This window comes from Hyperoodon ampullatus (assembly GCF_949752795.1).
Source record: "Hyperoodon ampullatus genome assembly, chromosome: 1".
NCBI classification, from domain to species: domain Eukaryota; kingdom Metazoa; phylum Chordata; class Mammalia; order Artiodactyla; family Ziphiidae; genus Hyperoodon; species Hyperoodon ampullatus.
The window spans coordinates 49,298,510-49,442,688 of NC_136914.1; the positions used below are offsets into that span (position 1 = coordinate 49,298,510).

General features: G+C 38.4%; 1 protein-coding gene across 8 annotated transcripts; it reads right to left on the reverse strand.

Moving 5' to 3' along the window:
- Positions 1-15,453: 15,453 nt before the first annotated feature.
- USO1 (USO1 vesicle transport factor) lies at positions 15,454-106,190 on the reverse strand (the record flags this gene model as incomplete). Of its 8 annotated transcripts, XM_079713989.1 has the most annotated exons (26): positions 15,454-16,488; positions 17,037-17,252; positions 18,614-18,721; positions 20,010-20,108; positions 22,567-22,656; positions 23,624-23,787; positions 25,859-25,997; positions 28,487-28,608; positions 28,873-29,054; positions 29,205-29,323; positions 29,649-29,759; positions 35,270-35,290; positions 36,938-37,149; positions 37,762-37,916; positions 38,312-38,400; positions 40,225-40,365; positions 46,234-46,412; positions 54,286-54,406; positions 58,870-58,925; positions 59,124-59,226; positions 59,950-60,050; positions 69,888-69,899; positions 71,835-71,911; positions 79,433-79,497; positions 79,575-79,661; positions 106,125-106,190. In XM_079713989.1, the coding sequence occupies 26 exons, from the start codon at positions 106,188-106,190 to the stop codon at positions 16,399-16,401; spliced, it is 2,925 nt and encodes a 974-aa protein (XP_079570115.1). In that variant the 3' UTR covers positions 15,454-16,398. The 8 variants fall into 8 exon arrangements, with proteins under 8 accessions (XP_079570115.1, XP_079570112.1, XP_079570116.1 ...); XM_079713986.1 differs by lacking the exon at positions 69,888-69,899; XM_079713990.1 differs by lacking the exon at positions 35,270-35,290.
- Positions 106,191-144,179: the final 37,989 nt, after the last annotated feature.

The window sequence follows — 144,179 nt, forward strand, 5'->3', positions numbered from 1 at the left end:
AAGAAAAACTTTGACCTATTTATAGTTTTTGTTCATGGCACTTTACTACTCTAATGGGAAACTGGTGATGAAAAATAGGTCAATGGAGACAAGAAGGATATAAAAATATTAGACCAAATGAAAGGACACTGATGAGTCATGGGGTTTGTGGAATATAGCTCACTTGTGCCAAGAAGATTTCTTTGTTGAAGATGTCCTACCATTGTGACACACGGTAATAAAGGGGAGAAAAATGAAAGGACAGAAAATATCTAGCCCATCTTAACTGTTTAGTCAAAGCACCAGCATGCAAATGATTCTGGTGGTGGGTGGCAATGACCAGGGTACAGCAGGGATCTAAGGATGCTTTAGGACCTTTCTACTTGGGGACACTGATATGGACCTGTCCCCAGGAATTGCTTCCCCATTCTCTAAGTTTTGTATCTCAGAGGACAGATGGCATTCAAAATGTAGGCAAATCAGGCAAAAGCCAAACCAGTTTCCCAGTTTAGCCCAACTTCAACCACACTTACTCATTGCATGTCACCCCAGCCTCAGATGCTCCCTTTATCTCCTACAGAAGTCATATGTGCACTGCTCCCTCAAAAAAAAAAGAGGTTCTTTTAGGCCAAAACTGTCAATTAGCATGGCGCTGCCAGGAAGTGCTTTCTCTAACTTGATCTCTCTGTCATTCTACTTACAGCCAATTCAAAGACTAAAAGAGCGACCAGAGAACACTTAGGACAGGAAGGCAGCACACTTGCTAGCTTTGTGGCCTTCCAGTGTTTTTGGAGCGCCTGACGGAATAAGACCCACTGTCAGCATGGTGGCATGTGTCCAGCTTCCGCCAGTGCCCATCATTCCTAGACAGAGTCTGTCCACCCCTGCTCTTCCCCTGTTGGGAAGCACAGCTCTGGGAGGCCCTGTCCTTGCACCCTCTGCCCAGTCCAAGACATCAGAGGGAAATGGAGAGGCCTCTGTACGGGGGAACCTGGAGACCTACTGTGGTGTGTCAGCCAGGTTTCCCCTGACACCCCAAGTTCTGACTGCTCCAGGTCTCCCCACAAAGGGAGTACTTCACAGCAGCAGCTTCCCCACCTCCACCCCCCCCCCCCCCCCACTAAGGAGCCCTGAGGAGATACATAAGCTGAAGTGTTCAGTGCTCCCTTCTCTTGGGAGAAGGCCCAGACCCACATCTGCCTGTGCCACTGTCTGCGTGTGGAAGCAAATTTCAAGGGAAGCGTTCAAAGCTCAGGAGCTCCTGGTCATAGTCAATCACCCCTGGGGATGTATCCTGTGAACCTATTTTTATTACAGGATTCACCTCAATCACCAACTCCCGTAGAAGTGAAGTTCTTCTCTAAGGAAATGCCATAGAACCAGGAAAGCGATGTTGGCACGTACACTTTGAGGCAATTTCTCACTGTTACCTAAAAATAAAACAGCACAACTTCTAAACCATCTCTGAAAAAAAATTTTTTTTTCAGCCAATTGCAGGCAAAAGTGGGAAGCCATAGGAATTTGCCATCTGTTGCCCTGTCCTATCTTTTTATTTTTGCATTTTTTCCCCTTGCCCTAGGGATTGGAATCTCCTGTTCTCAAATTGTCTCTGCCAAATCCGGATTCTTTTTTTTTTTTAATAGATCAAGTCTTGTTAGTCTTTTTGTAGTTTTAAAAAATTTATTTAATTTATTTTATTATTTATTTATTTTGGCTGTGCCGGGTCTTAGTTGCAGCATGCATGCGGGATCTGGTTCCCAACCCAGGGTTCGAACCTGGGCCCCCTGCATTGGGAGCAAGGAGTCTTACCCACTGGACCACCAGGGAAGTCCCTGGAAAGATTCTGATGTTGGTCATTTATGCTTTTAATTCCTACAGTACTCTTTAGACTACTGAGATAATTTCAATGTCGTTGGTCTCCAACACTTGAGCTGTGGCCACCAGAGTAAAAGAGAAAGCCCAGATGATAACAGAATAATTCTAAATTGCAAAATTCTTAAAAGAAAAGCCTCAGAAAAGAGCTGTTTTAGCAGGAAATTTTAAAAAATACATCAGTTTTCGGGACTTCCCTGGTGGCACAGTGGTTAAGAATCCGCCTGCCAATGCAGGGGACCTGGGCCGGTAAGATCCCACATGCTGCAGAGCAACTAAGCCCATGCGCCACAACTACTGAAGCCCACGCGCCTAGAGAAGCCACCGCAATGAGAAGCCCACGCACTGCAACGAAGAGTAGCCCCTGCTCGCTGCAACAAGAGAAAGCCCACACTCAGCAATGAAGACGCAACACAGCCAAAGATAAATAAATTAAAATAAATATATTTTAAAAAATAGAATAAAATAAAAATACATCAGTTTTCTTCTCAGTTAAATCAAACAGAGTCTCCTTCAAGTGGAAATAGCTGCACTGACAACATATCTTCAGAGAGTGAATTGGTAGAGATGATAAAGGAGTGAGCATGAATTAGAAACTAAACTATGCCACCTACGCAGACGGCTGGAATTGAAAACCTGCAGCAACTACTCAATTTGATAACGGTACAACTGACAGAGATTCACTCAAAAATTTTAGTGGTGCTTGTCTGCAGCAAATGAAATGAAAAACTTAGAGCTGACTCAAAGGAGGAAGCTAACCTACTCAATAAAACAAAAGTTGATCGTCTGTTAGACAGCTTCTGTTGCAGAAGGTAAAACTATCCTGTTTGGACAAGGTTGAAAGGACAAAGCATATGTCTTGATAGAAACCTTTCTATGAACTGGTTGCACAAATCTTGAAACTGGAAGAAAGAAGAATGATGTTAAATACATCAAAATGAGGATTTGGTTATTAAAACTTAATATATGATCAAGCAGCATTTTATGGGCTTAGAGCAGTGGTGTGCTGGCAAATGTTTAACTGGCTCTCTGGAAGGATAAAGCTCCAATATGTGGTTTTTGCCATGACATCACTAAATACAGAGTTGTGAAGAGGTGTGCAGCAGCACACCATAGATAGTATTTCCTCCATACAGATAGATAAGAGTCAGCATAAACATCCTCAAGAGCATAGATAATAGTACAGTAATTAGGAAGTGTTGAATTGAGTTTAGAGTACTTATTACCTATGTTTTAATTTTTTTAATTGATTTATTTTTTTACAATTAATTAATTTAATTTATTTATTTTTGGTTGCAATGCGGTGCACAGGCTTCTCATTGCGGTGGCTTCTCTTGTTGCAGAGCCCGGGATCTAAGCCCGCAGGCTTCAGTAGTTGTGGCTCACAGGGTCTAGAGCGCAGGCTCAGTAGTTGTGGCGCATGGGTTTAGTTGCCCCGCGGCATGTGGGATCTTCCTGGACCAGGGCTCGAACCCGTGTTCCCTTCATTGGCAGGCGGATTCTTAACCACTGCGCCACCAGGGAAGCCCTACCTTTGTTTTTAATATAATTTATTTAATTGTAAGTTTATATAATTCAATTTTAAATAATGGCCATGTTTAAAAACCAGCTCACAAAATCCCTAAAAAATTAATGAGCAACTCCAGCACACCACTAGGCATGAAGATTAAATCAAAATGCAAAAAGCAGACACAAGGGAATCTTGCAGTACCAGAATGACTATATTATTGTATTTCTAGACATAACACAGAAACATTAAGTTGAAAAATGAAAGTGGAAATAGAAATCCTAGTGCTTACAAATGTAAAGTACCACAGGAACTTTTCTATACTGTACTGCATGTAGGAAAGCATGTGTATTAATAAAGAATCCAGAAGAAGAAAGTAAAAGGAAATACACAGATGGGGCTGTCATCACCAAAGCATGTGTTAGAATGTGATGAAGAAATAGGAGAAAAGGAAGAAAAACATGCAGCTGGGCAAATACAGAGCAACCTGAAAGATTTAATGCAGCCCTTTCGTAATTTGGAATAATTTTTTGTACTTCAGAGTCTTAGACATCACAAAAGCTCTTGGAGTAAGAAACAAAAATTTTAAATGTAAGTTAATTCACTTGCTTTATAGACTTGCTGAGTTTCAAGGGAGACTGAGAGGAGAAAACATTTTCAAAATCCAAGTTAAGGAGCTGGGAAAACAATCACTTTCACTTTTTTCCTACACTGCAATCTTCCACTCTGAAAAATAGGTTAGCATTTGAAGGGGATCAGGATGTGCCACCCCCAAATATGCCACATTGGCACACAGATTATTTTGAGCTGAAGGCAACTGAGAAGAAAAAGCTACAGGAAAGGGCTTCCCTGGTGGCGCATTGGTTGAGAGTCCGCCTGCCGATGCAGGGGACAAGGGTTCGTGCCCCGGTCTGGGAAGATCTCACATGCTGTGGAGCGGCTGGGCCCGTGAGCCATGGCCGCTGAGCCTGGGCATCCGGAGCCTGTGCTCCGCAACGGGAGAGGCCACAACAGTGAGAGGCCCGCGTAACGTAAAAAAAAAAAAAAAGCTACAGGAAAGTTCTCTGCCTTCCCCTTTCCTGCCTGAAAGCAGGCTATAAATTTCCCTTTAGGAAGGTGTGTCCCCACTGTACCAGGAAGAGAAGAACACTCTTATCATCAGAGACTAGGAGTCAACACTGAGATGAGTTTGCCTAAACAAACTTTATTAAAATAACCCTTATCTTCCATTAGTCCTCCAATACATTTTCTAGTCACTTCTCTACAATTTATTGTCCTTTGAACCTCAAATCCCCTTTTCCTTTGTTAAAATGGTAATATATGACCCCAAGTCTAGACACTTCTTTAATTTTTCTGTGAACTCCTGTGCACATAAAAAACTAATAAATTTGTATTCCTTCTCTCCTGTTAACTCTGTCTTTTGTCAGTTAAATTCAGACCCCATTCATGAAACAAACCTAAGACAGTAGAGGAAAAATTTTCCTCCTCCACACAGTAATGGTAACTCAGTGCCTTTCAAAGGTTGTCTAAAGGCTTAACTGTGCTTACTTGATAACAGATGCACAGCCCATCACTAATATCCATTCTCTTTCCATGGCTGACATCACTAATCAAGCAGGGTATCTTTTCCCACTGAGCAAAATGTGGTCTCACGATCTCAACCCAGTAGACCAAGCTGCCATACAAGGTGCAACCTACTAGCCAATTCTGGCTCAGGCACGTCATCAAAAAGACCTTGAATAAATGAAGATCTGCTAAAAAGTAAAAACAACAGAAATTTCATGTGGTTATAAGAAACACACAGAAATAATCTAATCTACTACTGCAGAAAGTAATCAACTGCTTAAAGTCAAACTTACAGCTGCAGGGACTTCAAAACCAAAAGCTGCTGTTGCACTAATTGCAAAATTTTCATCTAATACACAAGGGCTTGGAATAGATCCTAATGGTTATTTTATCTCCATTAAAGGCAATTGGATAAGCAGGCCATTAACAGTAGATTCAGCTTCTGTGCTTGTGCCCAACGGGAAACATTTATATTTCAAGGCTTTAAAAAATTTACCATCATTTAGACATAGTCAATAGATAATTGGTGAGGCTGATGCAGTAATAAATGCTTAATAGATAAATCTTCCCCATCTGTAATTCTTTAATAACAGGGATAGATTTCAGTGTACAGATTTCTAAAATACAACAGTCCTCCAAGGTCATTTTCTATTCTAATATCCTTTCGACAATGAATACAATTTTTAATTCATGCAGACTTATAATTCTCTCACAATTTGATTATATTTTATCAGTTTGGGTGATTTCAATTAAACAAAATAGGAAAGATAGAAAATAGAGACCAAAGCCCAAAACTTTCAAAGTTTTTTGTTTTTAAATGCAAAGAATGATAAAGAATCAGATTTGCTGTAAAATAGATAGCTAGTGGGAAGCAGCCACATAGCACAGGGAGATTAGCTCTGTGCTTTGTGACCACCTAGAGGGGTGGGATAGAGGGCAGGAGTGAGACGCAAGAGAGAGGAGATATGGGGATATATGTATATGTATAGCTGACTCACTTTGTTATAAAGCAGAAACTAACACACCATTGTAAAGCAATTATACTCCAATAAAGATGTTAAAAAAAAAAGAATCAGATTTGTTGCACGAGGACTCAATTGTTAGGTAATTAATAAATAGTCAGAAAACTTTCAAGAACAGTGACCAAAAATGGGTCCGTTTTCATCCAAGTTCCCACAAATCACTTCTGAGAATGCTTTCAAGTCAATCTGAACAAAAGTAACCTCCTTTCTTAAAGAAGAAAAAGAAAAAATATTTACAATTATCACAAGAGCATAGGCATTATCACACTAACATAAAGCAAATGAAAGTCAGAAAGAATGAAGAAAAAGTATGGAGAACATGGCTCAAAAGAGTATTCATAAAAGAGGACTTGAAATAAATGTTTCTTTGCCCAAATAAACGTAAATACAGTGGAGCAGATTTGTTGGTTTTGTAGTGAAGACAGGAACAAGCTGTGGTGTCCCAAGCTCTGTTCCTTCTGGAGGCGTCATTATCGGCAGACCCTCTGTAAAGCTAAATATGGGTCAGAAGGGTTAAAATATTGTCAAAGGTTCTGCCACGTAGGAATCTAGAAAAATAGTACAGATGAACTTATTTGCAAAGCAGAAATAGAGTCACAGATGTAGAAAACAAACTTACGGTTACCAAGGCAGGTAAGGAGGGGGGGTGGGATGGATGAATTCGGAGATTGGGATTGACATATATATATACTACTATATATAAAATAGATAACTAATAAGAACCTACTGTATATAGCACAGGAAACTCTACCCAGTGCTATGTGGTGACCTAAATGGGAAGGAAATCTAAAAAAGAGTGGATATATGTATATGTATAACTGATTTACTTTGCTGCACAGCAGAAACTAACACAATATTGTAAAGCAACTATACTCCAATAAAAGTTAATAATAATAATTTTTTTTCTGCTATATAATTTGAAAGTGAGTTCTCTAAAAAAACAATTATTCCCTCCCAAATGGTTAATCTGTTTCCAACACACCACACATGCAACACACACAGACACACACACACACAGGAGAGAAAACTTAAAAACTCAAACAGAAGGAAACTCTGAGAACAAATGGACATAATAAACATTTTTGGTTTAAAAACTTAAGGAATGCTTAAGTTTATTAAATGACATTTTACCCCATAGAGAAATTTTGACTCAGGAAGGTAAAGTTAGTGGAAAAGAAACAAAAATGAACCATACAGATCCATATTACTCCTTAACTAAGGTGGGAAATTACTTATCTCTGTATTAACAAAGATAAAATACCTAATCAGAGAAAAACAGTCATTATGATCAAAACAGATTTATCATGAATAAGCACTGGTGGATAATATATGAAAAATTTTAGTCCATTACTATTAATTGCACAAAATGCCCATGTTAATTAGCTACTTATAAAGGGCATTCCTTTAAACATTTTGTAAGAAAAAGGCCTTCTGAAGGGATAATGAATGTTCTATGTAAGTCATACATAAAACCAAGCAATCATATGCCTATGCCCCTAGATTTCATAGTGAAGACAGGAAAAAGACGGCTGCCCTCTCTCATTTTCTTAAGGGCTCATCATTATAACCCCAGGGATGGCTGGGAGAAATCATCCAAGATCATTCTACATGATGACCCATGAACTCTGCCTTCTTGAAGGGAAGCTATAATGCAACCCATTCCATGGAATGCAAGTTCTTTATAATTTTTGAAGTCTCAGGCTTCAAAATTAATTACATGCAATTATTATTTGGTCAATGTCCCTAATTCTGTTAAATTTGTAATTACTCAAAGCAGATATTGACATCTTTGAAACAATGGGACAGAAGTTCTCAGGTTTCTAATTTGAATATGAACAAGTAAATAGAATTCATTTATCTAGTCAGTATTTATGGACTGCCCTCTATATGCCAAGCATTGATCTAGGCACTGGGATTCAGATATGAACAAGACAATTTTCCTGCCCTCACAGGGCTTAATTTCATTCTTGGAGGTGTAGAGACACAAACATTTGTAGACAGTGATTGGTGTTACAAAGTGAATAAAACTGTGTGATAGGATGGAGGTTACTGGTGTATTGGCTGTTAGGGCTGTCCTTCAATCCCTGTCTCATTCCCACCCCACCTTGCTTCTGCTTCATTCCTCTCTGCAGTGAACTTTCTCCACCTCTCTGTTCCATATCTGGTGTAGACGGCTACTCCACAGCCCTCCAGTTCACATCTTCCTGGTTTAAGAAGCTGGAAGAGAATACGAATATAAATTCCTGGAGCAGAGAATTTGGCCCATCTTGGGTCAGGGGTGCAACCCCTAGTCCAATCAACTACTATAGTCAAGACAGGAACATTTAGAAAAGAAAAGATAAAGTTTACTTGCAAAGAGTACAAGGGAACAGCCTTTCCAGATTAAAACAAAAACAAAAAAACCCACACAAATATTTAAAGGAAAAGAAACTCAAATTACAAAGATTATGACAGTTACACTTGTCTGCTCATGGTGGGAAAACAGCAACTTTCCCACATGACTATCAGTTTCACAAAGGTCATGATGTATCTTTAGATAGCAGCATGGCAAAAATCAGGGACAAAATTATTTTGGCTAGGGAGTCCAGGTTTACAGGAAATAGTTAAGGCTTTATTACTGGAGATCAGAACCAGTCAGAATGACTCCATTTTTTTGGGTTTATCTCAGGGTGCAAAGCTTTGTCTTGAATTTGATATATAGTGCTCAGTTATACTGGAAGCAAGACCAAGTGTCAGCTTTTGTATCTACAATTCACAAGCTACAAACATGGCAGCCAGGGCCCATCCCCAGCTAAAGGAGGCAGTTAAGGGGGTTGCTCTGAGCTGAAAAGACTTCCAAAAAAAAATGTTTACTGCTGCCTGGGCATGCTAAGCCAGGTTAAGCCTAATTACATAGCCACAGAAGACTATACTGCAGATTTCTAAGTCTTCACATTTGACTAGTACTTTCTATAAAACACCTTTACATGCCTACTTTTTAAAATAAGTACTTATTTGGCTGTGCTGGGTCTTAGTTGCGGCATGCCTGCGGGATGTAGTTCCCTGATCAGGGATCGAACCCAGGCACCCCGCATTGGGAGCGCAGGGTCTTAACCACTGCACCACCAGGGAAGTCCCTCATGCCTATTCATACAGTCAATCCTCAAAACTCTGTTAAGAAAGAATACTAGTTAAAACTTATTAAGCACTTAAGATATGTGCCATCAGTTCTTGAGCATTTACAAGCATTGTTCTCACACCTTTACATATATTAACTCCTAGGAATTCACTTAATCCCCATAATATTCCTATGAACATAAGGTACGATTACTATCTCATTTTACAGGTAATGAAATTGAGGCACACAGGGGTTAAGTAATTTGCCCACAGTCACACAGCTTAAAAGTGGTGTAGTTGGAATCTGACCCCAAGTAACCCAGCTCTAGAGTCCATGCTTTTACTCACTGTTCTACATCAGGGGTCCCCAACCCCTGGGCCATGGACCGGTACTGGTCCGTGGCCTGTCAGGAACCGGGCCGCACAGCAGAGGGTGATTGGCAGGTGAGCGAGGGAAGCTCCATCGGCCACTCCCCATTGCTCCCCATCGCTCGCATTACTGCCTGAACCTTCCCCCCACTGCCGCCCCCATCTGTGGAAAAACTCTTCCACGAAACCGGTCCCTGGTGCCAAAAATTTGGGGACCGCGATTCTACACAGCCTCTCTAGAAATGAATGTTATTCCAATTTTACAGATGAAGAAATAATCAGTACTCAGAGAGTAAGGTACTTGCTGAAGGTCAGTAATAGGATAAGTGACCTCAAGTCACCTGAGTCTAGTGACCTAGAATAAGCTGAGATTTTAAATCCAGTCCTTTGACTTTAAGCCAGGTTTCTTTCAATACTAACAATAACAGCAGCAGCAACAACAGTTGACAATTATACAGGGCCTACCACGTGCCAGGCACTGTTCTATATACTTTACATACGTAACTAATTTAACCCACAGCTCTAAGACATAGATACTATTATTAGTCTCATTTCACAGAGGAGGAAATTGAGGCATACAGAGGTTAAATAACTTGCTCAAGGCCATACAGCTGGAAAGTGGCAGAGTCAGGATTCAAACTCAGGCAGTCTGTCTCCAGAATCTAGACTCCTAACCACGTCTTACACTGCCTCTTCATGCTCTACAACTATCTTCCTCAGCAGGATCAGTAAGGGAAAAGACGGAGGTGAAGGACACTAACATTTACTGGTTATACTTTCACATGCGATTCACTGCCCCTCCCTCTCAGGCCTGTTCCCACTGAAGGATTATACTCTGCATTCACATTAGTTTGGCCATTGAAATGTGAATGAAAGTGATGCCACTTCTAAGCAGAAGTTCTAAGAGCCATCGTGAGGTTCTGCCACCTCTCTTTTCCCTTTGCCAAGAGACCTGCCTGTCCGAGGAAGAACCTGTTTCTTCAGTGTTGGTCTTGGAATGACGATTTGGAGCAGAGTACAGATGACATGTTAAGGACATGAACATGAACATGAACAAGAAGTATCCTTGGGAGACTTCTCTGGTGGCGCAGTGGTTAAGAATCCGCCTGCCAACGCAGGGGACACGGGTTTGATCCCTTGTCCGGGAAGATCCCACATGCTGCAGAGCAACCAAGCCCATGCGCCACAACTACTGAGTCCATGCGCCACAACTACTGAAGTCCATGTGCCCTAGAGGCTGTGCTCCATGACAAGAGAAGCCACCACAACAAGAAACCCGGGCACCACAATGAAGAGTAGCCCTGCTCGCCGCAACTAGAGAAAGCCCGTGTGCAGCAACAAAGACCCAACACAGCCAAAATAAAAATAAAAAAAGAAAAAGAAAAAAGAAAAAGAAATATGGTTCAAGAAAACAAAAGTATGCAGCATCCCATGATCTCCACTTCCTGGTATTCATGCCTGTGTGTAATCCCCTCCCAAGAGTGGGCAGGACCTGATTTGTTTCTAACCAATTGACTACAGCATGGTGATGAATGTCACTCTTGTGATTATATTACTTTAATTTTATTTATTTTTGGCTGCACTGGGTCTTCATTGATGTGTGCGGCTTTCTCTAGGTGTGGCGAGCGGGGGCTGCTCTTCATTGTGGTGCCCGGGCTTCTCACTGTGGTGGCTTCTCTTGTTGCAAAGCACGGGCTCTAGGCACATGGGCTTCAGTAGTTGTGGCTTGCAGGATTAGTTGTGACGAGGCATGTGGGATCTTCCCAGACCAGGGATCGAACTATGTCCCCTCATTGGCAGGCAAATCCTTGACCACTGAGCCACCAGGGAAGTCCCTACATTACTTCGTATAAAACACAGTCTTGCTGGCTGACTGGGGCTAGAGCTTTCCCTTGCTGGCTTGATGAAGTCAGCAAGCATATTGAGGGAGCCCATGAGGCAAGGAACTAGGGGTGACCATTAGTTGCTGAGGGCAGACTTCCGCCAACTGCCAGTAAGAAACTGAAGCCCTCAGTTCTACAACTGTAAGGAAATGAATTCTACCAACAACCTGAATGAGTGCTGGAAGGTGATTCTCCTCCAGTTGAGCCTGCAGATGAGAATACAGCCTGGCTGCCACCTTGATTGCGGCCTTGGGACCAAAAGCAGAGGACCTAGTTAAGCTGTGCTCTGACTCCTGACCCAAAGACAAGGGAGATAATAAATGTGTGTTATTTTAAGCCACTAAATTTGTGGTAATTTGTAGTGCAGTATAGAAACCTAGGTAATACTTAAGCTTTTATTCAGCTCATCCTGCTTTTAAACAGGCTAACCATTTTTGCTGCCAAACAGTTGCCTACAATTTTGTTTTACAGGCTTTATTTATGCAACCTCATTTTGGGTCTAGAACATGAGGGTAAAAAAGAATCAGAAAGTTCCACTCCATGTCCACCACAGCAACTAGTTTGCATCTCACCTTCTCCCTGATACTAGGCAACAAGTTATTTCACAGGGTATTAGCATGAAATGTCACAGAGAGGTGACAGAACTTGTTAAGACTCATAAAATGGTGAGTTTTACCCCTTTAGATATCCCACTAGATTCAGAGAATAATACACTTATTTAAATAAATCTAGAATTAAAAGCCAGAGCTGAAAAAAGACTAGCAAAGTAGATACTGGAACTCACTTGTTTACATTCTCACAGTAGAAAAACATAATTACAAAGTGGTCTCATGCTTTTGTAAGGGGCAAAATCAAGAGTAACATAAAACTGTAGCAAGGTCAATGTTTAAGCTTTTTCAAACTAAAACAACTAGTCACGGTTGCTTAGAGTGAATATGGAAAAACCTATGTCTAGACAAAATGAGTCAATCCGCAGGAAGGGAAACCACATTTAAGATAGATATGTGACATACCTTAATGTATGGAAACATTTTTTTTTTTTTTTTTTTTTTTTTGCGGTACGCGGGCCTCTCACTGTTGTGGCCTCTCCTGTTGCGGAGCACAGGCTCCGGACGCGCAGGCTCAGCGGCCATGGCTCACGGGCCCAGCCGCTCCGCAGCATGTGGGATCTTCCCGGACCGGGGCACGAACCCATGTCCCCTGCATCGGCAGGCGGACTCTCAACTACTGAGCCACCAGGGAAGCCCTCTCTGGAAACATTTTAATTTTAATTTTGAAAGGTTATAGAAAATCCTAAAGTTTCTGAGTTGTAGACATAGAAAAACTGCAACAATAACTTTAGAGTTTCTGGAAGGGAAGCAAGTCACTAACCCACAAAAGGCACAATTTGATAAAATAACTTGCATTAAAATAAAACCATTCAAAGGATGTAATGTAGTTGTAAACAGATATTTTCTTTAGATAAATATCTTCTATTTGGTTAGCAGGGCAGATTCCTCAAAACAAACAAACAAAACAAAAACCAAACAAACAAAAAACCCCACAGTTTGATTAGGTTCACTAGTAAAGAACTAGTCTACGTTAATAGAATAATGTGTTTCATTAAAGCTATTTGAAAAGGATTAAGTTTTCATTTTCCAAAATTGCAGTAGGAAACCAGTTTAAAGGTCAGAGCTTGCTCAGTTTTCCCCTTAATTCCAAGGCTCAAATTTGCTCTGGAGTAAGATTATTTCATTACTCATTTACTATTTCTTAAGATCCATCCCCACCACTGAAGGCTGAATTGCCCAAAGGCTCAGTTCTTGGCTGCCTTCTCTCTACACTCACTGCCCGTAAGAACTTATCCTACTGGGTGGACTTCAATTCCATCTCTATACTATTTTTTCCAACCCTAATGAGCTCCAAACTGTCTACTGAACATCTATCTATTTGTATAAATCCATCTACTTGGGTCTCAGATTTAGCAAGCCTAACACACAACTCTAGATCTCACCCCAAACCTGCTCCTCCCGCCTTCCCCCAGGAGTTGATTCTTGTCGTGCTCTTCTACTCCCCAGACACGTGCAATTCATCAACGAACCCTCTCAGCTCTACCTGTAAAACGTGTCCCAAATCCTACCACTCTAGACACCTCCACCCCTACAGTGTGGTCCGAACTACATCTGCTTTTGCTTAGATGGGGGCAAGAGCTTCCTACCTAGTCCCCCGGCTTTCTTTCTTAGCCTCCTCCCCATAGACAATTCTCGACCTAGTGGAGAAAGTAATCTATGAATACAAATAAGATCTAATCACTCCTCTGGTTAATGCAAGCTCCTTTCCAGAAGCTACAAAGCATTTGACATTGTCTTATGTACTTGTTTACTGTTTTCTCCTCCAGAACGTAAGTTATATGAGGAAGGGACTTTGTCTCATTCATATCCCCAGTGCCTACAAGCAGTACTCAGCACATTATACACTCAGTAAATATTCATTGAATGAATTAATACGTTTTGCTGTAACAGTAAAGATTTTGGTTCTGATGAACATTATGAGGCCCTTACCTGGCTGCAAAAAAAAAAAAAAAAAAAAATTTCGGGCTTCCCTGGTGGCGCAGTGGTTGAGAGTCCGCCTGCTGATGCAGGCGACACGGGTTCATGCCCCGGTCCGGGAAGATCCCACATGCCGCGGAGCGGCTGGGCCCGTGAGCCATGGCCGCTGAGCCTGGGCGTCCGGAGCCTGTGCTCCGCAACGGGAGAGGCCACAACAGTGAGAGGCCCATGTACCGCAAAACAAACAAACAAAACCAACTTTCAAACAAGGGTTTGATCTTCTCTCAGCATAATTTCAAAGTAGTAACTTAAGACTGTAAAATGTGAGCTGTTACTTTTACCTTTTGTAGTAACCTTGGATGATTATTCTTTTCTTTCCAATGTGCTAGAGGTGTAAACTATGCTTGAATCAAACTTCAAATAAGGACAAATATGTTTTGTGCTTCATGACTGCTCCACTGTTGTAGCTCTCAATACATGGAAATAGCCTTTAATGTGAGGGCTGACAAATGGGCAGAGGAAAGAACATGTGCAAAAGCAAAGTGAGAAATGAAAAAGCAGGATATATGCCATGATAGCAAATATCTTGGTATGGATCTAAAATATACTTGAAGGGAGCTAAACTAGAGAGTGGTAGAGCACAAAGAGTCTTATCCACATGGCTAAGGGCTCCAATCTGCATTTCAGAAAGCTTATTGTGGTGAACATGGAGGATGGCCTGCAGACGCAGCAACCAACTGGAGGTGCAGAGACCAGTTTAGGAGGCTCCAGAAGCAATCCAGGCAAAGACAAACAAACAAAACCCCAAAAGACTAGAGCTATCTTAGGAAGTGTCCGTTTGGGCTCCAGGCTGGACTGTGCAGCTTCGAGGCCTTCTTGTGTCTTCTCTACTCCAAGCCAGCCTGAGTGACTGCACTTTGGCAAACTATCACTGATTCTGCAGATGTTTCTTTCTGAAGATCTTTGGTATTCCATTACTTCTGGAAGTATTATTCTTACTCCTGACACATTTTTCCTTATCCTTGTAACATTAGCCTGACATGTTCACTACGTGGTGTCAAGTTTGGGAAAACTTCACACGGTCTGAGCTGGTCCAGTAATAATCATGTGGTTCTCTGACGGCAGATGCCATCTCAGGATGGCGTGGCAGCGGCGGGACTAGGCAGGGGCGTGGTGCAGTATTCACGGGTGCTCTGTAACACACAGCCATCTCCCCTTTCAAGACATGTGAAGATACTTCTTTCAAAAGTCTGTGCCCCTTAGTGGACTGCTCAAATTATTCCTGAAGCCAGGAGGCAGATGATATACATAATGCCCCAACTCTTGCTGTCTTGCCTTTAAGAAAGCCTACTTCTTTAAATAGAAATCATTGTGAAGAAAGAACTTCAATGCTCAATTTAGAAACATCCAAACCCTTCTCCAACTTCCGCTTTTGCTCCAATTAGCCCCCTCCGTTCTTATGGAATCCTAATTATTGGCTTTAAATGATAAGATTGCTGTTATCATGCAGTTATAGCAAAGTTCTTTTAGTAAGAGAAGGGCTCCTTTCCACACTTCTTCTGCCTCATCTTGTACAAAGACTACTACTCTCAAAATCTAAAAAAGGGAACCATGACCAGGGATTAAGTGAACATAATATCTATTTTTATTACGAAAACATTAAATTTTGACACACTGCTTCATTGCTTTTTAAAAATCTATTATCTGACTTAAACCTATTCAGCAAAAATGCCAATAAATTATATAAACCATGGTTTGGATCTTTTTAAAACTAGGAACATAACAGGTATTATAATAATCAAACAATACTACTAATTCTGAGCTGTATGAGCTGTTAACTTGTAATCTGTTTTAATGTTTAGCTTAAAAATAAAACCAAAACCAAACACATGCTGATACACTGTTGCAGAAGTTTCTCAGAAACACCCTCCTCTTCACTGTGTGCTAATATCCTTCTTCTTCACTGAGGTACAGAATGCAGCCATATCAAGTGTCAAGGCACTCATTCTAAACTGTCCTATCCTGCTCACCTTAGGAGTCAACACTGGATGGAGGGCTGATGATATATTATCCCCCAGAATAATGCTATCTTGCCTTTAAGTAAATCCATTCCTTTAAAAGGAAATCATTAGCTAAGAACTCCAATACTGAATTTAGAAACAATGATTCCAACACACATTAAATCAATCGTGTTAGTATTTAAAGTCACAAATTCTGAAAAGTAAAAATAGCAGACAAATACAGAACTTATATAAACAACCAATGAACTAAAGGCAAAGAGCATTGCCACCACATGCCTGAAAATATTATATTTTTGGTGTCTGAAGCTCTTTGCAAATTATATTTTGGGATAGTCCAGTTCAATAAAAGATGTGTGTTCTACATAAAGTTAGAATAACAGGATTATCAACATGGGTGGTGGCTTCATTTTAAAAATACATCAATAGTTGTATTAGTGAATGTCTGCCACTTGGTTTCTAAATCTTTACTTTCTGTGGAGGCAAACCAAAGCACTGTCTTAAGACTCCGTCTTCAAAGTTACAATGTAACCCCTATCACTCCTAGAGACTGTAAAGCTAGATATGACCCTGTTCCTTGCTGTCATCTTCATCTTCATCATCCTCATCATCTTGGTCTCCGGATTCAAGTTCATCCTCTTCTTCAACCTAAAGGGAAAATATACATTTAACATTGAGGATTTGCTCACTTCACATTCAACACATAATGATATCTACTCTGTTGATAAATTCTTTACTCCAGAAATTAAAGTAGATTACAGGCCATCTGATTTCCTTGATTTAATGTTCAAGGCTCCCTGTCATTTTTAGCATGACACGAGATACATAGGTTAACTTGCTGCCACATGGCTACACCTCTCTACACACAAACCTGAATCAACACGGCAAAAGAGGACGACACATTTGGATAGTGAGAGTCTTGTTACCACAGAAGCAATCAAATCAATTCACTTTCTAGGCTCAGAGCCCCAAAGAGAACAGTTAACAAACGCTGGAAACTGCATCTAATCTGTGTCTTAAGTCAATTCACTGAATACCATAAGAGCAGTGCAGATGATACCACGTTCACGTACCTACAGATCTCTGCCTGTAGTATCGATATATAGGCACAACATTCCCATGTCACAGTACAATATTTAAAAATACATCATAAAGAAACACAATATAAATCATTTTTGGAAACACTGCAATCTTACTGGATGACCAAGTTCCTTGAGTTTATTCTTTAATGAAAATATTTTCTGATCCTGATCAGCCAACAGCACCAAGAGATCATCTTGTTCTTTTTTAGAATCTGTAATGTCCACCTCAAGCTTGTTTTTCTCATTTTGTAAAATGGCAATGGTACTGTTAGATGAATCCAGCTGCTCTTTAATAGCGGTTCTTTCCTCAGACAGAGCTTTAATTTCACTCTAGGAAAAGAAAGGTGAAAATCACTAATCTAAAATTAGTATTCACTCTCCTAGGGTTTTAACAAATATGTTCTTTCTTTGATAAAGTGCTGCACTTGTCTAGTCTGAAGAATTTGGGGTTAGGGGTTGGGGGAACAGGAGGTTTAAAACACACACACACACACATACACTCATCTAGTAACATGAGAATTTATGTTAGGCTATATATCAAAGATGCTTACTGTGAAAAATAGAGTTTAACAACCAAAAATAGTTTTAATTACCTATTCCTCAAAAAATCCTACGATTTCAGATAATCAGAGGATAAATAAAGACATAAAACGTTTTATAGCAAAAGCCTGGTTAGCATCAAAATTAGAACTCAAGTTTAAAAATAAAATTCTATCCAACTTCACACATACAATTAAATGGAAAAGAAAAATAGCTTCAAGTAAAATCAATGGTTTAAAAATAAAATAATCTGACCACAATCCAAAAGGCAAAATCACACATTATCTTCCTTTTTCCATGTTTTAATTCCTACCTTTTTTTTTTTTATTACTGTTACCTCATTCCTTTCTTCATGTTATCTATTTTGATTTCTCTGTCACACAAAAGGCTGGCAGGATTTAATATGCCTGTGTTCCTCAGTCTATGGAAAACCTACAGGTGGCCTGTGTATTAGCCAAATCTATACTCCTTGTTTCTTACTGTCATTAAAGATTGATAAGCAAACTTAACTATTTTTTACTCTTACTAAAATCTATGTTTTTACTTTCAAAGTACATTCATATACATTCTTATTTTATATATTTAATACCACTATTTGAAATGGCATTTAAAAATCTTCACTTGTGGGACTTCCCTGGTGGTACAGTGGTTAAGAATCTGCCTGCCAATGCAGGGGACACGGGTTTGATCCCTGGTCTGGGAAGATCCCACATGCCGCGGAGCAACTAAGCCGGTGTGCCATAACTACTGAGCCTGAGCTCTATAGCCTACAAGCCACAACTACTGAGCCTGTGTGCTGCAACTACTGAAGCCCACGTGCCTAGAGCCCGTGCTCTGCAACAAGAGAAGCCACCGCAATGAGAAGCCTGTGCACCGCAACAAAGAGTAGCCCCCACTCACTGCAACTAGAGAAAGCCCGTGCGCAGCAACGAAGACCCAACACAGCCCAAACAAACAAAACAAAACAAAAACCCTTCAGTTGTGCCACCTTTAGTCATCCAAATAGGAATGGACGTATTGTGAGATAAAATTACACTCTATTAACTTTCTTCATAAATCTAAGAATTTGAGAAATTAAGTGAAATAAAATCAAATTTCCTGGAGTTCATTTCATATAACATGCAGTGAATAAAAGTTTCACCAAAACCAACCTTTAATTCTTTAGTTTCTTGTAATAATGCTGACAGTCTTCCTTCTACATCAGTAGTTTTTGTAGCTATTACAGTTTCACTCTCTCCTGGTACAGGAACTGATTTTGCCTGAAAGTAGAAATTGGAAAAAAAAATGTTTCTTTACAGTTACAATCAAAATGAAATCCCAAAGATGATTTAATTTTCTAGCTATTTTGAAATTTTCTTTCCAATAATGGAAAGTCTAATTCTTTATGTATTTACCCACAATAAAGTGCTCTCCCTACATAGATAAGTTGCCCCTTCAGTGGAGTGGGAGGCTGAGTCAGGAGTGGCGTGGCATCAGCTCTCATCAGAGTAGGAGGAAGGCTGGGTTAAGCAAATACCTTAAACTGTGGAAGGGGCTTTGGAACAGTAGAGGCTAAAAGAATTTTGAGGTTCATGTTAGACAAAGCCTAAATTAGCTTGAAGAGACTGTTGATGGAAATATGGACATTAAAGGTAATTCCAGTAAGGGCTCATAAAGCTTTCTATAGAGAAAGCTTCTATGGTCTTCGAGAAAACATATATCACCATGAACAGAATGTTGGTAGAAGTATGGGTGTTAAAGGTTTTGGTGAGCTCTCAGAGATGAGGAACATGTTATTGGAAAGTGGAGGAAAGGTGATCCTTATTATATAAAATGTGGCAAAGAACTTAGCTGAATTGTGTTCTAGTGTTGTGAAAAGCAGAACTTGTGAGTGATGAACTATTTAGCTGAGGAAACCTCTAACCAAAGCATTAAAGGTGTGGCCTGGTTTCTCCTTGATGCTTATAGTAAAATGTGAGAGGACAGAGATAAACTGAAGGAGGAACTGTTAAGAAAAGGGAATCAGAACTTGAAGATTTAGAAGATTCTCAGCCTATCCCTATTGCAATAAATGACAAAGCGTGTTCTAGTGAAACATCAAGGGTGTGGCTGGACAACCATTTGTGAAGCGGTTACTCGTGTGACACATGGACGCAATCAACCATCTCTGTAGAAGCTGGAATAGAAATGTGGTTCCCCAAGAGGGATCCAGGAGGACCTTGCCTGATGGCTTGGAACGCTGTGAATTGCATGGGTCACCAACAAGGTTTTTGACAATTTTATACCAGCAGAAAACCTGCCAGGTTAGACTGAAGGAGACAAAGATGGGGTGAAATATAAAATACCAACAAAATGAACCGTAAATAACTGATTAAACTGACCTGGTGAGTCTGACTATAGTATGGCTGTCCTCATGGCCAAGAAGCCCAAGGGACTGGAACTCTGGCTAATGGATAACCTGAATGGAAGGTGCTATCTGACAAATTTGCTTCTTTTCCATAGTGGCTGAAAAATAACCTTTCAACCTTGTGTTTACTACCTTTGAGAACAAAAAAAAAATTAACTTACAAATGCTTCTGTTTTCTGTAACAGCTCCTGCTTTTCTGTCTGTAGTTTGGTGATCTCCAAAGACTGTGAGTTTAACTGAGACTTTAATGCTGCCAGTTCCTAAGAGACAAAAATAGTTAAGTTGTAACACTAAATAGCATTAATTTCATCAAGGAAATGTCTATTTACAGGAAGAAATAAAAAATTATTTCCTTTCTTGGCCCTTCTCTCTAAAATCACAACTTCCAAGTTTTAAAATTTAAGTGGAAGAACTATTCTTGAATTTGGTGGGTTCAAGATGGAGAATTAAACGTGTAGATTAAACATGTTCACCTCTGCTTCCTTGTGAGATCCAATGTAAAAAATTATAAAGGGAGGGAGGAAGGGAAAGAGAAAGGAAGGTGGGAAGGAGGTAGGGAGAGAGGGATGGAGGAAGGGTGGGCAGGAGGGAGAAACCCACAAGGACAGAAAGTAATAGAAAAGAGCAATAAATTGGGGAATTTCAGAAAGCAAACGACAGTGGTAACTGACTCAGCACACGTGAGAGGCTGAAACGTAGGCTGACCTTTTAGAAAGCCATGCTGCTACCTGACTTACAATGTGTAACTACCAAAGGGCCTGGGGTGTTTTGGAAAGTGTGAGTAAAAATGGAGTCAAAAACAGCAGGGTTGGTTGAAAGCCGGCTTAGGAATAGACCACCAAATCCCTGTCTTAATCTCATGCATCAGGTAACTTTCCCTTTTCTCCTGGTGGAAGACTAAAGGTATATTATTTGAAAAGGGCAAAACACGATGGTTTTAGACTAGGGGGCCACCAAACATAGACGAAAGCATTAGACTTCCCTAGCGGTCCAGTGGTTAAGACTCCACGCTCCCAATGCAGGGGGCACAGGTTCGAGCCCTGGTTGGGGAACTAAGATCCTGCATGCCACACAGTGCAGCCAAAAAAAAAAAAAGTACTGTAGTGAAAGTGGCAGAATTAATTGAAAGTTTATATTTTATAGATGTTGAAATTTCCAAACTTCTTGCTCTCCCCCCACCCCCCACCAGAAAAAGTACAGGAAAATAAAGCAATTGTAACAGTGGTTCTCCACTAGGGGCTATCTTCCCCCACGATATCTGGCAGTGTCTGGAGATATTGTGGTAAGTAGTGAGATGCTGTCATGTAAAAAGCTTTTTTATTCTCTTAAAACTTTCTATCATGTACATACATGCCTTTTCTTTGATTGCTTTTTTTTCAGTTATCAAAATGAGTCATGTAAATATGGAAATTATGAACCTTTTTATACCATATTTTACTACATATTATAAAAAACAAAACTGTCATTTAAAATATATCTTTGGGGCACTTCCCTGCTGGTGCAGTGGGTAAGACTCTGCAATCCCAATGCAGGGGGCCCGGGGTTTGATCCCTGGTCAGGGAACTAGATCCCACATGCATGCCACAACTAAGGAGCCCGCCTGCCACAACTAAGGAGCCTGTGTGCCACAACTAAGGAGCACGCGTGCCACAACTAAGACCTGGCGCAACCAAATAAATAAATAAATAATATTAAAAATATATCTTTGGGAAACACAAAAAGTAAAAATTTTTACTTGGGATTTACAAACTAAGGGTATATATTAATAAATTAATTCCCTTTAATATTAATATAGTTCCAGAATAAAATCAAAATAGATATTACTCTTCCTCACAAGAACAAAACATTATGGACACATATTGGAGAGTTGTAAATCGTTAATGACAAATTATTATTATTTTTAAATAATATAATTTAAGTAGACTGTAGAATCTACTCTGGGGTACAAAGACACTATCAAAATAAGACATTTTGTTTCTCTCTGTCCGGTCATTCCCATCAGATCAGACATGTCAGTGGGTGAGGACCAGCTGGCTACTGGACGGAGAAGGAAGTTAGTCCTAGCTTGGCCAGGCTGTTCACTTCTTTCTTTAGTATCACTTTTTTTTTTTTTTAAAGAAACATATATTCCTTTTATAAGAAAGGAAGGAAGGAGGGGAGGAAGGAAGGAGGGGAGGATGGAAGGAAGAAAAGGCTTATTTGCTTTTGTAAACAATATAAATTACTACAGCAGAAAAAGTTTATTTTGCTTTTTAGCTAGAGTCATCTAATTGAGATATACACAAGTTTACTTCCTGTTTTTCCCTTTTCCAATTCTAAAAACTAACATTTTTGTGGATAGAATGACTTAAATGCCCAATACATTTCACCAACCAGTTATCATGAAAATTAGGCATAAGACTTTATATCTTCATATTTGTGGCTTATAAATATATTTAAAGTTTCCTTAATTGTTAGTTTACTGATAATCTATAAATAATCTGGGTAAGATGCTGAGATCTGTTAAAAAGAACATCACTGAAAAATAAAAACACAATATAAAGCAAAATACCATTAATGTATAATTAAAACAGCTTCTGGATTTTCAAATGGCTGTCTTCACTATCAAGTTTTGCTTACACCTGACAAAGCAGTTCTAGATTAATGGAACTGCAGTGCTGGTATGCTATTATAATTAAAACAAGACGAAACAGAGCTTGGATCAAGCTGAAAAATGACCTGTTTTAATTCTGCAATTTGTTCAGAATCTCTTGCCGAAGCTGTCGCTGGAGACTGTTCATTTGTGCCAGGTGATGGTTGGGACGATTTCTACAAAGAGCATAGAAATAAACTATGAAATAAATTCAGTTTAAAGAGGCAGAAAAAACCCAAAACTGTACACATATAAGCTATGTCTGGTGTATGTTTACCAAAAAATTTCACATTGACATTTTAAATTTTATACCCAAAATAACATTTCAACATAGCACATATTACAAATTTTCCATAGCTAATAAATTTATACTCATACCAAGTAATTTATTAAATCTAGGCACTTAACTGAGGTCATATGAAGAAAGAACATAAAAGCAGGTATTTATTGAGTGATTTCCATGTATTAAAAGAACCTTATACAGGGCTTCTCTGGTGGCAAAATGGTTAAGAATCTGCCAATGCAGGGGACATGGGTTCGAGCCCTGGTCTGGGAAGATCCCACATGCCACGGAGCACCTCAGCCCGTGCGTCACAACTACTGATCCTGCACTCTAAAGTCCACGAACCACAACTACTGGGCCCGCATGCCACAACTACTGAAGCCCGTACGCCTAGAGCCCGTGCTCCCTGACAAGAGAAGCCACCGCAATGAGAAGCCCGTGCACTACAACGAAGACTAGCCCCTGCTCGCTGCAACCAGAGAAAGCCCGCACACAGCAATGAAGACCCAACGCAGCCGAAAGTAAAAAAATAAAAATTCTTAAAGAAATGAATAAAATCTATCTTTAAAAAAAAATCAATAAAAGAGCTTTTAACAGAGTATCTCATTTAATTCTCACAGCAATGAGACAGATATCACCACCACCATTTTATAGCTCAGGAAACAAGTTTAAAGAGGTTAACTAAGTTGCTCAAATTCAGTTAACTAGGAAGCACTGAAGCTTTAGACAGTCTGACACCAGAGCTCATATTCTAAAACCTTAATATGATACTGTAGCTTAAGGGATCCAGAAAAATAAACAAGTTGGATAATGAGAATTATTCTTGACTTCTTGTTTAAAAAATGTTAACATTCACTTACCAAATTTTCAATGAAAGAGTCCTTTTCAGCCAGTTGGCTTTGTAAAAGCTCCTGATTACTTTTTAATTCTTCTATCTCTTCTCGCAACCTACCAATTTCTTCTGGCTGAATACCATTCATCTGAGTCCCATCACTGTAAGAACCTTGATGCTGATTGTCTTTTCCTATTAGACAGGCATAAAATTTGAAAAGCCAGCACGAAACTTTTCATTTTTTGAACTGATGATTCAAGTATAAAATAAATACATACTTTCCTTAATAATTACTTTGGCAGGATTTTTGCAAGCACATTTCATCTTTGCAAAATAGTGTTTTGTTTTGTTTTTTTCCAGCCACGCCGCAGGTGCGGCATGTAGGATTTTAGTTCCCTGACCAGGGATTCCAATGCCCCCTACATTGGGAGCATGGAGTCTTAACCACTGGACTGCCAGGGAAGTTCTGAAAAACAGTGTATTGATAAAAACAATGATACTTTCAGGGTTTCTGGGAAGAAAAAGAGCATAGTCTTAAGACTAAACTGCATGGTTTAGTGATCTAAGACTAAGAATTACAGTAGTTTACCTCTTGCACTGTTGGTGGGAATGTAAATTGATATAGCCACTATGGAGAACAGCATGGAGGTTCCTTAAAAAACTAAAAATAGAACTACCATACGACCCAGCAATCCCACTACTGGGCATATACCCTGAGAAAACCATAATTCAAAAAGGGTCATGTACCAAAATGTTCACTGCAGCTCTATTTACAATAGCCAGGACATGGAAGCAACCTAAGTGTCCATCAACAGATGAATGGATGAAGAAGATGTGGCACATATATACAATGGAATATTACTCAGCCATAAAAAGAAACGAAATTCAGTTATTTGTAGTGAGGTGGATGGACCTAGAGTCTGTCATACAGAGTGAAGTAAGTCAGAAAGAGAAAAACAAATACCATATGATATGGAATCAAAAAAAAAAAAAAAAAAGGTCATGAAGAACCTAGGGGCAAGACGGGAATAAAGACACAGACCTAACTAGAGAATGGACTTGAGGATACGGGGAGGGGGAAGGGTAAGCTAGGACAAATATATACACTAATATATACAAATATATACACTACCAAACGTAAAACAGATAGCTAGTGGGAAGCAGCCGCATAGCACAGGGAGATCAGCTCGGTGCTTTGTGACCCCCTAGAGGGGTGGGATAGGGAGGGTGGGAGGGAGATGCAAGAGGGAAGAGATATGGGGACATATGTATATGTATAACTGTTTCACTTTGTTATAAAGCAGAAACTAACACACCATTGTAAAGCAATTATACTCCAATAAAGATGTTTAAAAAAAAAAAAGAATTACAGTAGTTGAAATTCCAATTCTATCAATTAATATAAGAGAAAATAAAATCCTTTAAAAAATCTTCACAGGGCACTTCCCTGGTGGTCCAGGGGCTAATACCCTGCGCTCCCAATGCAGGGGGCCGAGGTTCGACCCCTGGTCAGGGAACTAGATCCCACATGTCACAACTAAGAGTTCGCATGCCACAGCTAAAGATCCCACATGCAGCAACTAAGACCCAGTGTGGCCAAATAAATAAATAAATATTTCTAAAAAAAACTTCACAAAGGAATAGCTTTCTATATAGACTAAAAGAGCTGACAATCTGAAAATTTTGGTCACCTTCATATAAATAAAATTAACTATATTTCTAAGTAGCTAGCATTCCAATCATAAGCAGTGTAGAATGAGACTATTTACAAGCATTTGAGCTCCTAGCATGTGCCAGGCACTGAACTAGAATTTTATATATATTATTTCATTTAATTCTCAGATGACACAGGTGCTACTATCAGCTCCGTTTTGCAGATAAGAAAATGAAAAGGTTAGACCAGTCAACTGGCTGGCTCAACTGGCTAGACATTAGAATCACCTGGGGAGCTTGTAATTAATAATCACTGATGCCTGGACCCAACCCCCAACTAATTAAATTAGAAACCTCAGTGGGGTTTCAGTATTGGTGTTAAAAAAATAAAAATCTCAGGGGATCTTAATGTATAGGTAGCTAAGGTTGAGAATCAATGGATCAGATAATCAAACAGAGCAGAGAGCTTGGACTTCAAACTCTGACTTGACTTACATGTTTGTCACAGTGATTAATTTAAGGTTACAGAAAGACTAGTCCACAAGAATAATCTGTCTGACTTTGTCCAGCTCCTGGGGACACTACAACAGGAATGGCTAGCTACACTTACCTAGCTGTACTTTAAGAAGATTATACTGATCCTTGTGTTGCTGAATCTGAGATACTTGCTGTGTGACTGCTGTCTGGAGCTGTTCGTTTTGACATTTTAACGTAGAAATGTGCTGCTTCAATTCCTCAAGTTGCAGATCCTGTGAACCAAAACATAATTGAAGTGTTTTAAATTCAGACTAGTTAGCATTAAGAGGATGAACAAATTAAAAATTAGAGATTATTTTGGGTGAGGATGTTAAACTACTCAATATTTCCAAAAGCATTCAATAATTAAGCAATAACACATTAATATATGCACCAAAGCCAATTAACATGCAGCAGAACTGTAAGATTTCAAGGCCCCATTATATGGCGCAGTCTGAAATCTCACTGTAATTTTGGTTTGGGGGTGGGGGGAGGTCAATTTTAAAAACTTCATTTTATGGTCCATCAAACTATTTAAGATATTTATACCAAATTATTTAAGAAGCTTAATATATGTATATATATATATATATGTATATACCTCTGTTACTTTTAACATTAAAAGACAATCATATAATAGAACATTTAGAATTCTGAAAAGAAGAGGTTTAATCTCTTATCACCCTAGTGTAACTAGTTAGAATTTGATCTGTCTCCATTTTCTTCTAATTCTTTTCAACTCAGGTTTTTTAAACTTGTCATAATCCGTCCACATACATTTTGTAACCTTTAATTTGCTTACAATTCAATCAGAATTTCCCAATATTAATCAGTAGATGCAATGTAATTTATACTTAAAAGCAACATTGAGGTTGCTCTCCATTTTTCTAAATGATAATATCATTACAATAAATATTTTAGTCCATACAACTGTTCTCCTGAATTTTGGAGAATTTCCTTAGGATGCATTATCAAATGTAATTCAAAGTTTATATAAATATTTTACAGCTCTCGATGCTTGTTGCCTAATTGTCAAATGGCATTCTAAGTGATGAGAATATTTAAAATTAACATTTCTAAAGAAAAGTGATTATACTAATTGTGTCAAATCACTCTTTTCTTCTTCCAAATCAACCATATTTATCAGCTCCAAGTGCAAGCAAGCTATAATATCACATTCCAAGTATTTATTTCCCATTGCTCTAAAAATTACATTTTACCATCTGGAAATGACTCCAAATTTGTACTGAGACAGATGAAAAATCCTAATAACCATGGGTAGTGTAATGATTCAAATTTGGATCATTCAAAGATGATTCTAATTTACTAATTTGCTTAGAAACTGAAAAGCTCAGACTGAACGCTAAATACACCACTAGTATATTTTTATTCTTTCTGAGAATTTCATTCTCAACAATACAGATTGTGGGGAAGAGAAGAATACATCGGCAGCTCTCATTTAGAAGGCTCTACACAAAAGCTCTTACTAGCCACACCTGCCCCAAGCTGTCACAATCAGCAGGGGGTGGAGGGTAGTGCAGGGAAGGGGTAGCAGCCTGCCTCACGTGAGATGCCCCCGTGTATTGTTTTCATGACTCTGGAATTTTAACACCATAATACTGCAGCACTTCCTAGGATTCCATTCCAATAAAGGTTTATATACCACAGTGAGGAATTAAATGAGAGAAGAAAACCAAGAAACATCCTGAAGGAATGTAATGGAAGGTTTAAGGTGCTCAACACTAGGCAAGTGTGAGGTTCATCGGTATCCTGCAAAGAAAATGTCAGCTGATGATTTTGAAAATGTAGTTTCAACTTAACTCATCACGACACACTCTAGTAAATCAGCTCCCTCTTGTTCTATCTAATTTAATATCATCTATTCGGGTGTGCAAGACAGAGATCTAAGGATTGTATCTGACCCTTTCTACTCCCTTGTCCCCAGGTCCAATCACTACCAAGTCCTGTCAGTTTTATCTTCTTTGGTTTCCACATTTCTCAGGACCGTCCCCTCTACACCACACAGTGTGAGCTTTAGAGTCCCAGTAACACACATGTATTTGAATTCTGTTCCACAAAGCACTGAGTGACCTTGGACAAGTTTAAATTCTCTAAGTCTCAGATTCCTCATTTATTCTGAACTGCAGATGTCAGCTACTTTGAAGGGATGTTGTGAAAAGTAAATGAGATGGTGTTTAACTGTATTCGGTGGCACCTAGAACACAGTACACAAAACAGCAGCTGCTATCATCATCTTCAACCATCAGTTTCCCAATTGCCACCCACCACCACCACCTCCTCCTTGGGCTCCCTCCCTCTAGCCTTGCCTCTCAAATTCTCCTTCATACAGCCAATGAGTGTTCTGTGTCCATGCCAGTAACACCTCCCGTCCCTCTCTCTGCTTGCCTAGCTTACTCATAGTCATCCTTTTAGGACTCAGCTTCTCTGTCTTCTCCAAGCACCTGCTCCTACCTAGCTAAGTTAGGTGCCTCTCAATGCTGTCACATACCTTCGATTATCTTTACCACTAGACTTGCTTAGCACATACTAAGCTCTCAGTGTGTTGAATACTCAGATGCTTTTGAATTATTTAGGAAAACGATGAGTTTTACTTTGTGTATCCTCTTGCATTTGGAAATGCCGAGAGAAATTCCTCCCTAAATTAGAGAAGTATCTATACTTTCAGTATAACAGAGATTGTATACAATTTATCAGTACGTACTTGCTCTCGAATCATATTTTTGTAGTGAGTCACAATACTGTCATGCTGCTCTAGTGTTTTCTTCACCTCTTCTTCTTGTTTATCTTCTTCACTGGACTTGTAAATAGCCTTAGTAATCACACCTGTAAAAGAAGACATTTAAAATACTGTTTTATTATTAAGACTTAGTCAGTAAAAACATATGGCCTAACTGCATGAGAAATAAGAAATTATCTTTCCAATCTTACTGAATGCCAAAAGTCCTTAAGTGGGCCACAGACCAAGAGCTAGGAAAAAAAATACTTTTAGGCTTATCATATAATCTGCATGTATCCAGAATATACATATGCAATATAATCCTAGGTACTACTTTCTAATGAATATCAAGATAAACTTTGTTGTCTTACCTTCAAGCTCTTTTACCAGCTTTGTAAACTCATGATCAAATATCATGTATTCTGGACTGGGGAAGTTTGGCTGGGGTTTCTGAGATGCTCTGGAATACAACTCATGTTTGCTAATAAATCCTAGTTTCTCTATGAAATTCTCTTTGCCAATCCTCTTCTCTATCAGCTGTTTCAGTTTCTCTCTACAGAGATAAGCATATTGAGATGCTTAAAAAAAAGTCATAACAAAACATAAAAGCTTGGTCTACATTATACTTTGGCAGAAAAAAATTATCATTATCGTTTGATGACATTAGCAAGTCATTTTTCCCTGGCATTTTCCCCTTACTTACTTCATATAGCTCTCAAGTGAGTTATCATTGAAGTAAATCGAAATGCCCAACAGAAGAGCACATAAGCCTTGGACCAACTGTTCTTCCTCTCCAAGATTTTCTGCAATTTGTCCTGTAAGCTGAAAACTTTGTTAAGAAAACTAATGGTTCATAATATCCAGAATACTTTGTTTTACAATTTGAATTTGACATGTATTTCATGTAAGAGTTTCTACAAAAAATTCTATACAGTCCGAGCAAACATAAAACAATGGTACATGTGTACACACACACACACACACCTTAAGTAAGCATCGTTGTCACCTTAACAGTTTAAAAAGTTGTAACATAGATAAATAGGATTCAAATATCTGGGGCATGGAGCTAACTCTAGTTGAGAAGAAGAAATAGAAAAGATAAAAAAGGTAAATACTTACATGCATCTTACTAAAACATAAAGGATACAAAGGGAACATTGGCTGAATTGTGAAGAAAATGTGTTACTGCAATGGGGCAGTTGCTAAGCCAGGTACAAAGCAACATCAGTAATCCAACTCTTGTCTGTATTTTGCTTCCCTGCAATAAACAAGGTGGCAGAAATCTTGTTTTATTTTTTTCAAACTTAAAGTTGCCCTAAGATCCCTCCCCATCTGCATAAAAAGGTATTTAACATCTTATGAAAGATATGTCAGGTATCTGGATTTTAAAAATTGAACAAGAGAATGCATTCTTGTATACTCTCTGGGCTGCACTTCCCAAAATAAACAGAGAGCAGAAATTAGACTTGATCCATGCTCATAAGCATATACCAGGTTATCTAAAATACTATTAATGGGAAATCTGATATGCTAAGGAAGAAATATATGACGTGGATGCTTAAAAAATTTTATCAATCCTAAAACACTTTACAAAAACATAAATTTGCTGGCAAATTTATGATGTTTCAATAGGAATTTTAAGAACAATTTTCTCATAAAAGGACAAATTCTACCTCCTTCAAAAAACATCAAGAAAAATACAAAGAAATAATCTCCTGAATTATTTAGTCAAATTTCACTAACGAATATATTTCTCTAACAAGAAAATAAATAAACCATGTTGCAACCCCCCTGAGAAATGCCAAATAATGAGAAATCACAAACTTAATGAAGGAGAAAAAGATTTATTTAAATTAGCTAAGTGCCTCAAACCACTAACTATACTGCTGCCAAGTATGTTAAACAGTACTGAAAACTAGCATGTCCATCAACATTACAGTTTCCTAAATTTTAATACAACACATTTGTATCTCTTATATGAGATATTCTCTTAGCTCATAATATTGCCATTGCCCACATTATATTACATAACCTGTATTTTTGTTTAAGAAAAACAAAACTTGCGTGAAACAAAATAATGGAAATTAGCACAGTAATGCATCGCTCTGGGAGTAATTTCAGAAAATATCCAAAATGCAATTATTCAAAAATCTAGACAAGGAATGGATTTAAAGTAACCATTACTGTGTTTTGAAAAATTTCTATCACTCAGCCAGACAGTTCTAATTTCATGAACCTTGATGTCAGTATCTTGGACTTTCCATAATCTTTTTTCAAGTATATTTAATATTTAATTAAACAAATTCAAATTAGACCTCTTCAAATGATTTGCCAAGTAAGCATTAATCAGCATGAATTTAGTTTTTACATAAGGCATTATTTTTACTTTTTCCTTGCCTTTATGTCATTACTGTCCACAGTATATTTTCATGTTACCCAAGTACACTGAAGTTTAAAAACATACAGTTATTCTCAACTGACTATGTGCCACAGAGCATTTACAACTAATTACTCAAGTTATAAATGTGAATGTTTTGTTGATTTCCCCTGGTTATACACAAAAAGTTTATTACTGGAATACCACTTGTAGGTACCAAATATACCGACACTGTATACACAAGGGCATTCTATCAAATCACTGGCTAATGTCTGAGTAAACAAAAATGGAATTAGATTCAATTTTGAAAAGTGGGTCCTTTGGGGTCTAACTGAAGGTTAAGAAGAGCACAGTCAAACATAACTAGTTAGAAACAGGTAGAAGATAGAATGGAACACCCTGTTGACTACAGCAACAAAAGAAGATAAAGTACTCAGGAATAAGCCTAATCAAAACTGTATAAAACCTAAATGAGGAAAGTTTAAAAACACTTCTAAGAGCACAGAAGCAGACACAAATCAACAGAAAGACACGTTCTTAGAGAGAATGACTGAAGATCATGAAGATACTGACTCTACATTAATTTGTAAAATTAATGTGATCCAAATAAAAATATCAACAGGTTTTATTATTTTTTTTTTTCTGGAACGAAACAACCTGGTTTTCAAGTTCAAATGGAAAAAGAAACAAGCAAGAATAGCTAGAGAAACTGTAAAAAAATGAAAGAGAGCAATGAGGTGATACTACCGCATGAACAGACAGAAATCAAGGAGTAGAACGGAAAGTCCAGAAAGGATCCAGCTACAAATGGAAATTTAGTATGTGAAAAAGACAGAATATAACTATCAGTGGTTACAGACAGACTTCAAAGATGTTGGCAAAACTAGAGAGCAGTTTGAAAGAGCAGAGGATCCATACCTCACACAATTCAGAGAAAAAGAGAACAAAGATTTAAATGCAAAAATGAAACCAGAAAGTATGAGATGGAAATACTGGCAAATTCCTTAACATCTTGAAGTGGCGAAAGCCTAAGTATGACTTAAAATGTAGAAGTGATAAAAGTCTAATACCAAAAAAAAAAAATCCACAGCAAAACACCAAGATCCTATCAGGAAAAATATATTTGTAACTTATCACAGACAAGGGTTAAGTTCCTTAATATGAGTTCCTATAAAGAAGAAATGATTAACAACCCGATAGAAAAATGGGCAGATGATAAGAGTTTAATGAAAAAACCTTCAAATGATGCATAAATATATAGAAAACTATTCAGCCTTTTAGTAAGAAAAATATAAATTAAAACTCACTAAGATAACATTGTCCACCTATCAGCAGACTGGCAAAAGTACAAGTGTGACAACACACTGTTGGGAGGCTGTGGGGGAAGAGAGCACCTAGCACACCGTAATCTTACTTTACTTTGCAAGGAGAAGTGCAAGGTTCTATTAAGTGAAACAAAACAAAACAAAACACCAAGGTGCAGATCAGGGCATATGTGGAAAAAACACTTCCAGATGTAGAAGAAAAGAGTAACAGGAGGCGGAGAACTAGGACAGGGTTGGGGCCAAGACTTCGTGTATCATTTTGATTTCTAAACCAAATTTTAAGGACTAAAGTTTTAATTCTAAGAGTGGCGGTATGGTGTCGGTGAAAATGGCATTTGGTTTGGAATTAGAAGAACCAAATATTCTGCTGCCTTACCTTGGACAAGTTCAATACGCTACATGGGCCTCAACTTCTTCATTTAGTAAACAGAGGTGGTTGGATTAAATGATCTCAAAGAGGTTAAGAGGATAGGCTCTGAAGCCAGGATACCAGGATTCATATGCTGGTTCTAAAACTCAACAACCATGAAACCTCAGGCAACTTACTTAACTTCTCTTCCTTGTCCTTAAACAGGGGTAACAGTTAATACCTGTATCTCATGGATTATAAATGGGTTAATACACGTAAAGAACTTCGAGACCAGCGCATGGGACACAGTGAGTGCTCTACAAATGTCATAAACTATTACCATCATTTCTAACTCTGTGACTCTACAACTCTCTACCAACTAGCATATTAAAAGCATAACTAATGCCCCCAATTTAAAAGAGATGGCGGAAGTTTGAACTGGGAAAAGAAAAAAAACGATACAATTGCTGGGATAATTTTTTTTTAAACATCAGTGAAATGCAGGCAAGTCCTTGCTTTGCTGCGTTAACAGAAATCCATGCATACCGTAAACAGTGCAAAGTGAGGACTTTATAATAATGGTCTTTTGTGCAGACTACGTTATTCTGATGTTCATCAAACCATGATTTACAACAGGGAAAAATGGGAGATAATTAAATGTGCAATTATATTTAATTAAATGATAATTAAATGTGCAATTAACTAACTTAGGGTATATCTACTTACTGAAATATATACTGTGCAACCATATAAAGTAATGTTGATTTAGTGTTTAATAACACGGAAAATACTTGTAAGAAAAAATGCAGAATACAAAATAGAATCTAATGTATGATCACTGCTATGTAAATAAACAGTATAGGGAAAAAAAAAAGCCTGAAATTTTACCAGTAGACCTTTGGGTAGTAGAATGAGGGACATTATTCTCTTTCTACTTTCTATTTTTTGAAATTTTCCGAAATGAAAAGAAAAATAAACTATTAGAGAGTGCAAAAATGTTACAGTATTTGTCCAGTATACTATCATAAAATGTTGATAATAATATAAATCCAACAAAATCCTGACCAAGCTGCTCTATCCCTCCAAACAAGTAAAATTAGAAACTGAGCAATAAAAGCTATCAAAACATTCTATTTCAGTGCTCTCTCATTTTCTGATGGATTCCTTACAATATAAACAGCTAGACCAGCTAAAAGAATGCCACAGTTGGGAATTCCCTGGCGGTCGGTCCAGTGGTTAGGACTCCACGCTTCCACTGTAGGGGGCGCAGGTTCAATCCCTGGTTGGGGAACTAAGATCTCACAAGCCATGCAGCGCGGCCAAAAAAAAGGCTAAAACTACTCATTTTGTTTATGTGTTACACAAACACATTTGTTTGCATGTTTGTTTACAGGTTTAAGTCAAGAAAAAGTACCTATCTCTTCTCAGCCCCCTAGAGTTTGTGAACCACTGACAAAACCAAAGATTTTACAGGATGGAAGAGAACCACAGACAAAACAAACGATCCTGAATCACCTTTAACATAAGCTACTATGTTGCCCCAATTATATTTTCTAAATAAAAATCCCTCATACTCCTACTCTGTGGATTTCAAGTTTAGTATTTTTGCATTGTTCATTTAAAAAATATGAAAAGCTAACAGTTTAAACTTCCAGTGTTTAAGTATTAAAATGAGGTTCTAGAATATTATGATCAGATTCACTTTTTAGTGGTGGCCTCTGAGGACAGAGAATTAACAGGACAGGGACATGATGGAACTTTTTGGGTTTCTGAATACTATGCTCTATATCTTGTTTTGGGTGGTGGTTACAGAAGTATATTCAACCATCAAAAATCATCAGATTGAACACTTAAGGTCTGTGCATTTTATTGTATATAAATTATACCTCCAAAAATTTCCCTTTTAAATGAATGACATGTATACTTATAAAGTACTTTACCTAATATAAAAAATTTTGCCAGCTAAAGCTGTCAAATATGTCTGTGTGTGAGTTATTAACATGTGTTAAATCATGCTCATACACAGATACAATTCCTAATAGGACCTCAGTTATTACTATCCACACTGCATAACTGAACACAAATTATGAACACAAATTCCAAGTATGGAATTAAGGTACATGCCATTTTTGCCAAATACTCCAGAAAACAAATCAAAACCAAACACAAATCACACTCTCCCCAACACGCATCAAAAACTAATCCCCAATGGTAGTGTAGCATATGGGTTGCATCCAGAATAATTCAAGATATTTAAACTCTTTCAAATTACAAAATTATACTTACTATTGTATATTTTCAATAACCTAAGTAATATAAAAGTCATCACATTCTTTCATATACTGATTAAAGACAAAATTCTTAATCCTAAATTTTACTACCTTTGAAATGGTTTCATTGGAAATAAAGAAGCAAGCTTGGGTGAAAAATCACACCAAAAACCCAAAACCAAGGAATTCCAGAAAGTGCAAGCATCCCCAGAGGAAGCACAAGTATAGCTTCAGATTCTCATTCCTATAGTCCTTAATAACACCACTACAATACCCCAAGGAGAAAAACTGGAGAGCCACGATAGAGATTAACTTGCTGACACATACAAGTGTGAGTAGAATATAACTTCAAACAAGCAGTTAAAAAAACCAATCAGCAAAACCCAAGACAAAGAAAAAGGCTTGCTGTAGGAGGAAAATGCCTAAGCCCAAACAAGTAATACATACCCGTCGGTTGATCTTATCACCCTGCAAATTATACATGAAAAATTATTCATAAATATTACTGCTTTAGAAAAATGTAAATCTAGAAAAATCCCTCAAATACAGTCTCTAGAAACCCAAGCCAATAATTTGGGACAGGATAGTTCTAATCTTTTATTATATAACAATGTACATACATTTTAGAGGAGAATGGATAATTTTATAGCACTGTCATTACTTAGACTGGTAGCACACCACTATCTTGAGGATTTCTCATTATGCATTAATTGCAATTGCAATGTTAGAGTGAAGTATGTGGAGATGACTGTTGGGTAGTTAATTTGTTTGGCTCAAGAAAAGCTGTTACACACTACTATATATAAAATAGATAACTAATAAGGACCTACTGTATAGCACAGGGAACTCTACTCAGTACTCTGTAATGACCTATATGGGAAAAGAATCTAATAAAGAATGGATATATGTATAACTGATTCACTTTGCTGTACATGTGAAACTAACACAACATTATAAATCAACTATACTCCAATAAAAAATTAAGAAAAAAAGAAATGAATAGCTGTTTCCACACACAGCAACAAGAGAGTGACAAGTATTAAATAAGTAAGGATATGAATGCTTTGGGGTACTTTTAAAAAGTCGCTAAGAGACGAATGATAAAGATAAAATAGGCTCTCAATCAAAGTAAACCTATTCTAAGCAACAAAGGAAGCGTTCAACTCCCATTTCAGTACAGTTAATTTTCAAGGTTTCATTTATAACTTCACATGGATAGCACGGATGTTCTCTAAAAGCTCACAATAAAACAATTCAACCAGTGTGGCAAAATTAAGAACTAAGAAGGACTCCGCATATCAGGGGGAAGGGATAGGCTAATACCAGTGGATAGATCAATTTTAGGCTTATGTACATTTTTACTCTCCTTGAGTGAATCTGAATGTCTATGACTTTACAGTTTTGCTAAAGCATGAACCTGAACTGTTTAACAGCAAGGCTGGCACATGTGGACAAATCATCTAATAATAGTAAGGGACATTCCTAAATGCCTTAGCATCCACATTTCAATGAAGCTTAGCTGCTTTCATTAGGAGTCTAAAGGAATGTAAACACTTTAAGTTGTTTACCTACATCTTACTAGGTAAATTATATGTCTTGGCATTTTGAGGATTTGAGAACTCACAAACATCAGGGGGTTTACTGTTTACCTATATAAGCACTGGAATGCTATTTTATTTCTGTTTTCTGAAAGGAAGATCAATTGCTCTGGGAAGAGAAGAGCGAGGTGCACAGCTATGAACCACTCTATTCTATTCCCGCTCATAAATGACCCAAATTCAGCTATTATGCAGAAACGGAAAATGACATGCAAGAATTGTGTGGATGATATAAAAAGAAAACAAATCCAAAAAAAGAAACACCTTTCTGTCCAGAACATGTGCTCCCATCATGATGCAGACCTCATTCACAATTTGGCAAAACCATTCTTATCAGAATATTTATTGCTTTCTCTCCACAAAACCGTTTCTGGTGACAAGAAGCTAATGAGCAGTCCTTGACTCTCTCCTTTTTCATCTACATCTGCTAAGGACATCCTTAAATCCTTGTATCACTGACATCAAAGTGAAACTTTCTTCCCCTCCCCGCTTAGAGAAGTTTTGCTGGCTACTTTACCTGTGAAAGGATGTTGGTGCACTGTTGCAATAAAGAAACTGGAGGGTTGCCAATACTTGTAGCAAGTTGAACCCTGAGCAATTGTTCTTTCTGGGTGGCATTTTCTTGCAAAGCATGGGCAAGGGCCACAGCAGCACACCAGTTTGAAAGTGAATCAGTAGAAAATAAACCTCCGCATAACAACTGACCAGCTGAGACTGAAGTACCTGTTGCTACAAAGATGGCAGGCAGATAATAAGGCAAAAATTAATTAGGTTGCTTTCCAAACACACAAAACAGTATGAAATGCTACTTAAAAAGTTGTTAATTAGTAGTATTAAGTAACACTTTCAAAAGTCTGTTTTTTTTCAAAAACAAATGGAAAGATGACAAAAAAGTACTTTGGAAGAAAAGTTGCAGAACAAAGAAATATTAGAATACTTTAGGCATCAAACTGATGATGGTAATCTCCAGAAATTATTACCTTGATTAAAAACTACATTTCTAAAACAAATTCAAGGCAATGCAATATTTTAAATATTCTATTACATTCTAATATTCTACATTTAAATATCTACTACACATTTATGATATATTTTATCATTAAAAGCTTAAAAGACACTTACTTACTTTAAAACTGAAATTGGAATTAAATTATTTACGGGACTTCCCTGGTGGCGCAGTGGATAGGTCTCTGCGCTCCCAGCGCAGGGGGCCTGGGTTCGATCCCTGATCAGGGAACTAGGTCCCACCTGCATGCTGCAACTAAGGAGCCCACCTGCCGCAACTAAGACCTGGTGCAACCAAATAAATATTAAAAAGAAAAAAAGAACTAAATTATTTACCATCAATAGTGGAAGGCAGAAGTGTTGACACAATTTCTCCTTGTCCTTTCTGATTTTTATATAAGAAACACTGGAAACAGTAGAGAACAGCACAGCGCAATACAAATGGCTGCCTTTCATTAACCATGGACATAAGAAGTACTACAATGGCTGGTCTGTTGTATTTAAAAAGAAAAGAACAAAAAGAAACATTGCAATCCAGGTACACAAATCAATAACTAGTCATTTTTTTGACTGAAAAACCATAGCCAGAACACAAGCGAGTAACTATTTTCATCTCCATTTCACAGAAAAGATAACTGCAGCTGTGAGAAATGAAGTGATCTGTTTGCTTAAGGCACATAGCTAGGAAGTGATACCTGAGCCCAAATACATAAGTTCCAAAGACCACAAACTCTTTAAATACCAACATATTTATCTTGTCAGATAATCTGTTTCAAAACACGTGACTGAACTTCTTAAAAGAATAAGCTATGTATATGAGATATCCTAAAATCCCAAAGTAAGCTTTCACTTCCTCTGTGAGATCTCAGTATTTCCCCTTTCCTACCTTGGTGGGTTTGAAGGTGCATTTACAGAAGCAAAGTAGTCTTGGTTTACTTGACAGCCTCGAATAACTTCTGATACAGTATTAATGGTCTGTAATGAATGGGGATGGGGGAGAGAATTTAAAGTCAGTCAAGGGAAAAACCCTGTTTTCAAAAGAAGAAAATGTTATATTCATTTGCTTTTTGCTTTTAAATGGCAAAACTTAGACACCAAAAAAAATAAGTGACAGCATTATAGACTTGTAACACTTTCTTGAGATAACATTTTAAAACATTAAGCGTAGGCCTCTAACTAAAAATAACACTTGACCACATGCATTTTAAATCTCAAAAAACTAAAATTAATATCTCCTAAGAGATAGAATCCATTTCTATGAAACAAGAAAAGGATGCTTAAAAATAAAATCAGAGAACAAATTTAAAACGTAACAAATTAAAAATTCAATTTAAGGATGAAGTTGAAAAAAAACCTCCAAGAAAACAGAATAAAAAGACAAACTGGATCCAGAAAGTCCAACAATCTATTAATAGAGTTGCAGAAACAGAAAAGAGGAAATGGTCAAGGAATACGTAAAACATCCTCAGAACTGAAGTACTTATGTCTCTGGCTTGAAAGGGCCCCAAAATTATTGGGGGTGGGGGTGGGGTGTGTGGTACAGCACATCACCAGTAAATTTCAGAAAACCATAAACAAAGAAAGATTCTAGAGAGAGAAAGCAGGTTACACAAAAAGGATGAAGGGTCAAAATGGGTTCGGATTTCTTAACAGCAACACTGGAATAATATTCTAAAAGTTGAGTGTTAATGATTTCCAATTCTGAATTCCATACCTAACCAAACATTAGAGTCATACTGCAGGTGGAGGAATGACATGAAAGAGCTAAAAAATTATCTTGCCATTTGCCCTCTCTCAGGAAGTTAAGTAAAATAAGATAATGAACCAAGGGGTGGGAGAAAAAGACACAGAATCCAGATAACCAAGGAATCCCCAAGTTAAGAGAGATGAAAAAGGATCGTTGGAGGATGGTGAATGAAAGTCCCAGGATAAGAGATGTGTGGCAGAAATAGAGAATAAGCAGCCCATACTGGAGTAGGAAGATGGAGGGCTTCCATAAGAAGGTCTGGAATGGGGAACAATGTGTTAAGCGTATGACAGTGTTAATATGTATAGATACATAGAAAATCCGTAAAATGAAAAAAGAACACTATTATAACTCAGGAAAGAAAAAGGGTTATTAAAAAAAAGATATAGGGCTCTATTTGGCTTAGCAGGAAACAGTATTGGAATAGTCATAAAACTATAAACCCTGATTATTGATTTAAATACAAATTACTGGGATGACAAGGAGGAAGTAAAGTGGGAAAGTTATATAGGGGGGAAATGGGGCTTAGGGTAGGGAGGAGGGAGTCCAAAGACAGTTTTTGCTATAAAACTTTTACTATTATCTGTGCTTTTAATATGCATGTGTTAATTTGAGAAAAAAAATTAAATAAACTAAACCTTTCTTTTCTTCAAACTAACTTCTTTTTCTTAATAGGCAGGAAACAGAAAATGCCATATGTCAAGGAAAAAGAATTTATTATTCTACGAATAAGACTCAAATCTTACTTGACTAAGTCATACTTTTCTCAAAATTAAAAACAAATCATACTGTACACTCCTGTTGAATACAATAAAATTAATGAGAAATCTGCTAAGCTTTAACATTATTTATATACTATTAAACTTGAGGAATGAATACACCTTTTGGAATTGATACAGTCATCATTATGCTAATGTTTTATAGGGTCAATAAGGAATTTAACATACAAGAATGGTTAACAATTCCTATTTTTCATTCAGCTGATATCTAATTCTTCCTAGGCTTCCTGATTTCAGCTTCCACAGAGTAGCCTCTGCCTTTATTTGGTTTACCTCAGTCAGGATATCAGCAGGAACTCCAGTGGCCATTAGGATAGTGCAAAGCTGCTGCAGTAAGCCACACTGGAACATAGCTTTTTGGCAGCTACTGGTAGCACCGGGAGGGTTATTTGGAGAAACCAGTACACGAACAAGCTGCGAAAGAAAGAGAACACAAAATCTGTCTTTTAAAGATTTGAAAAGTCTTGAGACAAATTTGATCTATATGAACAGAAAACCTAGGTGAAGGATTCCCTCAACTGCTCAGCCAGATCTAGGAGCTCTTTCCTTCACGCTCTCATGGCCATAGTTCTGTTACAGTACATACCACATTATGCTATTTCCTTAATTCTATCTCCTTCAGGTCACTGTGAATTCCCAGAGAGTAGAAACTGCCTCAGTCATTTTTTGTATCTCAAACAATAAGCACAGTATTTGTAACACAGTCCGTATTCAAAAACTGAATAATGAATAAGTAAGATGATGGTAGATTTCTTATGAAAGTAACGATGAAAGACCTAATCGTAAAGCAGGTCTGAAAACAGACATGGCCTGAGGGGTGATAAAATTCCCCCCAAACTGGAAATATTTAAAGAGAGGGTAAAATGAACAACTGGAGACGTGCCTGAAGATTTGTGCATTAGGCAAGGTGCTAGCCTCATTGACTGTTAATGCTAATTAAATCCCTAAGGTTCTATGATGCTATGATTAGTCTAACCTTGAGCATGAAATTTCAGAGACATGAAAAATGTTATCTTAAAGAACTGTTCAGCACAGTTACATCTTCAAAATAAATTTGTATATACCTTACATTTTAAAACTAGAGTTATATGTATATGTGTGTACAAAATCTTATATATATATAATATATCAAGATCAAATGGTATATTTATAATACTTTATTAATGACAAAGTGCTATACAAATGTTACTCTAAATGTACAGAAGTAATCAATGATGTAACAGAGGAGACTAAAATAATTTTATTGCTATAGTTGGTGCATATGATAGATAACGACTTCACTAAGAAAGGGGACGTTTTTGTGGGGGGAGATAAAATATAAAAAATAAAATGGGTATGAAAAGTGCTATTTTTTACTGCTGGTGAATAAAAAGGTGACTGGCAATCACTAGAATTTGTGGAAAAACTCAGTCAGTAGTTAAATCAGTAAATTATGAAGAATTGAAATAGTTAACGTTTCCATGTCTGGCCTAGCAGAGGCCAAAGAGGCTTCATTAATAAATTGACGTCACAGGAGAGAGGCTTTAGGACTACACAGTGGCTCTTGTTCTTGGACCTTTCTAGTTAGACGTCAGTGTTTTTTATTTGTTGGTTTTTGTTTTAAATTTATTACCCTTCTATTCCTGCTTTTTAAAAAATACAGGCATACCTCGGAGATACTGCAGGTTCTCTTCCAGACCACCACAATAAAGCAAATATCGCAATGAAGCAAATCACACAAACTTTCTGGTTTTCTAATTGCAAATAAAAGTCATGTTTACACTATACTGTAGTCCCTTATGTGTGCAATAACATTATGTCTAAAAAAACATGGACAAACCTTAATTTAAAAAATACTTTATTGCTAAAAAATGCTGACCACCATCTGAGCCTTCAGCGAGTCACCATCTCTTTGTTGGTAGAGTTTGATGTTGATGGCTGCTGACTGATCAGGGTGGTGGTTGCTGAAGGTTGGGGTGTCTGTGGCAATTTCTTAAAATAAGACAACAATGAAGTTTAGTGCATCGGCTTTCTTTTCCTTTCACGATTTCTCTGTAGCATGCAATGCTGTTTGATAGCATTTTACCCACATTTCTTTCAAAATTGGTGTCAATCCTCTCAAGCCCTGTCACTGCTTTATCGATTAAGTTTTTGTAATATCCTTTGTTGTCATTTCAACAATCTTCACAGCATATTCACCAAGAGTAGATTCCATTTCAAGAAACCACTTTCTCTGCTCATCCATAAGAAGCAATTCCTCATCCATTCAAGTTTTATCATAAATTGTAGCAATTCAGTCCCATCTCCAGGCTTCACTTCTAATTCGAGTTCTCTTGCTGTTTCCACCACATCTGCAGTTACTTCTTCCACTTAGGTCTTGAATCCCTCAAGGTCATCCATGACGGTTGGAATCAACTTCTTCCAAACTCCTGTTAATGTTGATATTTTGACCTCTTCCCATGAGTCACAAATGTTCTTCATTTTCCAGAAAGTTTTCAATTGCCTAGATCCATCAGAGGAATCACTATCTACGGCAGCTACAGCCTTACAAAATGTATTTCTTAGGGACTTCCCTGGTGGTCCAGTGGTTAAGACCCCACGCTCCCAATGCAGGGGGCCCAGGTTCGATCCCTGGTCAGGGAACTACATCCCGCATGCTGCAACTAAGACCTGGTGCAGCCAAACAAACAAACAAATAAATAAATATTAAAAAACAAAGAACCAAAATGTATTTCTTAAATAATGAGACTTGTAAGTCAAAATCACTCCTTGGTCTAAGGGCTGCAGAGTGGACACTGTGTTAGCTGGCATGAAAACAACATTAATTTCCTTGTACACTTCCATCAGAGCTCTTGGGTGACCAAGTGCATTGTCAATGAGCAGTAATATTTTGAAAGGAATCTTTTTTTTCCGAGCAGTAGGTCTCAACCGTAGGTTGAAAATATTCAGTAAACCATATTGTAAACAGATGTGCTGTCATCCAGGCTTTGTTGTTCCATTTAATAGAGCACAGGCAGAAAAGATCTGGCATATAATTCTTAAGAGCCATAAGATTTTTTGAATGGTAAATGAACACTGGCTTTAAATTAAAGTCACCAGCTGCATTAGCCCTTAACAAGAGAGTCAGCCTGTCCTTCGAAGCTTTGAAGCCAGGCATTGATTTCTCTCTGGCTTCTCTCTAGCTATGAAAGTCCTAGGTGGCATCTTCTTCCAGTAGAAAGCTGTTTCATTTACATTGAAAATTTGTTTAGTGTAGCCACCATCATTAATTGTCTTAGCTAAATCATCTGGATAACTTGCTGCAGCTTCTACATCAGCACTTGCTGCTTCACCTTGTACATTTATGTTATGAAGACAGTTTCTTTCCTTAAATCTCATGAACCTCTGCTAGCTTCAAACTTTCCTTCTGCAGTTACCTCACCTCTCTCAACCTTCACAGAATTGAAGAGAGTAAGGGCCTTGCTCCAAATTAGGCTCTGGCTTAAGGGAATGTTGTCATTGGTTAGACCATCTATCTAGGCCACTAAAACTTTCTCCATATCATCAATAAGGCTGTTTCACTTTCTTACCGTTCATGTGTTCATTAGGGTAGCACTTATAATTTCCTTCAATAACTCTTCCTCTGCATTCACAACTTGGCTAAGTGGTGCAAGAGGCCTAGCTTTTGGCCTATGAAGGCTTTCAACATGCCTTCCTCACTAAGCTTAATCATTTCCAGCTTTTGATTGAAAGTGAGAGACATGGGACCCTTCCTTTCACTTGAACACTTAGAGGCCACTGTGAAGTTATTAACTGGCCTAATTTCAATATTGTTATGTCTCAGGGAATAGGGAGACGGGGAACAGTCAGTCAGTGGAGCAGTCAAACACACACATTTATCGATTAAGTTCTCCATCTTACACGGGTGTGATTCGTGGTGCCCCAAAACAATTACAATAGTTACATCAAAGATACTGATCGCAGATCACCATAACAAATATAATAATAATGAAAAGGAATCTCTCATAAGGTAATGAGCTTTCTGAGAGTCACTGGCAGTATCTATCCAAAAAATGGTATAGAACGGATTCCTGTAGGTAGAATTAGTCATAAAATTATCATTCCAAGAAAAAATTTAAATGTTTTACAACTAAAAAATTTTTCAATAAGATGCTTCCCCCAAATTTAATTTGCAAAATTTGAATGAACTATCCTCAAGTGGATCAATTTCAATTTTTAGTGGCCTAGAATTCCATCATAATTATAACTGTGATGATGAATAATTCTAAATGGAAATATCTATCCAAAAAGGACTGTTTATCATCAATTGTAATGCATTTTCATTTGGTGCATAATACAGAACTTGAAATACAAGCAACCTTAAATATAAGCAATAAAGCTATCCAGAAAGAGCCCTCTAATAGGTTGAAAAGCAGAAGATAACCTGTGGCCTGTGAAGCTATGACTACATCAACTACTCAGTCTTTGCGTGGAGAATATATTAAAGTGAATTAAACTCAGTCTCTTTATTTTGAAGTTTATGTTCTTCAAGATTAGTATCTAGTTTATTCACTTTCTAAAAGCAAAGAATACTTAAAGAAAGAATTAACTTACTATATAACTAGAATCCTGTGTTTTTCTGTTTATATGCAGCACTCTTCTAAATTTTTTTAGGGGGTAAAATAGTACTTTTACTTTTTAACAAGCGACACTTTCTTCAAAAATAATTATTTACATAGTACCCTAAGCTATAAAACATGAGTAAGCTGCTCAAGCAGTTTAAATTTTCACTCTGGCAGGAAACATATATGTAATTTGTACATCATCAGATCCCTTCATTTTCTCTAATCACGTTTTGAAAATTACTTTTCTAGAGGAATTTCCTTTATTAAGAAAGCAGTGTTGAGCAAAAATATCAAGCTTACCACTGGGACACTATTTCTAAAACATAAAAAACTAATAACCTTGAAACGTGTAATACTGACAAGTAAAAATATAGACAATGAAGATGGGAGTATAAATAGAAAGATTCTGCCCATGTTCTCCTGTAAAATATTTTCCTAACAGTTTTTAGGCATATTCTAAATAGGCTAACTATATAATTTATTATCTAAACTGGAACACTTTTTTTTTTTTTTTTTTTTTGCGGTACGCGGGCCTCTCACTGTTGTGGCCTCTCCCCTTGCGGAGCACAGTCTCCGGATGCGCAGGCTCAGTGGCCATGGCTCACGGGCCCAGCCGCTCCGCGGCATGTGGGATCTTCCCAGACCGGGGCACGAACCCGTGTCCCCTGCATCGGCAGGCGGACTCTCAACCACTGCGCCACCAGGGAAGACCTAAACTGGAACACTTTTGAAGTGAAAGCGGACACTATTAGTAATTACAAAATGAATACTGGCTTGGTGAACTGGGGCATATGGTCACCCTAATTATCAATCAACGCTATGCAGGCAACTCCCAGAGCATGAAACAATATGTGGATTCTAATTACCAGTCTGATTAACCATCTAGTTTTGAGGAACACAACTTCAGAGATGCAGGCACAATTCAGAGACACTCGACCCACAGGAATCACTAGAGAGTCAGTAAGGTGGGAGACCCGTATAAGCTTAAGGGTCTGGAGAAGGGAAATTCAATAAAGGGATAAGTAAGTAAAATATTCTAAAAACTTCGTCATTTTCTCTGATGTAGAATTCATTTGGGATCCTACTGTCTTCACTTTTACTGTCTATCACCACCAAACTTTCACCATAAGGCTTAAATAAAATTACACGTGATTTGTCAATTTAATTTGCATTAGATTTAAAACTCAAGACTATTAATCTTTGGGGGCAGGGACATTACCATTCATTTCCAAGCATCCAGTGCCTGGCTCTCAGTAAATGTTTACTGAATGAATTTCTTTGAACTTAATATTCTGAGTATTAAAATTTATGATATTAGAACCTTAATTGAAGATAGTAGATTTTAAAAATTCAACTCAACAACCTAACCTGTTATTTTCTAGTGCAAAACCTATTAGGAAACTGTATGTTTGGATTTGCTTTAAAATAATCCTGCAGGGCCAGAGAGGGGGATAAAAGATGAAACAAAATTGCCAGATGTTAATAATTATTGAAGCTAACTGATGGGTGTGTGTGTGGGGATCTCCATCTCTGCGTATAACTGCAAATCTCCATATTAAAAGGGTATTTTTTTTTTTTTTTTTAAAGCCCATCTGAAACCAACTCAACATCCTGGATTTATCAAACACAAGCCATTTTCTTTTCTTTGAAAGAATCACTGTCAAAATTCTTATCACATTTATGTCTAAGGACAGTATACCTGTAGCATTAGGTGCAGATTAGTCACTTTCTGTGCGGACCAGCCTGAATTTTCTTCTCCAACTTCAAACCAAGGTTTCATACGCTGAATATATGAGCCTTCTTTAAAAAAATTTTGATTGGAATTGTTGTTTTTTAACAGGTTTTGAAGCAAAATCAGACAATCTTCCACTACTATACCTGGGGAAAGAATGTAGAATGGAATGTTGAGGCTGATAAAACCTGAAGGAAAATTCAATCCTCTAACATTTCAAAAGAAAACTCTCAGTGCTCGGCATCTCTTCAGTATGCATGGCAGTGAGCCTGCTCCTTCTCAGGTCCCCCAGTGATCTCCCGACTTCTATTTTCACCTATCCACTCACCTCAGTAACTCACACTTTTTCTTCAAATCCAGCTTACACATCATTTCTTCAGGAATGATTAGCAAGATCCAGTGGGTAGGTTAGGATCACCAGCTATATGCTCTCACAGTAACCGGCTCCTTTTATTATTGTGCAGTATCTGTCTTCACTAGATTATAATTCATGAAGACAGGAATTTGGGAATGTCCTACTTACCTCTCTGTATCCTCAGCAGATATAGAGACAAGATCTCACATGCCGCATGGTGCGGCCAAAATAAAAAGAAAATAATAAAATAAGCACCAATGGGAAAGATAAGCAGGAATTAGTCACATGAAGTGGGTGGGATGCAGAAAAGCATTCCAAGAAGAAAGTAAAATGGCTTTTAAAAAAAAGTCTACATTTCGGGACTTCCCTGGTGGTCCAGGGTTAAGACTCTGCGCTCCCACCGCAGGGGGCGCAGGTTTGATGAGATCCCACATGCCACGTGGTGAGGCCAAAAAAAAAAGAGAGAGACAAGATATCAGATGTATACATGGTAGGTCACTACTAAATATTTGTTGAATGAATCAATCATATATTATTTAATCGCTAAGAAGCACTTGACATTGTTGTCTTTATGCCTCTTCCTTGAAACTTCCTCTTCTTTTGGTTTCTAAAACGCTAACGACTCCCTCCTGGTTTTCCTTACAGATATCTGGCCACTACTCAGGCTTCCTAACCAATGAGCTCTGTTTCCTCTGCAAAGCATATGAAAAAAAGAGGCTGGATGCTCACAGAGAGTAGGTTCCTCTGTGTAGTACATGCACACTTTTGCTCCTACTAGTTAAGCTGCATGATTATAAGAATTAATTGCTTTTAAAAAATGAACAGATTTTAGGGAATTCCCTGGCAGTCCAGTGGTTAGGGCTCTGTGTTTTCACTGCTGAGGGCCTGGGTTCAATCCCTGGTTGGGGAACTAAACTAAGATCCCACAAGCCGTGTGGCAGGGTCAAAAACAAAACAAAACAACAACGACAAAAAAAAACAGACTTGATTTTTCAGAGCAGCTTCAGGTTTACGGAAAAACCGAGCAACAAATAAAGGGAATTCCCGTATACTCTCTCCGTCTCAGTTTCCACTGCTATTACCACTTAGCATTAGTGTGGTACATTTGTTAAACTGATGAATGAATATTGATACATTATTAACTCATGGTCATAGTTTACATTAGGGTTCACTCTTTGTGTTGTAAATTCTATAGATTTCAACATATGTATAATTTCATGTACCCACCATTACAGTATCATACAGAATAGTTTCACTGCTCTAAAAATCCTGTGTTCCACCTATTCATTCCTCTTTCTTCCTACCCCCGAATCCCTGGCAACCGCTGGTCTTTTTACTGTCTCTATATGGTTTTGTCTTTTCTGAATGTCATATACTTGGAATCATAAAGTATGTAGCCTCTCCAGACTGTCTTATTTCACTTAGCAATATGCATTTAAGGTTCCTCCAGGACTTTTCATGGCTTGAAAACTTTTTATCGTAGAATAATATTCCATTGTCTGAATGTACCACAGTTTGTTTATCCATTCACCTACTGGAGGACATCTTGGTTGCTTCCAAGTTTTGGCAATTATGAATAAAGCTGCCATAAATATTCATGTGCAGGATTTGTGTAGAAATAAGTTTTCTACTCATTTGGGTAAATACCAAGCAGTGTGATTGCTGGACTGTATGTTAAACTTGGTAAGAAACCACCAAACTGTCTTCCAAAATGGTTGTATCATTTTGCATTCCCGTCAGCAATACATGAGAGTTCTACACCCTTGCTTACTTTTGCTGTTGTCAGTGTTCTGGATTTTTGCCTAATAGGTGTATAGTGATGTCTCATTGTTTTAGTTTGCATTTCCCTAATGACATATGATGCTGAGTGTCTTTTCATATGCTATATACCATCTATATATTTTCTTTGGTGATACGTCTGCTCAGATCTTTTGTTCATTTTTTTTTTTTTTTTTTTTTTTTTGCGGTACGCGGGCCTCTCACTGTTGTGGCCTCTCCCATTGCGGAGCACAGGCTCCGGATGCACAGGCTCTGGACGCGCAGGCTCAGCGGCCATGGCTCACGGGCCTAGCCGCTCCGCGGCATGTGGGATCTTCCCGGACCGGGGCATGAACCCGTGTCCCCTGCATCGGCAGGCGGACTCTCAACCACTGCGCCACCAGGGAAGCCCTTTTGTTCATTTTTTAATTGGGTTGTTTCTTTACTTCTTATTGAACTTTAAGAGTACTCTGTACATTCTGGATACAAGTCCTTTTTCAGATGTATTTTGCAAATCTTTTCTTTCAGTCTGTGGCTTATCTTTGCATTCTCTCAGCAGTGTCTTTGGCAGACTAAATTTTCAATTAAGTGAAGTCCCACTTAACCATTTTCTCTTTCATCTAAGAGTAAATTACTTTTACTCAGTGAGGCTCAGGCCATCTGGCTGTACCATCTATTACCAGTCCTCACTGCAGTTTTGTAACAAATTCATGGTCACTACTCCTTGTTCACTGCAAACACCAGCACCTCACTCAGAGCCTTCTTCCTATCTCCATGTTCTGCTGTCACTCTTGATTTCAATTTCAGTGACAACCCATCTAATATCTGGACCCCTCAGTTCCTTGGTCTCATCTTCAGAGATAATCCTTACTCTATTACTAAAACCTCCCATCTTTCCAGCTCAAGTATTCTCAATATATCTGTTCTGTGGCTTCCCTGAGACTTTCAACCCATCAACAAGTCTTCTTTCTTCTTTTTAAAGACCCTTTTGTCTTTACTTCCTTCCCTATCTAGCTTAGCACATACAGGTCTTCATTTCTTCCACCCTACAGATAATTTGCTGAGCTCTCTTGTCTCACTATCTTTTCATAGCACCCGCCTGGAAAGGCACTATCCTGTCAAAAACTGCCTGCCTGGCTTTTTTTTTCTATATCTGTACCTAGACAGCTGAGTACTGGGGGAGACAGGGGATCACATAATCAAGTAGCCTGCACTGCTATGAAATCATGGTGAACACCCTCAATGGGGCCTTTATCCTTGCCTGGAAATCTTCCTAATTACAATAGTCAACAAGCTCCCCTATCCTCCAAAAGACTATTTTCAGTCTTCTCCATGATTCTCAACTGTGTCCTCCTCTTTCACTCTCAGCATATGCCTCTGCCTTCAACTCAACTCCCTGTCACCAAATGTGAAAAAGGACTTGCATCTTCACCTGTGCTATCCCCCGTTATGATGGAAGATGAGCTCCTTCTTCTCCTATCTTAAACAGCCAGTTCCTACCTCTCCTGTGGATTCTATTAACTTTCTCCTTTTTCAGGTATTATGTACCACTGATTGTTGTCTTTTCTTTCTCTCCCTCTCTCTCTCTCATACCATATCTCTGTCCCCTCTCTGCTTGCTCACAGTTGTTGTAGTCTCTTCCATTTTAAAGAAAAAGCCCTTTTAGGTTAAAGGAGAATAAACTGATAATTTCCATAGATGTAGAAAAAAATAAAAACAGTTATTAAAATGCAAGACTCACTCATGATAAAAACTCTGAGCAAAAATCAAACTTAAAGGTGAAACATCAACATTCTCATTACAGTCAGCAACTATGCAACACTGTACTAAAGATTCTAATCAGTGCAATGAGACAAAGAAAAGAAAAGTGGTATAAGAACTGAAAAGAAAGAAAAAAGATTACATTTACTTGTAGAAAATATCATATCTACACAGAAAGTCCAAGGAGAACTAATGGTTTAATAAGATGGTTGGATACAAGATCAATATACAAAAATCAAGTAGTAACCAATTTGAAAATGTAATAAAAAAAGATCCCATTCACATGTAACAAAAAGTATAAGATGCCTAGGAATGAATCTAATAAAAAAATATACAACTCTTGTGCTCAAAATTATAAAACATTACTGAAAGACATAAAAGAAGACCTGAATAGATTAAAAGATATACCTGGGTTCATGGATAGAAAAAGTCAATGACGATTCTCCTTAATCTTTAAACTCAATATATTTCCGGGACTTCCCTGGTGGCGCAGTGGTTAAGAATCCGCCTGCCAATGCAGGGGACATGGATTTGAGCCCTGGTCCGGGAAGATCCCACATGCCGCAGAGCAACTAAGCACCGTGTGCCACAACTACTGAGCCTGTGCTCTAGAGCCCATGAGCCACAATTACTGAGCCCACGTGCTATAACTACTGAAGCCCACACGCCTAGAACCTGTGCTACGCAACAAGAGAAGCCACTGCAATGAGAAGCCTGCGCACTTCAACTAAGAGTAGTCCCTGCTCACCACAACTAGAGAAAGCCTGTGCACAGCAACGAAGACCCAACGCAGCCAAAAATAAATAAATAATAACTTAAAAAAAAAACCCAAAACAACTCAATATATTTCCAATCAAAATCCCAACTGGGATTTTCAGATAACTTGACTAGCAAATAAGTTTCATTCATATGAAGAATAAAAGGGAAAGACGCATAAGACAATTCTGAAGAGGGCCAAGATAGGAAATTTTTCCTATATTCTAATAGATAGGATATTATTATGAAGCTTTTCTAATTAAAAGAGTGTGGTTTTAGTGTAGAACTAGACAGACTAATGGAACATAACAGAGAACTCAGAAACAGACCTTCACACATATGGAAATTTGATAACAAATCTTATAACATCATTCAAATGCAAAATCCCTATTAATTAAATGTAAAAGACACATTTTAAAAGGCTTCAGTATATGAAAGTGACGGAAACTCTCTTTATGACCTTGAGGTAGAGATAGATTTCTTAAACAAAACATAAAAGCATAAACTATAAAAAAAAAACGTTATTATGCTAAAATTTTAAACTTTAATAGAAACACTATAAACAAACTAATAGAAGATAACTGAAACATGTATAATCAACAAATGATTAGTATCCAGAATACATAAAGAACTCCCAGTAATCAACTGGAAAAGGAAAAACGATCTTATACAAAAATGGGCAAGAAGGTAATTCAGAGGGGTAAAAGATAAACAAAAAGAGATGGTGACTACTCCCATGAAAATATGCTTAATCTCATTAATTTAAGAAATGAAATAAAATCTCAATAAGACATTATCTCACACTCATCAAATTGGCAAGGAAGGACTGACAAGGATGTGAAGAAACAGGAACTTGAAAACACTGGTGATGATAGGTTGATAAAACCATTTAAGAGAGCCATTCGACAATATCTGGTAATGGTGAAAAAAGTACAACTCTATTTGTAGGTATATAGAGAAACTTAATACACAAGTAAATACATAAAGACCACTCACTGTAACAGTTTATATTAGCAAAAATATAAACAACCTAATTGTCAACTCAATCAGAAAATAATAGATCATAGTATATTCATAATACAGAATAATATATAGCACTTAAAATAAATGAACTAGAGTAACATGTATCAACATGGATAAATCTCAGAAACACAATGTTAAATAAAAAACAGCAAGTTGTGGGACTTCCCTGGCAGTCTAGTGGTAAAGACTTCGAGCTTCCACTGCAGGGGTTGCGGGCTCAATCCTTTGTTGGGGAACTAAGATCCCGCATGCCGTATGGCGAAAAAAAAAAAAATTAATTAAAAAAACCCCAGTAAGTTGTGAGATTATATTCAGAAGGATACTTTACTTAAAAGAACTGGATGGTAGGCGCACAAGTGTTTGTTATGCTATTTTCTATTGTTTTCTGTATGTTTGAAACATTTCATATCTCAAAAAAAAATTTAAGAAAAGAAAAATAGTTCCTTGTCAACCTCCAGTTCTGTTCATCTGGCTCTCCTCTGACGTTACCAAATTTCTGATATGAGTTTTCTCTGCTATTCTATTTTCCCTCTTCTAACTTACTCCTCTGACACTACAATCTGGATTCTGAGGCAACCACTAAACACAAATGCCGTCCCCAAGGTCACCAATGATGTTCATGTTCTAAGTCCTACAGATACATTTCTGTCCTATCTTGATACCTCAGTGACTTCTTACAGTGCTACCAATTCCCCCAACCCTTCTAAGTGTGGTTCTCCTCTTGCCTCGAAGCCTATTTCTTCTCAGTCTCTTTTACCAATCGATACCTCTTCCTCTATGATCTCTTAACAATTTGTATTCCTTAGGGTTTGTCCTAGCACTTCCCTTATCACTCTTCACTTACTCTAAGAGATTCATCTAATCTTTCTTGTTTATCTAATTTTGTTTTACCTATATTATAAAGACTCTCAAATCTTTATCTCCAGCCTGGCCCTGCCTTCCAGATTAGTAAGCCAACTGTCAACTATACTACACTACTTGCTAACCCCAGTTCAGTGAATGCAAATAAACTCATTTTTTCCCTCTGACTCTAGTGCTAGGTTTTTTGATCAATTTCTCATTAAAAACAACAAAAATGCTGAATTAAAAAAAAAAGCCTAGGAGCAATGAAGAACTGATAGTACAGCAGGCTAAAACTGACAAAAAATGGATATCTATACAGATAGTTAACTATAAAAGTACCTTTTGGCTGGCAGTACATTTCTCAATCTTGATAAATCTAAACTTTTCATTTTGACAGTCTCATGGGACAGAGGGAAAACAAACCAAAGCCAAGGGTATACACAAGGTAGGGAAGGAATCTAACAGAAAACTTTTCACCTAATAAAATGGGACCTCAAAAGGATATATCCTAAGGAAAAAAAAAAAGGATATATCCTCAGGGTGCAAAAAATGAAAAGTTAACTAGTCCTCATAGGTTTTGTAGCTCGGGTTTGCATTGCCTGAGTAGTCCAGGGAATATCAACCCTTCAATCTGGAATGAGGTGATCCCAGACAAACTGCACCCCCAGGGCTTGGCAGAAACAAGCACATTTTCTCTGAAAGAAATTACTTTCATCCTAGGATTCCAATTCCTATAAGTAATTCTGCTAAGTACGACACAAAACATAGTCAAAGAAAACCATGTACACAGAAAATGTTGTACCATGTGTAAGAACCAGCAGAGCAAAGTACCAGACCCACGAAGACTTAAAATACTGCGATTATCAGACAGAGATCGTGAAGTAATTGTTTCTTATATTCAAAGAAATAAAAGATAAGTTGAAAATACATGCAGAGAAAACGAAGTTATAAAAAAATTACCTAGCAAATTTGCCAAAGAAACAAGCAGAACTTCTAGAAAAGAAAAATTTAAAACTCAATGGACACATTCAAAAGCTGATCAAATACAGGTGAAGAGAGAATCATTTAAATAGAAAACAGGTCAGAAGAAATAATCCAGAAGAAAGCCTGAAAAGATAAAAAGACAGAAAATGCAGACAAGAAAGTAAAATGATAAAGTGAGAATCTAATCATATGACAGAGAACTGAATCTGAGCTCAGAAAGATAGGAAAAAATGTGATGGAGCAGTATTTGAGGAGATATAGCTGAGATTTTCCAGAAATGATGTAAGATATCAATAGATTCTGGAAGTTTAACAAATATTAAGCAGGATAAATAAAAAGAAATCCATATTCAACACACCATAATGGAAGAAAGAAAGAATATAAAGTATCCATCCTCCTCAGGGAAGCCTCTCTCAACATCTAACAAAACAACAAAGAAAATGTATGTCCTCATTTCTCCCTTCAGTTGCATTCCTGAAAAGTTAACAAGTCCGTGAGAACAAAAGGAATCTTTCCAAATCAATCTCTTCATACTATACCTCCATCACTGTTCCCCTCCTCGGTAATAATGTCCAGTAGTCTCTCAAAAGCATTTTCAAAAGCAACAATTTTCTGGATTGCTCCATTGCTTCTTGTTAGTGCCTGTAGTAGTAAGACGCCCTATGGAGAAGAAGGATAATGTTTAGTGAAATACAACTTTTACAAGACATTTAAAAATTACTTTAAAAACCACTGAGTTTTAGAAGTGGCAGGAATTTCACAAGTCCAACTCCTTCACTTTATAGATAGGGCAAACAAGGACAGAGAAGGTGAGCAATTTATCTCCCTAAGCTATATAAATCTCGACAGACAGATACTTGACTGGAATTCATGTCTACCAATTCCTAAATCAGTTCTCTTTTCACCGTACAATATAAATATACAACAATTCTTGCATATTCACCAATTCATCTATCATTCATTACCTGGCTTTCACTGTGGTCTAAGAGAGTGGAACATGATTATATTTGTCTCAGTAATGCCTCTGTACATGCTTCACAATAGTAACAATAAAAAATTGTGAAATCAATAATATAAATCAATAAACATCACCACATTTTAGCAGGGAAAGTTCAGATATTCTTGTAATTATCTGGCCCAGAAATTCCCAAAACTTGATTCTAAGTTGATAGAAAAAAAGAAGAATGAGAATTCATGCTTCATGAACACCATGTCTAGTATGAGACAATTCTCAGTAGTCTTTGCTTCTGATTTTTAGTTTTCTCACTCCTGTTGAGCTAGATTTAGGTTATATATTTTGCAACCTCTTTATTATTCAAGAAATATTCACTGTTAACCATTTCTGCTTAATTCACTATCAAACAACAAGTATTTTATGAGCCTACAGGAGCCCAACAATACCATAATGGTCAAAGAGACAGAAAATATTTAATGAAAAAAACAGATATTTCTTAGAGGAAGAGGAAGAGCAACTAGGTAGTTCAAAAGTTCCAAAGAGTCAAATAAGCTGTTGGCTGTCAGTACTGGGCAAATAAGTATTCATATGGGCAAATAAGTATTCATATAAGACAAAAAATACCAACAGCCTTACTGGGCTTTTCCTACTCATTTCCCTTACTGTCCAGTCTCAACATTAAGATGAGAGAGAAAGCAAAAGTGGTTATTTTTACATGTCATATTCTCCTACTTAATGTTAACTTGAGTTTAACTGCTAACAAAGGGAGAAATAAATACAGTGGAAAGAACACTAAGGTTATGAGCTCGATACAGTGGGTTTTTTAAAGGTCTACTTACTAGTTGTGCAACTTGAAGCAAATTACATAAACTCTGTATGTAATTTATGTAATGTAAGTCTTAGTATACCCATGTGTAAAACAAGGATGGTATCTTTGTCATAGGGTTTCTTTTTTTTTTTTTCTCTTCTTTGCGGTACACGGGCCCCTCACTGCCGTGGCCTCTCCCGTTGCGGAGCACAGGCTCCGGACACACAGGCTCAGTGGCCATGTCTCACGGGCCCAGTCGCTCCGCGGCACGTGGGATCTTCCCGAACCGGGGCATGAACCCGTGTCCCCTGCATCGGCAGGCGCACTCTCAACCACTGCACCACCAGAGAAGCCCTGTCATAGGGTTTTTATGAGGACTAAAGGAGATAAAATAACTCCTACAGAACCTAAGTTCTCAATACATATCAGTTTCTTTTCCCTGACTATTAAGAGACATATTTCTCTAATCAAACACAACCACTAAAATGCTACTAGAAATGAAAGTATACTCATTGGTCATTGAAAGTAAGTGGGCACCAATTCCTTACTTTAAAAACTGGTAACCAAAGGGATTTAGCTATTTATCCTCCCTTTCATCTATGAATTATAATTCAGGGTAATAAAATATACTGGTTGATGAAGTAAAGTTCTTCTTTGAGGAAGATTACAGCTGAATAAATGTGAAAGAATGAGAGAATTATAGAAATCATCATTTTGAAACTCTTAACAAAATAACTGATTCAGGCAATGATCATTAATGAATGATCAGATGTAATGGATGAAGGGATCCATGGAGGGATCTGGCTGTCACCACCTGAATCAAACCCACTGATCACTACAAGTGAGACAGCCAGATATTACATTTCCTGAAGTGTTGCAAAATTAAGTACACTGCATCATCTAGGAAATATCAAAGCAAAGAGTGAACCAGAACCTAATCAAGACATTTAGAAAGTTAACAGACATTAACAATCAAATGTAATGAGAGAGCCTTGTCTGGAAACTGATTTGAAGAAACCAACTATAAAAGACATTTATGAGACAACTGGGAAACTTGAGTACAGAATAGTTACCTTATTTAATGAGAGCTAAGACAAAATTGTTATCTCATTAAATGTGATGGCATTGTAGTTATATAAGGAAATACACACACACGACATGTATACTGAAGTATGTAATAGTGAAATTATACAGATTGTTTGATTCCTTTTAAATACTCTAGTCAAAAATAAAGGAGAGTGGTGAGGGGAGGGGTGGATGAAGCAAGTATAATAAAATCTTGAAAATTAATGGGTTTAGGGGACGGGTTTGTCTGTATTCTCTCTACTTTCATGTGTGTTTATATTTCTCATAATAAAAAACTAAAAATTAAAGAATGGAATTATAGCCTATCATTTAGAAGTGAGCTGGTAGTTACTTCCTAGAGTTTTCTCAACCTTTCTTGCTAATTTTTAAGCCCTAAGTAACATAAATAAATATGATAGTTCACTGTATCTATGATAAATGACCAACTAATTATCTAAATCCAGATCAAAATCAATGTTTCAAATATAAAACAAACTGAGGTTAAAAATCTTTACCAACAGGCTCCCAGAGAGGTTCGTCAATGTTAATAACTGTCATTGAATGCAATGAGAAATATTAAAAAGAAGGAAATGAAAAGAGAATTTTAAAAGAAGGATAGGGCTTCCCTGGTGGCGCAGTGGTTGAGAGTCCGCCTGCCGATGCAGGGGACACGGGTTCGTGCTCCCGTCCGGGAAGATCCCACGTGCCGCGGAGCGGCTGGGCCCGTGAGCCATGGCCGCTGAGCCTGAGCGTCCGGAGCCTGTGCTCCGCAACGGGAGAGGCCACAACAGTGAGAGGCCCGCATACCACCAAAAAAAAAAAAAAAAAAGAAGGATAAAGAAAGAAAAAGATACAAAGGATGGGAGGGAAGCAGTGTATTATTCTGGGCAGTAACAGAGTGCCACTAGTAACTGCCACAGGTGCCAGTTAGTTTCCTCTGGTTGCTGGAGTCAACTGTGGTGTATTACACTGTGTTTTACAGCATAATGTTCGATAATAAGTCTCCACAAAGAATCTAAATGAATCTGTGAAGCCAAAGGAAAGATGGCTGTAAAACTCCAAAATCTAAACATCACAGCAAAAATATAACTTAATCGCTAATCGTAAAAGTAATGAAAGCCAACATAGAGAATCATTTTATCTGTCTCAAATAAAAACTGAGGAAAAAAGGTTAGGAAAAGAAAAAAAAAGAGTAGAGAGTTAAAGGAAAGAGAAGAGCAGAACACCAAATTCAGGTTTAAGATACATACTAATATTTTAGTCAAGAAAAGACACTCAAAATTCCTAATAGATAGGTACCCAATTCTCAAAAGAATATTAAAGAATAAAAACTGTCCTTTTCATGAGTTATACTACTGTATCATTTCACCACTTATATTACTGCATTGACGTATGTACTACAAAATTTTTAATGCAAAGCTAAAAAAAAAACTGTCTATGTGGATTAGAAGCCAAGAGCATTTCAGTTTTGTCTCTGCTTTGTCAGGAAACAGTTGTGAGACTAAAAGCAATCCAAATGGTATTTATTAGCACTTAAGATGAGAAAGGTACAGGGCCAGGTACCACAAACACAAAGAGGAATAAGACATCACTAACAAAGAACAAGTCACTTGGTTTCTGTGAGTCTTGGGCTTCTCAGTGTAAATATGGAGACTGAATTAGCTTGATAAGATCCCCTAGCTCTAAATTTTAATTTTAAAGATTTTTCCAATTGCTATCTAAAGTATTATGGTTTTGATCAAGTTGTAGATAACAACAGAAAAGAACGTTCAAGCAACAAAACAATATTCATCAATATAAAATACTCGAATGTATATGCAAATATTAAAATAAATCAGAATGAAAAATTAACTCCAAAGCAAATCACGCTCTATAGTTAAATAGAGATTACAAGGAAAATCCTTTGAAATATGTATTCAATCAACTAAGGGTGATGATTCCAAATGTTACACTTTGTTAAGTTTATGCAGTTCAATGTCTAGGGATATTTCCTCTGCTCTTTCTGGAGGCAGAATTTGGTGTCAGTACAACCTTTCAGAAAAGGATGGAAGAAATCCTAAACTTGTGTAAGGCATAAATTTGAATAGCAAAGTCATTTGTCTAAGCCAAAATACTGAATAGGTTGGAAACAAAGAAATAATGTGGCCTTGTATATAACTTCAAAAGGTCTAAACCATTACCCCAACTTTCCAAATCTAACTTCTACGACTCTGACTAAGGGTCAACAAAGATTTCATTTGCAAAAAGAGAAAAAAAAGCTGCATATTCTTAGACTTTTCTTCAAACTTGACTTACATCATTACGTATAACTTCCCTGGAATCCGCTAATAAGTCCATCAACCTTGAAACACCTAGAAACATATAACCATGTGAAAAACACTGGCAGATCAAAAACACAAATAGTGATTCAAATTATAAACAATTTATTAACACATTATTTCTGTCCCCCCCCTTTAGGAATGATCCTCAATTTTATTTTTTTGTTTGTTTTTGTTTTTTATGATCCTCACTTTTAAATCAAAATAATATAAGGAAGATGAATCACTTACCCATAGGACTGACTAAAATAATTTGCTGCACTTGAGGCCCTAGTTGTTTTAAAAGAGAAGTAAGAAGCTTCACACCAGGCCAGCGGACGTGGAAATCAAACTCCTACAACATAGGAATTTAAAATATTTAACATTTGTAATTCACATTTTCAAGCAAAACTTTTCAACTAGTAGAATGGTACCAAAAACTATAAACAAATAAAACAAGAGTTTGTCAAACTTTAAAAAATTAATTTAAGAAGTAAAAAGCAATAAAAAGAGTTAATATAAATTGATTAAACTGTTGTTGACTAGATATAACAGCACTTTGTAAAAATGGAAATAAGAAGCAGACAGTATTCTAAGAGACTACATAGTTCTTAAAACACACGTGAATCTCTTGTAATGATACAAAAAATTTCACTATCTTGAAAAGGTATATAGGGGCTTCCCTGGTGGTGCAGTGGTTAAGAATCCGCCTGCCAATGTAGGGGACACAGGTTCAAGCCCTGGTCCAGGAAGATCGCACATGCCGCGGAACAACTAAGCCCGTGCGCCACAACTACTGAGCCTACGCTCTAGAGCCCATGAGCCACAACTATGGAAGCCTGCGTGCCTAGAGCCCGTGCTCCGCAACAAGAAGCCTGTGCATTGCAACAAAGAGTAGCCCCCCGCTAGCCACAACTAGGCTTCCGCGTGCAGCAATGAAGACCCAACGCACCAATAAATAAACAAATAAATAAATAATTTTTTTTTAAAAAAAGGTATGTTGCTTCCTCAATAACACCCAAAAGGGCAACAAAAGAAGCTTATTAAGATGACAAAAATAGCAAGGTTCTTTACTTACCTCTAATAAAGATAACAGAAGAGTGACATTTTCTTGCTGCTTAATGAAAATTTCTGTAAACTGGCTTCCCAAATCCTCACTCTGTCTTGTGGAGTTTTCTTCTGTAATATTCAAAGATAAAGTATTTGAATATGATGCTTTGTTATTTTAAAGTATCTTTTTTGTTGAAAAAGCTAAGCAGAAATGATAATTTTCTTGGAACAGTGTGCCTGGAAGTGATATCACAATTATGCTAGAAAGACATATCCTTAAAATAACTTTCAAGGTCATTTAAATAAATTTTTATTCTTTAAATGTTTAAATATGATATTCAAAGAAAATATATTTAGATTTTCACATTTTCTCAAGGTCATTTTCAGTTAAACTTCTAATTAGAGTACAAGGGAATTTATTGGGGTGATGGAAATATTCTATCTCAAATGTGATAGTGCTTATGCTACTGTATACATTTGCCCAACACACAGGACTATACAACTCCAAAGAATAAATTTTAATGTATGTAAATTATACCTCAAAAGCTCCTCCCCCCCAAACATTACTGAACATATAGTCCTTGCTGACTGTGTTACTATGTTAAATAATTTAATTTTAAAATTAAACCAGTCATCTACAGATTTTTCAGTATCTTTTTCAAGCAAATCAACATATATATCTTATAGTTATTTGGCAATAAAACCAGAATTTGCATTTAAGTTTTCACTTATTCTTTAAAAGATTTTATATTTGTCCTTAACACTTAAAAGTCTTTAAGCTATTTGTTATTTCAATGTACTTTGTCAAAAAAATGTAAAGGATCACTAAAAACTGAAGCAACAATTGCCAAAGCAAATTATCATTTAAAATTTGCCTACTCTAGTAAATGCAATTTAGAGATGGCAAATACACTACTCCCCATCCCCTTACCCATTCCAGACACAGCTAAGCCTTTTCCACATATTGCTCCAGGCAGTGACTATAAACCAAAGGAGTTGGCAGTTAAGATCAAACATACTTATTATCTCTCAAATAGTTCTTTTTTAAATGTGAGATTTTAATATTAATATACTTTAGAAATGGAAAAAACCCAGCAGATGACAAGAAAAGCAAGACAATCCAATAGTGACAGTGATAATCTCATCTAATTATTTGTAGAGAAAAGAGAAAAAAGAAGAGACCAAAAGTAGAAAAGAAATATTTTAATATTCTGGGTTATTAATAAAACCTAATTTCTAGCATATTGATTAATATGCTAGGTTTATCCTTCAGAAACCCTAAGAAATATTTCTTTTATCATCTCTTGCATCAGTAAAAGAATTCAGTTTCTGAACCTTAAAACTACATTACTTAAACAAAAAATACTTTACTTTTAAAAGGACTAGTCTGGCTGTGCTAAGATGTCAGGGAAAGAGGGAAATAATAAGGAGAGTGATTAGGAGGCAATAATCAAGGTAAGTGGTGAAAGTGACTTAGACACTGGTCATAATTCTTATGAAAATAGAAGGAACAGCATATTCCTTACAGGGTTATGAAAAAAAGGAAAGGTGGTTCTAAGGTTTCAGCCTAAAGAAGTGGAAGGATGACACTGCCACTTACTAAGATTGGAAACACTGGAAGAAGCAAGTTGAGAGTATAGAGAGAATCATAGGTTTAGTTTTGGATGTGTTAAGTTTGAGACATAAAAATTTGAGTGGAGATATCAATCAAGTAAGCAGCTGGATAAACACAAGCATAGCTGTCAGTGGATAAGTTTGGGTTGGACATATACATTAGAATGATAAACATAAAAATGATAATTAAAGTCACAAGACTGGATGATACAGGGCATCTACAAAAAACTTATAGCTAACATCAAACTTAATGGTAAAAAATTGAATGCTTTCCACTTAAGATGAGGAAAGAGGCAAGGATATCTACTTTCACCAATTCTAATCAACATTGTACTGGAGATCTTAGTGCCATAGGGTAGGAAAAAGAATAAAAGGCATACAGACTGGAACGGAAGGAGTAAAACTGTATTTACAGATGACATGTCTGTCTATGTAGAAAATCCTATGGAATCTATAAAAAACTTACTAGAGTGAATTTAGCAAAGTTAAGTGGAATAAAAGGTCAATATACAAAATTAATTGCGTTTCTATATACTGGTGATGAACAATTAGAAATTCAAATTTAAAAAACAGCACCAATTAAAACAGCATCAAAAAGTATTAAAGACTTAGGGGTAAATCTGATAAAAGATGTATAAGACCTATTTACTTTGAAAACTCCAAAATGGTGCTGAGAGAAATTAAAGAAGACTTAAATAATATATATACTGTTCTTGTATTAGAAGGCACAGTATTGTTAAAATGTCAGTTTGCCCCAAATCAATCTGTAGATTTAACAGAATCCCAATCAAAATCTCAGTAAGTTTTTTCTGTAGAAATTGACAAATTGATTCTAAAATTGATATGCGAGTGTAAAGGACCAAAAAGAGCCAAAATAATTTTGAAAAAGAACAAAGTTGGAGGACTTACACTACATAATTTCAAGATATAAAGGTGGGGTAACCAACACATGTCATGTAGGCAAAACGACAGACATAGAAACCAACAGAATAGGAAGTCCAGAAATAGACCCATTGGCTCACAGACCTAATCATGAGAGTTAAAACTATGAAACTTTTAAAAGAAAACACAGGAGAAAATCTTAGTGATTTTAGGTTTGGCAAAGGTTTCATAAATAGGAAACAAAAGGTCCAAATCATATAAGAAAAAAATTGATAAACTGGAGTTAATCAAAATTAAAAATTTTGCTCTTCAAAAGACAATGTTAGGAAAATAAAAAGGCAAGTCACAGACTGGGAGAAAGTATTTGTGAAATATACATCACAAGAACTTATATCTAGAATATATACAGAACTCTTACAACTCAAGTATAAGAAGACAATCCAGTAAAAAATGAACAAAAGATTTGAATAAGCACTTCACCAAAGAATAAAAAGGGGCTTCCCTGGTGGCGCAGTGGTTGAGAGTCCGCCTGCCGATGCAGGGGACATGGGTTCGTGCCCCGGTCTGGGAAGATCCCACATGCCGTGGAGCGACTGGGCCCGTGAGCCATGGCCGCTGAGCCTGCACGTCCGGAGCCTGTGCTCCGCAACAGGGAGAGGCCACAACGGTGAGAGGCCCGCGTACCACAAAAAAAAAAAAAAAAAAAAAAAAAAAAAAAAAAAAAAAAAAAAAAAATTGTTCAATATAATCATTCATTATGAAAATACAAATTAAAACTACCATGAGATACTATTTCACACTTACTAGAACAGCTAAAATTTAAAAAGACAGACCATATCAAGTATTGGAGAGGATGTGGAAGAACTAGAATTCCCATAAACCACCAGTGGGAATGTAAAATGGTACAACTACTTTGAAAAACAGTTTGGCAGTTTCTTATAAAGTTAAATATATACCTACTATCACTTAGCCATTCTATTCCTAGGTATTTACTCAAGAGAAATGAAAATACATGTCCACAAAAAGACTTGTACATAGTATGAAGCTTCAAATGTAACAGCTAAAAACTTGGAAACAAGCCAAATGCCCACCAACAGGGGAATGGATTAACAAATTGTTATATATTCACACAACAAAATATCAATACTACTCAGCAATAAAAAGGACTAACCTATTGATATACACCATGAATGAAACTCAGAATCATTATGCTGGGTGAAAGAAGCCAGACGAAAAAAACCAAAAAGAGAGTATATACTGTATGATCTCATTTACATAAAATTCTAGAAAAATGCAAAGTAATCTACAGTAATCACAGATCTATGATTGAATGGGGCTAGAAGGAGGAGGAATGGATTACAAACAAGTACAAGGAAACTTGGATATGTTCATTATTTTGGTGGTGGTGGTGATGGTTTCATGGGTTTATACATGTCAAAACTCATGAAATTGTATATTTGTACATTTATTATATTTCAATTACAATTCAATAAAGCTGTGTGTGGGGAAAAGAAATCCAATTGGAGATATCAAGTAAGTATTTGAATATACAATTATGGACATCAGTGGAGAGGTCTGGGTTGGACACATATATTTGAGAGGCAAGCATACAGACTATATTTGAAGTCACAAGCCTAGACGAGATCACCAAAGGAAAGAATAGAGAAGGAAAGAAATCCGTGCCCTGGGATGTGCCGATGTTAAGAGGCTGGGGAGACGAAAGAAAACAGCAAAGGAGACAAAGAAGAAGTAGCGCCGTGAGACAGAAAGAAAATCAGGGGACAGTGGAGACTGAGAAATGAGTGAAAAAGTGTTTCAAAGAGAAAGGAGCAATTAACTGTCAAGTACTATCTCTGAACTTAACATGAAAGAGAAATGAGAAAAGAGAAATTGATAACACAGGCAAAAGTAATTGGTTTATGAACAGAATGGCTAGGGTGTGGAGTAGTCAAATACTTTCTTGAGAGGCAATACAGTAAAAAGGAGGAAGCTCACAAAGGTTTTTGAGTCAGACCAATTAAGCCCATATTCATCCATTTAGTCACATTACTTTGGGCAAATAGCCCAGATATATCAAGCTTCAGTTTCCTTAACTGTAAAATGGGAACAATTTTCTTTTACACAGGGTTTTCTTTGAGGATTCAAAATAAGTATTGATAAAACATGTAGCACAGTACTTGGTGAATAATAAGTGCTCAACTAACAACAGCAACATCATCATCTCTAAAGCAGGATTTCTCAACCTCGGCACTATTGACAATGACATCGTTGTGAGAGGCTCCCTATGCATTTTAGGATGTTTAGCAGCATCCCTGGCCTTTACCCACAAGATACCAGTTGCACTCCCTTACGTATCCTCAAGTTGTGACAACCAAAAATATTTCCAGACGTTAACAAATGTCCTCTAGGTGGCAGGAGGGGCCAAACTGCCCTTAAGAACCACAGTCCTAAGATTTATTATATGCTATACATCTACATGTATTATCAAGTTTTGTTTCTTTTGGCTGCGCCACACGGCTTGTGGGATCTTAGTTCCCCGACCAGGGATCAAACCTGGGCCCTCGGCAGTAAAAGTGCAGAGTCCTAACCACTGGACCACCAGGGAATTCCCTCAAGTTTTAAAATTATACAGAACATAACAATCTTCTTTTGATAATTCAAAAAAATTTTGAGATTCTTGTAAGGTTACTATTAATGAGTATTATCACCAAGATGCAAAAGATGTTTAAAAAAACGTATGTCCCATGATATTCCCAGAAACATGCTTGTCTGTAAGCAAATCCTGTTACTGATATTTTACCTTATATCTCTTTCTCATAAAAGTTGCATGCAATCTCCCAAAATAAGTAATTACTTGAGTTTATGGTTGTTTGGATGCCAAATAAAAATAAATTTCCTGCATTTTTAACATTAGTAAACTATTAATTTTTGCCCTTCAAGTTTAATTTTTTAGAATAATGGTGGCTTCAGAAGAATTGTTTAGGGAAGCAGTCATTATGTCCACTGAAATATTTCCATTATTTCAGGAAAAACAGACAGAGGGGGGCATGAAGGGATGAAAAAAGTACACTTGAAAGCTATCTACATGTTACTGCACAATTATTATGTCAAGGGTATTAAGTTAAGGTGGCAAAGGCTTGATGCTACAAAGGTCTAACATTAATCAGAAGGAAGTCTAATACTCAAACATAACTAGCATGGACTCAAGGGATGATATCTATCATTGATCTGCTTAAAAGATTTCCTGTTGTTCCATTGGGAGCAGATAAAATCCTGTGCCCTAATTATTCAAACACCTCTGAACGTAAAATTTTGCATGGTACATTGTGGTTTTCAATGCTCAAAGTTGAATTTACCATGGAGTTGGAAAAAAACTCAGACTGGGTAAGTAGCAAGAGTGCACACCCTTCCATTTTACTTGCAAGGTGACATGATAATGGAAAGGGAGATGACAAAGAAATTGGAAAAGATATGGAAATTTGGGAGCTAATAAAATCTCCTGAAAATCTCCCTCTTTGGAATCAGCTATGAATAAGAGCCCTGATTCCCATGGTATGGTAAATGCCCTGTATCCAATAAAACTTCACAAGATTCGCTGGGCTAATGAGCCTATCTTGTTTTTACCTACCCTGGAACCCTAACAAACAATGGCTCTGTGGCGGATGGTAGCAAGAACAAATACCTAGCCAAATTCTAATGAAATTCTATAGCTAAAAAAGCAGATAAAGAATACTACAAAAAGTGGCCCACACATGTGAAGAAAATAGCTCTCCAAATACATGAGAAATCTATGTTGAAAAGGCAAGTAACTTAACTGTCTCCACCTTAGAACTGTTTCCCTCTAGAAACTACTATCACAGCAATGCAATGACCTAATTGCGATGCTTTGTAGGGCTATTTTGCATTTGCATATTTTCATATTTATTGCATGAAACAACACTTGGGTATATAATTAATAAAATGCTTTTGAAATATAATTTATTTTACAGTGGTTTTGATTTGAGTGGTGTGAATACAGTAGAGAATATAAACTCAACTACAGGGGCAAGACAGTAATGTATGTAAATGAAGCAGGCCAGGTATAAGACTACAGAAAGGATGGAGAGTACATGCCCGATCTAAGGAAAGCAGCAGTTACTCAGCTCCAGCTGACTCTGCTGTAGGAGAATGCAGGCCCAGGTGTCATTGGTCTTCAGATTTTTTAAAAAGATAAGTTTAAAATCTAAACACTGATGCAAAACCTCCAAATTTTTAATATTAGGAACTTATTTATTATTTAAAATACTAAGTGGCCAATCTTGCTTATAAAACAGATAATGCCCTTGGGCCCAAAGATTGTGACTTCTAGAGAAGAGCTCAAAATAAAATTCATTGACATTTGGGGGAATATTCAAAGACTTGTAAGTTAATCTTAAAAGGAAGGGAGGAAGGGCTTCCCTGGTGGTGCAGTGGTTAAGAATCCGCCTGCCAATGCAGAGGACACGGGTTTGAGCCCTGGACTCGGGAAGATCCCACATGCCACGGAGCAACTAGGCCCGTGCACCACAACTACTGAGCCTGCGCTCTACAGCCCGTGCTCTGCAACAAGAGAAGCCACCGCAATGAGAAGCCCGCACACAGCAACAAAGACCCAATGCAGCCAAAAAGAAAGAAAGAAAGAAAGGGAGGAAAACCATATACAGACTTGATGGATTCTTCCCATGAAATATTTTAAAAATGCTGAAATATTTTTATGTGGATAAATACAAACAATTAAGCTGTGGGTTTAAGCCTTGGTTAGTATTTCTCGAAATGCAGGATTGTGTGGCATGTTAACAGGTATCTCATTAAAGGAAGTGCAGGTGTACAAATGTATTTGGAATAAACAAAATTGAACAGGTTTCTTTACTGCAGGATTCTCAGTATTTACTATACTAATGTAAATTTTGTGAAGTTTCAGAGCGGGATATACTATGTTACATTTATTTAATTATAGACACCTTTTAATACAGAGAACTCTAGGTCTTTTGTGCTATACTTTAAGGAACATAGGTTTAACCCAAGAAAAAGCTTAATTCAATGTATGCATTGAGCACATGCTAATAACTTAGCAGGAAGTAGACTTAATACTGTACATTCAATTTATTCTGTAGCTATACTGTATAAAATACTATAGCTCAGCAGTATATAATAAAGATCTATGTTTTGAATTGAACTAGTAAAATTTGATCCAGTTCCAGGAATCTACAGCTCCTTCTGGTTTAATATTGTCAACTAAAAAAGTGTTAGTGAGGGCTTCCCTGGTGGTGCAGTGGTTGAGAGTCCGCCTGATGATGCAGGGGACACGGGTTCGTGCCCCGGTCCAGGAAGATCACGCATGCCACGGAGCGGCTGGGCCCGTGAGCCATGGCCGCTGAGCCTGCGTGTCCGGAGCCCGTGCTCCACAACGGGAGAGGCCGTGACAATAAGAGGCCCGCGTACCGCAAAAAAAAAAAAGATTGCTTTTTAAAAAGTCCTTATATACCTCTGGAAACATTTCAGGCCTATTTATGTAACTGGCTTTTAAATAAATATTTGTATATACATTTATTCTTCTTATGTATTTACAGTTGTATTTTTTCCAGTGGTATAAACAATATTAAAAAACATTCTGGGGCTTCCCTGGTGGCGCAGTGGTTGAGGGTCCACCTGCCGATGCAGGGGACACGGGTTCGTGCCCCAGTCCGGGAAGATTCCACATGCCGCGGAGCAGCTGGGCCCGTGAGCCATGGCTGCTGAGCCTGCGCATCCGGAGCCTGTGCTCCACAACGGGAGAGGCTACAACAGTGAGAGGCCCGTGTACCACAAAACAAAAAACAAAAAACAAAAAACAAACAAAAAAACATTCTGGACCTTCTCTTTGGAACTCCACTCCATATCAAGTTCATAACCCATATTATGGAGGACAAAACTGCTTTATAGAAAGAGATATTCTAATAAAAGTAGTCCTATCTCAGAGTGAGGGAATATCAAGTAACCTTCTTTTACACTGTGGTCCGTTAGTTAAACAAGTAAACCTATATTTTTTTAACATTTGTTTGCATCGTATAAACTAGTTATATAAATTACAAGATTTAATAAAGAATCTAGTCAGAAAAATGGCCATAATTTGTTAAATCAGAAATCTATGGAATACAAAAAAAGTATCAAAAAATCCTGTTACCCTACTTACTAGACAGTACTATGTAAGTTACGTGATCACTGGGTTTTCATTTTCTCATCTTTTTTAGAAAAGACAAAAATGTCACCTACCTCACAGGTTGCTATGAGGATCAAATAAGATAATTGACATAAAAGCACTGTAAAATTTAAAGCTCTATACAAATATGATGAAATAATAATAGAAACAACAACTACTGATCTGTACTACTCAACAAGGAAGTAGCATTGTCACAAGAGTCAAGGCATAATGCTCAATATTATCTGCTTTCAAACAAGGGGTTCAAATTTCACAAAAAGTAATGCTATACAGCTTAATAAGTTAGTTTCTTTGTTAGTTTCTTGTTAGGTATAGGCAATTTTGTTATGTACCATTTTAAACCTACTTTAGAAAAGGATTTTTTCTTCCTCATTTTATTTTTTTTTTTTTTTTTTTTTTTGGTGTATGTGGGCCTCTCGCTGTTGTGGCCTCTCCCATTGCGGAGCACAGGCTCCGGACGCGCAGGCTCAGCGGCCATGACTCACGGGCCCAGCCACTCTGCGGCATGTGGGATCTTCCCGGACCGGGGCACGAACCCGTGTCCCCTGCATCGGCAGGCGGACTCTCAACCACTGCGCCACCAGGGAAGCCCTCTTCCTCATTTTAAAAAGTTACGGATCTCACGAAAAATGGTAAAACAAAATAAAATGTGGTTACTTAAATTATGAGGAAAAGAAGTATAATGTTAAAAGTAAATGGAACTTGAAAAGGACCACCAGAAAAAAAGAAAGACAGTATTGGTGAGTTTTATAAATTAATATAAAAAATGTCAGTAACCAGACATTATTGTGCATGCATTATTTTAAAGGGACAATATCAACATACAAGTATTCTCTGAACTGGAATACCTTCCAGTTCTTATTGAATATAGGTAAAATTTATATGTATACATATATATGTATACATTTTCAAATATTATTTTTATTTTTAAATAAACTGCCTCAAAATTTTTTCCCCAGGAAGTATATAAAAAGTAATTCGAATAGATTGTCCTACCAGAGAAAAAGCTTAATTTTGTTAAAATATGCACTAGAATATTGTCTGTGCTCTGGACAATAGATTTAGTAGCCATAGAAACAATAAATAGTAATATAAGATTATCAAATATTCCTCTTTAATGAAGAAATTCGTATATAGTGAAACAAATCTCAAGACTTTTTGTACCAGCCAGAAGAAACTCACTTGACAGTGTCCTTTTATATTATCAGAAATTATGCCTAAAAGCATCATGCATATTAAATGCAATCTTTTACCTTCAACATCATCTGAAAAGGTAGACAGAAATAAATAAAAAGTGGGTGATAAAAAAAATTTCTTATGTAATAGTATTCACAATAAAATAAATAAGAGCTTAAAAACATCAAATAAACAATATAATCTCTTGAAAGAAGAGACTCATACTCATTTTACTCAAATCTGAGATATCCTAATAGAGATACAGCATATGCTATAAATGTAGGATTATGAGACATATTTATCAATAAATTGAAGGGTTATTAAAATATCCTCAAGGTAAAGAACTCTAAAATGAAGTTCATTATGGCAGCTAAGAATTATCTTTTGATGAAGCAGTAAAGAGAGAGTATCAATAACAGAACTGAAGGCCATATTTCTCAATATCTAGATTTTTAAAAATTGACTCTTTCAGGCTATTACCCTAACTTCATATTTTAATCTTTCCTAGAAGAAATGATTCTACTACTGTTTCTCCAAAGAATCGTTTATCCTGTTTCATCCAAAGAATCATTTTTAGGTGTTGAATTAAAAATAAGGAGCCCAAATACATTAAGAGAAGCAAAAAGTCAGACTTTAAACATTATTAGATTGCAAATTTATAATAAAGGAAAACTACCTAATTGATGCTATATAGTTTTTTAAAACACAAAAATTATCACTACAAACTAGAAAAGAGCTAAAATTTCCATCTGAAACAACTAAGAAGAGTCTTTTTCTTTAATGTTTTCTAACAAGTGTATTGTATCTAATTTTCTCATCTGAGAAATGACTAGGAGAAATAAGTATCTTTATCTTCAAAGTGTGTTCTTGCATGTACTGTATTTAAGTATTGTCATATGACTGACAGCCTCTTTTTCCATGGGAACCAAATTATGTTTACTAAAGATTTTTTACTAAAGAAATTAATAAAGTTAAATTGTCAGCTAGATATCACAGAGAAATAAAAATTTAAGAAAAAGGATATTCAAGTCTAAGAAATTGTGACTATTCAGCACAACCTACTTTCAAATGTTCCTACTACTGGTATTTTGTGAAGTTAATATCTACATATATTTCTATTCTACTTTTATTTCAATAAAATATTTGCAAACTCAATATTATCTACATTTCCTTATGCCTTGTCTACTCAGATTTTGGAAGACCCTATAACTTCCGTCTAAATTAGACTTATAAAATGCATGAATATCGCCCTTCTGATTGTCTAGAAAAATGAAAGCCCCACTGTGTCCTACTACAACAGCCAACGTGATATGAGGAAAGCACTCTTCAACAGCAGTGTAAAATGTTACTCAGTGCATGTTTTTACAATAAATGGAACAAAATGTATAGACTTCCAGTCAAGTATTTCACATGCTGGGAGTTCCCTGGTGGGCCTAGTGGTCAGGATTCCAGGCTTTCACGGCTGTGGCCTGGGTTCAGTCCCAGGTCTGGGAACTGAGATCCTGGAAGCCGCGTGGCGTGACCAAAACAAAACAAAACAAAACCTTCTAAATTTAAAAAATTGTTGCTTTTTATAAGTTAATATAAGTCTTATGTGAAAAGTTTAAGCATATATCAGGAAAAACCCTCTAACTTCATACTGCTCACCAGGTAACATATAAATAAAATAGTTTGATTTTTAATCAATAGCCAAAAATGATTATTTAATCTAGAGAATACTAATATTCACTCTGCTCAACTAAAATCAATACAGAGAGAGGGAAAAATATTTTTTAAAAAAGAAGAATCTAATTCCATCTCCAAATCACATACAAAGCAATCATCTTAAAGATATTTTTCTGGAACTAAGCTAATGTCTTCCCTTTACTGATGAAAAACAAAAAACAAAAAAAGAAGAAAAAAAGAAGAAAAAAAAGAAAAAAATCCTTATAAATAAATTTATAAAATAAACTCAACCTAAAACCAGAAAAATTGGCACAATCCAGTTGATTTTATGTACAGAGAACACAATAAAAGAAACTTACCTACTTCTTCTTCTTCATCATTAGATATTATATTATATAGTGTGTCCAAAGCATAACCTATTATTTCAGAATCCGAACTGGAAGAAAGAAATTATTATACTTATAAACTGCTAGTTAGAGTATAGCTGTTATGACCATTTTATACTCTTATTTAACAAGACTGTAGGAAATATTAATCCCATTTCTGAAAACCTACACTAAGAAAATATCAGAGTGCAAACTGTAAAGATGTATAAAGGCTTACTTTTACTTATAATAGTGAAAAATTAGAAGCAACCTGAATGTCCAATAATTTTTTTAAAAAGTGTGGTAAATCCATACCTATAGCAGCAATTATAAAATGTATTTTTAAAGAATGTTTAATGACATGGTAATTAAAACACCCTTGATTTAGTGCCAGTAGGAAAAAACTGAATATTAACAATTAATGTGCAGAATGATCCAATCTAGCAAAAAATACATATATACATTCATGTGTCTATATATATTTTAAGAAAACCTTATAAATAAATTTGTAAAATAAACCCAACTTTAAAACCAGCAAAATTAGTACAAGTCAGGTAATTTTATAAGTCTGTGCGTATGTTTACATATATGCTTTATAATATATATATAATCTTTATATAATACATATAATGTTTATATAAACATAACAGTGTTATCTCTAGTTGGACCTCTAGAATTTGTTTCCCTGATTTATATCTTATTTTCTAAAAAAAAAAAAAAGCTTATGGTAAACATGTACTATTTATAATATCAGGAAGTGTAAGATTTTTTTCTTTTTTTCTTTTCTCTTTTGTTTCAGGAAGTATAAGATTTTTTAGTTGTTGATAAACAGACAAATTTTGAAAGCATGATGGAGGATGATGGCATTTAGAGTGAAAAGCAAGAGTGAGATACAGGTCAGAAAGATTCAGTGAATATGAAGAAGTGACTAGGAGTGAAAGCAAAGATGAGGGACAAAAGGGGTCACAACCAGAGGACATAAATCTCAAATAAAGTGGGTCTTTTAAATTATTATTATTTATCATTCTTGTTTTTGAGAAATTTTGAGGGACATCTTTTAAGAGACTATTGAGAAAGTAGGAACAGAAGGGAACTTCCTGAAAATGAAAATCCAACAACTAACATATGTAATGGTGAAAGACTAAATGCTTTACCCCTAAGATGAGGAACAAGATAACGATGTCTCCTCCAGCCACTTCTATCCAACATTGAACTTGAGGTTCTAGCTCGAGCAATTAGGCAAGAAAAGGAAATAAAAGGCATACAGATTGGAAAGGAAGAACTAAAACTACACCTATTCCCATATGACATGATCTTGTACACAGAAAATCCTAAGGAATCCACTAAAAACCTATTAGAACTAGTAAACAAATTCAGCAAAATTGAAGGACATATGCTCAATATAAAAAAAAATCAGTTGTATTTCTGTATACTAGCAATGAACAATCAAAATAAAATTAAAAGAACAATTCCATTTAAATAACATAAAAGGGATTTAAATACTTTGGAATAAATTTTACTAAAGCACAAGACTGAAAACTACAAAACACTGTTGAAAGAAATTACCTAAAACTCAAATAAATGAAAAGATAATCCGTGTTCATGAAGAGGAAGATGTAATGCTGTTAACATGGTAATATACCCCAACTTGATTTATAGATTCACACAATCCCTATAAAAATCTCAGCTGCCAGCTGATCATAAAATCTGTATGGGAATTCCACGTATCCAGAACAGCCAAAATAATCTTCAAAAAGAAAAACAAAGTTGAAGGACTCACATTCTGCTTTCAAAACTTACCGCAAAATTATAGTAATCAAGACTGTGGCACTGGCATAAGAATAGACATAGAGATCAACAGAATAGAGAGTCTAAAAGTAAAGTCTAACATTTATATTTCAATTGATTTTTGGCAAGGATGCAAAGACCATTCAATGAGGAAAGAACAGTCTCTTGAACAAATGGTGTTAGGACAACTAGATATTTTCCACATGCAAAAAAATGAAGCTGGACCCCTACTTCACACTATATACAAAAATTAACTCAAAATGGGATATAAGATCTAAATGTAAGAGCAAAGCTATAAAACTCTTAGAAGAAAACACAGGTACAAATATTCAAAGCACTGGATTAGGCAATGTTTTCTTAGATTTGACACCAAAAGCATAAGCAAGAAAAGATAAAACAGATAAATTGCATTTTGTCAAAATTAAAAACTTTTGTCCTTCAAAGGACACTATCAAGAAAATGTCCTTTGGGACTTCCCTGGTGGTGCAGTGGTTAAGAATCCACCTGCCAATGCAGGGGACACGGGTCCGAGCCCTGGTCCAGGAAGATCCCACATGCAGCAGAGCAACTAAGCCTGTGCACAACTACTGAAGCCTGCGCGCCTAGAGCCCATGCTCCAAAACAAAGAGAAGCCACCGCAGTGAGAAGCCCGTGCACCGTAATGAAGAGCAGCCCCCGCTCGCCACAACTAAAGCCTTCGTGCAGCAACGAAGACCCATCGTAGCCAAAAATAAATACAATAAATACAATAAATAAATTAAAAGAAAAAAAAGTGTCCTTTGACGACCCAAAGAATGGGAGAAAAAATATTTGCAATTCATGTCTGTTAAGGGACTTGTATCCAGAATATATACATACAATTGAATAATAAAAAGACAAGTAACCAGGGCTTCCCTGGTGGCGCAGTGGTTGAGAGTCCGCCTGCCGATGCAGGGGATACGGGTTCGTGCCCCGGTCTGGGAAGATCCCACATGCCGCGGAGCGGCTGGGCCCGTGAGCCATGGCCGCTGAGCCTGCGCGTCCGGAGCCTGTGCTCTGCAACGGGAGTGGCCACAACAGTGAGAGGCCCGCGTACCGCAAAAAATAAAAAATAAAAAAAAAAAAAAAAAAAAAAAAAAAGACAAGTAACCAAATTAATAGCAGGCAAAAGACTTAAGACATTTCTCTAAAAAAGATATACAAGGGGACTTTCCCGGTGGTCCAGTGGTTAAGACTACACGCTTCCACTGCAGGGGGCCCAGGTTCAATCCCTGGTCAGGGACCTAAGATCCCACATGCCTCGGGGCCAAAAATAATAATAATAATAATAATAATAATAATAATAATAATAAAAGATACACAAATGGTAAATAAGTATGTGAAAAGATACTCAACATCATTAGTCATTAGGTAAATATAAATCAAAACCAAAATAAGACGCCAAGTTCACCCACTAGGATGGCCATTTTAAAAAAGGGACAATAACAAGTGTTGGTGAGGAGAAACTGCACCTTTATACACTTCAGATGAAGATATAAAATGGTACAGCCTCCATGCAAGAGTTTGGCAATTTCTTAAAAAGTTAAACCACATGACCCAACAATTGCATTTCTTTGTGTAAAACATATGTTCACACAAAAACTAGTACAGAAATGTTCATAATAGCATTATTCATAACAGCCAATAAACGGAAATATCCCAAATGTCTGTCAACAGAAGAATGGATAAACAAATATGGTATATCCATACAATGGAATATTATTCAGACAAAAAAGGGATGAAATACTAATACATGTTATAACACTGATGGACCTTGAAATATTATGCTAAGTGAAAGAAGCCAGACACAAAAGCCACACATTGTATGATTCCATTTATATGAAATGTCCAAAACAGTCAAATTTATATAGACACAAGGAGATTGGTGGCTGCTAGGTACTGGGGGGAGGAGGGAATAGGCAATGACAACTAATGTATACTGGATTTCTTTTGAAGTGATGAAAATGTGCTGGAATTAGATAGCGGTGATAGTTGCACAACTTTGTGAATATACTAAAGCCACTGAAATGTACACTTAAAAAAAAACAACAAAAAACTACTGAGGTGTCATGGTTTGGAAACAGTTTCCATCAGACAACTTTCAGGCCCTGAGTGTGGGACTTGGGAGAATGAGCAGTCTCTCCTCAAGATGGCTATAAGAGAAGCAGACCCATGGACAGATGGAGAGTTTCAAGCCAGGCCAAGAAAGGGAACACAACTCTCTGTGATGTAGCCAGGCGTGAAGGGGATTCAGTTGAAGGATTCTGAGAGTGTTAGTTAGGCCAAGAGCAGAAGCATAAAAGAGTAATGAAGATGAGAAGTGGAAAGAGATGGCTGCAGAACACAGGCCTTTGCAATCAATGAAGTTAAGAAAACACTCACAGAACATTTTGAGAACAGAAGATAAGTATTGGAAGCAAATGGAAAGGGAATTTAGCACAAGAGAAGGAATGAAACACAAGAAGGCTCAGAGAAGTTTGGCTTTGTTTGTTGCCTAAGGGTCATAATAAAACACCCATCAGCCTCTAACATGATCAATTATTAGTTCACACATTCACCAGGCTATATGGAACACCCTATTTCTAAACATGGTGCCTGGCACATAGTAAATGTGTTATAAATTTTTTAAAAAATATATTTCTTAACCTTTATATCAAGAGTATCTACACATTTATTTTCTACTGTGCACTAAAAATGACAATAAGGGCCACTTTATACACAGAGGTAGATTCTGTTTTCCATATCAAGATGTTAGTCGTTTCATTACCAAATTTATAAGACTCAGTGAGAAAATGTATACATAAAGACACATGAAATAAAAAAGAAAAATTATATGTACATATAATAACCACACTGAAGTTTTTTTGACCTAAGGCCCATTTTCTCATAACTTGGAATATTGTTTAAAGCAGGTAACTAACTTGGGTTATTTTATTAGTTTTCTACTGATGCTGTAATAAATTACCACAAACTTAGTGGCTTATACAATACAAATATAGTACCTTACTGTTCTGGAAGTCAGAGGTCTGAAATGGGTCTCAATGGACTAAAATCAAGGTCTCAGCAGGGCTGCCTTCCTTTCTGATGGCTTTAAGGGGAGAATCCATTTCCTTGCCTTTTCCAGTTCTAGAGGCCTCCTTTCGTCTTTAAAGCCAGCAAAGACAGGTTGAGATCTTCTCATATCACCTCATTCTGACCTCCTCTTCTGCATTCCTCTTCTACTTTTAAGAAGCCTCAGGATTATACTGGGCCCACCTGGATAACCCAACATAATCTCCCCTATCTCAAAATCCATAACCTAATCATATCTTCAAAGTCCCTTTGCCATCTAAGGTAACATTCATAGGTTGTGCTGACAGAATATAAATATCTTTGGGGGAACCATTACTCTGCCTACTGCAGTTGCCCACTCTGGTGTTAATAAAACAGACAGTCCTGACATATCCAGTGGATTTATTCAAATACATTAGAATTAGTTGGCTTTGAAAGGTAGCCAATGTGGGTCACACTGAGGAGGATAGAAAAGGTTCTAATTGGTATGAACAAGCAGCTGGGCATTGCTGAAATATAATTTAAAAAGGGGTTATGAGGTTAGACAAGCAGCATCTTGATCTTTAAAAAGCTTATATGCTTTGCTTTGTTTGAGGAACTTGGGCTTCACACTGCATGGAGCTGTGAAATACATTAAATAGGTGAGTGATAGAAGATTTACATTTCAGACAGAAATGTAAATGAAATGAAATTCTTGAAATGAATGGAAGGACAAAGAGATCAGAGGCAAAGAATACAGTTTGAGGTAGTGGTGGGTTTTTTTGTTTTTTGTTTTTTTTATTTATTTTTGGCTGTGTTGGGTCTTTGTTTCTGTGCAAGGGCTTTCTCTTGTTGCTGCGAGCGGGGGCCTCTCTTCATCGCGGGGCACAAGCCTCTCACTATCGCGGCCTCTCTTGTTGTGGAGCACAGGCTCCAGACGCGCAGGCTCAGTAGTTGTGGCTCACGGGCCTAGTTGCTCCACGGCATGTGGGATCCACCCAGACCAGGGCTTGAACCCGTGTCCCCTGCATTGGTAGGCAGATTCTTAACCACTGCGCCACCAGGGAAGCCCATGGTGGTTTTAAAATATGTCAAAAGGGCTTCCCTAGCGGCGCAGTGGTTGGGAGTCCGCCTGCCGATGCGGGGGACGCGGGTTCGTGCCCCAGTACAGGAGGATCCCACATGCCGCGGGGCGGCTGGGCCTGTGGGCCATGGCCGCTGAGCCTGTGCATCCGGAGCCTGTGCTCCCGCAGCGGGAGAGGCCACAACAGTGAGAGGCCCGTAAAAGTAAAAAAAATAAAAAATAAAATAAAAAAAAATAAAAATAAAATATGTCAAAAAAACCTCTTTGATACAGCTCATTTCAAAAGGTGGACCCTAATTCTCCTCTTTTTAAGTGTAGGCTGTATTTATTTACTTGCTTCTAATAAAATAAAATGTGATGGGATTGATGATATGTGACTTCTGAGACTAAGTCCTACAAGGCATTGTGGCTTTGTTCTCTCTCTAGGATCACCTGCTCTGTGAGAAGCCAGTTCCCATATCATGGGGATGCTCAAGGAGCCCTACAGAGAGAGCAACAAGGTGAGGTACTGAGGCCTCTTGCCAACAGCAGTGTGAGTGAGCCATCTTGGAATCAGATACTCCAGCCCCAGTCAAGCCTTCAGATGACTGTACTCCTGGCTGACATCTTGCATGCAACCCTGAGCCAGACCACCTAGCTAAGCCACTTCTGAATTCCTGATCCACAGAAACTGTGACATTAATATTTGTTATTTTGAGCCAGTAAGTTTTGAGGTAATGTTATGCAGCAATAGATAACGAATACAGCGGCTATGAAAATGGCTTAAGTGATTAATATTAAGAGCCAGAACTAAGACCAACAATGGAAATCAAGAAAATTCACGGATTCCAGCTTTTTTTTTGTCTGGATGGGCATAATGCGTTAAGGAGAGGGATAAGTTCAGCACAAATCCTCCAGTTTCCTGTTTTAATGGGAAGGTGCTAACTGGGATGAACTTGGGTCAAAAGGCAGTTGAAGTGGATTGGGTGGGTAGGGGGGATGTGTGGAATAGGAGTAGGACAACTAGAGACAAATTAACTTTTGAACATTTATAATTTAAGATACCTCTGAGAGCTCTTGATATGGTAGAAAAGTCTGTTGAACAGCTAAAGCTTTAGGATATATTTATTAACTAGGGGTAAGATTTGAAAGTTATTCATGTATAGTTGTTAATTAAAACCAAAGATGCAGATACTCTCTTAAAGATGCAGATACTCTCTTAAAGAGAAATTGAAAGAGCAAAAACTACGCTGAGTGATTTTTCCCTTAAGACATCATTCTATTAGTACAGTTTATTTCTCTCCCCCCAAAAAGAAAGTCTGGATAACTGATATACCATAACATTCATATTATATTATAGAACAGTACATTATAGTATATCTGAATGAAAATCAACACATTCATTTGGTCAATTCAAACTCCAAATTTTAAGCCTTTAATTAGCAGTAACTTCATTACATTTTTATATAATGGAAAACTTTCAATCCCTGAAGGTTGAGATTATGTCTGTCCTAATGCTTAATTAGCACAGTGGTTTGCACCTAGTATCCAATAACTGTTTATTGAAATGACAACTGAAAGTAAAAACTTAATAGCCTTAACATGTCAATCATTTCTGGAATAGTGACTCTAACACAAATTAATTAAAATTTCAAGAAAAATTAGGGAGAAAAATCATTAAATAGAGACATACCGATCTGTTTGTAAAACATGGATAAGATGTTCCATAGCTTGAATACCCACTTCCAAGCGATATTTCTGCACAAAAGAAAAATGTTATTTAAGTAACTAGTATCCAACTTAATAAACTTAATAACTGATAAAGTGTTACAGACCTTAGATAATGATTTGAGAGCACGCACAGCATTTCTTCGATCATCCAGTAAAGTAGATGAAGCTACTCTATCACAAAGCTTTTGAATCTGTCAGGGAAAAATGAAATAGCATTAATAGAATAAAAAGAACAAAAAAGAAACATGAAATTTTCCCCAAAATTTATACCATTTGGAAAAAAAAAATCAATAAATGGGATGTCATGGAAATAGTCTTTTCACAAATCGAAATAACTAGGTAGTATTATAATCTTGTTACAGAGATCAAATAGATTTTTCACAGAGACTTGAAAAATGTAAGTGGTGTAAGAGAAGTCAAATAAAGTAAGTCATATAAATTGAGGAATTAAGAGAAATTAGTAGAACCAGAGCTTTCTAAACATACCTATTTCAGCTGTTTGAACCAAGAGGGTTGCATAATCCATTAACATTATGGTATATGATGGGAACTTAATAAAAAAATTAAAATAATGATTGTTTACATCATAATTTCACCCTAACGTTTCCACTATATATTTGAATGAGAAAAGTCAGAACTGTTTATCAAAAATTTAAAGTGTGCCTCAAAATCTAGAAGGGTGAAATGTTCCAAGATTTTAATAAATTTGCAGGAATTAAAATTTGAACTGAACTTTAAAATAAACCTTGGAGCATTATTTACAATAGGAAAAAATTGGAAACAAGTGTCTATCAAGAGAAGAAAAACTAAATAAAATTGTGGTACATTCTTCAGTTGAATACTATGCAGCTACTCAAAAAAATTAACTGTACTGACATGAAAATACTGTGATTTAATAAATAGTGGGGAAAAAAGAGCAAGTGGTAAAACTATATGTAAATTGTGAGTCCACTGTAGCAAAAGTACCAAACTGTGTGTGTATGTAAAATTGCATTAAAAAAGAATTTGGAAACTTAAAACTATAAAAACTTCTAGAAGAAAGCACTGGAGAAAATCCTCGTGACTTTAAAGTAGGCAAAGTTTTCTCAGACACATACTAAGAGTATAACTGATAAAAGAAAAACATGGTAAGTTTGGACTTCATCACTCCTGTTCTTCAAAAGACAGTGTTAAGAGAATGACTAGATAAGCCACAGAATAGATGAAAATACTTGGAAAACATCTGATAAAAAAGTTTTTAAAACCACTATACTCCTCAGCTCCTTTATAGCTCTAACAGTTTGTTACTATTTTATTATTATTTATTCCTTAATGACAGTTCTTAGTAAGATTCTATAAATATGAGTTTGGCATAGCACAAACTTTTGCATCCTATGTATTGAAATTAATGGCTTAAATACATATAGTGTTTTCTAAATTATGTTCTATAGACTTCCAGTGTCCCAGAAGATATCAACACACTTCCTATGATCACAGAACCAGTGGGAAACACAAGGTTATACAAAATTAAATATGTTTCTGCACTGCAGGATTTCTAGAAGTCTTTACTATGCTGATTTGCATTTCTTCATACTGCAAATGCAGTATGTCAACCAAGCTTAGCTTTACGTTTTGATTTAATTCATTCTACCTACTCACATTTTGAAATTATTCCTACCTTAAATTGTATTTACTTCATAGTAATTACATTGACTTTCCAAAATGAAAATAATAAAGCTTTCTCTTTATTAAATAATTGGTTGATAGTTTTTCTACTACAATTTTTTTTTTTTTACCATGAAAAAAACTACATAAATGTCTCCTGAGAAGAGATAAATCTCAGAACTCTCAGCTTAAAAGAATTTCTCAGGCCAAAAAGAGTTTTCCTGAGTATGAGTATAATTTCTTCTGCTTGGGTCTTGTACATCTTTTTTTTCCTAATTTTTATTTTTAAAAAATTTTTAAATTTAATTTTATTTATTTTTTTTACACAGCAGGCTCTTATTACTCATTTTATACACATCAGTGTATACATGTCAATCCCAATTGCCCAATTCAGCACACCACCATCCCCATCCCCCCCACGGCTTTCCCCCCTTGGTGTCCATACGTTCGTTCTCCACATCTGTGTCTCAACATCTGCCCTGCAAACCAGTTCATCTGTACCATTTTTCTAGGTTCCACATACATGCATTAACAGACGATATTTGTTTTTTTCTTTCTTATTTACTTCACTCTGTATGAGTCTCTAGATCCATCCACGTCTCAACAAATGACCCAATTTTGTTCCTTTTTATGGCTGAGTAATATTCCATTGTATATATGCAGCACAACTTCTTTATCCATTCATCTGCGAATGGGCATTTAGGTTGCTTCCATGACCTGGCTATTGTAAATAGTGCTGCAGTGAACATTGGGTTGCATGTGTCTTTTTGAATTACGGTTCTCTGGGTATATGCCCAGTAGTGGGATTGCTGGATCATATGGTAATTTTATTTTTAGTTTTTTAAGGAACCACCATACTGTTCTCCATAGTGGCTGTATCAATTTACATTCCCACCAACAGTGCAAGAGGGTTCCCTTTTCTCCACACCCTCTCCAGGATTTGTTGTTTATAGATTTTCTGATGATGCCCATTCTAACTGGTGTGAGGTGATACCTCATTGTAGTTTTGATTTGTATTTCTCTAATAATTAGTGATGTTGAGCAGCTTTTCATGTGCTTCTTGGCCATCGGTATGTCTTCTTTGGAGAAATGTCTATTTAGGTCTTCTGCCCATTTTTGGATAGGATTGTTTGTTTCTTTAATATTGACCTGCATGAGCTGTTTATATATTTTGGAGATTAATCCTTTGTCCTTTGCTTCATTTGCAAATATTTTCTCCCATTCTGAGGGTTGTCTTTTCGTCTTGTTTATTGTTTCCTTTGCTGTGCAAAAGCTTTGAAGTTTCATCGGGTCCCATTTGTTTATTTTTGTTTTTATTTCCATTACTCTAGAAGGTGGATCAAAAAAGATCTTGCTGTGACTTATGTCAAAGAGTGTTCTTCCTATGTTTTCCTCTAAGGGTTTTATAGTGTCCAGTCTTACACTTAGGTCTCGAATCCATTTTGAGTATATTTTTGTGTATGGTGTTAGGGAGTGTTCTAATTGCATTCTTTTACATGTAGCTGTCCAGTTTTCCCAGCACCACTTGCTGAAGAGACTGTCTTTTCTCCCTTGTATATCCTTGCCTCCTTTGTCATAGATTAGTTGACCATAGGTGTGTGGGTTTATCTCTGGGCTCTCTATCTTGTTCCATTGATCAATGTTTCTGTTTTTGTGCCAGGACCATATTGTCTTGATTACTGTAGCTTTGTAGTATAGTCTGAAGTCAGGGAGCCTGATTCCTCCAGCTCCGTTTTTTTCCCTCAAGATGGCTTTGGCCATTCAGAGTCTTTTGCATCTCCATACAAATCTTAAGATGTTTTCTTCTAGTTCCGTAAAAAATGCCATTGGTAATTTGATAGGGATTGCATTGAATCTGTAGATGGCTTTGGGTAGTAGAGTCATTTTCACAATATTGATTCTTCCAATCCAAGAATATGACATATCTCTCGATCTGTTGGTATCATCTTTAACTTTTTTCATCAGTGTCTTATAACTTTCTGCATACAGGTCTTTTGTCTCCTTAGGTAGGTTTATTCCTAGGTATCTTATTCTTTTTGTTGCAATGGTAAATGGGAGTGTTTCCTAATTTCTCTTTCAGATTTTTCATCATTAGTGTATAGGAATGCAAGAGATTTCTGTGCACTAATTTTGTATCCTGAAACTTTACCAAATTCATTGATTAGCTCTAGTCATTTTCTGGTGGCATTTTTAGGATCCTCTATGTATAGTATCATGTCATCTGCAAATAGTGACAGTTTTACTTCTTTTCCAATTTGTATTCCTTTTATTTCTTTTTCTACTCTGATTCCCATGGCTAGGACTTCCAAATATGTTGAATAATAGTGGTGAGGGGACATCCTTGTCTTGTTCCTGATCTTAGAGGAAATGCTTTCAGATTTTCACCATTGAGAATGATGTTTGCTGTGGGTTTGTCATATATGGCCTTTATTATGTTGAGGTGTGTTCCCTCTATTCCCCTGTTCTGTAGAGTTTTTATCAAAAATTGGTGTTGAATTTTGTTGAAAGCTTCCTCTGCATCTATTGAGATGATCATATGGTTTTTATTCTTCAATTTGTTAATATGGTGTATCACACTGATTGACTTGCCTATATCCAAGAATCCTTGCATCCCTGGGAGAAATCCCACTTGATCATGGTGTATGATCCTTTTAACATATTGTTGGATTCTGTTTGCTAGTAATTTGTTGAGGATTTTTGTATCTATATTCATCAGGGATATTGGTCCCTAATTTTCTTTTTTTGTAGTATCTTTGTCTGGTGTTGGTATCAGGGTGATGGTGGCTTCATAGAATGAGTTTGGGAGTTTTCCTTCCTCTCCAATTGTTTTCTTTGTTTCTATTTCATTTATTTCTGCTCTGATCTTGATGACTTCTTTCCTTCTGCTAACTTTGGGTTTTCTTTGTTCTTCTTTCTCTAGTTCTTTTAGGGGTAAGGTTAGATGGTTTATTTGAGATTTTTCTTGTTTCTTAAGGTAGGCTTGTATAGCTATAAACTTTCCTCTTAGAACTACTTTTGCTGCATCCCATTCGTTTTGGATTGTCATGTTTTCATTGTCATTTGTCTCTAGGTATTTTTTCATTTCCTCTTTGATTGCTTCAGTGATCTCTTGGTTATTTAGTAACATATTGTTTAGCCTCCATGTGTTTGTGTTATTTATGTTTTTTTCCCTGTAATTCATTTCTAACCTCATAGCGTTGTGGTCAGAAAAGATGCTTGGTATGATTTCAATTTTCTTAAATTTACTGAGGCTTGATTTTTGACCCAAGATGTGATCTATCCTGAAGAATGTTCCATGTGCACTTGAGAAGAAAGTGTAATCTGCTGTTTTTGGATGGAATGTCCTATATATGTCAATTAAATCTATCTGGTCTATTGTGTCATTCTAAGCTTCTGTTTCCTTATTTGTTTTCATTTTGGATGATTTGTCCATTGGTGTAAGTGAGGTGTTAAAGTCCCCCACTATTATTGTGTTACTGTCAATTTCCTCTTTTAGAGCTGTTAGTAGTTGCCTTACATGTTGAGGTGCTCCTACGTTGGGTGCATATATATTTATAATTGTTATATCTTCTTCTTGGATTGTTCCCTTGATCATTATGTAGTGTCCTTCCCTGTCTCTTGTAACATTCTTTATTTTAAAGTCTATTTTATCTGATATGAGTATTGCTACTCCAGCTTTCTTCTGATTTCCATTTGCATGGAATATCTTTTTCCATCCCCTCACTTTTAGTCTGTATGTGTCCCTAGGTCTGAAGTGGGTCTCTTGTAGACAGCATATATATGGGTCTTGTTTTTGTATCCATTCAGCAAGCCTGTGTCTTTTGGTTGGAGCAAATAACCCTCTCACGTTTAAGGTAATCATCGATATGTATGTTCCTACGACCCTTTTCTTAATTGTTTTGGGTTTGTTTTTGTAGGTCCTTTTCTTCTCTTGTGCTTCCCACTTAGAGAAGTTCCTTTAGCATTTGTTGTAGAGCTGGTTTGGTGGTGCTGAATTACCTTAGCTTTTGCTTCTCTGTAAATATTTTGATTTCTCCATCGAATCTTAATGAGATCCCTGCCGGGTAGAGTAATCTTGATTGTAGGTGCTTCCCTTTCATCACTTTAAGAATATCATGCCACTCCCTTTTGCCTTGTAGAGTTTCTGTTGAGAAATCAGCTGTTAACCTTATGGGAGTTCCCTTGTATGTTATTTGTCATTTTTCCCTTGCTGCTTTCAATAATTTTTCTTTGTCTTTAATTTTTGCCAATTTGATTACTATGCGTCTTGGCATGTTTCTCCTTGGGTTTATCCTGTATGGGACTCTCTGCGCTTCTTGGACTTGGGTGACTATTTCCTTTTCCACGTTAGGAAAGTTTTTGCATATAATCTCTTCAAATATTTTCTCGGGTCCTTTCTCTCTCTCTTCTCCTTCTGGGACCCGTATAATGCGAATGTTGTTGTGTTTAATGTTGTCCCAGAGGTCTCTTAGGCTGTCTTCATTTCTTGTCATTCTTTTTTCTTTATTCTGTTCTGCAGCAGTGAATTCCACCATTATGTCTTCCAGGTCACTTATCCTTTCTTCTGCCTCAGTTATTCTGCTATTGATTCCTTCTGGTGTATTTTTTGGGTTTTTTTTGTTTTTTGTTTTGTTTTGTTTTTTGCGGTACGTGGGCCTCTCACTGTTGTGGCCTCTCCCGTTGTGGAGCACAGGCTCCGGACGTGCAGCGGCCATGGCTCACGGGCCCAGCCGCTCCGCGGCATGTGGGATCTTCCCAGACCGGGGCTCGAACCCGTGTCCCCTGCATCGGCAGGCGGACTCTCAAGCACTGTGCCACCAGGGAAGCCCCCTTCTAGTGTATTTTTGATGTCAGTTATTGTATTGTCCATCTCTGTTTGTTTGTTTTTTGATTATTCTTGGTGTTTGTTCTTTAATTCTTCTAGGTCTTTGTTAAACATTTCTTGCATCTTCTTGATCTTTGCCTCCATTCTTTTTCCGAAGTCCTGGATCATCTTCACTATCATTATTCTGAATTCTTTTTCTGGAAGGATGCCTATCTCCACTTCATTTAGTTGTTTTTCTGGGGTTTTATCTTGTTCCTTCATCTGGTACATAGTCTTCTGACTTTTCATCTTGTCTATCTTTCTATGAATGTGGTTTTTGTTCCACAGGCTGCAGGATTGTAGTTCTTCCTGCTTCTTGGGTCTTGTACATCTTTTGATAATTTTTTTTCTAGGTAGTTTAGAGCTACCTAGAAAATAGGAAGGCATTTCCTGCTTTTTCCTAGCCCTAGACCTCAAGCAGTGGTTCTAAATCTGAGATTCCCATCTTGCTTAGAGTACTTCATCCCAGTACCCTGCAATGCTTGAATTTTAGGATCAGCTCCATCTTTGGTTGGTGTACAGAGAGACTTGTGTCAGAATACAAACTTCCATGTCCAAAAGCTCTTTAATCATTATCTGTTGAAGGTGGCTATTTAATCTGGGGGAGACACTTAGCTTTAGGAATATTGGAGGGAGATGATCATAATCCTAGAGTTTGGGGGTTTGCTTTGTTTTCACTCTCTATCTTTTATTTTGTGTTCTAACATGCTAACATTTAAGCGTTGTTAACTTTTTTGGGGGGGGGCACGCTGTGAGGCATTGTGGGATCTCATTTCCTGGACCAGGGATCAAACCCACGCCCCCTGTATTGGAAGCATGGAGTCTTAACCACTGGACCGCCAGGGAAGTCCTGAGCCTTGTTAATTTTTTAAAAGGCTTTTAGATATACACAAAGCTAATAATTTCAGCATTATGAAATAAATATGCAATATAAGTTAAAATAGCAATGATGTTATTTTTCGTCTATGAGTCTCACAAAAATTAAAATAATACTACCATATATTAATACTATATGATTCCTTTTTTTTTTTTGTGGTACGCGGGCCTCTCACTGTTGTGGCCTCTCCCGTTGCGGAGCACAGGCTCCGGACGCACAGGCCCAGCAGCCATGGCTCACGGGCCTAGCCGCTCCGCAGCATGTGGTATCTTCCTGGACTGGGGCACAAACCCATGTCCCCTGCATCGGCAGGTGGACTTTCAACCACCGCATCACCAGGGAAGCCCTGATTCCATTTTTTATAACTCAGAAAACCAAGCAAAACTAATCTAAGCTATCAGAAGTTAGGATGGGCTTCCCTGGTGGCGCAGTGGTTGGGAGTCCGCCTGCTGATGCAGGGGACACGGGTTCGTGCCCCGGTCCGGGAAGATCCAACATGCCGCGGAGCTTCTGGGCCCGTTAGCCATGGTCGCTGAGCCTGCGCGTCCGGAGCCTGTGCTCCGCAACGGAAGAGGCCACAACAGTGAGAGGCCCGCGTACCACAAAAAAAAAAAAGAAGTTAGGATGGTGGTTGTTCATGGGGGTGGGCAGTGAGTGGAAGCACAAAAGGGACTTCTCGGGTGATGGTAATGTCCTGTTCCTTGATCCGGGTGCTGGATACATAGGTGTGTTCAGGTTATGAGGTGTATGTATATGACGTGTACTTTTCTTTATACTTCAATAAAATGATTTTAAAAACAGAACTATACAGGATAGAGAAAGATATCGATTAATGAACTGGCTTATATTCTATCAGATGGAAAGTAACCTAAAAAAGTGTCAATTTGGCAAAAACTATTACAACTTAAAAAGTTCATACCCTTTCCACCAGGCATTCTTATTTCTAGGAACTTACCCTTTAAAAACATGCCCACAGGGGGCTTCCCTGGTGGCGCATGGTTAAGAATCTGCCTGCCAATGCAGGGGACATGGTTCAAGCCCTGGTTCGGGAAGATTCCCACATGCCGCAGAACAGTCCGTGAGTCACAACTGCTGAGCCCATGCACCACAACTACTGAAGCCTGTGCGCCTAGAGCCTATGCTCTGCAACAAGAGAAGCCACTGCAATGAGAAGTCCGCGCACCTCAACGAAGAGTGGCCCCCACTTGCTGCAACTAGAGAAAGTCTGCACGCAGCAAAGAAGACCCAACGCAGCCAAAAACAAAGAAGACAAAATGCCCACAAATACACAATGTTACATACTAGAATGTTCTTTGTAGCAATAGTTTTAACAGCTAAAAAATAAATCTAGCTTCCATCACATAAGGATATAATAAATAAGAAGTCTGTAACACTGATGAGGTCCCTTACCAAACCATGCTGGCACCCTGATCTCAGACTTCCAGACTCCAGAACTGTAAGCAATAAATTTATGCTATTTATTGGGGAAAAAAAGAAGGGGGGTATGGAATCTAAAGGTTCATCCACCAATCAGAAAACAGTTAACTAACATATAGTACACATACACTATGCAATTAATCAAATGAGTAAAGCAGATCCATATGCACTGACATGAAAAGATGTCCAAGATACATTAATTGAAAAAAGAAAACAGTTAATAGTATATTTAGCATGAGCTCATTTTGGTTTAAAACTATACCATTAATAAACTATGTGAATACTATAAAATTCTTAGAGAAAAACATAGGCAGACACTCTGACATAAATTGCAGCAAGATCATTTTTTGATCCACCTCCTAGAGCAATGAAAATAAAAATAAACAATGAAAATATGAAAATAAACTAATTAAACTTAAAAGCTTCTGCACAGCAAAGGAAACCATAAACTGAATGAAAAGACAACCCACAGAATGGGAGAAAATATTTACAAACAGAGCGACCGACAAGAAATTAATCTTTAAAATATACAAACAGCTCATACAGCTCAACAGCAAACAAAACAAAACAACCCCAAATCAAAAAATGGGCAGAAGATCTAAATAGACATTTCTCCAAAGAAGACATCGAGAAGCCCAAAAAGCACATGAAAAGCTGAACATCACTAATTACTAGAGAAATGCAAATCAAAACTACAGTGAGGTATCACCTGACACCAGTCAGAATGGCCATCATCAAAAAATCTAGAAACAATAAATGCTGGAGAGAGTGTGGAGAAAAGGAAATCCTCCTACACTGTTGGTGGGAATGTAAATTGGTCCAACCATTATGGAGAACAGTATGGAAGTTCCTTAAAAAACTAAAAATAGAGCTACCATATGACTCAGCAATCCCACTCCTGGGCATATATCCAGAGAAAACCATAATTTGAAAAGATACATGCACCCCAGTGTTCACTACAGCACTATTTACAATAGTCAAGACATGGAAGCAACCTAAATGTCCATCAACAGAGGAATGGATAAAGAAATGTGGTACATATATATATATAATGGAATATTATTCAGCCATAAAAAAGAATGAAATAATGTCATTCGCAGCAACACGGATGGACCTAGAGATTGTCATACTGAGTGAAGTAAGTCAGACAAAGACAAATATCATATGATATTGCTTATATGTGCAATTAAAAAAAATGATACAAATGAACTTGTTTACAAAACAGAAATAAAGTCACAGATGTAGAAAACAAACTTATGGTTACCAGGGGGCGGGAAAGAAGGGAGAGGGATAAATTGGGAGATTGGGATTGACATATACACACTACTATATATAAAATACATAACTAACAAGGACCTACTGTATAGCACAGGGAACTCTTCTCAATGCTCTGTAATGACCTATATGGGAAAAGAATCTAAAAAGAGTGGATATATGTATATGTATAACTGATTAACTCTGCTGTACAGCAGAAACTAATGCAACATTTTAAATCAACTATACTCTAATAAAAATTTTTTTAAAAAGAATTATTAATGTGATTCTACTGCTAGAGTGAAAGTTAGGAACATTGAAATAAATAATTTTTAAAAGGAAAAAAAGTACTATCTGAACATGTATAGAAAAAATTAAGACTATGTACCATACTGTCTTTTAGTGGGTTGCTGGAAATGTTCATTTTCTACATTATTTCTGATGTTTGAATTTTGTTAATGAACAAGTATTACCTTTATAAGCAGAAAAGAGTAATAATGAAATAAAGTGAACTGGTTTATGTTTTATTGGAATTTCTAGGATATTTTCATGACTGACTGAACTCATCTTTAAAAGATGCTATCTTTACTCTGCTGATCAAAATAATATGAAATCTGCTCTTAATTGATAAAAATAAACTAACATATTAAAAATATCCTCAATGGCTCCCTACTGCCTATAAAGTCCATTTTTTTTTAGACTAGAATGCACAGTCATTACTCAGTCAATAAATACACACTGAGCATGTATGTATTTGTTCTTGTGCTAACCAAAATAAGATATGGTCTCTGGCCACAAAGAGCTTGCACAGGAAGACAGTTGTGTAAATAAACTACACTAACAAATTAAAGTTATATAAGTATATGCTTATAAAGCAGGTGCACAAAAGAAAAAGTATTGAATTCTATCTGAAAGTGAAACTGCTATGTTTACTTCCCTGCAAAATGCATGTGTTGAAATCCTAACCCCCAGCATGATGGTATTAGGAGATAGGGGCCTTTGGAAGGTGATTAGGGTGGGAGGGTGGAGCCCTCATGAATGGGATTAGTGCCCTTATATAAGAGACCCCAAAGAGCTCCTTCATGCCTTCTGCCACATGAAGATACTGGAGAAGATGGCAGTATATGAACCAGGAAGCAGGCCTTCACTAGACAAAGGATCTGCCAGCACCTTGATTTTGGACTTCCCAGCCTCCAGAACTATGAGAAATATATGTTTGTTGCTTAAACCAACAAATCTATTGTATTTTTGTTACAGCAGCCCAAATAGACTAAGACAGATACTGTTTAAGAATGGTATATTAAGGATGACACTCTTGAATCAAGAATTAAAGGATGAGTAGTTCATCAGACAATATGAGGAAGGAATGCCAGGCATACAAAATGATTTCTTACTTTATAATTGTCTATACATATTTTAATGTAGAAAATAGCATTTTATAGTCCAAATAAGAAAATTGGTCTAATTTGAGTTTATAAATTTTATATATCTATGAACAATTTTTATATTATGCACATACATATATATACTTGTTCTATTAAAATAATATAGCAAATGAAATTTCTAAAATATGAAAGCTTTCCTTTTAAATTAATTTTATTTTATTATTATTATTTTTTTGGCCACGCCATGTGGCTTGTGGGATCTTAGTTCCCCAACCAGGGATTGAACCTGGGCCCTTGGAAGTGAAAGTGCTGAGTCCTAACCACAGGACCACCAGGGAATTCCCTACAATCATTTTAAATGCTTCTTATTTCTGGGAATGCTGATCAATCTAAAACAATGTGGGGGGAAAAAGGATTACATAAGATTAAACTGTTAGCTAAAAACAGATTTCTAATGACTTCAAATTATATGTTTCTGCTTCAATTGACTCTGATTAATAAGCAAACCACTCGTGTTTTTTAGAAGGTTGCAAAATGGAACTTAAAAATTAATCACTATTTTAAAGTGTAGTACTTACAATTATAGAAACAAAATCCATTTATTCCTGAGTTTGGGTAAATATGTATCAAGACTATTTTTAAGACTATAAACATGCTGGGAGTCCCCTGGTGGCCTAGTGGTTGGGATTCTGGGCTTTCACTGACGTGGCCTGGGTTCAGTCCCTGGTCAGGGAACTGAGATCCTGCAAGCCACGTGATGCGGCCAAAAAAAGACTATAAATGTGCTTTTTATCTACTAAACTTGGGTTTTAGTGGCAAGTACATATTCTTCCCGATTGGGGATTTTATTATATTATTTATTTATGTATGTATTTTTTTTTCTTACAGTTTTATTGAGATATAATTGACACACTCGATTGGGGATTTTAATTGGAACTTTCTCTCTAGTGACTTAAGGCAATTACCAAACTGCAAACCAATAAGAGTCAAAAATGAATATAAGAACAACTTATTTATCCAGAACCATAATTAAGCTATTTCAGATACTTTCTGTCAGGCACCAAAATGGTCTTTTCATTTTAGTGATTTCTGATAGCAATCTAAAACTAATTACAACCTCCCCTGTCTTCTTAAACAAAGAACATAATTATAAGCTTTCTTAGCATTTAAACTTAAGTCCTCTCCAATATCAGATATAGGGATGTCTTAGGTGTTAAATGAAGTAATGAATATAAAAGTTTTTGCAGGGCTTCCCTGGTGGCACAGTGGTTAAGAGTCCGCCTGCCGATGCAGGGGACATGGGTTTGTGCCCCCGTCCAGGAAGATCCCACATGCCGCGGAGCGGCTAGGCCCGTGAGCCTTGGCCGTTGAGCCTGCGCGTCCAGAGCCTGTGCTCTGCAACGGGAGAGGCCACAACAGTGAGAGGCCCACATACTGAGAGAAAAAAAAAAAAAAAGTTTTTGCAGAGTACCTGGCACCTATAAATGCTCAATAAATGTTTAACAAACTTTATTATTACCAAACTTCTATGACTCCTTTGTATTAATTTTCTATCCTATCAGGCTTTTCGTTGTCATTTCCATCATACACGTTTCTAACAGACCATTCAAATTTTGCAGATTTTAATCTGCTACTGAGTGAGAAATCTGATAATTAGGCTAGATAGTAATATGTCTAAAACTCCAAATTACTCAGGCTTGAAATCAAGATTGAGTACATGGACTTTGCAACTTCTCCTTTTACTATGCGAAAGCCATATTACCTCCTGATAACATTCCATACAGTTGAAGTTTCTGAATAAGTGATCTCTCCATAATAAAGTGCTATGTTGCAACCTTTTACAGACAATGGAAACCAAATGAAAGGGAAATATTACATATGTTCCAAACCTTACAAAGACTTAGCCATGTTTTAGGCCAAACACAGGTCTATATTTTTCAGTTGACATTTATCAAGAAAAAATTTTGTAGCACAAGTACACTTAATTTTTCTTCAGAAACTGAAGATTTCAAAGACCATTATTCCATTTATTCCTGACTTAAAAAACCAACACAATGCAATATGACTGTGCTTCATTAACCATTCTTTCCTTCTTTTAGTTATTAGAACCCTCTGTGCTTTAGCTGGGCACAAAGGTTGTCCACCTACACTACTTTCTGAGCTTTCCTTACACCTGGGCATAGAAAGTGACTACACTCTGGCCAATGAGTTCTTTGTACCTTCCAAGTCATGTCCTTAAAAGGAAGCTATTTGTTCTTCATTCCTCTTTCTTCTTCCCTCAGCCTGGAACTTGAACCTGCAGGTAATGAAGCACCTTCAACAATTCAAACAAGGGCACCAACCTAGGGGATGGCAGAACAAGATAAAAAGCAGCACCTGGGCCCCTGGACTACCCTGAGGAACATAACTAACCTATCCTAGGGATTGCCTTCTACTTGGACTTTTATTGGACAAAGAAACAAACTTTTATCTTGGTTAGACCTCTGTTATAGCAGCTGATCCAATACCTAAACTAATAAACTCATTTTACAGGAGAGGAAACTAAGGTTCAGGTATAAAGCAATGCACCCCAAAATACCCTGCCAGTTTGGTGGTAGACTCCAGATTCTAACTGAGCTACAGGTGTCTCACTTCAAAGCCCACACACTTTCTACTATCCTACATTGCCTCTTATGCAGAGAAATGGGAGCCTGAGCACCTGTTGCAAACTACAGGGACTGCAAGATTTTTTTTCTTTTTTGTAAATAGGGGAACACTGTAATGTAGTTCCTGTGAATAGCTTCCACTTTCACTACAGACCAGTAAGGACCCTCATAAGCCTCAGACTTAACTGCCCAGCCAGGGTAGTCCCTTGTTCTAAGGGAGATGGAGCTTTACTCTGGGAAAGCTATACTCAGAAGCTACCAAGTATTTACGAAAAAGTCAGCACTATATATAAGTACTTAAGAAATTAATATACTCACTTTTAAAGAATTAATCTGGCTGAGATAATAAGGAAAAACTGGAGCAGGAAGAGATTACCGAAAAAATAAGTCAGCTCATTATAACAGACAAGAAATAGGTAAAAAAAAAAAAAAAAAAAAAGGGCATTAGGGTGGTGGCAATGGGGAAGGGCTGAAGAGATGGATAAGACAAAAGAATATTTGAAAGAAATGAATTTAAGAGGCTTGAGAATAAAGAATAAAATGTCTGAAACAGCTGCTGTTTGGAATTCAACTTCTAGAAATTTGTCCTAAGGCAATATATTGCACATGTACAGTCATAATTACAAGAACAACCACTGCAGCACTGTAATAGAAAAAGAAACAAAACAGAAGGACCTTAAATGCCCATTCATGGAGCACTTTCACTTTTCACTTTATACACTTCTACAGCTTTTCCTCAAGCATGTATTCAAATGTTTCTTTTGTCTTTTAAAAAAAAAGAATCAGAGAATCAAAAAGCATCACTGAATAAGCTAGCTGAAGTTTGATATGAATCTGCAATCACTTTTCTATATCTCAGAATATTCTGGTTTTGGTAAAGTCAAAGGAGTAATAGCGTCTGAAGAATCCCATGCCATAATCTTGAAGTTGGTCATTCATTCATTCATTCATTCATTCAACAAATGTTAGAGTGCTGCTACCCTCGTCGGGGCCATGGTCAGTGCAACCAGAGAGCAGTGGTTTGTGACAAGGTAAGTTCAGAAATTGGACTAAGCAGGGGGGCTAGGGATGAGAAAAATAGGTGAGGGAGATTAAGAGGTACAAACTTTCAGTTATAAAATAAGTCATACAGATGTAATGTACAGCATAGGGAATATAGTCAATAATATTGTAATAACTTTGCATGGTGACAGATAGTAAGTAGACTTACAGTGGTGATCATTTTGTAATGTACAAAAATACCAAACCACTATGTTGTACACCTGAAACTATTATAATATTATAAGTCAATTATACTTCAATAAAAACGAAAAAAGAGGACTTACCTGGTGGCACAGTGGTTAAGAATCTGCCTGCCAATGCAGGGGACATGGGTTCGAGCCCTGGTCCGGGAACATCCCACATGCCGTGGAGCAACTAAGCCCGTGTGCCACAAATACTGAGCCTGCGCTCTAGAGCCCAAGAGCCACAACTACTGAGCCCATGTGCCACAACTACTGAAGCCCACATGCCTAGAGCCCATGCTCCACAACAACAGAAGCCACTGCAATGAGAAGCCCGTGCACGGCAACAGAGTAGCCCCCGCTGGTTGCAACTAGAGAAAGCCCACGCGCAGCAACAAAGACCCAACACAGCCAAAAAAATAAATAAATAATTTTTTTTAAAAAAAGAAAGAAACTGGGACTAAGCACTAGAAACTTCTATAACAACTGGATACCTTTATGGTTGTTTAATAAAAAGAAAAAAAATTGGGCTTGTATATTGTATGTCCGTGAGTATGTATGTATTGTCATTTCATTTTCCTATAAATTCATTTTTATTATATTTTACAAAAGTATTGGTTTGTGATGAATTGGAAATTGGGGGGAAAAAAACAATCCAACTGGTTCTTCACCACAGTCAGTTTGAGAAATACTATTAAAGTGCTTAATATCTTGCTGGGCCCTGCAAAATTCTATTTTGGAGAAACAGCAGTGAATCATTACAGAAGGTACCTACTCAAATGAAATTATAATAGCAAGGAGACAACGGAATAAATTAAAAACAAGATAAATACAGAAAATAATAAGTGCACTGAGGGAAATGATTAGGGAAATAAGACAGAGACTGGGTGGAAAGTACTACTTTGGACAGCATAGCTGGTCAGAAGGTCCCAAGTTAAGCAACGATTTGGATATAGGCGGACGTGTGGGTAATTGGTAACAAAAATGAAGCAAGTGGAAAAGTAGGGCAGCAGAGTGAATGAGGATGTTACCATCAGAAGGAAAAAGGACAGTATTTTAGAGTTGAATGATATGTTTATTCAATGTCCCACATGGGATCCTGAGGTGAGAGACTTTGTTGCTAGCAACTCACTCACTCTCTCAGAATCCGACCAAGGAGGTCACTTAGTAGTTTAAAGCAAAATTTATAAATTTACTATTTGTTTGAGGTCACAGACTCTTGCCCTAGTCCTCAACACCCTTACCTACATGATGGGAGCATTAGAAAGGAAGTACAAGTTTAAATCCCACAGATTTCAATGCCATCCTGCTCCTTTTCAGTTAACATTTTGCTGCCATTATTGATCAAAAGAATGAGTTGTAATACAGAAAAAATTAATCCAGTCTACTTTAGGAAAAAATCAGAAATATTTGTCCCTACGCCTTTTACCAAAGTACTCATTATCACAGCATACTACCAAGGCACCACATTTCAGATGACCATTCTGTAGACTTCAAACAAGTAACCTTCCCAGATTTTCTGCCTGAATCAACAGATATAAATACAGTTGACCCTTGAACAACAGTTATGAACTACGCAGGTCCACTTATACTCAGTTTTTTTCAGTAGCAAATACTGCAGTACTATGTGATCCTCGGTTGGTTGAATCCGAGGATATGAGGACATGGAGGAACCGTGGATATATAGAGTCAACTATAAATTAAATTACAGGAGGATTTTCTACTGTGCAGAGCGTTGGTGTTGTTTAAAGGTCAACAGTACAGTCAAGATATGTAAGGTTACAGAATAGAGTACTGTTAACAACAGGAAAAGATACTTCTGTCTATTTGCTTTAAACAAAGAAACTTACATTTTTAAAAACTCTCTAAAAAAAACTATGTTCATTGATTAGTAAATAGAAAAATTCTAATAACTACTGTTAAAATTTTAAAAAACCAAATAGCTATGAATATAACTATTTCACTCATAAAGAAACTCATTTGTGTAACAAACATATTGGTAAATGCAAAGAAAACACTCTGGAAGGATGTACAACAAACTTCATTAGAGATTACTCCTGGTAATGGGAAATAAGATCGTGAAAGGAAGAAGAAAGGGGCAACTTTAGACTATATACTGATTTGAATTATTTATAATAAGCATGTTTTCAACTACTGCTTCAATAACACAAACGTTTAAAGAAATTTCCAGAATATGTTAGACTTTGCTTTGATTCTATTACCTGCTCTAACATACCACCTGATTGACTCACTGTTCATCTACTTTCTGAACACTGTTGGTTCTTGTTATTCATAATAGTTATGCTCTATAGTCACCATGAACACTGAATTAGCAGACACTGAACTGCTGTGCCTAAAGGAAATACAGTGCTAGGTTCCTGTGAGTCTCTGGTAACATTTTCATCAATGGATCCACTACATAACCTTGTTTAACGTGTGCTTCTGTTTAAAGACATCTTATTCAATATATACCCTTGATTCATTAACACTGAACTCACAGCTACCAGCACTATTACTCATGCCTGAGTAAGCTTATCTAACACCCATATTTTCTCCACAAGGCACATCACAGCTTTCTTATACAATACTTCGGAACACTAGACAACAGTTCAGCACTACATTTGGGGCCAGTTTTAACAGCAAAAATTTTTTAAAAGCACAGAAATGCAAAACACATGACACTAAACAGACTTTGAAAGGGACACTTGTTTACAGTATAAGAGTTGAAACAAGAACGCAGAATATCTTTTTGTTTGACCTCAGTTGGGAATGCACACATCAGTGACTGATTTTTTGCTACTCTGCATCTGTCTACAAATCAGTGTGAAAGTGCTGCGTGTATTAATTTTGGGGTTACAAACAAATTTTAGCGTGTAGATGAATTCACAAATATAGAATCTGAATAACAAGGATTGACTGTATCTTAGATACAAGCTTTCTAAGTCAGTTTCGTTATCTACAAGATGGAAGAATAAACTAGATAAATTCTAAGGCTACTTAATACTCAAAACTTTGAATATGTTAAAAATACTCAATTTTACCTATTTAGTAATAATGTAGTTATTTGCTATAAACCTCTGAAAAAATCTATTTGGCCTATACAGTGTTTAAAATAATTTTTAAGCCAACATTTCAAAATCAAAAGACTTCATATAAAACTCCAGATTTCTACCTTTTCTTGAAAAACATTAGCCTGATAGCTAATGGTAGCTAACACTGTATTTCATACAATTTAAGAAGCCAATGATTATAAGATCTACCATTTTTTAAATGTATTGCCAAGAAAAAAGAAATACCACCAAATTACAAGATGCAACCTGATTTCAGAGATGTTTAAATGCTAAAGTGCATTACAGAACTGTTAAAATACAGCATGTATAGCACTTACTATGTGCCAGCTATGTTCTAAAATTCTGTATACTTTTTAATTTATTTAATCTTCACCAAAATCCTATTGATAGGCACTATTACTATCCACATTTTAGAGATAAGGAAACAGAAGCACAGTGGGGAAGTGACTTGTCCAAGTTCACAGAACTAGTATGTGGTGGGACCAGATTCAAAGCCATTAAATTGGCTCTCTGCAACAACTGGCTGAAGCTGAGCACTAGCTACACTCTCAAGGCAGGATATGCAGGCTCCAGTTTCATCCCAGACCTCTGCTCTCTTCTCTAACCCGACCTGTTTCACTGAACAATGATGTTACCCAACTGACACTGTTGGGATTTGAGTTTGTGATTCTTGCATTAAACAACAGAATACTACATATTAACAAAAAACAGTTCTAAAGAGAAAAAATATGAATGAGTAAAATTTAACCCAGAGTTAACTTTATTTAAAAGGATCAGAAAGGGGTGATAAGAAGGAAAAACTTAAGAGACAGCAGTATTTCAACTAATTCATACTATGCTAACTAGGTATTAGAGTTAATCAGAGATAAATACAATGATGAATTAGATATGGATCCTGTTATCAAGATGCTTTTATAGTCTATTAGAAGAGGATATAGTGTAATTAAGAAAAGCAACTAAAAATCTGATATTTTAAATAATTTCTAATAAAGTAGCTGTATGTTTTAACATGCAAAGATCTCTAAGACATATCAATCAATGAAAAAGATAAGCTGTAGAACACTATAAACAGTGTATCATTTGTGAAAAACAGAGACAAATATGCTCATACAAATATATAATTCTATACTGCATGATTATTCATAAAGGTCTGGAAAGATTTATACCAAACTAAGAATAGTGGTTATTTCAGGAAAGAGAACTGAAATTGGAGATGGTAGTCAAAGAAAACTTAAACTTTACTACTAGTATTGTTTGTCATTTTGTGTAATAAAATAAAAAGCTAATTAGTAAACTAATATGTATAACCTCATGCAGGTGACTATGTTTCAGGACTCTTGTTTTCAGTAATTGCCACGTGAGGTTCACAATTCCGCTTATTAAGAAAAATATGAAAAGAACAAAAAATTCCATTAATAATTGATAAATTGGGCATAATCAGAATTACAACCTTATAATCCAAATTTAATGTTTGTTTGTTTTGCTTACTAATAGTGTCATTTATTTTTATTCAGTAATACACAAAGGAGACCAAAAAAGAAGCAATGGGAATAGGAGTGACTAGGAAAGAAAAACCTGAGATGAGGAATGTGAAACTAAAAAACCCCTGAGAAGTAAAAGGGGAAAAAAAGAAGATGGCATAAAACTAGGTTGGTGAGCCACGTTTAAAGGACACTGACATAATGTAGTTTGCAATATTTTCTCACAATTCCTAATAGAAATCCATATTTTTTTTAGTATTCAGTAACTATTTAACTGACATGCAAAAATGAAAGTCAGGAATGTCAATTTAAAAAAATTGAATTCAACCATTCAATCATTTATTCAACAAATATTTATCAAGCACCTAATACCAACTTATTTGATATAACTTTGCCTCATGAAGCTTAAAACATAGTTATAACTTTTTTGGAGAGAACTTCCCCAACCATGACTATAGGACTAAAATAATTCATGCTAATCAACAGTCAATTCATTTATATTGTTTTACTGGAATAAAAAAATTAGTGTTTTCAAATACAAAAAAGAGCTAGAAATTTGCTTTAACTCAAACTCTACTACTGAGAAGATTTTCCAAAAAGAAAAAAAAGCAAAAGCCAGACTTATCTTCAGATGACCTAAATTATTACAATCTAAACAAAAAAAAGTAGGAACGTTACAGTCAAACACAGTCTTTCTGCAGATAAATGCATAAACCTAACACAATCTATTTCCATTACAATTACCAATAAGTTAGCTGACATAATATACTGCATTTATTCTCCATGCTTTCTCTCAGAAATGAACTATGTTTTCCAAAAGCACACCCTTTTAAGCAAGGCATCATAATGAAACTTCTCTACCAAATAACAAATGCTAGCATCTCAACGTCTAACACTACCAAAGTTTTCAAATTAAAGGTGACTAACTTTTTTTTTTTTTTTTTTTTGGTGACTAACTTTCTACACAAAGAATGTTTATGGCATTTCTGCCTGAGGTATAAAAATATAAGCATGTCTTTTCTATGATATCTACAACACAAAAATCAGACAGAACAGTATAAATAATAAGAGATAAATGTGTAAAAAGAGAAACAAATTTATATAAGAAATTCTTACATTCTATCCTAAAAGATAATTCAGAAGTGATTACAATTACTTCTCAAACCATAAAGCATCAGGAATTACTGTGTCTTTTAGGCAGCCAAATGGGCAACACTTCATGAACTCCATAAAACTGATGATAATGAAGGACTTCTAAAATGTAGCATTCCTTTAAAAAGATATATCATTTAGGACAATAGTAACCAAAATGTGTTCCTCAGAACAGTAGACCTACGAGGTTTCCTGGAGGAAAAAATGTATATCATCAATTAGATTTGGCAAACACAACTTACTTTTTATCTCCATCTTGAAAATATTTGAAAATATAACACAGTGCCTGTTTAATAAACCTTGTATAAGTATCAGGTTTTTTGTTTTGTTTTTGACCATCACTCAGTACACACTTTTTTAGTAACAGAACCCTTTTAAGTACATCTACTCACTTTCTTTGGGACATGCTTTGGTATGCAAATTTTAAATGATACAAATAATCTATACATAATAAACCTTCAAAAGAGCCATGTAGGGACTTCCCTGGTGGCGCAGTGGTTAAGAATCCACCTGCCAATGCAGGGGACACGGGTTCCAGCCCGAAGATCCCACATGCCACGGAGCAACTAAGCCTGTGAGCCACAACTACTGAGCCCGCGCGCCTAGAGCCCGGGAGCCACAACTACTGAGCTCACGCACCTAGAGTCCATGCTCTGCGACGAGAAGCCATCTCAAAGAGAAGCCCACACAGCGCAATGAAGAATAGCCCCCGCTCATTGCAGCTAGAGAAAGCCCACAGGCAGCAACGAAGGCTCAACGCAGCCGAAAATAAATAAATAAATAAATTTATCCCCCCCCCCAAAAAAAAACAACCAATGTAGTTTTCAATAGACACTACTTAAAAAGAATATAAGAGACATCTTTGGTTGGGTATAGAAGTAATCAAAACACAAATCATTATTAAGGCTTTCTCTGACACTGTTATTGTAAGAGAGCTAAGAGAGAAAACACATACCAGTTACTACACTGACCTGGTTATTAATGTAGAATATGAAACAGGAATCCAGATACAGGAGTTTCAGGCTACACATTTATAGTAACGTGGTATCTAATGTGCTTGACTAAACCAAAACCATGTCTAAATTTAAGTGCACATTCCTTAATAACAATTTTTATTAAAAGAAACTACAGCTGTGTCCATATTGTTAGCTCTTTTGCTTTTTAAGCCAGCTGACCAAAGTCTGATTGAAAAAGAGATGCCTTAACAGTAGAGTAATTCTGCATATCTTTTCTGGACTTTTGCAACTTTCATGCCTTGGGACACAATTTGAGAAGAGAACCCCCCCCTCCACGATTTATCACTGAATGTAGTTAACACTTTTCGTGGAATTTGCCAAGAAACTCGCTTTTAAAAAAAGATATTAGTTGGAAGGTAGATGGAAAATTAAGCACGTCTGACCACTCAAAAGAATGAGTAGGATTTTTACTATAATTAGTGTTTATTTGGACCTAGCAAAGTATGCCAAGGCTAAGGAGGCTTCAATCATCAGAAATCAGTGCCTTTCTCTACTAAAGTAAAAAAGAGAAATCAAATTAAAAAGTATTTGAGGGCTTCCCTGGTGGCGCAGTGGTTGAGAGTCCGCCTGCCGATACAGAGGACGCAGGTTCGTGCCCCGGTCCGGGAAGATCCCACATGCTGCGGAGCGGCTGGGCCCGTGAGCCATGGCCGCTGAGCCTGCGCGTCCGGAGCCTGTGCTCCGCAACGGGAGAGGCCACAACAGTGAGAGGCCCGCGTACCACAAAAAAAAAAAAAAAAAAAAAAAAAGTATTTGACTCTAAAACAGGAAAGGTTTAATGTGAATGAAATTCTAGGCTTAAAATATTCCAAACTTTATAGAATTATTGACTATCATATGATACAAACACAAAATACTTACTATTTTGTTTCTAAAGAACATCTTAATACCAGTCCAAAGTTACTCTTAACTAAGTATGAAAAGCTAGGTACTATGCAAGCAATAATACAACTCACACATTTAGAAGGCACTTTAGTTAAGAAAAAGCAGGAAAGCAGTCAAAGCACGGCAAACCTGAAAAATCCTTTAAGTAAAAAGTTTGACGTAATGAATTTCAATCATTCCTGAACTTTGATTCCTACAGTCTTTAAAAAGTATTGTTTCAGCACCTAGTAATTGGTAAGCTGCTATGATTACAGATCTGTGATTTCTTTCATAACACCATAATTAATTCATTTAACAAATATTTATTTAGTATTACTATGGAAAAACAAAGATTAAAATATCTACAAGGACTTCTCTGGTGGCACAGTGGTTAAGAATTCGCCTGCCAGTGCAGGGGACACGGGCTCAAGCCCTGGTCCGGGAAGATCCCACATGCCGCGGAGCAACTAAGTCCGTGTGCCACAACTACTGAGCCCGCGTGCCACAGCTACTGAAGCCCATGGGCCTAGAGCCCGTGCTCCACAACAAGAGGAGCCACCGCAATGAGAAGCCCGCGCACCACAACGAAGAGTAGCCCCTGCTCACCACAACTAGAGAAAGCCCGCATGAAGCAACGAAGACCCAACGCAGACAATAATTAATTAATTAATTAAAAATAAAAATAAAATATATATGAACACTGACCAAAAGACGCTTAAGAGTCCAGAAGAGATGGCACAGATTTAAAGGGTAGAAAATGGTAAAGGGCCTAAGAAATGCACAATCTACTTAAATTGTGAAGATTGCTCAGAGGGGAAAGAGATTCTATGCAGTTTGGTGGGGGAAAGAAGTAAGGGGTGCAAATCAGGGAAGGGATCGATGATGGATTTAAAGGAGAAGTAGAATTTAGACAATGAAAAGAGGCTTTCCACTGGAAAGAGATGAGAATAGCAAAAAAGATGGAAAACCACAATGAAAATAATTTAATTTTGCAGGAATGGACAAACCTACAAAATACTAGCTGATAATGCAGAAGTTAGATATTCTAAGCTCTGGCAACTGGAATATCCAGGTCACTTCAAATCACCAATTAAAAGATCTAATATTGTACCAACACACTCTATTGATGCTCTATAAATACTTCTAAATTAGTGACCCATGACCCCTTATACCAATTATTCTTCCTGATGGAATGAGATGGTGAAATAAATTTTATTCATACTGTAACTCAGAATAAACTATTAATTCTCATCAGAAGACATATTAGTTCTCCCATTTTGAGTATACACGTTCAAAGTTAGGCAAGAACAAGGACTCCCCCCAACTTTCCTTTCAGTTTATATATACAAGATACACATCTGATACTCAAGTTTCACTTTGAAATCATGATAGAAAAGCTATGTTGTTCCATTCACTATGGCAAGATCAAAGTGTTCTAGTCTCAGCTCTGCAATATTGTGCAAGTTGCTTTAGTGCTCTGTGCCTCAGTTTCCTAACTTGTAAAATAAGGGGGTTCCACCTGGATGATCTGCAAAGGGCCTTTCAGCTTTAAAATCCTATACCCAGTTAACTGTACATCACCTTTTCTATAGAAGTCATTGTGCCAAGACTAACTATAACAAAAAGAGTATTCTTTCCCTAAACACATGTAATAAAAATTAGCCTTTATTAAGCACATACTAAGTCTCAGGCTCTTTCTATTCCTTATTTCACTTAACTTCATTACACCCGTCAGAGTAGGCATTTTCCTCATTTTACTCATAAGGTTTTAGCCATCTCTTGCCTGTTCAATCCAATTAGGGGTGGAAGGCAAGAATTCAAATAAGGGTCTAACTCCAAAGCAAGCTCTAATAAACCACACTATAAAACTTGGTGCCTCAAAGAAAAATATCAGACAGATAAAATACACAAACAAAAGCTGAAGGGGTGGGCTGTGACTATGGTAACCTGGAGAGAGCGTTGTCTTCTAAGAGCGCAACTCAGCTGCCTTGAAGAGAAGACAAGAGAAGCCAAATATCAGTTCGTGTGTGTCTGTATGTGAAATCTCCTGATTTTCAAATGAAGGAAGATAGATTCACCAGCTTTCAGCTTCTGCTTTAAACAGTTCTAACTCAGATTTTGTGAGGTTAGTGCTAATAATTATATAAATTTCCAAAATTACCAGATAAGTATTAAAATACGGGGCAGCAGCAATAAAGCCTAGGCTTTGATGTAAGGCAAACTTTGGTTGAATCTCTGCTCCATTACTAGCAGTGTGACCTAGGTCAAGTTACTTCACCTCTCTAAGCCTCATTTCTTCATTTGTAAAGTGAAGATACTATCACCTATCTTTCAGGGTGGTTAGGGATCTAAGGAGAATGTGAACTATAAAGAGCACAGTACCCAGCACAAGGTAAGAGCTTGACAAATGAAAGCTATTATTTACCCTTCAGGATCCCAGTAACACTGAACATGGGATCTATGTTCATAGACAACCCAGTAATGTCTACGAATACTACCCAAAGTTTACCTTTAAAATGTCATACTTTGGACTTCCCTGGTGGCGCAGTGGTTAAGAATCTGCCTGCCAATGCAGGGGACACGGGTTCGAGCCCTGGTCCGGGAAGATCCCACATGCCGCAGAGCACCTAAGCCCTTGCACCACAACTACTGAGCCTGCGCTCTAGAGCCCATGCGCCACAACTACTGAGGCCGTGTCCCACAACTACTGAGGCCCGCGCACCTAGAGCCCGTGCTCTGCAACGAGAAGCCACCGCAATGAGAAGCCCGTGCACCGCAACGAAGAGTAGCCCCCGCTCGCTGCAGCTAGAGAAAGCCCGCGCGCAGCAATGAAGACCCAACGCAGCCCCCTCCAAAAGTCATAGTCACTTTCTTGTAGATCTAAAATTACTCTCAAATTAAAAGCTTAGCTTAAAAAAATGTCATATACACTCATTTCTAATAGACAACCAAACTTCGAAGAAAGTTTATCCTAAACCTAAAATCGAACCAACTTATCAAATATTGTTTGTAGTAGCTAACAATTTTTTTAAAGTGACGCTGCAAATCCTGTTACCACGAGTTCAGACTTCTGAATGGGGTGAATGGAAGGGAAATGTGTTTCCAAAGCAGTTTGAGCGCGAAAGATCCCTACAACGTCCGAGGGAGTATTTCCCAAATATTTGGGTAAGACTGAAAAACGGGGTCCGAACTAATAACACCTGGCAGAACGAATTGTCTCCAATTGAAGGGACAGGGGCAGGCAGCTTTGTGCCCAAACTATCGTATTATTCTTAGCCAACTGCTTTGGTCAACAGCTGGGTTTTAAACCTTCTTGCAGTCTTCCCCAAAGCCCCATTCCAGACCGCGAGGGAGGGAGCTGGACTTTCCTCACCGCCAGTGTAGACACTGGCGAAACGGGAGGGACAGGCCCGCGGCCCCGAGGGGCGTGGGAGACAGGTCGGGCCACCCCTGCCCCGGATCAATGACTTCCCGGGCGGTACCACCCGCGGACCACCACCAAGCGGCCTGCGGAGCTGTTGTCAGCAGGGCCGAGCCGCCGCGCTGGGGGTTTCGCTGGGGGCGTGAGGAAACAACTCGGGGGTTTCAGGAGAGGAAGAAAGGCACGGGGGCAAAGGGGGAGGAGGCATGTGGACTCCCGGCCCATGGTGACGCGCGGGAGGTGACCTCCGGGCCCCCGAGTCCTCCGTCCCTGTTCCTGCCCGGACCCTTCCCAAGTCCCGGACCCGCCGCTCCTCTCACCGTCTCGGCTTCTGTGTGCTGGGGTCCGGCACTCTGACCCCCCATAACCCCGCGGAGGAAATTCATCTTGCCGCTCAGCCACCGGCTCCACCGGCCCCGTCGGGAAAGAAAAGATAACTTCCCCTGTCCTCCGCAGGGCCTGGCCCCCCAAGCCCGCACTCAGCGGTCTCCGGCCGCCGCCAACACCGCCTCTTACTCGGCAGCAGCTCCAGCCCCCTAAGCCCGGAAACAGCCTCCACCACCTGTCGAAATGCGCATGCGCGGGGACGTGGCATTACGTGGCTGCTCGAAGGGCGAAGGCAAGGGGGAAAGCAGGCGAGAGGAGGCCGGCAGCCTGGGTCCGCCCAAGGCCCGCCCACTGCGCAGGCCCTGCCTCCCTCCGCAAGGACACGCCTCCTACCCCAGCCCTGCGCTGGTCGCTCGGGCTGGTCCCAACCACCCACGTGGTCCGAGCCCTGCCCTGCCAGCTGGAGAGGATCCGGATAGTGTACGCATTTTGGCTTGCAGGGTGTTTAATTGTCGCCGAGCGGACTTAGTGCAAGCTGTCAAATCTGGGGTCGTATTTTGTTGAGTCGAAAGTGAAATTTTCCTTCGGCCGACGTGACAGGTAAGGGTTCCCGGCCCCTGGAAGGGTTCTTTTGGTTTCGCGGTGTAGCAGTACTGGCGTTGTGGCCTTCTTGTCCCCGCAAATTGCATTTCTTTACAGGGCTTTGTTTGGTGGTAAAAAGGGTGCTAGAGCCCCCTCATTCCACTGCCACGGGAGGGCGCATTTCTCAGCTCTTGCTCTTCCAACCTGCTAAAAGGAATTCCTGGATCTAAATACCAGGTACACCGCTATTTTCCTGTGGTGTGGGGAGGAAACCACTCGAACCCTGCATTTAACTTACTAGAGAAAATACATTGATTTGCCGTGTCAGTTCGGCAGCTAGTAGCATGACGTTTTGTTATTAACTCTAAACCCCAACATTTTCAGTGTGGTTTTTTTTTTTTAGCATGAAAAATGGCATTTTTCAAATCGGTATGCCTTGTTTCTTTCGAAATGAGAGTGCCAGGTACACACACTTATGGAGTAGTCTTGTAAATAAATATCTTGAACCTAAAAAGCGCAGGGTCTAGTTAGCTAATTGATTAATACACGTCTCCACTTGCATGCCCCACAGGTCTCAGATTCCCCGGCCTCCCTTAAAGAAAACAAAATCAATGTGCTTTTTCTGTGTGCCCTGACACGCTCTTTGGTACCACTAGCCAAATAATTGCCTAAGCTAGAAGGAGGAAGCTGGGAGGAATCTGAAACTCTGGGTTGCACCCCCATGTGTTCAGTAGTCAATCCTGTCATGTCTATTTATAGAATATTGCTCAAATAGGTCTCTGCTCTCCATGCCCTCTGCTTCTGACATAGTTTATGTTGTCATTTTTCACCAAGATTATGGCAATAGCTTCCTAACTAGTTTGTCTGCATTCACGCCCTGGCTTCCTTCCAGTCATCTGCAGTCCACCCTTGGGTGAGCCTAACAATAACAAAACATCTGTCCGTGTTGATCTGCTTCTGAAAGTCCTCCAGTTGTTGCCCATTCTCTCCATAATAAAATCCAAACTCCTTAGCTTGGTGTACAGGCCTATTATGTTCTGGCTCTTGACTGTCTTTCTAGCTCCTGTCTCCCTCACATACTCTGGATATATGCCTGGATATGCCCTTCCCCTCCCTCCACTTCATCAAGGAAACTCCTGCTAGTTCCTTAAGACTTTTTTTTTTAAATTTATTTTTATTTATTTTTGGCTGTGTTGGGTCTTTGTTGCTGCTCACAGGCTTCCTCTAGATGCGGCGAGCGGGGGCTACTCTTCGTTGCAGTGCGCGGGCTTCTCATTGCGGTGGCTTCTCTTGTTGCAGAGCATGGGCTCTAGGCTTGTGGGCTTCAGTAGTTGTGGCGCGTGGGCTCAGTAGATGTGGCTCACGGGCTCTAGAGCACAGGCTCAGTAGTTCTGGTGCATGGGCTTAGTTGCTCCGCAGCATGTGGGATCTTCCCAGACCAGGGCTCGAACCCGTGTCCCCTGCATTGGCAGGCAGATTCTTAACCACTGCGCCACCAGGGAAGCCCCATAGTTCCTTAAGACTTAACTCTGGCATCTTCTGAAAGCTCTCCCTGAAATCCAGGTACGTATGTATATGCTAGCACTTTGCAGTTGTTGATATGTGGGAAGCTCTCAAGAAATGCCTGTTGAGCCGGACTGTTAAGGGCACGACTATGTTATTCATTTTTATGTCTCTGTGGCTTAGCATTGTCCCATAAAAGGTGATATTGATGGATACATGAACAAAACATTAAAGGATATATGAATATAATGCTGAGGAAGAAGGTCCTTTTTTCATCTGTAAAGTGGGATTGCAGATAACACATATCACAAAGGCTCTGGTGCATGTTCCTTTCCTAGTGCCAAGGTTTTAAGCCTGGGTGACTTGGAGAACAGTGGGGATCATACTGCCAAAAATACTGTACACTAAGCATTGTCCTCTGCTTTAAAACTGGACACTTGACATTTTGCTTCAGACATTTTCCATGGGGGCATTTCATTGCAGCCTAAAAAAAGTAACCAATAAATGCTCAGCATTTTTATTACCAGGTATTGTGTGCAAAGAACTTCACCCAGTCCCTAAGCCTTACCCCTCCCTGAGCCTCTCCTCACCTCCTCCCTGTGCCCCACTCTACCCCACTATCAGAGGTAAAGCGCTGAGGTCAAGTGGGGCTCATGGATGTCTATCACATGTATTATTTGGTAATAAAAAGCAGCGCCTTGACATCTTAGCAGAATTATTTTAAGACACCACCCTTTTCAAAATGCCCTGCTTTGTTTTAAATTTTGGTGAATGTAGTAAGTCACTAACAGCATACTATGAGTTTTCCCTTCATTTGACCTGTTTTCTTCCCTAACAGCCTCTACTGGCCAGGAAGGACTATGGGCAGGAGGAATGGACAGTTTGGGACAGAGGAAATGAGGGTGGAGCCCCCAGATTTCCCCTTGACCTCACAGTCTTGCCTCTCTCCTGGTGTCTGGGAAGGGGTAAAGCTGCTTGATGCTTCCAGGAAAAAGAGGAGGCAGAGAGGGTACAGTGCCTAATTTTTCCCCCAATCGGGCGTCTGAAAGGGGAGCAGCCATGAAATGGACTGAAAAGAGAAAGAGGATTACAAGCAAATCCAGTTCCACTGATTTTATAGAGAAAAGTCAGAGACCATGTCTCGTTCCTGTTTGTACCCTTTAATGATCTAGCATAATTCCTTTTACATGGCAGATGCTCAAGCACCATTTCTTAAATAAAGGAAGAGAAAACATGAAAAAATTGTGACTGCCTGACTTACGCCCTTATACTTCTCACTTTCTTAAGTCTAAATATTCAGTATAAGAATGTCATGAATCATTAAAATACGTATAATCCAAAATTTTAACTTGGGTAAATTAAAATGATTTTTCTGACAACAGAGCAACTAACAAACTTCATTGGTTTGAAATCCACTTTTAGAATTGCTTCCTTACAATCCCCTAGTTCAGTTGCTTTCCTCTGTGGCCTACTTTCCCCATCCTTTCTTACTTTCTAGTGGCAAACTCAACAATAACAATGAAATATCATTGCACAAGACTGTGTTTTGATTGAGGGTGGTGGTGATAGGGTGGGGTGTTGTCCATACCTACTTAGGAGGACGAGTGGAGGTGATAATTTGTGTTTGAAATATATCACATACAGACAGGTTTTAAAGACTAGTTACTGGAAAATCAGTGTTCAAAAATATTGTCGATAACATTATATATTAATTTTATTCATTAATCAAACAACACACAGCAAAATAAATTGATAATGATGAAACAGCAATTGAAATTCATAACCAATCAATAGTAACAGTATCAAACACATTTGTCCTCTATCTTTGCTAGACTATCTATTCAAAGGACTGTACATAAAATGATTTACTTAATCCTCACAACAACCTTATGGGTAGTGTCATTAGCCCCATTTTTCAGGTGGCGAAGCAGGCACAGAGAGTAACTTGCCTGATGTCATACCACTAGGAAGTGGTACAGCTGGGACATAAATTGGCAATCTAACCCCAAAGCCTGTGCTCTTATGTACTATGCTATCTGACCTCTCTAGACTCAAGGCACTAAGTAGAAAGGTGGTCTACAAGTCCCTGTGTAATCTGGCCCCTCTGTTTTCTCTCTGACCTTACCTCCTGCTTTATTCCTTCTAGTCTAGCAACGCTGGCTTGCTTGTGTTTCTGAAATTTGATTTCCCCTCATGGCCTTTGTGCTTGTTTTTTCCTGTGTTTTGGTTGTTTGCTACTCTACCCACATAGAGAAATGCCTCACTCCCTTCACCTTATTTAAGTCTGTTCAAAGGCTACTTGGGTCTCTCCTGACTGTTTTACGTTGCAACCTCCCCATACTCCTTCCTCTGCTCTGCTTATTTTCCTCTGTAGCACTTATCAGTCTGATACCTTATTCTCTTAAGATGCCATCAAGTTCACCTCAGAGAAAGAAAGAAAGAAAAAAAACCAAAAACGCTGCTGACTCTAAGATGCCATCTACCAAAAGACACATCCCAATTTTAGGTTTCATAAAATGTGAAGAAATGTTCATCATAGCATTAATGGAATCTTGTTTATTGTGTATTTCCCCACCATCACCTGAATGTAAACCCTTAAGGGTAGGGATTTTAGCCCTTTTGTAAATTGCTATATCTTCAGTGCTTAAGCACAGTATCTGATGCATAGACAGCACATAGACCACTTTAATGGATGAATGAACTCCCCAAATGAGGAAATCCCCACTTTCAGCTTGTATGCATGGAAGCAGAAATTCTGCAGTGTTGCTGCATTGCATGGCAGCCAGACATCCTCAATAGAGTCTGAAACAGGGTCCTCAGATAGTTGTATTAACTAATTTTAGTTTATGAATATTTTGTTGGCTTTCAGTAACCAACTTAGTAATTAACACTTAGTCATATGTAAAGACAAATGTCTGGGGAAGGACTTAAATTTTTAGGATCAGATAGCATCCCACTGGGAGAATCGTCTCAACCTCCCAGTGGCAGTCTCACTTTTGTTTGAAATTCGTTACACTAATGCAGTTATTGTCATCATCGTAGACTCCTTCTTCTTCTTTAAGACAGGTAATACCTTTATATGGTTAAAATATAAAGTACAAAAGTGTATTTAGCAAAAAGTCTCCCTACTATTCCTTGGCCACCCAGGCAATTAATATAGACAATTATTGTTTATCCTTCCAGATATACATATATGCATATGGACTCTCTAGCTTTTAATAACACAAATAAATGTAGCACATTGTACACACTGTTTTACACCTTACTTTTTCCCATTTAATACATCTTGGAAATTGTTCCATACAAGAAGAGGTATTCTTCATCCTTTCTTATTGTGTTCCATGAAATGCTTTAAAAATATTTTTTAAAGCCCTAGGAATTCCTTGGAAGAGGAGGGTGCAAGAAAGAGGGTTCTGGGCCCCCATCCTGCTCCATTTGATTGATTTCATTTGTTTATACTTCCTATGTCATTTGAACAAAAAGATTGGGAGGCTAAAATTTTGGACAGCCACCTCTCTTAGGAGATGCGAAACATGACCAAGGCAAGCACTTGGAACAGTCAAGTAGTTTCACATGCTCTAGAGTCCAGGATGCAAATTTCTGCTCTACCTGTTTTGAGAAGAACAATAATAGTATCTTCCTCAGAATTGTTGTTAGAATTTTATTAGATAATAGCTTTAATGTGCCTAGTACTTTAGTATATGAAGCAAAATAAGTACTTAATAAAGGTTAGAGTGGAGACTCAGATACCTTTGGTGTATATCATCAATTTCTCAACAACCGAACATTTAAAGATATTACCCTATAATAGTACTCAACTCAAACTTTATTGGCTCGTGTTACTGAAAAGTCTGATACTTCAGATATGACTTGATCTGGGGCATCAAGATAATCTCTCCAGGATCTGGGCTTTCATTATATCTGGACTCTGCTCTTTATATTGGTTTCTTTCTCTGGCTCTGTACAAGGGCAAGTTGGCTGTCAGTTCCTGCAGTCCTATAACCTCCCAGGACCAAGTTCATCAAGGAAGACTCCTCACCTCTCTCCTTAGAATCTCAGCAAAAGTCCTCTTATGACTCACTGGATCTTATTGTGGCATGTGCCTTTGTGTTGGGCCAATTCCTATAGCCCTGTGTGTGAAGTGCTCTGATTGGCCTTGATTCACACGCCCACCTCTAAAACAAGCAGTGGGAATCCTCCCCTCAATTCAAAGCTTATGGCATAAGAACAGGGGAACAGGGACTTTCTTCAAAGGAGAGCTAGACTACTGTTCCAGGAGAAAGTTTATCAGGATAGGAAAAATAGGATAGATGCTCACTATATCCCCTGATGGACTTGACTGCTTGCCAGGTTTTTTTGAAAAATATTTTCCCAGCAGTGCCACTTACATTTGCTCGCATCAGTACTGTTGCTGTGTGAAAGGTTCAAGAGATCATGTTGCATTATTTAATAAAAGTAATTTTACATTGCTTTGTATTTATATCTGCAAGCAAAGCCATATCTACACCCTCTTTTAAAAAAGTACAGTCCAGGTGTGTTTTCATTCTTTGGAAAATACAATCAAGAGAATTGCTTACTTATGAAACACCTTAACTAGGAAATCCCATTTTCAGTTCCAACGGACTTTTTATAAGACTGTTTATTAAAGGACAAATTTATCAGCTCCAGGCCCAGGCACTCTTACCTCCTGTAGAGAATTTGACTGTCACCTCTCCACACCCACTGTGTTCCCCCAACCTCTATAACTAGCTGAACAGGCAGGTCCTGAATAGCCAGGATGGGGTTGAAGATTTTACTGCCCCATTGCACAGCTAGACTAAGTCCTCTGAAGTTCGCATTACTAGGTGATGCCAAGATTCCCTGGAAGCTTAAGTTGACTTAGTATGGAGTCATTGCCACGTTCATCAGCAGTTCATGACCCAGAGCAAGTTGCAGCTGACTATCTCATTTGCCTGAGTCTGTGGCCCAGGTGAGAACAAGAGCAGGGGACTCTGTAGGCTCTCTCTTGAGATCAGAGTACAGTCGGTCAATGTAGATTGGGCCTTCAGGCCAGCAGGATGGTAACTGACCTGGAACAGAACTTTTCAAAGCCAGCCCACATGTCAAAGATCCCTCCTCGGGGCTTCCCTGGTGGCACAGTGGTTGGGAGTCCGCCTGCTGATGCAGGGGACACGGGTTCGTGCCCCGGTCTGGGAAGATCCCACATGCCGCGGAGCAGCTGGGCCCGTGAGCCATGGCCGCTGAGCCTGCGCGTCCGGAGCCTGTGCTCCGCAATGGGAGAGGCCACAGCAGCGAGAGGCCCGCGTACCACAAAAAAGAAAAAAAAAAAAAGATCCCCTCTCTCCCCAGTTCCAGTTCTTTAATGATGTTGACTATGAGCAACCAGTGGCCTGTGATGGCAAATTATTCACTGTATGAATAACTGGGGTAGGCTCAATAACTCGCAGATATTAGGTGGAGGGTCCAGAACTGGCATGCAGTTTGAGGAAAGAAGAGGGAGCTGGGTGTGGACATAATTGTCTGCCCGCAGCTCAGGTGTCCATGGGCAGAGGAATGGAAGATGAGAAGATTATGAGCACAGAGAGGCAGAGGAGAGAAGTCTTCTCTTTAGCTTGACTGTTCCATGGTGCTGCCCTGCCCAGGATCTCAAACACCATACTAGTCGTGGGTAGTATAAAGAACTAGAAGAGCCCCAGTTTACGCTTCCCACTGCCCTCTCCCTACCTCCAATACCCACATACACACATGGCCTTTCCAAGGCAGGGCCACAGTTTGTGAGACCCAAAGTGACCCACAACCAAGTCCTTAAACTGCTCCCTGTCTCCCAGGTATGTGCATAGTGAGTCCTAAATAGCTCAGAATCCAAGGTCTCAATAGGTCATTGCCACAGCCAATCTCCTTCCTGTGAGGACACTGCTATCTAGGTCTGGTTCAGGTTTCTGGGTCAGAGCAAAATGACTATACTGGTATTTGGATACTGATTTCATGATATAATAAATATCAAGATCTTTGTCTTTTTTTAAAAGCTCAAAATTCATAACCATTTAAAACAAATCAATAAAACTACACATGTAACACCTTTCATTTTAATAGAATTAGTGATTCTAAGTTCTGCTGTGTCCTTCAACTTCAGGAGAGTTGCATATCTGATGGGTTGGTTGGACCTGAGTACAGTGCCTTCCTGTACCTTTCAGTCTTCTGCCTGGAGCTTTTGGAATCTTGGCCTGTAGGTAGCTACTCGGGTCTGGCCAGAGACTTAGGCTCCCTGTTTTTGATTTTTCCTTGCCATTTTAGGAAGGATGGTCCTTCTCGGGGACTAACTCCTGCCTTCCCCGGTGGAATGAACCACTTTGTTCAAAGAGCTTTTCTCCCAAAATTCATACTCAGCCCCTCCCTCTTTTTGAGGGGTGGGATGGGGTAGGAGATGGAGTTGCAGGAGCTGATTGATAATGAGAGGGGGTTAGAAAGGCTTCTGTGAAGGAGAGAAGAGGCAAAGAAGAGGAAGGGGAGAGAGTGGTGAAAGAGATCCAAGAAACTGAATGGAACTGCTGACTAATATCTGCAACTAGAGTATTACACCCACAAAAATACAGGATTTTTTTTTTCTTCTTCAGTACTTAAAAATTGCTCGGTATAGCAGAATACTGAAAACAGATGTGCTTGGTTTCCTGAACTACTGATTCAGCAAACATCTGAGTCTCTCTCCTCTCTGCCAGGCCCTGCTATAAGTTCTCTCCCACTATAGGTTCATTCTGGAGTGCTAAAATTCTTTTTCCCCTTTCATAGAGAGCGAAGCCTGGGCTTCAGCATGGTATAGGTCAAAATGGCATGGTTTGTTTGCAAACCTAAACAGAACTGGGTTTTCATTCTAGTCCTGCCACTTTTGAATGGTGTAGTCTTGCGCAAATTTAACTTAATTTTGCTCTATCTGTTTTGATTACCTTCTGCCTTGCAACAGAAAACCAAAGAATGCCTTAAAACAAATTGTCTGGGATCTAAGCTGGAATCTTTCTGCTAAGCAAATACTTGGCTTGAGGCTTTCATCCTTTTTGTTACAAGCTGGTTGTAGTTGCAGCCTTATCTGGAAAGAAAGAAGGGCAAAGGTCAAGGTCAAAAGTTATCTATCAACAAGTTATCTGTCCTTCCCCATTCTTTTTACTCTTGTAACTTTTATTCTGAACTAATTTTAGAATTGAAGACAGGTTGCAAAAATTGTACAAAGAATTCCCAAATATTTTTCACCCAGATCAAACGTTAACATTTTTACCCCAATTACTTTATCATTTTTTTCTCTCTAAATATATACATTTTTCCCCTGAATCATCTGGAGAAGAATTTATAGGCATGATGTCCCTTTACCTCAGTGTCTAATTCCTAACAACAAAAACATTTTCTTAAACAACCCAGGCCTTATTCAAATTTTGCCAGGAGTCCCAATTATTTTCTTTTCTGGCCCAGTATCCAAACCAGGATTACACACTACATTTTCATGTTGTCTCTATAGTCATCTTCAGTCTGGAACAGTTCCTCTTTCTTTGTCTTTTATGATTTCAATATTTGGAATAGTACAGGATAGATCAGTTATTTTGTGCAATGCCCCACAATTGGGGTTTGTCTCATCTTCCCGATTAAGTTCAGATGGTGCATCTTTGGCCTCTGCTAGGAATATCGCAGAAGTGCTACCCTTCTCACAGTGCATCGTCTCAGGAGGTACATAACATGTGTCCCACTGTTAGCGATATTAATTTTGATCATCTGTTTAAGGTGTTGTCTGCCAAACTTCTCTACTGTACATTTATCTATTTTTTTTCTCTTTGATGTTAATAAGTGTAATTGGGGGGATATGCTTTAATATTGATAAATATCCTGTTTCTCATCAAACTTTCACCCTTCAGTTTTAGCATCCATTGATAATTCTTACCTGAATCAATAGTACTTGCCAGTCTGCTGTTCGTATAAAAACCTTTCCGGGAAGCTCCGTCTTTCACCTTCTACCTATTTTGTTAAGAACTTTGCCCAGCCTTAGTTGCAAGAGATCCTGGGAAATGCATTATTATGTTATTCTGCTTTGGTATAAGCATATTGCTACCCCCAGTAAGATTGGGGTTCTCTTAAGTAAAGAGGGGAGAATAAAAACTTACTACACCTTGCCAACCCAATAGCATCATTCTAAGGATTAAATTAAATGGTCTTTGTAAAAACATCTACCAAGGAGCCTGTAACATGGTTGATATTTTAAAATATCCCTCCCCAACCTGTGGGAACAGGGTTTTGTTTATTTGTTTTGTTTTGTTGATCACTTGTGGTCACATAGCTAATAAATAGCAGAACAGGTCTACAAACCCTAGTCTGGTCCCTACACCATAGTTTCCTTTTGCTGGTTTTAGAAATTCTGTATTCTCTTAAATCTTTCAGCTGTATGACTAAAACTACCTCTACAGTATATTAATATATAAAACTCTATATTAATCTGTACAACTATTATAGAATGGTCCTGTTTACTAGATGAAGATAACATTATATATATATTAAATAAATAAAACCTGACTTAAATTTCTTTATATTTGGGTGTGTTCCTCTCCATGTAGTCCAAGGCAGTTGTTTTCTTTTGGGGTAATGTCTATTAATTCCTCCAGGAATCATAATCTGGAAAGACTTCGAGGGGAAAATGGTTAGAGAATAAGGATGTCTGCTCAGCATTATAAATAAATACAACCCTGTGTTTTATTGATTCTTTGCAGTTTTTAAAATATTTAAGAGAGAGAATTGTAAAACTCCTTTATCTCCTGCCAACGATAAGAATTGGAATTTTAAAATTCCCTTGTCACAGAATCAGTATGAAAGAACATAAAATTTTAATACCAGTTGGCAGCAGAAAATGTCACTTCATTTAACTCAGAATTTTACACTGAACATCATGGAGAATAATAATATCAGTACATGACAGAAATAAAGAATGATGATAGAAAAGTGACAAATCAGGATACAAAATTGTATATACTGAATGATAATAGCTAAGTTAAAAATATATGGGGAATTCCCTGGCGGTCTGGTGGTTAGGACTCCGCACTTCCACTGCAGGGGCCAGGGTTTGATCCCTGGTTGGGGAACTAAGCTACCGCAAGCTGATCCTGTAAGCTGCGTGGGGTGGCCAGAAAAAAAAAAAAAAAAAGATTAAATAAAATAAATAAATAAAATTGGGTAAGTATTTAAAATATATACATAGGAAGAAGCCTAGAAAGAAATGTAGTAAGATGTGAATTCAGAGTGGTTATATTTCGGTGGAAGGATATGGGTCATGTTTTCTTCTTTCAACTGTTCCATAATTTTTACTGGATAAATTTTTCTTTAAATAAACATGCCCTTTTTTTTTCCTCTAAATAATCACAAATAATAACAAGCTTAGAAAAGATATTAAGTAGAAACAGTTTCAGAAGAGAAACATCTGGAGCCCCTGACAAAACTATTAGTTTGCTTTTGAGGAGAAACCCAAAGAGCCCCATGTTGCAGCTGATGCCTGAACTTGAATTTCATTTCATCCATCTTGGTACCATCTACTTTCCTCTCCCTCCCTTCCATTCTTTCTTTCCTTCTTTTCTCTTTTACTGTAAGGTAGGTGAAGAGATTAATTTTAGAAAGAGATAGAGTTTCATATAGTAGAAAGAACATTACAGTTTAAAGCCAGATAGATATGAATCCTGGCATCATCATTTATTCATTCCACAAACATTATCTGAGCAATTACTATGCAATGTACTGTTGTAGGCTTTGGAGATTCAGCAATGATTGAAAACAGATTAAAATGTCTGTTTTCATGAAACTTATGTTCTAATGGGGGTAGACAGTGTGATTTAAAAGGTCCTGGAAGGACCCTTGGATCAAAAAATACCTTCCTAACAGATGTTTACAATGCATAAAAGTATGCCATGAAGGACTTAGCCTTTTGGATCAACAAACATCTTCTTTTAGCCTTTTGGGTGCACAAACATCTTCTTTTTTTTTTTTTTTTTTTTTTTGCGGTACACGGACCTCTCACTGTTGTGGCCTCTCCCGTTGCGGAGCACAGGCTCCGGACGCGCAGGCTCAGTGGCCATGGCTCATGGGCCCAGCCGCTCCGCGGCATGTGGGATCTTCCTGGACCGGGGCACGAACCCTTGTCCCCTGAATCGGCAGGCAGACTCTCAACCACTGCGCCACCAGGGAAGCCCAAACATCTTCTTTTAAAATGCAAATATCAATGAAAAGAGTACATCCTCATCATGCTTAACTGTCCTTCATATATTAGTGTGAATTAATTGTCATTTACCTCAGGAGCTAAATGAGAGCCATGCTTTGCTAGAATGAACATTTTAATTGTGAGAGGCCCATTAGGTACTATCCGGGAAGGGTACTCTTGAGTGGGTTTCCGGGTAAGCACTATGAGGGTCCTGTGGCACGAGGTAATTTAGGAAGGGCAAAGCAGATGAAGAAAGAACAGTGGTAGGAAATAAATTTCACCCTTAACATGTATGAGTTTGTCTTGGGGATCCAGAAGTCTTCCCAGGTTTAGGTACCTCCCCTGCCTCCTTCCCTTTATAGCCAAGTATTTCTTTTTAAAGAGTACCTTAGGACCAGGACATTCCTGAGATACATATCTGTGACCTTTCTCAATCCCTCACATTATCAAATACTCCTAGGATGTATCATCTCTTTCACAAAATGATTAAGATATCAATGAACGAATGAATGAGTACATTTTTTAAAAAGTAGTAAAGATCAGGGCTTCCCTGGTGGCGCAGTGGTTGAGAGTCCGCCTGCCGATGCAGGGGATGCAGGTTCGTGCCCCGGTCCGGGAAGATCCCACATGCCGCGGAGCGGCTGGGCCCATGAGCCATGGCGGCTGAGCCTGCGCGTCCGGAGCCTGTGCTCCGCAACGGGAGAGGCCACAGCAGTGAGAAGCCCGCGTACCGCAAAAAAAAAAAAAAAAAGTAGTAAAGATCAGTAACAGCCCCATTGAGACGCAAATGCAAGTCCTCTGCTCATTCAGTAGCTTGCCTCTTGCTCACACTTTTAAATGACAGTTCACTGTCAGAGACCTCTGGGTCTCTGAAAATAATAAAACTTAAAACATGTAGATACCAAAGTTTATACTTACATCTCTATCTCTACATCCTCCATCCTCTCTCTGGTTCACTCTTCACCTCAACCATGATGGTGCTTCTATTCCTGTTATTCTGAAATTGCATCACGTAAGGTTGTGAAGAAGTTCTGTGAGAGTCTGGGGTCCATCCTGAGTCTTCAAAAGAACTCAGGTCAAAGAAGAGTCTCTTGTAAGGATATAGGGGAATCTTCAAGGAAATCTTTACGAAGTACAGCCTGGCTTTATGAGAACGGGAGAGTCGACATGCAGGTAGTTGTGTGTGTGTGTGTGTGTGTGTGTGTGTGTGTGTGTGTGTCTAGATATGTCAGGCTTCATAATCTCGTCTGTGCTTTTTTCAGTAAGCCTACTCCATTCTCCTGCTTTCTGTGCTGACTCACGGCCTCTCTGCTTCCAGGCTTGCAAGTGGCTTTGGCCACTGCCCAGACCCCAGCCCGTTCTCAATGTAACCTCACAGCTCAGCTCCCAGTAACTGACTCAGGATGACTCTGGGAATCTGACTGGCTCAGCTTGGGTCAGGTGTCCATCCTGGTCCAGTTTGAAGGTGTGCTTAATAAATGTTCCCTCATTATTGCTGCTTATGTTCTCCTTTATCTTGGCTTACAGAGTGTAAGGGAGGTGGGAGGACAGGAGATTTGGTGCATCCTGTTGCAAAGACCCTTTGGACTGTTCAGTTTTACTTGAGTTTAGTGGTAGTTGGTATTATTCCCTAACAACAATTACTGCCAACAATTTCTTGTGCTGTGCACTTTTCATATATTGTCTTCATTAACTGTCTCAACCTCCTTACTTTCATCCCCTTTATGCAAAAGGAAATGGTTGAAAGAGCGAGGTTAAGTAACTTGCAAAGGTCACAAAGCTCAATTACTGGTATTTGAGCTGAGATTTTTGTGACTGCAGAGCCTGTGCCCTCTTCTGATTTTCCACATCTATCCCTGGGCATGTCATTGGCTGGTCCTGACCACTGCCATAGCTTAACCCCAGTACTTCCCTCAGGTAAGCTCTCCCACTTTGGAGAAGTAGATAATTTGTTAGAAGGAGAACTCTAACCAATGGGTTACAGAGCTCCACCCAGTAACAGTATTTCCCAGTTGTTTCCAGTCTGAGACAAAGCTGTGATCTTGCCAGAACATATGTAGACAAGAAGAGGTTGCTCTCTTGGTTTCTCATATTGAGTCATCCACCAACCCAAGAAGTGGTCCAAACACACACTACACTTTGGCTTTTATATAAGTTGTAAGTTATCATTACTGTTCACTAATAGCTTAGTGCTTAGTACCTGGTATGTGGTGGTATGTTCAATAAGCTTTTTTTTTTTTTTTTTCCGTTAAACTGAACTAGCCAACTTTAGCTTATATCCTCTCATAAAATTGAAGCCAAGGGTCATCAGAGCTGGTTTGTTATTATCCAAGGGTCTTACTCCATTTGACCCACTGTAACAGAATACCATAGACTGCGTGGCTTATAAACAACAGAAATTTAGTTTCTACCAGTTCTGGTGGCTGGAGGCCCAGGATCGAGGTGCTGGCGGATTCCATGTCTGGTGAGGGTCCACTTCCTGGTTCACAGACCTTTGTCTTTTTGTTGTGTCCTCACAAGGCAGAAGGGACAAGGGAGTTTTCTTGGGCCTCATTTATGAGGGCACTAATCCCATTTGGAGCCCTCATGACCTAATCACCTCCCAAAGCCCCCACCTACAGTGCCATCACATTGGGTGCTAGGATTTCAACATAGAATTTGTTGGGGGAAACAAATAATCAGACTTTAGTACCAAGTTGAAGGAATTGAAAGGAATCATGATTAACGGGTTAGCAATGTTTTGAATAGATGATTCTGTAAAAAAAAAAAAAAAAAAAAAAAGACACTTTTCAAGTAAAAATGAGCCACAGACTTTCAAACTTTATACTTGAAGGAGAAGATCCCAGTGGAGAGGGATCAACTGGACCATAATATCATCATTGTGTCCCCAGGATGCACCTCCTCGGGTCTCTCACAAATTACTCCTGCCACCAACATGTTGGCCTCTAGGAGGCACTGTTTCCCTTCCAAGGCTGTGGACCCGTCACTGGCTGTGAATCAAATCTACAGCTGAGCCTAACTAAAGCTGTGTTTTATCTGCTAGGAGATAACCACAGGGAAATAAACACCGAGAGTGAGAGTGAGGCCAATCTTTATAATCTGGTTTATAAGGAGAGTGTATTGATCCTGTCTTCCTGGCTCTTAGACTATTGATGAAGATTGGGCCCTCTTTAATCCCAACATTGAGGAATCACTTACCAGGCTTGGTGCTAGGGGTTGGGCAGAACAAAATGCAAGGTCCCTTCTCACAGTCAAGTCTAGTAGGGGAGACACATGGCAAAGGAGAGGCCCTGACAGCCTTGCTTAGATCCACCCTCACAGTGCCTGGTTTTCTGCTTTGGCACTGAGGATACTTCCCTTCAGACAACACCTATCCCCAGCAGGGTAGCCATTGCAGCACGCAGCACAGTCCTAACTCATTTTGTCAATTCATGTACTTGATAATAGAGGGTCTGTTTGTTGCGTATGCATTTGAATTTACTATGAAATAAATTTCTATTTTATGTATAAATTGGCCAAAAAACAGGTATTGATAGTAATAGCTAAGAAAACCAATTAGCTGATTCATTCAATTGGGATTATGTTTACATCTTTATTCTCAAGATTTCAAGATTTAATATTGAATAATAGGTTCTACCCTCATTAAATCCAGTTCTGCTCTGAATAAATGTCATGAAATTTGAACGATACAAGTTTATTTTAATTTTATAAAATTTATATTTGGCAAGTCTAAGGCCAATCAACATTTTGCTAAATTGATTTGTTAAACCCTAGGATTCTAATAAAACTAACCAATAATGATCCTTTAGAGAAGAAATGTGAATGGCATCCTCATTCATCAATTTGATGATTGTTTGAAATGTTACAGATATTATCTCAGGTCCATTCCTTCACCCTAACCTGGTTGTGAATGTGCAGGACTGAAGGGCCACATGTCATGCACATATCTGTCTTTTATTATGCTCTTCTCCCATCAAACACATTTCCACATATATACTTGGTTATCGACGCTTTTACATTTCCCTTTTGCTGTTAAGGTTGTTAGCTTTCAGTTCCCACTGCTATGCATGATAGTCTTTTGCACTCTGATTTCCTCCTTGTCATCTAATGTGGACTTTTAGTAGTGGCCAGTTTTTATTGAGTATGTACTGTGTTCCAAGGACTTTGCAGGTATTAGCTAACAGAATCCTTGTAACTGCCCTTAGGTGGTCAGTAGGGTACCTACCATTATTATGCCCATTCTGTGATTATTTGGCCAAAGTCACACAGCCAGCAAGAGGCACAGCTTGGGATTCAAACCCAATCGAGCTACAGAGTCTACAACACTATGCAAAAATATACAATACTGCCTCAATATTCAGGTGTATTAGAATAGCTGAAGTTCAAGGGTAAGTAGGATCTTAGTAGAGTTTCCAAAGGACTCACCTGTGAATTATATCTCGATACAAATATAACCTCTCTGAGACTGTTTCCTCAACTATAAAATAGAAATAATAATCGAATTGACCTGATAGGACTGCTTGAGGATTAAATGAGAGTGTGTGTGTGTGTGTGGAGGGGTGTTTATGTATATATGTGTGTGTATATGTATGTATGTGTGCATATGTGAAGAACCTTAAACAGGACCTGGCATATAGCAAGTACTTATTATGCTAAGCACTATTCCTGTGCTCAACAAATGATAGCTGCTCTTACAATCATCTGTGAGTTTCAAGAACAGTAAGACTTTCTGATATCCAATGGTCTAGGTACTGAGAAGCCCTCATGCTCATTCCTCCTTCATAGCCCTCTTCCACAGCTCCTTTACCCTCTACCAACTCTTTTTTTTAACCTTTTTTTTAAAAATTGAAGTATAGTTAATTTACAATGTTGTGTTAGTTTCAGGTATACAGCAAAGTGATTCAGATTTATATATATATATATATATATATATATATATACACACACATACATACACACACCCACACACACACATATACATATATATTCTTTTTTCAGATTCTTTTCCATTATAGGTTATTACAAGATATTGAATATAGTTCTCTGTGCTGTATCGTAGGTCCTTGTTCACACTCTGCCAGCTCTTAAGGATCCTGCCAGTGCTAAGGTGGGAGCCCTCATAAGTGGCTGAAGAAGAACATTTCCAGGGTCCCAGGGACTTGCCACTCCTTAGCCTTGGCACCTACTCCGTCCTTTTTTCCCTGGCCGGCCTGCCCCCACTTCCACTCTTTCTCAGGGGACCCCTCTCCCCAGGCCCAGTGTGGGTGGGAAGTGCTCTCCGGCTGTCCTGCTCAGCACAAGGCTTTTGTTTTCTAAATAAGCTTTATAGCTAATCATTGCAGGGGAATGGCCTGGAAACTAGCTGTAGGAAAATCCATAAGAAAGTACGAAGGTGACTTAATTTGGCTCTAGTCTATAATCTTGACTTCTGTTGAAATGGTAAACTAGCATCGCCTTCAGGCTCTGCCTCTGTGCTTTTACTTTTGAGAATAAAACAGATTTACCTTAGGCTTTGGCCTCTTGTTTTCTTTGGGTGGGCCTTTACCTCCTGCTGCCCAGGCAGGTGTAGTGTTCTGTTTCCTCAGGTGGGCCATTTGCATCTTTGAGGAGCTGCAGGTGGGGATTTAAATGTACCATCCCCTCCCTGGGGATTATCCCCTCTGGGCATTTCCTCCCTAAATTGGGCAGTGAGTTTAGGTGATCTCTGGGCAGGGCAAGAGGTAAAAAATAAACAAATAAAAAACAAAATTTCATAGAAAAATTACAGAGGGCATTTTGTCTAAGATCCAAAATATATTTATCAAGAGAAGCATTTACTCTGAATAGACAAGAGGCGTTGCCATAAAATGAAATTATATTTAGGTTAAAATTATCTTGTAATCCATAATAAGAAAATGAAATGACCTTAAAAACATTTTATGAGTCAAATGAACAGCGAAAGAGGGGAGAGAATTATGAACGAAAGGTAAGTTATTAGGCCAGCTGCCAAAGATGTTAGTTAAAGGCACCCCTTGCCTTCTGTGTTCCTCCTGCCCCCTCCTTTGTTCTTGCTGGAGCCTGTGTGATATTTTTAAGAAAACCACATGTGGTTTCTCTCTTGGCTAACATACCTCAGTACTTCCCCATTGCCTTCAGGATAAAATTCAAAATGTTTGATTTATGTAAGTCCCTCAGGCTTCAAATTTGCCTCGCCCCCACTTCCTAAACTCCAGCTTCACTAAACAGCTTCAGTTCCTAACTGTCCTTACCTCCAGAAGTTTGCCCCGGCTTACCCTCCACCTAGACCACCGCCCATCCACAAAGTTGGCTCCTACTCATCTTTCCGTTTCAGTTCCCCGCCCTCCAGAATCTGGTGCTCCCATCTGCCTCTCCTATAGATTTTATCCCACTGTGTTAAACTTCCCTGCTGGCTATGTATGTCCAGTTCAGCAGACCTCAGTCTACAGGAGGCCCTGTTTTGTCTGTTTCACAGGCCTCCATCCAGGTTAGTGTTTGGCTCTTGTAGACACTTAGTAAATAGTTGTTCAATGAAAGGATGGCCAGGGGAGGAAGTTGCATAACTGGTAAGTGCTGTGGATGGAAGGACTAACAGGTGTAGTCTTGTGGGCTGGGACCTGGGGGCTGCGCCCTCGTACTGTGTCAGGTCTCTGAGTGCCTGGTCCTCACAACTGGACCATAAATTGCTTGAAACCCTGGAAAACTGGCTTCTGCTAACTGAACCTTGCACCGACCTTAAGTTTGTTCATTTGTTAATGTGTAGGAAGATGTGTTAACAGGAGGAAGAGACTCCTCCTCAGCACTTTTTGTGCCCACAGGAAGTTACAAGGAAGCCAGATTACAATCAGAAGGTTGCTTGTGGGAGCCTCTTTCCTTCCTTCCTTCTGTAAACAGCATTTACTTATTAAGTGCCTACTGTGTTGGAACAAAAGCATGTGGGTGATTTTAAGGACTGCCCTTCAGCTGACGAAGTTAGGAGACTGTTCTTCCTGCTATGCAGGCATTACTGTGCCAGTATAGTGGCCCTAGCCCTGAATGCTGCAGGAATCACCCCTTGGGGTGGGCCCTGAGTGCCTTTCTTTTACCCTTCCAAGGTTGACCAACTGACCTCCTCACTGATGCCTTCTATTTATACATTCAGGCTGGTTATGTCCAGATTTACCTCATGGAAACACTTAGAAGTCTCTTCCGGGCCACTGACATACCTCTGCTCTGTCTGATGCCAGTCTTATTTCCAAATTCCAGGGTAGGCCTGGTGGGCAGGGGTGTCCAGGGCAGTAATCACCTTGCTTGTAGTTTCCAAATATACTTCTGCTGATATAACCATGAATAATGCTTATTCTTATAGCAGGGCCTGTGTGGAGGTTTAAAATTCAGTATTTGCAATGAAATATTGGACATACTTGATCATCGGGTTGTCAGGGAGAAAGAATTGCTATACACTCTTAGGTTCGGTTGTTGGGGCCCTTTGAATTAAACTGACAAAGAACAGATATGCAAGAGAAAAGACAAAATTTAATCACGTGTTTTTATTAATGTGTGTTCAGGGGTTCACAGAAAATGTGACTCGCAGGGGCAGTTAGGGTTGGGGGCTTATATACCGTCTTAATGGAGGAAAGGGGAGGGGAGGAGGGCATTTACAGGGAAACAGAAGACGTCTTAATAAGGGAAGGGGAGGGGGAGAAAGGGCACGTATGAGAAAACAAGTGTTTGGAAAGGTAAATGGGCCCTGAGGAGTATCCTGGGAGATATGATAGTTTTTGTGACAATGTTTGTTTAGTCGTGGTGTGGTGACTTCTCAAGGTCTCTGGTGATAAGAATGTTCCTTGGTTGGTTTCTGACAATTGGGTGCTTTGAGTTATTTTGGGAGGCTCTGCTTTCAGACAGATAAGAGATTTCAGGAACTCAAATGCCTTCTGCTCAAAATAATTTTTATGCCACAGTGACACATTCTGGATACCTTCACAGTGTTTTTACTCTAGAGTATTTCAGTGGGTAGGAGAGAATTGGATGAAATTGTTCTCCCAAATTATATCAGTATTTGTATTTGAGCCCAGAAACCTTCAAACAAGGGGCTAGAATATAAAACAAATAAAAACAAACATAGTGACTAGGATATTATTTACTGGATCCAGATGACACTGTTGTTTCAAGTGTAAAACATTGCTTACTCAACAAGATTCCTTTTAGCAAATTAAGGGGGATAAGAAAATAATTTTATTCAAACCAAATGATTTAAAATTATTAGGCCAATTTTATTTAATCTTTTCCCAGTTTTAAGGGTGGCATTAATAAACTCTAATAGTATATTTTCTGCACCCTTTTCTCTTTCTCTGACAATAAAAAATAATCTCATTCATTCAAGAAATATTTATCTTACTAGCACTGTGCTATTTGCTGGGAGTTTTATTTTTTACCTGATTTTGTGATGTGCCAAAGATGGACAAGGAAACTAAATACAGGATCAAAAAGACCAAGAGCTTGCTACCCCCAGGGAGATGAAGTGAATGAAAACTTTGAGGAAGTGGCCACCAAAAGAGAAAGGAAAAAAACAGAGGTGTATGCCGAGCAGTCTTAACTCCTGAAAGGTTAGAATTGGTAAGTTATGGCTAAAGCTGGAGAAAAGGTTCAGTACCTACAAAATAATGTAGCAGAACTTATCTTTTGGGGAAATAGGACACAGAAGAATAAATATCCTTGATATCTGTTGCGTTCACAGAATGACCTCATCTCTTTGGAACCTAGAAATCGAAAGAGTAATGAGGCTTTCTAGAATAGTGATGCCAGGTTAGAGAAGTTTGACCTGAACTAGACAGGGCTGAATTAGAGAATATAGGGTTCAGGAGATAAGCTGTTGTACAAATAATATGCTTTCTGATCAGCTGTATTTAATATATCATATGGTTTCTAAACATTTCCTAATTTAGTTCTTACAACAGTCCCATAAAGTACTAGTATTATTTCGATTTTACGGAAGAGGAAACAAATTATGTAAGTATTCTTTTACTGGTGAACATTATTTCCTGTTTTTTTCCATGCTCAAGTAAACATTTATATCATATGTCCTTAAGTACTCCTGTTTTTATTTATGTGTATTTCTTTGCATATTTTAATGGATAATACAAGATTACTTTTCCATATTTGCTATGCTTATAACTAGGCAAAAAACGTACATATTTAAACCTGGAAGGAAATAAAAGTGCTAAGCTAACAGTATTTGTATTCGGTGGTGTAATTATGGCTGACCTATTTTTGCTTCCCGTTTTCTACATTTTTGTACTGAGTATGTATTAGTGAAAATGAAAATAATGCGTAAACTTACAAATCAGTGATATGGTGTAGCTTAGGGAAATATTCATGAAATCTTTCCTAAAAGCAGTAACTATAGGTGAAAACATTATCCCAGTGTAAGCCATGACACAGGCAGATAAAATCTGAAATACATTAGTTTCAAAATCAATATCGTATGTTGTGGTTCATAAACTAATTAGAATCAAATCTTATAAACACTTTATAAGGCGTGCAGACAAGGCCAGGGTTATAGGAGGCTGGCTGGGTGGTCCAACTTGCAGGAGAAAATAAAAAAGGACAGTGGGAGAGGCAGGCTGAAGCAGTGAATAGGAATGGCCCAGCCTTCAGAGTCAGCTGTGGACTGACATGTGGTTTTGAACAAGTTCCCTCTTCTGTAAATGGAAATGATTCCCACCGTGCAGATCTGTGCTGAGAATGGAGCCAACTGGAGTGGGCTCAAAAAGGGTAGAAGAGGAATTAGAGAGAGCAACTATAGAAAACTCTTTTGAGGAATTGTACTCTAAGAAGCAAAGAAATGGAGGGGTAGCTAGAGGGGAACGTGGTAGGGGAAGTTTGTTGTTTTAAAGCCCGTTTATGAGCTGATGGGAATGATCCATTGGAGAGAGAAAAAGTAGTGTTGATGGAGAACTGCAGTAGTGATGCTGCTGAGTAGGTGAGAGGGGAGGATTAGCCTTAGGTGGGAGCACAGTCTACGGAAAGCAGCAGGGGGACAGGGAGTGAGGTGCAGATGCTGGTGCATGGGAGAGTTTGCAAGTGTCTTGGTTGCTCTGACTGTGTCGTGGGATTAAGTCCCTCTAACAAACAGCACCACCAAAGGGAATGCATTGGGAAGGTAAGTGGGGGAAGTTGGCAAATTGAGGAGAGCAGAGAAGCTGTGACATAAGTCGTTTAGGAGAGTAAATTGATAGGAAATGTATAATTGCAGTGGCAGTGGAGGTAGGGTCACTGAGGGCCTGCTGGAAGTCAGTAGGCCAGTGAGATCAGCTGGCACTGTTGTGTGTTCTCCTGCAGGCACAGTGACTGGGCTGAAGTCAAGGTGTCAGCAGGGCTGCTTCCTTTTGTAGGCTCTAGGGGAGAACAGGTTTCTTTGCCTGTGCCAGTTTCTAGAGGCCACTTGCACGTCTTGGCTCATGGTCCCTTCCTCCATCTTCAAGGCCAGCAACATAGGGGCTTCCCTGGTGGCGCAGTAGTTGAGAGTCTGCCTGCCGATGCAGGGGACACGGGTTCGTGCCCCAGTCTGGGAGGATCCCACATGCCGCGGAGCGACTGGGCCCGTGAGCCACGGCCGCTGAGCCTATGCGTCCGGAGACTGTGCTCCACAACGGGAGAAGCCACAACAGTGAGAGGCCCGCGTACCGCAAAAAAAAAAAAAAAAAAAAAAAAAAAAAGCCAGCAACATAGCGTTGTTTAATCTTCACTGACTCTGCTTCCTTCCTCACATTGCCTTCTCTCTGACGCGGACCATCTTGCCTCCCTCTCTTGAGGACCCTGGTGATTACTTTGGGCCCACCCAGATAATCCAGGACAGCCTCCCCATCCTCAAATCCTTAATCACATCTGCAAAGTCCCTTTTTGCCATGTAAAGTAACATATTCACAGGTCTGCGGATTAGGACTCGGACATCCTTGGGGGGGCCATTATTCTGTCTCCCAGAATTAGTGAAGTTGAATATGTTTTCATATGATTATTAGCTTTTTGTATTTCTTCTTTTGTGAATTACCCATTCCTGACATTTTTTTTTCTATTAGTTGTTAGTCTTTCTCATTCATTTGTAAGAACTCTTTCCCTTAAGGGTATAAACCCTAACAGTGCAGCATTTTGCATATTTCTCCCCTGTTTACTGCTTGCTTTTCAACTTTGTTTACAAGGTATTATCTGACTTAACAAAAGCGTGTTACTTTTTAAAACTTTATATTGTGGAAGATGTCAAACAAATAAAAATAGATTAGTATATTAAATCTCCACATATTTATCACCAAGCTTAAATAATTATCGACTCAAAGCTAACCTTATTTTATCTGTACTCTTACCTACTTCCCCTAAATTATTTGTTGTATTGAATACCAGACATCATATCATTTCATTCACTCATATTTCAGCAAAATACATTAATTTTACGATTTAAATTTTCTTAGATTATTTTCTCTAAGGTTTCTGGGTTTGGTGCCATGTACAAAAAAGCTCAATTCACTTGTCTTTTTAAAGGGGGTGAAAATAGAGTCTGAATATATGTTTCTGTACCTTTTAAGGAAGTCATATTCCCTTTTTCTTAACTTGTTTTTATTAGGAATGACCATTTTCTGACTGCTTAAACAAGTATACTTGAGCATACAGAAAATGCTGTGAATTCAACTTCATGTTACCCTTTGTGTGCATGTGGACAGGGGACCGTGTGAAAGGATTACAGTTATAAAATTAGCAGCCTGCCCATTGGTGCCCGCACTCCTGATTTAGTCCTCTCTCCATGACGACACTAATGATTGGGAACAACTGCTAGAAGACTGGCAATTGTCTGCCACACCTGCATCATTTACACTTTTCAGTGTTTTTTGCCAAGGCTACTGGGAAGTAAAAACAAATACGAAACAGAGGGGAAGATCGAATCCCTTTCTTCATAGTCAGTCTGCTGCTTGGTGACCCCGTTCCTGTTCTCAAAGGGGTGAGCCCCACGGTCCTTTGTTTAACACAGCCCACTCTGGGATGGACTGTTGGCAACCAGAGACGGGATTAGAGAGCCATTGGCTTCCACGTCAAAAAATAAGAAATATAACCAGTACAGTTATTAATTAGGACTGGGTAAGACTAGGTGATCCAGGTGATATATTAGAGTTCCAGACATAAAAGGAGGTGGCAGGGCGGCAGTTCAGCGTGTGCTTGTCAGAGTTAGCACCTCCACAGCCAAACATGACTCAAACCGTACTACCATAAATACCAACTGATTTGTTTGGCAGCCTCTAACTTCCTACTCGATCTGGTTTCCACCCCTTTCTCTGAAAATTCTTCTTTGGAAGGTTACCAGCCAGGTCTTGGACATTATATCTTTTTTTTTTTTCCCCTTTTTTTTTTTTTTTTTAATTTTCACTGGATATGGAATTCCAATCTACATTTTTTTTTTTTTTTTTTTTTTTTTTTTGCGGTACGCAGGCCTCTCACTGTTGTGGCCTCTCCCGTTGCGGAGCACAGGCTCCGGACGCGCAGGCTCAGCGGCCATGGCTCACGGGCCCAGCCGCCCCGCGGCATGTGGGATCTTCCCAAACCGGGGCATGAACCCGTGTCCCCTGCATCGGCAGGCGGACTCTCAACCACTGTGCCACCAGGGAAGCCCTGGACATTATTTCATTCTCTGTCCTGTGTGTCCTTTCTTTGGCAAGTGACTGTTAGTGGCTCCCTTCTTTAAACTTCTTGCTCTCTTTTGCGATGCTAAGCGACTCTGAGTGGGGGCTACTCTTCGTTGTGGTGTGCAGGCTTCTCATTGCGGTGGCTTCTCTTGTTGCGGAGCACAGGCTGTAGGCGCGCGGGCCTCAGTAGTTATTCCTCCAACTGTTATTTCTGGATGTGGTACCTCATACTTCAGCTCATCCTACCTTCTAGTGCCATCTTAAATTCTTCCTTGAGGGACTTTGCTGGTGGCACAGTGGTTAAGACTCCACGCTCCCAATGCAGGGGGCCCGGGTTCAATTCTTGATTAGGGAACTAGATCCCACATGCATGCCACAACCAAGAGTTCACATGCCACAACTAAGGAGCCTGCCTGCTGCAACTAAGACTTGGCACTACCAAATAAATACATAAATATTAAAAAAAAATTGTTCCTAGAAGTTGGTGAGTTATAAAGATATACTTACCTTTAGATTTTTTTTACAATTATTAATTTTATTAGCATTATTCTTATTATTTACTTTCAACTGCATATCATATGAAAGGTTGGAGGGCCTGGCTTTGCTAGTGTCCCATAAAGTCAAGCAAGCACTCTTTTGACATATGTGCTTGTTTACTAAAGTTGTACCTAAAATATTTTCAAATACTTGCTTTATCATGTTGCTGCATGGGAAAATGCCTTCAGTTACCTTTCACCCCAAGCCATATAGTCCACACTTACTGGTATGCTATTGGAGGTCTTCTGCAGATACTCTCTAGTATTTTTTTTTTCATTCTTTTTTTTTTCAGTTTTATTGAAATACAATTGACATACAACATTACGTACTTTAAGGTGTACAGTGTGAGGATTTGATATAACTCTTTAGTATTATTCATAGGGGGATTCTGTTTCCTCCTCTTCCTTTTCTTTTTTCTCTCTCCCTCACATTCTAATACATTCATTGACTAAATAATTATTGATCACCTAGAGAGGCAGGTCAGTATATAAAGAGGAGAAGCCGGGCTTCTCTGGTGGCGCAGTGGTTGAGAGTCCACCTGCCAATGCAGGGGACACGGGTTCGTGCCCCGGTCCGGGAAGATCCCACATGCCGCGGAGCGGCTGGGCCCGTGAGCCATGGCCGCTGAGCCTGCACGTCCGGAGCCTGTGCTCTGCAACGGGAGAGGCCACAACAGTGAGAGGCCCGCGTACCGCAAAAAAAAAAAAAAAAAAAGAGGAGAAGCCGGCGGCAGTGGGGGCTGCAGAAGACTGGAGGGACGATGCCCCGCCACCCCAAGGGAGCAGCAGCAACTCATCTCCCCATTGTTTCCGTGTGGACTGTGGGTCTGATGTTGTCAAATCGTTACCTTTTTCAAGAGAAGCTGGACATTTAAATTTTGGTGTGAAATCTCCCAATTTTATTTTATTTTTTTATTTTTTTGCAGTACGCGGGCCTCTCACTGTTGTGGCCTCTCCCGTTGCGGAGCACAGGCTCTGGACGTGCAGGCTCAGCGGCCATGGCTCACGGGCCCAGCCGCTCCGCGGCATGTGGGATCTTCCCGGACCGGGGCACGAACCTGTGTCCCCTGCATCGGCAGGCAGACTCTCAACCACTGCGCCACCAGGGAAGCCCCCAATTTTAAATGTTAGTAACAAATTCAAAAACCTTTTAAACCCTGTGAAAGCTGAGCAGAACAACTGTGAGCTGGATCTGGCCTGTGGGCTCCTAGTTTGCACCTCTACTCTCCAGAAACTCCTCCAAGCCCCTCCATGTTCCCCGATCCCTGTGTTTTCCTGGCTCTTCCTTTTGTCCTTTGCATCCCATTAGCTGGACTGCCCAACCCCATTCTCTCCATTGATATAAATCCTAACTCCTACCTGACCTTTAAGATCAAACTCAAAGTCTGCTGTGTGGCATGCTTGCCTTTTCAGCAGCAAGTAGGGGAAACCAAAATCAGCAGTGGGTTGACATGTGGTCTAGATACCAAATCCTGGGAGGTCAGCCAAGGCGGGGATCACGTTCTCGATCTACAAGTGCAGGGAACAGAGAGTCAGAGGACAAGAAGTTTGTGACTTGGGTGAAGGAGTCTGAGCAAGTACTAGACGCAGGACACTGAAGACCAGAATGGCGCTTCAGAATAGTCCCAAGACAACAGCTTTTAAAAATAAGACAAAAGGGCTCCCCTGGTGGCGCAGTGGTTGAGAGTCTGCCTGCCAATGCAAGGGACACGGGTTCGTGCCCCGGTCTGGGAAGATCCCACATGCTGCGGAGCAGCTGGGCCCGTGAGCTATGGCTGCTGAGCCTGCGCGTCCAGAGCCTGTGCTCCGCAACGGGAGAGGCCACTACAGTGAGAGGCCCACGTACCGCAAAAAATAAATAAATAAATAAATAAAAATAAGACAAAACTTTTTAGTTTTTGAAGGGAAAGAAAACAGGAAGGGCAACTAACCTACTCTGTGCTAGGTATGTCTCAAAATCATACCAAAGTTTAGAGAGATCAAATAGCTTACTCATGTCATACAGCTAAAAAATGCCAGAGAATTTAGATTTTCAATTCTTTGTGGAAACCATTATACCAGTGGTTCTTAATTTTGGCTGAATATTAGAATCACTGGGGAGTTTGTGTGTGTGTGTGTGTGCGCGCGCCTCTGTGTCTGTGTGTTTAGGCAATATATCACTGTATCTGGAGTTTGATCCCTGGGGAGCTTTAAAAAATTCAGGTGCCTGGGTGACACCCCATACCAATTAAATAGAATCTCTAGTGGTAGGATTCAGGCATTGGTAGTTTTTAAGGTTCCCCAGGTGATATCAGTGTGCAGCCAAGGTGGAGGACCCCTGAGTCCTTCCCACAATATTGACTCCTGCTGAGCATTGCTCACAGAGAAGGGAAGCAGTGAGTAATAAACAGATAGGGGTCAAGGAGGCCAGTGGAACTCAAGTAGTGTTATTTTAATTAGTTCTTCCTTCCAGTGGAAATGTACATCTGTACTCATTGTACAACCAGATATCCAGTCTGGGAGTTGAGGGGATAAGTAGGAACCAGTCAGTGGAATTGAGCGATGGAAGTATAAAATATTGGGTTTTGTTTTCATTTTTTTTAAGTGTACAATTCAATAGTTTTTAGTATATTCATAGAGTTGTGCTTTACCATCACCACAGTCAATTTTAGAACGTTTTCATCGCCTCAAAAAGAAACTCCATATCCTTTAGCTGTCAACCACCAGCCTTAAGCAATCACTTGTCTACTTCTCTGTAGATTTTCCTTTTCTGGACCCAAATGTTGGTTTTTAGCCCAGGTGCTTTATTGCTGCAGGACCCATGCTGATCCTTGTTATTTTTATCTATTTTTTACTTTTTATTATACCATAACATATGTACAGAAAGAAAGCATAAACCATAAGTCTACAGCTCAATACAGTTTTGCAAACTGAGCTCACCATGTAACCAGTACGAGGTCAAGAACAAACCTTATCAGCATCTCAGAAGCTTCCCTTGTGCTCCCCCTCCTTCAAGGGTAACCATTCTCCTGACTTATACAAGCATAGGTTACTTTTGCCCGCTTTTGAACTTTGTACCAATGGACTTACAGAATATGTCCTTTTTTTGTTTCTGGCTTCTTTTACTCAACATTATGTTTGTGAGATCCATACTTGCCAGTAGCCATGGTGATCTTTTGATGTTAAATTCACCTAGTTTCCTGCAGAACAGATTATTCGGAAAGATTCATTGAGACTCTAAAATATTCTTCAGCTGATTTATTGAATAAGCCGCCTCCTTTGGTCAGTATGAAAATAATCTAGTCCTGGAGGATTTTTTTTGAAATTTAAATTCAGAAGACTGAAATTGTTGAGGGCAAGTGAAAGCATCTCCGGCTTGCGGAGCTAGTTGGACTAGTTGGTAAACTGGAACTGAATAAACTTTAATGTTTATAAACATTTAACAAACATAAGAAATTGAATTCCTTATCTAGGTCTTTCTTCCTGGGATCTTTTATTTTGGCATGTCTTTGGGAACTGCTTATGATTTTTCCTCCTATATAATTATTTTTTCTTTCACATCTAATATCCAATACTGTAGATCAACCCCTCTCTTCACTTAGGAATGTTTAAGACCAAACATAAGGCTAGGGATGAAGTAGCATTTTTATACCTGCAAGTGTTAGGAAGTGCCATATGATTTACTCCTAGTTTCCTTAGCAATTTCTTCTCTCCTTGCACACTCAAACAAGCTAGTAGAATGCATGCTAAACATGGCGAAGAACTTTGCACAGAAATTTGTTCTCTGTGGAATTTCATTTTATGTACCAACAAGGTTTGCCCTTCAGTATAAAGCACAAGCAGGTCTTTGTGAATCTGGTCTTTCCTAATGTATTTGAATTTTCAGGTGCCTTAGGGAGGCTCTGAAAGCGGGGGAGGGATGTGGGTCTTGGGCTGTGCTTTCTTATCTAGAATATCACAGAGCAACTGGGGTATGAGGTCGGTGTCTTGATTTGAGACCAACCAGATCAGAAGCATTGAAAATGGAGGCTCTGTGACGTTTAAAATACATACAACAAACATAGTAACCCATAAATGTGCTTCCTTCACTAGATACTACTTCCCTGTATCCATAAAATTGGCAATGATGTTTAGTCCTCAGACCAGAAATTTCCAAAAATGATTTGAAATGTGTATCCCTAAGCCAACTGGCAGAAGCCAATCACTTCTACAGATTTCTATGACTAAGTGTTGCTCCAGCTTACTCTGTGATTCCCTTAAGACCCCACATTTTATAGGAAAGGTCATCACACCCCTGCCTGTTCCAAGGGAAAGAAAAAGGACTGCTCTTAAATGCTTAAAAACTCTATATTTTCTCAGTTTGTAGTGAAAAATAGGGAGGAAACGCAGAGTTCATGGAAACTAAGCCCAACATTTCTGAGACGTCTGTCGTGTCATCTTTGCCCATCACAGAAATAGGTTCTGGGGTAAAAGTGCTTGTGCAAATATTTTTTCTAGGATTTATATACAGTGGGAAAGCTTAAAGAAAATGTTTCTTTAAATGCTATTTACCCTATGCCCATCCTTTCTGAGATATCATGCCCCGGTCTTGATATCATTATTGTGGTAACACCAAACTGCCTAATCTTGCCAGCCCTGTCACCGCTGCTGCACCTCTGTGCTTGCTCTTCCTTCTGCCTGGGCCAGCTGTTGTCAACCACTGCACTTTCTTCACTGGATCATTCTTACTTCACCTTCAAGATTCAGCTCAGTTGTCATCTCCTCCAGGAATTCTGAACCTCCAGTTTGACGTAATTGCCCGTTCTGTTTTTTTTTTTTCTTCCACAGTACTTCCCACCCAGCAGCTCTCCAGGGCCCAGGTAATGCCCTGAAAGTTGTGAGCAACACTGTATTTTTTTTTAAGCTTTTTATTTTATATTGGAGTATAGCCAATTAACAGCGTTGTGATAGTTTCAGGTGCACAGCAAAGCGACTCAGCCATACATATACATGTATCCATTCTCCCCTCCCATCCAGGCTGCCACATAACATTGAGCAGAGTTCCCCGTGCTATATAGTAGGTCTTTGTTGGTTAGGTTATCCTTTTTAAATATAGCAGTGTGTACATGTCAATCCCAAACTCCCTAACTATCCCCCACCCCCCGCCTCACCCCGCCCCGTAACCATAAGTTCATTCTCTAGGTCTGTGAGTCTGTTTCTGTTTTGTAAATACGTTCATTCGCATCATTTCTTTTTAGATTCCATATATAAACAATATCATACGATATTTCTTTCTCTGTCTGACTTACTTCACTCAGTATGACAATGTCTAGGTGCAGCCATGTTGCTGCAAATGTAATTGCCCCTTCTGTTTGTTCTCACTGCACCCTGAGCAAATCTCTGTCTTAAACCTTAGCAGATACACTCCCTGAAAGCAAACTATTAATGACAATTAAAATGATGACTTATATAACTGTCCTTTTATTTTTCTTTTAAAAATCGTAATATTGGCCCATTTCCAAACTTTAGGTTTAGTTTAATCCTTAATAGAAAACATGCGGCTTTGTGAAATGCACACTATCATTATTTTGTCTACTATTACTCAGAAACAATTTAGATGAAGATTCTATCTAACTCTAAGGATCCTTAAGCACACCATTGATGCTGAGCAAATATGGACTGGAATACATATTTTTAAAAATTGTCTCATTCCCTGCTTTTGTTTTTTGTGTCTCTGTGTGTCCCTTCCTTTACTAACTCCTTATGTTCTCTGTTACACTAGATTTTCTCTCTTCTAATTTCCAAAAAGCAGTTCCTTATTTATGCTGTTTACTCACCTTATGGATTTGGGTTTCCAAGACTACCCCAAATGACACAGTTTCTTTCCCCTTTCAGAACCATGTCTGAAAGCCACATACCTGTCACCTAGTGAAGGGTGATATCTGGGCTATGACCATATGGCCTAACAGAAATCATGATAGTTTATACCTGTGCTAAGAACTGAATATGCAGCAGTTCTGTGAGATATGAACTGCATTTGTGCCTTTTTACAGACAACAAACAGATTCAGAGAACTTAATAACTTGCCCAGCATCCTACAAGTTTTAAATGCAGAGCTGGGTTTAAGAACCAAACTCCACCAGATTCCAGAACTTATGCTTTAAAATTTTTTTAACTTTTATTCTGAAATAAAATAAGTATAGATTAATAGGGAGTTGCAAAGAAATGTACAGGGAGGCCCTGTGCAACCTTCACCCCATCTCCCCCAATTTGACATCCTGCATCACTGTAGTATACTATCAAAACCAGGAAATAGTTCAGCATCCATTAGTAGGGTAAGCTGAGGTCATTGATTAGCATAGAATTTTAGTTAAATATGGCTTTTGAATGAAAATAGCATTCTTTATATTGTAAAGCCTTCATTTTAATAAACAACTCATTATTACCATGATATACATTGAAGAAGAATGTGGTTTAGATCACTGGTTCTTAACCTTTTAGGACATAGATATATTTTAGAAGGCAACGAAATATGGACCTTTCCAGCAAAAAAAGACATATGCACACATATATACAAAATGTTCATCGTTTCATAAACATCCTCTATCTCCATCCCTCAAAATGTGCATAGACTCAGCTTAAAAACTTCTGGCTTTGAGCGACATTTAAGGAAACTACATTTGAGAATTCCCTGGTGGTCCAGTGGTTAGGACTCGGCACTTTCACCACCAAGGCATGGTGGGGGAAGTAATATCCCACAAGCTGTGCTGCGCGGCCAAAAAAACCCCCCAAGAAACAAAAAAACCCATTACATTTACTTACATCTGAAACAGTCTTTCTTAGTGCTTTTTAAATCTTTTCCCATCTCTGCTTATAGAAAAGCCTCCAAACCCTCTTATTACTCTTTTACTTAAGGGGCTGAAAGTTCCTTGGATTTCCTACAGCTCTTTGTTGCTTAGGAAAAACCTCCGCTTCCAACATTATTGCTCCTATGAACACACTTTATCTGAGTCTGCTTTCTTGTGTGTAAAAGTCCTTTGGTCAATGACTTTTATTTTATTTTATTTTATTATTATTTTTTTAAACATCTTTATTGGAGTATAATTGCTTTACAATGTTGTTTTAGTTCCTGCTGTATAACAAAGTGAATCATCTATACATATACATATATCCACATATCTCCTTCCTCTTGCATCTCCCTCCCACCCTCCCTATCCCACACCTCTAGGTGGTCACAAAGCACCCAGCTGATCTCCCTGTGCTATGTGGCTGCTTCCCACTAGCTATCTATTTTACATTTGGTAGTATATATAAGTCCATGCTACACTCTCACATCGTCCCAGCTTACCCTTCCCCCTCCCCGTGTCCTCAAGTCCATTCTCTACATCTGCGTCATTATTCCTGTCCTGCCCCTAGGTTCTTCATAACCTTTTTTTTTTTTTTTTTAGATTCCATATATATGTGTTAGCATACAGTATTTGTTTTTCTATTTCTGACTTACCTCACTCTATATGACAGACTCTAGGTCCATCCACCTCACTACAAATAACTCAATTTTGTTTGTTCTAATGGCTGAGTAATATTTCATAGTATATATGTGCCACATTTTCTTTATCCATTCATCTCTCGATAGACGCTTAGGTTGCTTCCATGTCCTGGTTTGTAAATAGAGCTGCAATGAACATTGTGGTACATGACGCTTTTTGAATTATGGTTTTCTCAGGGTATATGCCCAGTAGTGGGATGCTGGGTCGTATGGTAGTTCTATTTTTAGTTTTTTAAGGAACCTCCATACTGTTCTCCATAGTGTTGCATCAATTTACATTCCCACCAGCAGTGCAAGAGGGTTCCCTTTTCTCCACCCCCACTCCAGCATTTATTGTTTGTGGATTTTTTGATGATGGCCATTCTGACTGGTGTGAGGTGATACCTCTATGTAGTTTTGATTTGCATTTCTCTAATGATCAGTGATGCTGAGCATTCTTTCATGTGTTTGTTGGCTATCTGTATATCCTTTTTGGAGAGTGTCTGTTTAGGTCTTCTGTCCATTTTTGGATTGGGTTGTTTGTTTTTTTGATATTGAGCTGCATGAGCTGCTTGTAAATTTTGGAGATTAGTCCTTTGTCAGTTGCTTCATTTGCAAATATTTTCTCCCATTCTGAGGGTTGTCTCTTCATCTTGTTTATGGTTTCCTTTGCTGTGCAAAAGCTCTTAAGTTTCATTAGGTCCCACTGTTTATTTTTGCTTTTATTTCCATTTCTTTAGGAGGTGGGTCAAAAAGGATCTTGCTGTGATTTATGTCATAGAGTGTTCTTCCTATGTTTTCCTCTAAGAGTTTTATAGTGTCTGCCCTTACATTTAGGTCTTTAATCCATTTTGAGTTTATTTTTGTGTATGGTGTTAGGGAGGATTCTAATTTCACTCTTTTACATGTACCTGTCCAGTTTTCCCAGCTCCACTTATTGAAGAGGCTGTCTTTTCTCCACTGTATATTCTTGCCTCCTTTATCAAAAATAAGGTGACCATGTGTGCGTGGATTTATCTCTGGGCTTTCTATCCTGTTCCATTGATCTATATTTCTGCTTTTGTGCCAGTACCATACTGTCTTGATGACTGTAGCTTTGTAGTATAGTCTGAAGTCAGGGAGCCTGATTCCTCCAGCTCTGTTTTTCTTTCTCAAGATTGCTTTGGCTATTCAGGGTCTTTTGTGTTTCCATACAAATTGTGAAATTTTTTGGTTCCAGTTCTGTGAAAAATGCCATTGGTAGTTTGATAGGGATTGCACTACATCTGTAGATTGCTTTGGGTAGTAGAGTCATTTTCACAATGTTGATTCTTCCTATCCAAGAACATGGTATATCTCTCCATCTGTTTGTATCATCTTTAATTTCTTTCATCAGTGTCCTATAGTTTTCTGCATACAGGTCTTTTGTCTCCTTAGGTAGGTTTACTCTTAGGTATTTTATTCTTTTTGTTGCAGTGGTAAATGGGAGTATTTCCTTATTTTCTCTTTCAGAATTTTCATCATTGGTGTATAGAAATGCAAGAGATTTCTGCACATTAATTTTGTATCCTACTACTTTACCAAATTCATTGATTAGCTCTAGTAGTTCTCTGGTAGCGTCTTTAGGATTCTCTGTGTAGTATCATGTCATCTGCAAACAATGACAGCTTTACTTCTCCTTTTCTGATTTGGATTCCTTTTATTTCTTTTTCTTCTCTGATTGCTGTGGCTAAAACTTCCAAAACTATGTTGAATAAGAGTGGTGAGAGTGGGCAACCTTGTCTTGTTCCTGATCTTAGTGGAAATGGTTTCAGTTTATCACCATTGAGGACGATGTTGGCTGTGGGTTTGTCATATATGGCCTTTACTATGTTGAGGTAAGTTCCCTCTATGCCTACTTTCTGGAGAATTTTTATCATAAATGTTGTTGAATTTTGTCAAAAGCTTTTTCTGCATCTATTGAGATGATCATGTGGTTTTTATCCTTCAGTTTGTTAATATGGTGTATCACGTTGATTGATTTGCCTGTATTGAAGAATCCTTGCATTCCTGAAATAAACCCCACTTGATCATGGTGTATGATCCTTTTAATGTGCTGTTGGATTCTGTTTGCTAGTATTTTGTTGAGGATTTTTGCATCTATGTTCATCAGTGATATTGGTCTGTAGTTTTCTTTCTTTGTGACATCTTTGTCTGGTTTTGGTATCAGGGTGATGGTGGCCTCGTAGAATGAGTTTGGGAGCATTCCTCCCTCTGCTATATTTTGGAAGAGTTTGAGAAGGATAGGTGTTACCTCTTCTCTAAATGTTTGATAGTGGTCAATAACTTTTAAGTTGTCCTTCCCTTTTTGGGTCACCACCAAGAACATGGGAATTTGGGGTCATGGCTCTTGAGTTAGGTATCAGGCCTGGGATCTCTGAAGCTCAGCTAAATATGAGAATGTCACTGGAAGCTCGTGTCAGTTTTGAGCCAGCTGCCACGAGCCAGGAAATGTATAATATTTCCACAGCCAGGGCTCACCCAGAGAGTGTGAGTCAACAAGGCATAGGTCAGAGCCACAATCCGGAAGGAGGAGGGTAGAGATATATTAAAAACAAAAAAAAAAAGCCAGGCTGATGGTCTGACCAGAAAGGTAGGGCAAATCTTGATTCTGAGGAAGATTCTTGCCTTTGTAATAAACCTATTTTGTGCTTCCTAAGGAGGTAAAGCTTGGAGAAGTGTTCTGCTGCCATGGATCCAGAAGCCTGAGTTTAGCTAGTCAAGAACCTACAAGGAAGTGGTCACACCTGGAAATGTGTGGGTGGAATTAAGGGCTGATGCAGACACTTTGCCTGAGGAATTGGCTGTGTTTTGCTCTCAATTGTTTAAGATAGAAGAAAGCCAGAATGCTTTCACTGTGTATTAGCTACCTAATTTTTTATGATCACCTTTTTCCAATCAGAAGAAGTTTCACAAGTGCTCTACCACTTTTAAGTTTTTTGTCTGCTGATGAATGTATTCCATTTTGCATACAGTTGGTTTTTTACTGCTGTGAATAGTTCCGTAGCCTGGTTGCTAAAACAGACTAGTGGAACAAATTGCTTTCCAAGGTATGGTATCCATTTCCTCCTCCTGAATTTGTCTACTTAAGACAAAGTCTTTTGCCCTGGTTTCTTTGCACTGTCAAACCAAGTATTTGACCCAGGAGGAGAAATGGAGAGTGGGAGGATGGAGGGTGGTCTTGGGCTAGTGTCTGTTTATGACTTTATGAAGTGCTGTGTTGGGGTCCCCCGTTGTTGAACGTCTGCCTCAGTTCTACAACAGGCATCAGACCATGCCAGGCACTGTGCTAAACAGTGTAAATAATCCTCCCAACAACTCTAAAGTTGGCTAGGTTTTTTGTTTGTTTGTTTGTTTGTTTTTGGCTGTGCCACACAGCATACAGGATCTTCGTTTTCCGACCAGGGATTGCACCTGTGCCCGCTGCAGTGGAAGCATGGAGTCTTAACCACTGGACCACCAGGGAAGTTCCCTAAAGTTGGCTGTTCATCCATGAGGAAACTAAAGGTCAAAGAAATGAACTAACCTTACCAGTGTCACAACACTAGTCAGTGAAGAAAATGGGATTTGATCCCATGTGTTTCATCCTATATTTAAGCAGAGGATTTGGTCCTCAGCTGTGCTTTCTCATGGTACAACCTCTCTCTCCCCTCTCCCCTCCATGAGGAAATCTGGTTCAGGGGTAGGAGTTGACACTAACTTAATCCGTTGGAGACTGATTAACGACCCCAGAATTCCATTTCACACAGGAAGACATGCCTTGCCAATAAATAGAATATCCGCCGACCAGGGCCCCTCCTCTGGGTCAGAGTGCTTAGTGAGAATTGGAAAACTTCCAGGCATCTCATATCCAGACTGTAAGGCCTGAAGGATTAAACACAAGCTGTAGCCATGGGATGGCTAGATGTCTGCCAAATATAGTCTACCCTGAACAGTGCAAGGTAAACATTGATGAAGCTTCTTTCCAAAGCCATCATTTTCTGGACTCCTGGCAACTCAGGGCAGATGACTTCTCTTTTATTTGTATTATCTTTAGTTGTTACACTTGCCAGAATTACTGTTATCTCTTAGGTCACTGAGCCTGAGGTGATTTTAGCTGTCATCATAACTTTCTGAGCAGTGGATAGAATCCATTAGAATTTACAAACCGTTATTCAGGGTGGGTTACTTTTGTAATCCCAAACCTAATTCTTCGGGTGTTGATTTATGATGAGATTTTTGTCTCTAAATTCTGAAGAAGTCATCTCAGAGTTTGCAATCTTTATTCTCTCAAGCTTGGGAGCTTTTAGAATCTCCCCTACTTGAAGGCTTTAATAGATAAGATCAAAACCAGCTACATTGCTAAAATCCACCACGCAGAGCAGTCATTCATTTATTTACGTTTTTTACTTAATAACAAATAGGCAGGCTGTGCAAGTGTTTTATGTACCTTTCTGGATGTGTGACATTTTCACATAAAACGCCCAAATGAAGAGGAAGAATATCTCTTTAGACCCTACCTGTCCCAGTCTCACAAAGATAATGGATGGAAAGATTTCAGGAGAAATGAACATTTGATTATTTCTTCAGGCCATTATAGTGTTTCTCCCCGCCTGCTCTAAAAGGAATGGGTTCATCCTACTCCTGGGAGTAGGTTTCTCTTTGCATCAAAAACTTTGTAGGGCTTCCCTGGTGGTGCAGTGGTTGAGAGTCTGCCTGCCGATGCAGGGGACACGGGTTCGTGCCCCGGTCCGGGAAGATCCCACATGCCGCGGAGCAGCTGGGCCCGTGAGCCATGGCTGCTGGGCCTGCGCGTCCGGAGCCTGTGCTCCGCAACGGGAGAGGCCGCAACAGTGAGAGGCCCGCGTATCGCCAAAAAAAAAAAAAAAAAAGCTTTATAAAGAGCCAGCTGTACCAAGACAGCCCTGAAATTCTCAAGTAACAGGTTTTCAATTAGGAATATTTGCTCTAAGGCTAAGGAGGTTCATCATTTAGTGGTGGGATATGGTATAGTGGCACGAGCCACGGGGGACTCTGGGGTCTCTTTCTAAATTGGCCACTTTTAGCCTTGTGCAGCTTACCTA